Source organism: Lithobates pipiens, unplaced genomic scaffold (assembly GCF_037356315.1).
Source record: "Lithobates pipiens isolate NorthernLeopardFrog02 unplaced genomic scaffold, aLitPip1_a1.2 Scaffold_1, whole genome shotgun sequence".
Lineage (NCBI taxonomy): Eukaryota > Metazoa > Chordata > Amphibia > Anura > Ranidae > Lithobates > Lithobates pipiens.
This window is the reverse complement of record NW_027507685.1, coordinates 166,186,182-166,310,740: the sequence shown is the minus strand read 5'-3', so window position 1 is coordinate 166,310,740 and position 124,559 is coordinate 166,186,182. Positions and strand designations below refer to the sequence as shown.

General features: G+C 41.8%; 1 protein-coding gene across 1 annotated transcript; it reads left to right on the top strand.

Annotated features, from left to right (window-relative positions):
• The first annotated feature begins 2,897 nt into the window (after positions 1 to 2,897).
• On the top strand, positions 2,898 to 80,342 carry NR6A1 (nuclear receptor subfamily 6 group A member 1). The gene is made up of 9 exons (XM_077486222.1): positions 2,898 to 2,931; positions 3,629 to 3,901; positions 40,452 to 40,507; positions 45,793 to 45,950; positions 46,058 to 46,285; positions 51,476 to 51,730; positions 70,621 to 70,742; positions 76,415 to 76,567; positions 79,947 to 80,342. The coding sequence occupies exons 1-9, from the start codon at positions 2,898 to 2,900 to the stop codon at positions 80,033 to 80,035; spliced, it is 1,368 nt and encodes a 455-aa protein (XP_077342348.1). The 3' UTR covers positions 80,036 to 80,342.
• The last annotated feature ends 44,217 nt before the right edge of the window (positions 80,343 to 124,559 follow it).

Sequence of the window (124,559 nt, the reverse complement as noted above, 5' to 3'; positions counted from 1 at the left end):
ATGATGAGTGGAACATTCTAGTTCGTTAACCTAGATGTATCCTCATTATCTTGGATCTGCGTTTAATCTCAAATCATGCTTCATATTGCAAGTCACTTAAAATAACTGCACCTAAAGTATCTCTGTGCAGTATTGCACAGCGGGATTTATCTAGATAAATTCTTTTTTTGTTGGGAATACACTGGGAGATAGAAGACAGATATTTAAAACGTATTCAAATAGAATGCGATTCAAAGTTAAATTATCAATGACAGAAATGTTTGGTAATTCTAATAATTTGGACCAATTGTGCATTTTGTTCTTTTGTTGTGATCAGTGATGTAAATATATCTATTGGTAAAGGACCAAAAAGTACATTTGTTCTAGGCTGACCTAGAGACTCCGGATGCTGACCCACCAATGGCCTGATCCTATCCCCTATGCGGATAAGCCAGAGTAATGGAAGTAAAATGGAGCATCTGAAACAATCAGTTTGACAACAGACCTCCTAACTTGTTGGGAGATTTGTGAGCAACCCATCCAATCCTAAAAAAGTGAAGTCTGTGTGCTCCCTTAAGCAACAGAGCAAATTGCATGGTGGGTCCTGGTGTGAGGCGATTGTAAATTCTTCTGGGCTCTTTGGGTTGACTGTCTAAAGCCAGACTAAGGACCTGTATATACTGGGGTGGTCCCCTTGCTCTTTTATACATTTACTATGTTGGTCTTAGTAATGCGCTCAAGGGAGAAATTGGAGTATTGACTCCAGCATCGATGCCAAACGATTTATCAGCCCACTTGCATTTGAGCTCAGCATAAAGCTAAGCTCATTATGTGCCAATCAGGACATTCTTGTTGCATTAGGTGCCATTACATGTTCAGTGGGCATTAGAAACACACATTAGGCACTTCATTTTGTCCCAAATCGGATATGTTCCCCTGATGCTCTAGAGCAGCCTTTCTCAACCAGGGTTCCATCAGAGGTGGCTAAGGGTCCCTTAAACAATAGTGTCTAAAAATGTGTGACCATTAACTGGTGTGCTCAAAATTATACTATCATAGATATGTTGTGACCATAAATTGCATTATTGGTGTCCATAAACAATATTCTAAGTCCATACAGTGAAAAAGTAGTAAACACGTGAGTATATAAGACATGCAATAGCATCAGCAGGGCTCCACTGACACATTTCATCTAAGACCACAACCCCAGATGTTTTAGACAAAACGCGCCAGGACGAGCCCTGCTGATTCCATTGCGTTGTCTACATTGATGTTTTTACATGCACTTGATTTATTCTGTGAGTGTTCCCATTTTTATTAAATTTCCGTTTATACCTACGGATTCACACTATGTGGAGTATTTTGTTTCCTTCTCGGTTACACTGCATGATATATGGCAAAGACACAGCCCACATGGACTTGTGGATATCGGTTGCTTTCAAGCCATGCCTGTTTTGAGCCATCTGCAGGACATAGGGATGATCTCTCCTCTTAGCTAGAAGTATATATGTGGATGCTCCATCTATTAGTGTTTACACCACAAGCCTTGGAGACTCATTGGGTATACGCTCATTTGAGTCCATTGGTTTTGGTAAGTCTTTTTACAATCGGTGGTGGCTGTCTTCCATATCTACTCATCTTAGCATTTGCATTATCAAGGACTATATCTTCTCATTCGATACAGTCTTTTCATATATACTCCCTTTTTTCTCATTTTTTCACTTTTTGGACTTATAATATTGTTTATGGACACCAATATTGCACTTTATGGTCACAACCATTGCATAATATCAATGTATCCACGATTATATAATTTTGAGCACACCAGTTATTGGTCACACATTTTTAGACACGTTTAGGTAATGGCTGCCTTTCACATATAAAATCACTGCCATCAGAGATCTTTTTAGCCATCTGGAAGAGAAGCATTCTTTCCACAGACCACCAATGTGAGAAGCATTCTGACAACCACACTAATGTACTGTGAGCTGTAGATAAAGGTATATTTGGCAGGGGTTCCCTGAGACCAGAAAGTTATTTCAAATGTTCCTCCATGCTAAAAAAAAAGGCTGCTTTAGAGCAAGCCCAGAGACCCTTTTTTAGTGCATGAGACAATCTGACATCAGCTATAGAAATTGTCTAGAAGCGGGGAAAATTAACATTTGTTACATTTCCGTATATCAATGGGTCTGCTTCAGGTTTTCCAGAGAAAAGTACAGATAAAATAAAAAATTGTATGGCATCCAGGGCCGTCTTTAATATCGATTGGACCCTGAGCAAAAATTTTCTTAGGGCCCCCCTCCCCCCATGCAATTTCGCTCTCCACCTTCTCTGAGACATACAATAAATAGCAGCTAGACTTAAAATCAGTTTACTGTATCCGATCAGGCAGCGATTGGGATTGGCTGCCAGAGGTTGCAGCATATCATTACTGTGTACTGACTGGTTGCTAGAGGTTACAGCACTCCTTAAGGCTCAATGATTAGTTGCTGGAGGTTACAGCACATTTCTGCTTGTTGATTGGCTGCTAGAGATTGCTGTACAGTAATACTGCTCACTGGTTGTTATAGGTTACAGCACATCTTCTCCTCGCTGCAGGGGGGCATGATATACCTATGAATGCTGCCTTTATTTACATATCAATGCAGTTGGCCTCATCTTTTTACATATGCATGTCACTGCTATTTACATATGAATGCCAGTATTTACATGTAAATACAGGTCTGCGGGTGAGTCATCTGTACACAACAATAGGGCAGAGCTGGGCAGCATTAGTAGCAGCACAGGACTAAAACTTCAAGGGACAAGAGAATGTAAACTGGGATAGTTGGCAAGTATGAGGCAGCTGCTTTGGGCCCCACAACAATGACAGGGCCCAGGGCAGCTGCCCCTTTTGCCCTGCCATAAAGACGGCCCTGATGGCATCTGTGGCTGAAAAATTTTACTACACAGGTAGGTGGCTTATCATAATCTGATTGCAAGACCAGCCTTATTGTGCAAAACAATTCTGAAAATATCAATTTTAGGATGGATGTAGTACATCCTTTAATATATTATTGTATCCCTAACTTACCCAGCACTTTAGTGTATATATTGTAATATATTGACTATCCAGCAGCTAGAGGTAAAAACTGCTTGATGTACAGTTAAACTAATCAGTAGTGAGTTTTGAGTTGAATTAGGCTGACTATAGAGGTTTCGATGTTTCACCATATCAGTCGATCCTTGAATAACTTGTAGTTGTAAGACTGTCAATGATTTTCTTCCAGAAGGGGTAAATTCTTTAATAATTTTTACATCAAAGAGAGAGAGAGATTAGCTAGCGAAGCAAAGATTTATTTTTAATTTTTTTGCAGTGTGATGGAAATTTCTTTGTGCAATAAGGTTTATTTCCAAACCTTGGAATGATGTGGTAGTGCATCTGCTTGGCCCAGCTATTGCATGCAATGTTCCCACTAGGTGGTGGTAACTTTTATTGAGCATTGTAAGGTCACACTAAAATTTGATGGATTGATCTAAATATGCACATCTTTCTGCCTGCAAATTTTGATGTACTAAAGCTGAACAACTAACACTTTGGAAGTAATCTGTAAGTGATTCCCAGAGTCTGTCTTGTAATTTTGTAAAATTATATGATTTTCTTTGACAGTAAGTTACACAATAATACCCAGCTGTTGTTTCTCCTCCATAGATGACCGCGTTGACCAGAGGGCGTGCCTTATCTGTGGGGATCGTGCCACAGGACTGCATTATGGCATCATCTCTTGTGAGGGCTGCAAAGGATTCTTTAAGCGCAGCATCTGCAATAAGAGAGTATACCGATGCAGTCGCGATAAGAATTGTGTCATGTCGAGAAAGCAGAGGAACCGTTGCCAGTACTGCCGCCTCCTTAAGTGCCTCCAGATGGGAATGAATAGAAAAGGTAATCTCTTAAAACACCACTAAACATGTATGGGCTTTTTAAATGATGTGTTGCAAAGAGCATGGATGGAACACATAACGGTTATAATTTAGCTATAAATGTAATAGTATCAGCATACTATAGGAATTGGTAGCTTTGCGGTAGAGGGTATGTCAAGACCTACTAACCTAAAATAAGCACATGTACATCTCCCATGTTTGATCCCTTAAAAGACCCTTCACTTCCCGAAAAATATCTGTTGATCTTCCAGATACGCAGTAATTAATTCCCTGTTTTTGACTGAGAACATACACTATATTGTCAAAAGTGTTGGCACACCCCGCCTTTACATGAACTTTTATGGCATCCAAGTCTTAATCCGTAGGGTTCAGTATTGCATTGGCCCACCCTTTGCAGCTATAACCGCTTCAACTCTTCTGGAAAGGCTGTCCACAAGGTTTAGGAGTGTGTCTATGGGAATTTTTGACCATTTTTCAAGAAGTGCATTTGTGAGGTCAGGCATTAGTGTTGGACGAAAAGGCTTGGCTTGCAGTCTCCACTCTAATTTATCCCAAAGGTGCTCTTTTGGGTTCAGGTCAGGGCTGGGCTTGGCCCCTTAGTTCCAGTGAAGGAAACTTTTGGACAATGTCATGCTCCCAAATTTGTGGAAACAGTTTGGGGATGGCCCCTTCCTGTTCCAACATGACTGCGCACCAGTGCACAAAGCAACGTCCATAAAAACATGGATGAGCGAGTTTGGGGTGGAGAAACTTGACTGGCCTGCACAGAGTCCTGACCTCAACCAGATAGAATGTCTTTGGGATGAATTAGAGTGGAAACTGCGAGCCAGGGCTTTTTGTCCAACATCAGTGCCTGACCTCACAAATGCCCTTCTGGAAGAATGGTCAAACATTCCCACTCTTAAACTTAATATCGAACCCTGCCTAAGACTGGGATGCCATTAAAGTTCATGTGCGTGTAAAGGCAGGTGTCCTAATACTTTTGGCAATATAGTATATATCTTTTCTGGCATAAAATCTCAGTAGTCTATTGGTAAACTATTAACTCTCTCTCCTGCTGCACATCGCCACAACATAGGAGAATTTTTCTATAGTTCATGATGCGGACTGGGAAGACTGCTTGAGGTAACATAGTAAGGATTGCTCTGAATTTCGAAATGGATCGACAGGATTTCTTTTTGCTTTTATCGAACAGATAGAACAAAATTATTTCAAAAGTATAGTTAACAGACAACAAAGGAGAAGGTTAGGTTTTGCATATACTTTTGGAAAGATTATGTAGTAAAGGAAAATTGGCTTGTGAATGACTATAGGAGACCATTGGTTCATGGGTTAACGTAAATAAAATATTGGTCTGTTCCCTTATCTGGACATCATAATACCCACCTGTAATCTTATTAAAATGATTTTCAGTTTAGAAGAGTAGGGATGGGCCTGAGCATGAGTTCAGGCTGAACATTTACCTGTTCGGCCGTTCGCTGAACAGACAAAATCGCAGGGTGTTCGCTCCAACGAACACCCTGCAATGCACTGAGCGCTGCACAGTGCATTCTGTGCCCTCATTGGACTTAGTTTTTATTCTGTACTCCAACTCCTGGACCTCTCTGCTGCCTTTGATAAGGTTGACCTCCTCAAAAAAAACTTCCACGCCTTTGGTCTCCATGACTGTACTTTCTTCGCTGGTTCTCTTCCTACTTATCCAACTGCACCTTTAGCATTTCTTACAACTCTACTTCCTCCTCTCCTCTGCCTTTCTCTATTGGGCTCCCCCAAGGTTCTATTCTTGGACCTCTCCTATTTTCAATCTACACCTCCCTGGGTTAGCTGATAGCCTCTCATGGCTTCCAATACCACCTCTGCCCTGAAGACACCCAAATCTATTTCTCTACCCCTCAGCTCACTCCCACTGTCTCCTCACATATCACTTATTTACTATCAGATATATCAGTCTGGATGTTACACCACTTCCTCAAACTCAATCTATCCAAAACCCAATTTATAATTTTTACTCCCCTATATGCCCATTTCCATTCCCCTGATCTCTCTGTCAAAATCGATGGCACAACTATAAGCCCATCCCCACATGTCCAGGTTCTAGTTGTAGTCCTGGACTCTGAACTCTCCTTTAAGCACCACATCCAATCACTGTCCAAATCTTGCCATCTCAACTTCCGCAACATCTCCAAAATACGCCCCCTTCTAACCAATGACACAAAAAAAGCCCTTAATTCACTCGCTGGTCATCTCTCGCCTCGACTACTGCAAATCCCTTCTCTTTGGCTTATCTCTACATAGTCTATCACCTATTCAATCTTCTCCAATCATGAATGCTGCTGCCAGACTCATCCACCTTACCAGTCGCTCTGTCTCCGCTACCCCTCTCTGTCAATCCCTCTACTGGCTTCCACTCCCAAAAAAATTTAATTCAAAATACTAACTACTTACAAAGCTATACACAATTTAGCCCCCAGCTACATCACTAGCCTAGTCTCTAAATACCAACCTACTGGTTCTATTTGTTCCTCTCAAGACCTCCTGCTCTCTAGCTCCCTGGTCACCTCCTCCCATGCTCGCCTCCAGGACTTTTCCAATTCCTTTCCAATCCTATGGAATGTCTTACCCCAATCTGTCCGCTTATCTCCTACTTTATTAGCTATTGAGAGACGCCTATCCTACCCACACCTAACAACTGTATTTTCATTTTCTCCATCAGCTCACCCCCCACAGTTATTACCTTTTGTTCAAATTGACCCTCCCTTCTAGATTGTAAACTCTAACTACCAAAGCCCTCTGATCCCTCCTGTATGAATTTGTGTTGTGTACTGTCTGCCCTCATTTAGTAAATCACAGCGCAAACTGTTGGCGCTATATAAATCCTGTATTATAATATAATTGAGTAAATTTGCCTGACAAATTAGTTTATCTTTATAACCTTTAAGATTTGGCTGCTCAATAACCAGGCAATTTTTTGCGATACGGCACTGCGTCGCTTTACCTGACAATTGCGCAGTCGTGCGATGCTGTACCCAAACAAAATTGACGTCCTTTTTTACCCACAAATAGCTTTCTTTTGGTGGTATTTGATTATCTCTGCGTTTTTTTTTTTTTTTGCGCTATAAACAAAAAAAGCAACAATTTTGAAAAAAAAAAACACTATTTTGTACTTTTTGCTGTAATAACACTTTTTTCAAAAAGCAAATTTTTTTCCTCAGTTTAGGTTCTAAATATTTTTGGTAATACAAATCACAAAAAGTCTATATTGACTGGTTTGCGCAAAAGTTATAATGTCTACAAAATAGGTGCTAGATTTATGGCATTTTTATTATTTCTTTTTTTTGTTCACTAGCAATGGCGGTGATCTACGATTTTTATTGTGACATGGCGGACACATTGGACACTTTTTTGAAAATTTTTGTTTATTAACATTTTAACAACACATACAATAGAGTACAAGTACCAAAATCCCCCCCCCCCCCCCAACTCTTGTGCAGCCTTTCAACTGTTACTAAATCTCATTCCACGCTCATAACTGTACAAAAAGGACAAGAAAACATTTTGTTGCTAGAGGTCATCACACAGTCAGGTATTCATCTAGTCAGGGTTACATCAACACTTTACCCAATACATAGAGTGGTTGTTACAGCACCTCCCCTTCATAACAAATCAATTCAAAGTGTCTGTTATCTAGCCAACATTGCCATACTTTCTCAAATTTTTTAGGACAACCCCTACTTAAGTATGTTGCTTTATAAAAAGGTAATCCTTTATTGATTATGCCTTTCCAGTAGGCCACTGTAGGCGGTTCAGGTTTTTTCCAACACAAGAAGATAGCTTTACGTGCATAGAACAGGGAGAGAGAGATCAGTAGTATATTATAATAGTTCTTTGTGCCCTACGGGGTGCCAACACCTCACCAGGCTGAGCAAACAGACTGTAATCGTAACAGGTATCAGCACTGAAAGTACTGTTTGTATAGTGCGTGTTACCCCTTTCCAGAACTTTTTTATCGGCTGGCACTGCCACAATATGTGGTCAAAATCAGCATGACTATCAGTGCAGCACCGGCAAACTGCTGTACCTGTGCCATATATTCCAGCTATCCTTGCCGGGGTTTAGTATACCCAGTGTAGTATTTTAAATTGAATGAGCTTATCTCTAGCCCACACCAGAGTCTGAAATGGGCGATCCCACATATCATCCCAATATCCCCCCCCCCCCCCCAAAAAAAAAAATCTGTTACCAATGCACTCCATGTGTCTCTACATTTATTGAGCATAACTGTGCCTTGTCCCACACACGTATAGTGACACGCATCGAGGCAGTCAAAGATGGGGAAGCCTGGGGACCCCTGTATACCAAGTAAGATAGGCCCTCATACGATCCCATAAGAGCTGCCTCTAGTACTGTTGCTGAATCCCCGTCATCCCTTGTCAACCAGCGTCTAACAATCACCATTTGTCCCGCTATAAAGTATTTGAAGAGGTCCGGTAGCGCTAATCCACCTTGACCCCAGGGCTCCTGTAAAGTACGGAGACCAATTCTGGTGTGTGCAGTGGCCCATGAAAAGGAGCTAAATAAGCTATTCACCCTCCTAAAAAATTAGCAGGGGATCCAAATTGGTGTGTTCCGTAGGAGGTACAAGAAAACTGGGAGACCCTTCATTTTAAGTAAGTTGACCCGTCCAATCAGGGACAACAGCAGATGTCTCCACGCATCAAGCTGCAATTTGACCTTGGCTAATAAAGGCAGCAGATTTAGGGAAATAAAATCACCAACCCTGGACAATACGCGTATGCCCAGGTGCTTAAACTCTGGCACCCATGCAATGGGGACTCGTTTGGTTGCCAAGGCCTGGGCATCCGAGTCAATGGCCATCACATTGGATTTCTCCCAGTTAACTTTCAGTCCAGAAAACATGGCAAATTTATCTAGTATTTCAAACACGGTCTCTAGTGACGACCCTGCATCCTGCAGAAAGAGGAGCATGTCATCTGTGTAGAGTGCAGTGCATTCCCGAATACCTCCCACCTCTAATGCTCTCACATCAAGGGACCCAAAGGCTCAATCGCTAGAGCAAATAGGGACGAGGACAACGGGCATCCCTAACATGTGCCCCTACCTACCGGAAATTGGGAGGGGACCGAGGTGCCCAGCTTTATGGCTGCTTAGGGTTTACTGTATAGTAGTGAGATCCAAGTCATAAAAACTTCCTCAAACCTCATGTGGCACAGTACCACCAACATATAATTCCAGTCCACAGAATCAAAGGCTTTGGCCATGTTGAGGGACACTACCACCCTAGTCCCCGCTCTGTCATGGTCGATCTGTAAATGAGCAAATAATCTGTGCAGGTTAGTGTCTGTAGATTTTTGAGGTATAAAACTTGTCTGATCTATGTCAACTAGGGTAGTAATAACTTGGGAAAGTCTTGTAGCTAGTATCTTTGTTAATTTTTAGATCTTGATTTAACAGTGATATGGGTCTAATTGAAGAGCAAGTTAAAGAATCCTTGCCTGGTTTCAGCAATAGAATCACCTGTGCCTCTAATAATGAGCCTGAAAGACGGTTATGTTTAAGATGATAGTGAAACGGGGCTCTCAGTCTGGGGACCAAGTCCTCCATATGGAGTCTATCACATGGGACACTTTTGACACATTTTTGGGTCGATTGACAATTATACAGCGATCAGTGCTATAATGCACTGATTACTGTATAAATGTCACTGGCAGGGAAGAGGTTAAACTAGGGGGCATCAAGGGTTTAACTATGTTCAGTAGATGTGTCTTCTAACTGGGGGGGATGGGACTGTGACTATAGGAGATGAGAGATCGTGGTTCCCAGCTCCTAGGAACTCTCCTTCTCTCTCTCCTCACAGAACTGGAATGTGTGTGTTTACACATACGTCCCTGTTCTGCCTCTCATGCCCACGATTGCTCGTGGCCGGTGACCATCTCGACCGCCGGTCACGAGCGTCGGCACCCCCTGCTGTACAGTGGGTGCGCGCCTGCTGTCCCGCTCAGAGGGACCGGCGTATAGCCACGACGGTTCGTGGGGTCGTGTCTACTTGCTGCAGTATAATGACAGTGGCTGGTTGGCAATGATTTCTAATAATGTTCTCCACGTCACAGCATAGTGTTTACCTATAGTCTGGTCAGTAAATTGTTTTATCCTTTCTTTGCCTCAGTAAAATAGTGAGACCGACATCCAACGTTTGGAAACATTTCTACAGTGCAATTTCTGCTGCGAGCAATGATGCAATGTACAAATATTGTGGGAAGAAATGTATTCGTTTCCAAATGTTCTCATTCCAGAAACACTTTCTGCCACTTCTGAATCATCACAAAGTGTTTCTTCACCAGCAGCATCTTTAAGGAAGGAAGTGTTGCAAACTACAGCCTCCCAAAAACTCACAATCCCTTGATTTATAGATAAAATAATACCCAAGATGCATATTGACAGGAAGCTTTTAAATAATATGAGGGAAAGGGTGTGATCATCACTGTAATAAGCAACCAGAGTATAAAAAATAAAATCCTGATCGCCCCTCCAGAGCAGTATAGTGTCACTATGTTGATACTGTACGCTCTGTTGACGGTAAAAAAAAAAAAAAAAAAAAAGTTTGTGTAAAACTTTTTTTTTTACACAAATTGTCATCAGTTCATGTCTCTGTTCACCATCACACTAGTCATAAAGTGACGCTGAGCTGCTCTGGTGTCAGTTTGCAAAGACAAAAAGTGTGAAAAAAAACATGTATATTATTTATTTTCCTTAACATTGTGACAAAAAAAGACAACTTCAAAAAACAGACCATACATTTTACTTAAATACCTTTGGGTGTCTACTTTTCAAAGGGGGGTAATTTGATGGATACTGGCCAGCCTCGTGGTTTTTATGCAGGATTTTCTGCCAGGAATCTGATGTTCATATATCAGTACCACGTGCAAGTACCCTTAGACTTTAGCCCACAAGGTTACACTTAAAAAATCATGCGCTCATACTGTATTTATTGGCGTAAACATGCACTTTTTCACCCTGCAAATTGGGTATAAATAGTGTGTGTGCAAATACAAGGTGAGGCTGCAGATGGGCTTTGATCAGGCTGCATTCATGGCAATGGTGAGGCTGCATTGATGGGCACTGACCCTTATTTTGCTTCAAATTTCTTTATTTAAAATTTAATTTTTTTCCTGAAACTTCCCTCCTAAAATGAAGGTGCGTTTTATATGCCAATAAATAAGGGTTAAACCCTGTGCTTTTCAGGCTCTCAACACCAGGAAAATGCTTATAAAAATAGGTTGTATGAGAGTTAAGTGTACTTTCTAATCTGTTGTCCACGACAAGAAATGCCGTATTGATCATGCTAATTTAACCGGTTTCCGACCAGCGCACACCGATGTACGTCGGCAGAATGGCACGGCAGGCAAATGGGCATACCTGTACGTCCCTTTAAATTTGCCGCCCTGCCATCGTGAGTGCGCTGCCGCCGGCGCCCTCGCATGCTGGTCGGGTCCCCCTTGAGTCCGGTCGCGGGTCCCGCGGACTCGATCGCCGCGGGCATACCCGCAATCGTCTCACGGGGTGGCTGAATGAGGAAAATTCCGTTTTAAACAGCATCTCCCTGTTCTGCCTAGCAACTAGTGATGCTGATCTCTACTCCATGTGATTGGCGCAGAGATCAGTGTTCACTAAATTAAAGCCCTGCCCCCAACAGTTAGTAACACACCCCTAGGAACACTTAACCCCTACACTGCCACCCACTGGTTAACCCCTTCACTGCCAGTATCATTTACACAGGAATCACTGCATTTATATAGCAGTGATTGTGTCATAACTGACAATGGTCCCAAAAATGTCCAATGTGTCCGCCATAATGTCGCAGTCACAATAAAAATCGCTGATCGCCACCATTACTAGTAAAAAAAAAAATGTTAATAAAAATGCCATAAAACTATCCCCTATTTTGTAAACGCTATAACTTTTGCGCAAACCAATCAATAATCATTTATTGCGATTTTTTTTTTAGCCAAAAATATGTAGAAGAATATGTATCGGCCTAAACTTAGCGAAAATTATTTTTTTTTATATATTTTTGGGGGATATTATAACAAAAAGTAAAAAATGTGTTTTTTTCAAAATTGTCACTCTTTTTGTTTATAGCGCAAAAAATAAAAACCGCAGGGTTGATCAAGTACCACCAAAAGAAAGCTCTATTTGTGGGAAAAAAAAGGACGTCAATTTTGTTTGAGAGCCACGTCACATGACCGTGCAATTGTCAGTTAAAGCAACGCAGTGCCGAATCGCAAAAAGTGGTCTGGTCTTTGACCAGCAAAATAGTCCGGGACTGAAGTGGTTAAGAAGGTTCTGAATGCTGGGAAATTTCTATATAATGTATTTGGGGGGAAAAAAGAGTAAACTCGCATAATTCTTTTTCGACTAACATATACCACGGGTCATGAAAGTCATCTGTATGAAATAGGATGCCATGAAAAATACGAAAGGCTTAATTATATTGTAGCGTTTTGCCTCTTTAATAGAGATGGAGATTGTTTTTTTTTTTTAAGGCTATTTAAATTAAAATACCAAATGTACAAACACACATGTTTGTCAGTGGACACAACACAGGAATTCTATAGCAAACTGCTTCTGAACCAGCTAATGATCAAGGTTGCCCGTTTTCAAAGCTATGCATCTTAAATCACCAACAAACTATATATTTTCATAGTATGAGAACTCCACCTAGTGGTGAATCAAAGTTTGACTCTGAACAAAATATCTAATATTGTACAACCACAATTTGGAATGCTGTGTAAAATCTAAACAAAAACAGAATGCAATGATTTTCAAATCTCATAAACCCATATTTTATTCATAATAGAAAACATATACATAGTTGGTCAGGTTGAAAAAAGACACAAGTCCATCCAGTTCAACCACAAAAAAAAATCATACAATCCCATATACCCAATTCTGTACTCGCAGTTGATCCAGAGGAAGGCAAAAAACCCCAGCAGATCATGCTCCAATTTGCTAAAGCGGAAAAAAAATTCCTTCCTGATCCCCCGAGAGGCAATCGGATTTTCCCCGGATTAACTTTACCTATAAATAGTGCCCAGTTATATTATGTACACGTAGGAAATAATCCAGGTCTTTCTTAAAGCAATCTACTAAACTTGCTAGAACCACCTCTGCAGGGAGTCTATTCCACATTTTCACAGCTCTTACTGTGAAGAAACCTTTCCGTAAATCTCTTTTCCTCTAGACGTAAAGAATGCCCCCTTGTCCTCTTTGTTGACTGGAAAGTGGAAAAAAAATAATGTTTAAACTGGGAAAATGTATAATTTTAAAGGATAAATTCACCTTTTCTTTTTTCTAAATTCCAGCTCCCCTATGTACCTCTATGCTCTTAATGTAACTCTGTTGCAGAAAAATTTAGATTTTTAGAACAAGGCCTTATGTTTGCTTTATTCTTTAGAAAGCTTTAGAGACTTCCTGGTATATAGATTTGTGACAGAGAAACCAGTAAGACACAGAAAGGAGTTTACCAGCTGATCTCATTAGAACGCATCTTTCACCCATCGACTATGTTTGCACAGCATCCCTGACATTTTTCCATGCGTAAATTTGCCTGGTTTGTCAAGGTAGGCTGCAACAGCTGCTATGCCTGCATGCCGAACACTCTGGGGTCGTGGGTTTGACACCTCTGATGTGTCCAGCGTGATTGGGTAGATGGTGTCTGATGTGTCCAGCGTGATTGGGTAGATGGTGTCTGATGTGTCCAGCGTGATTGGGTAGATGGTGTCTCTCTCCTATTCCATAATTTTGGTAAATCTAAAGGAGATTGTACAGTATCTGCCCATCTTTATACGCCTAAAATTAACTAGCTGTGCTGTCAGAGCTATTAATTTGGTAATGGCACACCAAGCACAAATACATTCTGCCACATGAAAAAATGAGTGACAAACGCAGCAAAATGCACAGTAAAAAAAACATGCAACTAGCACCACGCTAGATTGTCCCATGAGCTACTTTGCCACATGTAGGACAGCTCATTGCAATCAACATACTGCCCTATACGTGTCACGGGAAAAACATGTCAAAAACAGGAGCTTCCACTACGTTAGGTGTGAATGCGGCCTGAAAGTGAAATTGATGCGTTTAAGAACAATAGCGCTCCTGCTCCCCCTTCCGCACCTGCTGCAAGAGGAGACATATCCTGCCAACTGCTGGGGAGGTGCAATGGCAGCAAACACTTAGTTTACTCACTTTTCAGTCCAAAGTTCAGAAATTCCCAACAAACCGTAGAGGGAAGGTGCCCGACCGGAGACACTTACAGAATGCAACAGCAATGTGTGGCAGAGCAGGTGTAAGGTGCGCAGTCTCTGTCTTTAACAGAATTCGGCCTGGCTGGTCTGTGCCCAATTGGGGAGGTTCCAGGAAGGATGGTGTGTCCTTCTCCTTGCTCGTCTGGAACCTATCACCCTACTGCTAATCACTGCCCCTCTCAGACTAGTGAACTGTCCCTAAACTACCCACACGCAAAATGCATGCCCAGCCTGGGAGCCAGGGCCTTAAATAGACTCTGTCTGACCCAACATGGCTGCCAGAGTGACTTGTTTGCCATAAATTCTCCTCCAACTGCACTGCCGCTGTGGTTGAACTCTACCTATAGTTGAGAAAATAGACTATACCAGCCTACAAACACGTCCCAAAAAAGTTGGAACAGAGCAATGTTTACCACATGTCGCATCACCTCTTCTTTTCACAACACTCTGTAAACATCTGGGAACTGAGGAGAACAGTTGCTGGAGTTTTGGGAGAGGAATGTTGTCTCATTCTTACCTAATATAGGATTGTAACTGCCCAACAGTCCTGTGTCATCTACGTTGTATTTTTTTTGTTTCAAGATTCGCCAAATATTTTCAATTGGTGAAAGGTCTGGACTGCAGGCAGGCCAGTTAAGCACCTGGACTCTTGTACTACGAAGCCATGGTGTTGTCATAGATGCAGTATGCAGTATGCAGTATGCAGTTTAGCATTATCCTGCTGAAATATGCATGGTCTTCCCTTCTCTGGATGGGAGCATATGCTGCTTTAAAACCTGAATATATCTTTTAGCATTGATGATGCCCTTCCAGATGTACAAGCTGTCCATTCCATACGCACTAACTAATACACTCCATACTATGAGAGATATGCAGGCTTTTGAACTTGAGCACAAGCCAGAAGGCCCCTTTCTTCTTTAGTACGGATGATGCAGTGCCAATTGTTGCCAAAAAGAATGTCACATTTTGATTAGTCTGACCACAGAACAGTTTTCCACTTTTACAACAAACAATTTAAAATGAGTTTTGGCCCAGAGAAGACGTAACATTTCTGGATCGTGTTCAGATATGGCTTCTTATTTGTATGCTAAATCTTTGCCTTGCATTTTTAGATGGCAGACATGGATGTCTGCATGGACACCCCAGCAAGGTGTCTGCACATGCAGCCCTCAAAATTTGCACTCGTCTGCTTTAACGAGTGGAAATTGGCGGAGGGCGATTGTGGCGCAGGGGGCGGACTGGGCTGACAGTTTCCCGGCTGATTGCTTCTGGCAGAAGTCAGATGTCCTCTACAAAAGGGCGCACCGCTTCTGCCAGAAGGGATCAGCCAGGAAACTTTTAGAAGGATCGGGCAGCCAGATGAGAGATCTCCCATTGAGACGTGGCTTGTATATGAATAGCCAGCCGCTGTCCAACAAAGTCCCGCCTCCTGGACCGGCATTGGACCAGTGTGCTGTCTAATAAAGAAGGAGGTGGGACTTAGTTGGACAGCTGCAGCTATTAATATACAAGCTGCGTCTCAGCGGGAGATCGCAGCTTTGTGTCATCCGGCCAGCAGATCCTCCTGATTCCTCTCTGATGCATTGCTGGGCACTGATGAGGCTGCACATATGGGCAATGATACATTGTACTGATGAGCAATGATACATTGTACTGATGGGCAATGGTAGGCTGCACTAATGGGCACTGATATGCTTTATGTTAATGTTATTGTTGTAAAGTTGTTGTTAATATTTATTTTTGGAACTTAATTCTGCATAAAACATTCAACAGCAAAATTCTTGAGGGGACACAAGCAAACTGAAAAATACTGAAAAAACCCTTCAATAGCAGCCTCACTTTGCCATCAATTGCAACCACTGTGCCCATCATATGCAGCCCCTGTGACCCCCCCTCCAGCACACACTTACCCCATCCTGGTGGCGGGTGATGGTGGAGAACTGTGGGACATGCACGGGTATTAGATCTGCGCCTCTTGATTGGCTGAGAGGCAGAGGCGGTTCAGTGTTAAAAGCTCTGCCTATCTGCCCCCCCCCGGTGCCACATATCGGGGAGCGGGTACCTGTTTATCTGGCATGTACCTGTCCCCATTTCTGTGAGATCATTTCGAAGTTCAAGCCCCCCCCCCCCCGATCCATTCAGAAAGTGCAGTGTGCTTCGCGCTTGTATAGTAGGGAACCAGCTATGAAGCCGCAAGGCTTTACTGACGGTTTCCCTTACAGGCAATGGCGCTGGCAGCACCCAAGAGCCAATGGAAACATTGGCTGGGGTGCCGACATTGCTGGATTCCAGGACCGGTAAGTGTCCTAATATTAAAAGTCAGTAGCTACAGTTTAACTTCGCTTCAAAGTTTTTTGTTTTTTTTGCATGCTTACAGTTCCGCAAATGGTAATATAATTTTATATAGCACAGTAACAATATTCCTATTCATTGTGATCTTCAGACTAGGATGCTATGTGTAAACATATTACAACTTGATTTCATACCATGAGCCCTGTGTAAAATGCAGCAAGATTTCAGTGATACTTTTCTGATTTGTATTCTTGTCTCAGGACAGTGGTCTAGAAAATAATAAAGCCAGTTTACGACTGTTATTATGGTTACTCCTACTTGCACTTATGTTTTGTATTTCTGATGGCTAAGATTAGATTTCTTTCTTGGAATGTTAGGGGACTGGGCAGTCCGGTGAAGAGGCTGGCGGTGCTTAGGCACCTTAAAGATATGAAGGCTGACATTGTGTGTCTGCAGGAGACACATTTTGCTCCTGCTGGTACTCCTAGCCTGGGTTCTAGACAGTATATCCACCAATACCATTCCACATACTCTGCCTATGCAAGAGGAGTGAGTATCCTAATTAAACAGCATGCACGTTTCTCCTGCTCCCAACAGGTTATTGATCCGGGGGGGAGGTACATTTTTTTGCTGTGTAAGCTTGCTACTATACAATGCATTATTGCCAATGTTTATATCCCGCCGCCGTATTCGGCAGAGATTCTTAGGCGCCTAGCTGGGTTTATGGCACAGTTCCCTGGCATACCCCTGTTGGCGATGGGTGATTTTAACAACTATGTCAACGGTCTGTGGGATAAGATTCCAACTCCTCCGGTAGTCCCCTCACGCCCTAATGGCGATACTCCTTTTGCAGCTCTGTTAGCTGAACTCGGGCTGGTGGATGTCTGGCGGAAAGCCCACCCCCACTCCCGTTTATATTCCTGTTGCTCTCCAGCGTTTGGGAGCTTGTCCAGAATAGACCTGGGACTGGGAAACTCCGCCCTCCTCCCCCTAATTAGAGATTCTGGTTATGGGGTTAGACATATATCCGACCACTCTTCTTTGTGGATTGAGATGTCCCTATCTACTGACCACGCACCTAGGAGTTGGAAGCTTAACCCCTTTTGGCTTGCATTATTCCCGCAGCCTGACCCCATTACAAGTGCTCTTAAACTTTTCCTGCAGGACAATTTAGGCTCGGCAGCTATAGATGTAGTCTGGGATGCAACTAAGGCCTTCCTTAGGGGACAATTTATCACTACTATAACTGATATAAAACGGAACACTAAAGCTTGGGAAATGGAGGTCAGTAGAGCACTTAGAGAGTCGGAGCAGGCCTATGTTGACAACCCCTCGGAGGACACTAAGAGGGCTTGGTTGGGAGCGCAATCTATGTCTAGACAAGTAACTTTACAACTGGCAGAAAATAAAAGGTTTTTCCTCCAACAAACACACTTTGAGGAGGGGGAATCGACGGGCCATATGCTGGCTCTGCTGGCGAGGACCCAGGGTTCCGCGCCTATGACTCACTCACTGTGCGATTCGCAGGGAGTGACCCATTCGGACACCCCTGGGATCTTGCGGGTATTTCGATCCTTCTATGCAGACCTGTACTCCTCTAAGGTGCAGCCCGGTGATGGGGAGATTGGGGACTTTTTAAATGGGTGTGATATTCCATGCCTGTCTGCGTCGGACGGAGAGCTGTTGAACGCCCCCTTAACGGAGGAGGAATTGGCTTCTGCACTGGAACACTCTCATAATAACAAAGCTCCGGGGGCGGATGGTCTCCCATCCGAGGTATACAAGCGTTATGCTGGGGTTCTTTTGCCAACCCTTTTAAAAGTGTTTAACAACGCCTTAGAGACGGGGGTCCTACCTGCCTCTATGAATGAAGCAATCATAATTGTACTTCTGAAAACGGGTAAGGTAGCAACATCACCGGACGCATATAGGCCAATCTCCTTGCTCACGACAGACGTTAAACTTTTAGCTCGGGTCTTGGCAACGAGATTATCTCTGGTAATACACAAACTGATCCATAGGGATCAATCAGGATTCATTCCATCACGTTCCACTGCCCTAAATATTCGCCGTTTATTCTTGAACCTACAGGTTCCTGTGGATAACCCCGGTAATCAGGCCATCCTCTCGCTGGACGCGGCTAAGGCCTTTGATAGTGTTGAGTGGCCTTATCTGTGGAAAGTGATGGAGCGGATGGGGCTGGGCAGCACATTTATTAGTTGGGTCCGACTGTTATATGCCAAGCCTACGGCTAGAATCAGAACTAATGCGGAGCTCTCCGACCCATTCGTGCTGCACAGAGGCACGAGACAGGGGTGCCCTCTGTCGCCCCTGCTCTTTGCCATGGCGCTTGAACCACTTGCAGCCAGAATGAGATCGGCTCAGGATATTGTGGGTTTCTGCAGGCCCACTGGAATGGATGTGGTATCGCTCTACGCTGATGACACGCTTATATACCTGGGGGACACCCAGGGCTCCCTTACGGCCACCATGAACCTGATTACCCTATTTGGTACATTGTCAGGTTTTAAGATTAACTGGGACAAATCTGTACTGATGCCCTTGTCCCCTCTAACGGCTCCCTTACCCCCTTGTGCAAACATGATCCAGACGGTTACATCCTTTAAGTATCTGGGGGTGCAGATATCCCCCGAGGTGACGGAATATGCCAAACTGAATCTTATGCCATTGTTACTTAAGTTCAGAGATAAATGTAAGATCTGGTGTAAACTACCGTTATCGGTGGTGGGCAGGGTAAACCTCATTAAAATGGTGTGTGCCCCGCAGCTGCTCTATATTTGTCATAACTCCCCGACTTGGATCCCGAAACGTTGGTTCGATAAAATTGACTCTCAGTTTAGGGAATTAATATGGTGTAGAAAGACGGCCAGACTTAGTTTACTTACCTTGCAATATAATAAGGACGAAGGGGGGTTGGCACTTCCACACGCTAGGATGTATTTTTTTGCTTCGCAGCTCCAGCACATGGGTGGGTGGGGGTTGGATGACCCATTGGACCCGATCCGAAGGATACTGGCTGACACGGTCGCCTCGGACACAGCATTGTCTAGATTGGAGGCAGGCTTCCCTCATATGGACAGGGGTTCCCCGACTGTTATACTGCTGAATACACTGTGGTCTCATGTTAAAAAACTGCTACGAATACGTGGCTTCCTTGCCCTCACCCCTATTTGGCGGAACGCTAATTATGGTGAACTTTTTAAGCTCAAGGGATTTGGTAACTGGAGTGGGAGTGGTCTTCAGTATCTCTCGCAACTGTATAGTGGACGGGTACTGAAGTCCTTTATGGAAATACAAGCGGAGTTTGACATCCCTCGTAGGGATTTCTTTAAATATTTACAGTTACGTCATGCGTTGCAGACACAGGCACGGAGTGTGCAGCTCTCCCTAACAGACCATCCTGTGGTGAAGGAGATATTTATGCAGATTGACCGTAAAGGCATGATCTCTAGGGGGTATGCTATGCTTCTTGACGCGGTGCAGGACCCGGCACGTCTTCCATGTCGGCAGAGGTGGGAGGCGGACCTGGGGCCCATGGACGCGGAGACCTGGAACCTCTGCTTGTCCTCCGCTCCGTTGGTGTCGGTATCGGCCTCCCATAGGCTCTCCCACCTATATTTACTACATAGGACCTATAGAACTCCAGTTAAACTGCACAGTTGGGGTGTTAGAGGGTCTCCCCTTTGCCCTAAATGTATGCGGGACCATGGGGATCTTATGCACATGTTCTGGAGGTGCCCGAAACTAAAACGATATTGGGCGGGAATTTTTGACACTATATCCTCAGTGTTCTCTGTTGGTATCCCGCGGTGTCCGGTGGTCTGCCTGCTGGGGGCCCTGGATGAGGAATCATTGACACCCTCGGCCCATACAGCCATTATCAGGTTACTATATGTAGCTAGAAAATTGATAGCGAGACTATGGATGACCCACAGGGTTCCCACCAGGCAGCAATGGATAGAACAGGTGAACCAGATGCTGATCAGAGAAAAGATAACATACCAACACAGAAACGCACCGCACAAATTTAATGCCATGTGGGGGGGGTGGCTTGAGGTCCCGGGACTAGCTCCCCACCAACTTATACAGGACAGACTTTTACAGGGTTAACTGAAGGTCCTAGGACCGGTATATGGAGGTACATAAATGGTCATGTTTCCAGGATGGGTCTAACTCTATGTCTCTCCCTTATCCGGTAATTGTACGGGGTGCAGGGAGACACCAATGGGACTGTGTGCTGGGCTGTGGGCCGTAGTATATATGTAAGGTACCTATGCCGCTGTTTCTTGATGCGGAGTGGTCTATGAGAGAACGATACTTTTGTTATTACTTTTGGTTCCTTTTTTCTTTTTCCTTATCTCCTTTCTTCTTTAATTTTTTGGTTTTATTGATATTTTCCATGTCTCAACAGTTTTCAAACCGAACCTATTTGTATCTCTATATTCTCTGTATACTTTTGGATGTAAAAACCAATGCTACTGTAAGACTGTACTTTACTCCTATGTTTGGTTTGTACCGTAAGTGCTTTACAATAAAAACTTATTTGATTTAAAAAAAAAAATAATAAAGCCAAAGGGTCACCATAACAGGTAGCATTTTTGGAAGGATGTCAAAAATAGCAGCTCTAATATTTTGGTAATGACAGATTAACCTTAAAGCGGAGTTATAGGTATTTCAGCACCCACATTCAGTATATGAATTGTTATTGTCATGTTAAATTAAAAGAAACGTGTACTGAGAGAAATATGGAGTCTGCGATTAACGAAAGTATTCGGCCCCCTTGAACTTTTCAACCTTTTGCCACATTTCAGGCTTCAAACATAAAGATATAAAATTTTTATTTTTTGTAAAGAATCACCAACAAGTGGGACACATTTGTGAAGTGGAACGAAATCTATTGGATTTTTGAAACTTTTTTAACTAATAAAAAAATTTAAAGTGGGGCGTGCAAAATTATTTGGCCCCCTTGCGTTAATACTTTGTAGAGCCACCTTTTGCTGCGATTACAGCTGCAAGTCGCTTGGGGTATGTCTCTATCAGTTTTGCACATCGAGAGACTGAAATTCTTGCCCATTCTTCCTTGCAAAACAGCTCGAGCTCAGTGAGGTTGGATGGAGAGCGTTTGTAAACAGCAGTTTTCAGCTCTTTCCACAGATTCTCGATTGGATTCAGGTCTGGGCTTTGACTTGGCCATTCTAACACCTGGATACGTTTATTTGTGAACCATTCCTTTGTAGATTTTGCTGTATGTTTGGGATCATTGTCTTGTTGGAAGATAAATCTCCATCCCAGTTTCAGGTCTTTTGCAGACTCCAACAGGTTTTCATCCAGAATGGTCCTGTATTTGGCTGCATCCATCTTCCCCTCAATTTTAACCATCTTCCCTGTCCCTGCTGAAGAAAAGCAGGCCCAAACCATGATGCTGCCACCACCATGTTTGACAGTGGGGATGGTGTGTTGAGGGTGATGAGCTGTGTTGCTTTTACGCCAAACATATCGTTTTGCATTGTGGGCAAAAAGCACCTTCTTCCACATGTTTGGTGTGTCTCCCAGGTGGCTTGTGGCAAACTTTAGACAAGACTTTTTATGGATATGAGAAATGGCTTTCTTATTGCCACTCTTCCATAAAGGCCAGATTTGTGCAGTGTACGACTGATTGTTGTCCTATGGACAGACTCTCCCACCTCAGCTGTAGTTCTCTGCAGTTCATCCAGAGTGATCATGGGCCTCTTGGCTGCATCTCTGATCAGTCTCCTCCTTGTCTGAGCTGAAAGTTTAGAGGGACGGCCAGGTCTTGGTAGATTTGCAGTGGTCTGATACTCCTTCCATTTCAAAATGATCGCTTGCACAGTGCTCCTTGGGATGTTTAAAGCTTGGGAAATCTTTTTGTATCCAAATCCAGCTTTAAACTTCTTCACAACAGTATTGTGGACCTGCCTGGTGTGTTCCTTGGTCTTCATGATGCTCTCTACGCTTTCAACAGAACCCTGAGACTATCACATGGCAGGTGCATTTATACAGAGACTTGATTACACACAGGTGGATTCTATTTATCACCATCAGTCATTTAGGACAACATTGGATCATTCGGAGATCCTCGCTGAACTTCTGGAGTGAGTTTGCTGCACTGAAAGTAAAGGGGCCGAATAATTTTGCACGCACCACTTTTCAGTTTTTTATTTGATAAAAAAGTTTAAATTATCCAATAGATTTCGTTCCACTTCACAATTGTGTCCCATTTGTTGGTGATTCTTCACAAAAAATTTAAATTTTATATCTTTACGTTTGAAGCCTGAAATGTGGCAAAAGGTTGAAAAGTTCAAGGGGGCCGAATACTTTCGCAAGGCACTGTAGCTCCCAACTGTCCCTGATTTCGAGGGACTGTCCCTGATTTGGAGCAATGCCCCTCTGTCCCTCATTCCTTCTCATTTGTCCCTCATTATGGTCTGATCCATATAGATGTATATAAAATGCACTTTTTATCTATCAAAAAGTATTTTCCAGTGCAAAACCTTTCATCTGATTCTAAATTGCTCCATTTGTAAATTGCAAAGTGTTAAAAAAAAAAAAAACACTTTTGAGTTTAATCAATTTTGTATTTTTTTACAATTCTCCCTTAAGGGGGCGTGGCAAGGGGTGTGTCCCATGCCTGCATACTTTTGCTGATAGGTGTCCCTCATTCCCATCTCATAAAGTTGGGAGGCATGCATTAATACTGTTTAAAATGCTTGTCTGGCTGACTCTGGCTTCAGTACTTTCTGACTTATTGATTTAGAACACCAATGCAGATCAGGAAAGTAAAAGTGAAATCAGAGCTGCTAGGACTGCATGCTTTTTATAGGCAAGAATCTTAAAATATTGACGGCTTTGGGTCAGTATTCAGTAACAGCCAGGCACCCGGATTTTTTTTTGAAAGGTCAACAATGGTCGCGTTCATACTAACTCAGAGCAGGTTTCCTTTAAAGCATGTTGTATACACTGATCAGCCAAAACATTATGACCACCCACCATAACCCATCGAGTCATGAACTCCACTAGACCTCTGAAGGTCTGCTGTGGTGTCTGGCACAAAGCTGTCAGTAGCAAATTCTTTAAGTCCTACAGGTTGCAAGGTGGGGCCTCCATGGATCAGACTTGTTTTTCCAGCACATCCCAAAGATACTTGGTTGGATGGAGATCTGGAGAATATGGAGGACTTGAAGTCCACTCCTCAATCTCATTAATCTTTTTCTCAAACCATTTTTGAATTCATCAGACCAAGCCATCATCTTCCATTGCTCTGTGGTCCAGTTCTGATGCTCACGTGCCCATTGTTGGCGCTTTTGGCTGTGGCCACGGGTCACCATGGGCACCTTGATGTGTCCGTGGCTATATGCAACAATCAGATGCACAAGGTGTTCTGAATTCTATTGGAACAAGCATGAACATTTACATCAATTTGAGCTACAATAGCTCTTCTATTGCATCTGTCTTCACAGACCAGCCTTCACTCCCCATGTGCATCAATTAAACTTGGCTGCCCATGACTCTGTCACCAATTTTCATTTATTGGATCACTTTTGGTAGGTCCTGACCACTGCAGAACAGGAACATCCCACAAAAGCTGCAGTTTTGGAGTTGCTTTGACCCAAGCGTCCATCCATTACAATTTTCCCCTTGTCAAAGTCGCTCAAATTCTCACCCTTTTTTCTTCTAACACATTAAATTCAGAGGCAAAATGTTCACATTCTGAGTAAAATTATTAGCCCTGAATATGAAATAAAACCCCCAAAACATATATTTTCTGAACGCAGACTCCATAGAAAATAAAATGGTGGTAGTTCCAATTTATTATGTTACACATTAGCGCAAAGATCTCTGAAACTCATAATTTCAATACCTAATACAGCAAACTGTCAAATTCAGGACAAACACATTAAATTATCCAATTTGTTGGTAAAATATAAAAAAGGAGGTTACGCAGAGTAAATATATACACAACCTGTCAAACTATAAAACTGCTCCTGCCCGTGAAATGGCAACAAATTTCAGTACCCTATATTTTCCATAGGTAACACTTTTAAAGCCCCTACAGGCCATCCATTTAGAGCAGTTTAGTTCTGGTCAGTAGAAGCTCTGGAGCTAAAAATGTTCAACTTACTCTGGCTTGCGTGGCGATATATATAACGTGTTTCGCAATCAACGTTTTGTGCATAGGCACCTTTTACTCAGGGCCGCTAATAGAGGGGGACCACCAGCCCTCCTGTAAGGGGCCCGGGTAAACAGAGGGCCTGGACAACAGGAGATTCTGGAAAGAATAGCATGAAGGGTGACGGCATCTTGCCCACCCACATTTCAGTTCTTACCCCCCCCCCCCGGCCTGCCGCACTCACAGCCGGGACAAGGAGACAACAGCTTGGAGGCTGGAGCGGTGAGAGAATAAGAGCTAGTCGGAGGTCTGCTGTGTTTTGTTCTCCCCTCCTGTCAGAAGAGCGCTGATCCATATACAGTTCAGGAGACCGGATCGCTCTTACTGTAGATTGCATGGCACTGTACACACACTCCGCCCCCCATCTCCTCCAAAGGCTGCTCACCTCCCGGCATGTGTGAAGAGGAAGAATGGGGGTATGTGCCTGAGGAGGAAGAATCGTGGGATATGTGTGAGGAGGAAGAATGGGGGCTGATATGTGCTGGGAGGAGGGATTTGGGGGAGGGGTAATTTAGAGGAGGTTGTGCTAGGGGGTGGGATTTGTGGAAATTTGTCTTAAGAGGGGGATTGAAGAAAGAAGATTTGTGCTGAGAGTGAAGATGAGGGGCCATTTTGTGCCAGAAAGCAGTAGGGGGTTTTCGGCTATTAAAATGGATTGGAGAAGATTTGTGCTAGGATAGAAAGTTTGAGAAGAAAGAGGATATACAGTTGCAAAAAAATTATGTGAACCCTTTTGGAATGATATGGATTTCTGCACAAACTGGTCATAAAATGTGATCTGATCACAACAATAGACAATCACAGTGTGCTTAAACTAACACACAAATAATTAAATGTTACCATGTAAATGTTCACAGTGCAGGTGGAAAAAGTATGTGAACCCTTGGATTTAATAACTGGTTGAACCTCCTTTGGCAGCAATAACTTCAACCAAACATTTACTGTAGTTGCAGATCAGACGTGCACAATGGTCAGGAGTAATTCTTGACCCTTCCTCTTTACAGAACTGTTTCAGTTCAGCAATATTCTTGGGATGTCTGGTGTGAATCGCTTTCACCTCCCGGCATGTGTGAGGAGTGCCACAGCATCTCAATTGGGTTGAGGTCAGGACTCTGACTAGGCCACTCCAGAAGGCGTATTTTCTTCTCTTTAAGCCATTATGTTGTTGATTTACTTCCATGCTTTGGGTCGTTGTCCTGTTGCAACACCCATCTTCTGTTGAGCTTCAGCTGATAGACAGATGGCCTTAAGTTCTCCTGCAAAATGTCTTGATAAACTTGGAAATTCATTTTTCCTTCGATGATGGCAATCTGTCCAGGCCCTGATGCAGCAAAGCAGCCCCAAACCATGATGCCCCCACCACGATACTTCACAGTTGGAATGAGGTTTTGATGTTGGTGTGCTGTGCCTCTTTTTCTCCACACATAGTGTTGTGTGTTTCTTCCAAACAACTCAACTTTGATTTCATCTGTCCACAGAATATTTTGCCAGTACTGCTGTGGAACATCCATGCGCTTTTGTGCAAACTGTAAACTTGCAGCAGTGTTTTTTTTGGACAGCAGTGGCTTCCTCTGTGGTATCCTCCCATTAAATCCATTCTTGTTTAGTGTTTTACATATCATAGATTTGCTAACAGGGATGTTAGCATATGCCAGAGACTTTTGTAAGTCTTTAGCTGACACTCTAGGATTCTTCTTCACCTCATTGAGCAGTCTGCGCTGTGCTCTTGCAGTCATCTTTACAGGACGCCCACTCCTAGGGAGAGTAGCAGCAGTGCTGTACTTACTATATTTATAGACAATTTGTCTTACCGTGGACTGATGTACAGCAAGGCATTTGGAGATACTTTTATAACCCTTTCCAGCTTTATGCAAGTCAACAATTCTTAGTTGTGGGTCTTCTGAGAGCTCTTTTGTGCGAGGCATCATTCACATCAGGCAATGCTTCTTGTGAAAAGCAAACCCAGAACTGGTGTGTGTGTTTTTTTTTTTATAGGGCAGGGCAGCTGTAACCAACACCTCCAATCTCATCTCATTGATTGGACTCCAGTTGGCTGATGTCTCACTGTAATTAGCTCTTGGATAGTCTAGGGCAGTGATGGCGAACCTTGGCACCCCAGATGTTTTGGAACTACATTTCCCATGATGCTCTGGCACTCTGCACTGTAGTGGAGCATCATGGGAAATGTAGTTCCAAAACATCTGGGGTGCCAAGGTTCGCCATCACTGGTCTAGGGGTTCACATAGTTTTTCCACCCACACTGTGAATGTTTACATGGTGTGTTCAATAAAAACATGGTAACATTTAATTCTTTCTGTGTTAGTAGTTTAAGCAGACTGTGATTATTGTGACTTAGATGAAGATCAGATCTCATTTTATGACCAATTTGTGCAGAAATCCATATTATTCCAAAAGGGTTCACATACTTTTTTTTGCAACTGTATGCTAAGCAGGTGATATTTTGGGGTGGGGGGTTTTGTTTGGAAATTTCTGCACATTGGGGATAGCCCCATCAGGTAGGCTGTACGGGGCCCCGTGATTTCTAACAGCAGCCCTGTCTGTACTTGCAGTGTCATAGAATACTGGTAAATTGTATGCCATTGAGTAAGTGCCCATTGGCATGAAAAGTGTTAGCAGTTTTTACTCTCTCATTTTATGTATTTTTACCTTTTATATTGATGGAATAAAGAAGTTTGCATTTATTAGAGTGCAGTCTTCTGTTAAAGTGGTTGTATACTCTTTTTTTTAAACTTTTACCTACAGGAAAGCCTATAATAAGGCTTACCTGTAGGTAAAAAAAATATATTCCCCTCGGTATGCGCCGCTGACTGCAGCGGCGCATGCACACGAGGGGATTCTCGGCCTGAAATTCCGGCAGTGTCCGGCCGGCCGGAATGAAATCTCCCGCGCGCATGCGCCGGAGTGACGATATCGCGGCTCCGGCCACTCACAGCGCCGGAGCCGCGATACCCGGAAGAAACGCCGAGGGAGCATGTCAGCTCCCTCGGCGTGGATCGTGCCAGATGTCGGGGCCTCGTTCTAAGGTAAGTATTTCATAATGAGCTAGTATGCGGTGCATACTAGCTCATTATGCCTTTTGCTTTGCAGGTGTTTTAAAAAAAAATAGCGGGTTTACTACCGCTTTAAGATTGTCTCACATTATTGCGGCGCCAAGCTGAGCTAGCATCTGGCTTACCTTGCGGCAAGCTGTCCATGCACTAACCTGGAGTGGTGTTTTACACAAATATCAATAATCAAAGGAACCAGGAGGAAAATTGTTGGCTGAAAAGTGGCTACATCCAGTCAGATGGAGCTGCTGTTCGCTTGTCAGAATACAATAGCCCAGCAGGTGGATTCGTCCATCCTCACTGTGTAGCATGGATGGAGAATTTTTTTCAGACCAAGTTTCTGCACGTACTGTCCATCCAAAAAAAGGGGGACTTATAAGTTTCCCGCCTGTCTCTGATGAGATCAGGGAATTCATAAAAGATGAAATATTTTTCTAAATGTATCATATTTTATTACAGATATATCCAAATTCAATTCATTATATAAAACCACTGTATAGATCATGTTTATTTCTAAACATTCAATTGTTCTCATCTGCCTAAGACCTGCAAGATATACATGTATGATGTGTACGTATCTATATCTTGATATATCTGTAAAAAATGTCAAACTTAAAGCAGAGTTCCCCCTAAAAAATAAAAAGTCAGCAGCTATAAATACTGCAACTGCTGACTTTTAAAATAAGGACACTTACCTGTCCAGGGCGCCCGCGATGTCCTCACCCTCCCAGTGGAGATGCTGGCATTGCTAGCAAGGGAATCGGGAAGTGAAGCCTTGGGGCTTCACAGCCTGGTTCCCTACTGCGCATGCGTGAGTAGTGCTGCGCTTTCTGAGTGGTCCCTGCTGTGTGATACCAGAAGGGGGGGGGGGGGGTCCGGACAGTTTAAGTTTTTTTTATACAAAACTCTTTCTGGTAGAGTGGGTGGGGGAGACATTTTGAACTGAATGTTTCACAGATCAACTCTACTTCTTTAAGCAGTGTGTCAATGACCGAAGGTGTGAACAAAAAAAATATGCCCCTGTGGCTCTGCAGGGGCAACTTGTAAGTATATTAGTAGGCCTGCCTAGTTATTTCCTCTCAAAATCCAAAGTTACATAGTCTGGTTGAGAAAAGACACAAGTCCATCTAGCTCAACCAATAAAATCCATGTGAAGCATTAATGAGTTATCAATATTTACCACTAGATCTTTTGATGGAATTTAGAAATACATTTATTTCCAAGAAAGTTAAGAGATTAATATAGTGTAGTAAACACATCACTTCCTAAGAATGGCATCTCTAGCATTAGCCTGTGTCTTTCATTTGAGTTTTAGCTGCCATTTTATGCCTATCCCAAGACAGTCAAAGCAAACCAAAATGATATATCTCAAGAACCGGGAAAGGCAATCATTTAAGAAAAGAAGATAAAAGTGTAATGTATTCCTTAAAAAAAAAAAAAAATGAAGGCTCAATTTTTTTTTTTATTGAAATAATAAACGTGGTATACTTATCTTCTCTGTGCAATATTATTGCACAGAGCAACTTGGAACCTCCTCTTCTGGGGTCCCACGCCAACACTTTTGGCTCCTGCTTGATCTTTCTCTGCTTTTACCTGCACATTTTTACGTTGGTGCCAGGTTTCTTTAATGGGCAACATGATCATTTAAATACATAAATTTAAGTAAAGCCTATTACACACTGTTTTTTTTTTTCCCGTCCCCCCCCCCAAAACACACTGGTCAGCGCTCTCAGCAGTCATTTTTCGGTGTTGCCCCTTCGACAGAAGCCGGACTGACTGCAGTACACATGGGCCGCAACCGGCTAATACCACCAGATATTCGGTCCGTGTGTACAGGGTTTTAGTTGTTGGTAGTATGATAACAAGTGGTGATTAGGAGTTAGCATCACCTTGAGAATGTTTTCACCTACTGACTCAAACAATAGGCATTCACAGCAAAATCAAATAAGAAACTGTAAAGCCCGGTACACATGAGATTATCGGTCTAATGATTGGCAATTTTTTATTTATTTTTTTGCATGCTAGTTTCCATTAAAAAAAAATTAAAGGATACTAAAGTATTGTATTTTGAGTCCAAAACTAAATTAAATAAAAAACGTACAATTTGGTATGATATGAGAAAAATGTTTGTGTTTTGTTCCTTCAGATAATTTCGGACAAAAGCTGTGTATAAACGATCAGATAATCGTACTATCGCTTCGAAAACTCTATTTTTCGTCTGATTTCCTGTTTGTACAGGCCTTATGATACAATCTTGAACCTCTGACACATGGGTGTGTTCAGACTTCTACCAATTTATTTAGGAGGGTGTTTGGACATGCATATACCTGCTTTATAATAAACATGCATGCTTCACTCAACTGAGTGCACTTTTTATGGCAATGTATTGCAGTGCACATCACAAAAAAGCGAACTTTATGTGGAGGAGGAATGGTGATTTGAAGTGTACAATGACTCTCTGTTTTCAGTACAATTACTATTTTGTATCAACATTCCTCAAGCCTTCAGGGCAAGTCAAGAGATAAACAGCTCTGAGATTAAATTGGATACCAAACAAAGACTGGGCACTAGAAGGACCTGTTTGAGTGGACTCTGCTCCTAGTAAATGCAGGTCTTCAGTGTGTCAATGGTTAATCAGGATCAATGTGTTATCTCCGTTTTATCTGAACTATTCCAACAATGAACTGATCATGATAGAAGTTGAAAAGGGTTATCAATAAGTAGCTGGGCTAACATTTATTTTAAAAGCACCATCATTTTGTAAAGTACCTCTGTCTGGATAAAGAGATAACACCCATGTTGTTGGATGCTTTAGGCAAAGTAAGGTTTTTTTCTTTTCTTTCTTGAAAAAAAAAAACTTCTGTTTGATGTGTGTGCTGTCTTATCTGCAGGGGGCTAAAAATAAAGGTTGAGACTTGATTAAAGTGTATCCTGAATTCAGTGGACTGTGCAAACTGATTACAGTAACTTTGGGGAGGGGGGGGGGGGACTGCATCCCAGATACTGCATGAAACATCTGTTGCGTTCCATGCCAAATGCACTGGGACCAGTTTTTACAGTTTATTGTGTATGGGGTAAATATCAGCGATGTCCAAAATTCTGTTAGTGGGTGTGATTTTGCAAGCTTAACCTTCACTTCCTCTCCTCTTTGCTTTTACGTGATCTTTTTATAATCTCATAATGTCCCCAGAGTTTACATAGCACCCTCTAAAAACAAAAATGTATATTTGGAAAATTCAAAAATGCATATAAGAGAGATGGCAACAAAGCTGGGAGCTTCACATCCAGCAGCAAAAGACAATGTCAACATCTGGTTTCTCCCAGGAAGGCTTCTGTGCTTAAAATATCAAGAGTGCAGTGTTAGGGTGACTATCCTTGGATCGAAAATTGGCCTGTTCAGCAGGGACCATCCAAATTTTGATCCATGTATTGGCAGGCTGGTTGTAGAGAAATCTACTGATCGACTTATGTACATCCAGGCTATCAGGTTTTTTCCAAATGATCAGTGCAACTGTATATTCTCGCTGTCAGAACCAATACCTTGCCACCTCCCCAATCTTTGTAACCAGATGCCGATGATGATCCCTCAACCTGGTATTTTTTTTAAGACCTTCTCCTTTGCTTTTATATGCATTTTTTTTTTTTGGTTTCACAATGCATTTTTACATTGGAGTAAAGCCATCCAGGACTTTTGTTCACTCTTTTAAATTTATTATCCAATGGGATGCATTGGCTAATGCCCTTATTTAATATGCTCTTAAAGCAGACCCATCTCTCCTCCGTGTTCTTTGTTCCTAAGATTTTATCCCAATTTATGCCTTCTAGCAAGGCTCCTAGTTTAGGGAAGTTGGCTCTTTTGAAATTCAATGTCTTTGTATTCCCCTTATGTTTCCTATTTGTGTGATTTATACTGAAGCCATGTGATCGCTGTTACATAAATTGCCCTATATTTCCACATCCGTGATCAGGTCTCTATTGTTGGTAATCAATAGATCCAGTAACGCTTTATCTCTAGAAGGTGCGTCTACTATCTGACCCATAAAATTGCCGTACAAGACATTTAGGAACTGGCAAGCCTTAGATGAATGTGCGGTTCCCTCTACCCAGTCTATGTCCGGATAGTTAAAATCGCCCATTATGATAACACTTCCCATCCTTGCTGGTAATCCAAATTGTGATAGGAGATCTGTCTCCCTTTCCTCCCTCAGGTTAGGGAGCCTATAGCATACTCCCAGTATTATTTTAACCTTTGGAGCTCTACCCATAAGGATTCCACCTCCTCCCTAGCTCCCTTAGTGATGCCAACCCTCACATTACTTCTACATTATTCTTGATACATAGGCATACCCCTCCCCTTTTTTACCCTCTCTATCCTTGCGATAAAGGGTATTCCCTTGATTGTTTGCCAGCCAATCATGAGAGCTGCTTAACCCTCTTTCTCTGAAATTCCCACAGAATCCAAATCCTCCTCGTACAACAGTATCTCTAGTTCACCCATCTTTTCCGCCAGGCTCCTGACATTGAACATGCCACGTAGTTTAGAACAATCACATATTATCCTCTTATTGGATGTTCCAAGATTCAGAACTATTTGTAGCTGTTGACTTACAATTTTTTGGGGGAGCCTGGAGCTCCTCTTTAGGTACAACCACTCTGTATTTTGAAGAGGGCTCTAGAAAGGGCCGGAAAGGTATGCCTATCTAGTAGAGCGCAATCAAAAGATCCCAAAATACAACCCCTTTTCCAAAATAATTGGGACGCTATGTAAAATCTACATACAACCCCACTTTCAAAAAAATTAGAACGCTGTCTAAAATCTACATAAGAACAGAATGCATTGATTTGTAAATCTCACAAACCAATATTGTATTCACAATAGAAAATGGAAAACATACCAAATGTTTAAACTGAGAAAGCGTACCATTTTAAGAAAAAAATTAAGGTAATTTTGAAATCAATGGCAGCAACATATCTCAAAGATGGGACAGGGTAATAAAAAGCTGGCAAAGTAAGTGGTACTAGCAATGAGAAGCTGAAAGGAACATTTTGCAACTAATTGGGTTAACTGGCAACAGGTCGATAACATGGTCTTGGAGAGCTAGAGGGGTTTATTTATTAAAGGCAAATCCACTTGGAAGTGCAGTCGCTGTAGATATGGGGGGGGGGGGGGGGGGGCGACATGCAAGGATAATAAAAAACACATTTTTGCTTGTACATGATTGGATTATAAAATCAGCAGATTTTCCCCTCAGATCTAAAGCGACTGCACTTCCAAGTACACTTGTAGTGCAAAGTGGATTTGCTTTTAGTAAATCAAAGTGTCTTAGGAGTAAAGATGGACAGAGGTACACACATCCTTGAAAATCTACATCTAAAAATTGTTACGCAATGTCAGAATAATGTTCATGGTCAAGACCAAAACACAATATTGGATGCTTGTGATCATTATAAGATTACGGTCAGTGAACACAGCTTTCTGTATCATCCAAAAAATGGATTCTAAGGTGATTTCTGGAAGAATGGTAAACTCTGGATGAAAAACGGGGTGGTATACACAATGCAGCATTTCTTCCCTTCAGTGCTTTTGCCAAAGTGCAGTAAAGCGATTGTTCTCATATGGAAAATAAACTTTCTCTAATCTTTTTAAGCTGGCAATGCATGGATCTAAGTTCAGGCAGTTCTGCAAAATTCGTCTGGTCCCTGCTGAAGTCAATCGTTGGAAACCAGCTGGACAACTTTTGACGAGTGTACTGGGTCCCACTTTTTTTTTTTCTTACTTTTATTTTTTTTTGCCTTTTTTGTTGGATTCGCTTACTTGGCTGCATGAAAAAAAAAAGTCTGAACCAGAGAAGTTCATTAAGTGTAATTACTAATTTATCTCTATGCTGCCCAGATATTGCCCTAGGCATGGTGGAATACATATGTAGACGAGATTTGTGGTTTCATTGTCTAGCCTTTTTATACTCCTGTGTACAACTTAACTTGTTTAACCAGTTGGATTTAATATTCTCTTTGTTTTTTGGGACCTCAGCTCCAAACTCTAGCCCAGGGCTCAAAATGTCAAGTCCTGAGCTACTAACTAGGCCTTAAGGGTTTCTTACCACCAGTTGCCCCACCCAATCTCTACCCTGCCTCGTCTCTAATTCCATCCCTAAACACGGCCTCATAAATGACCTCACGGAATTATACTTAAATGTTTTATGCAGAATTAAGTTACAAAAATAAATATTAACAACAACTTTATCAGTGCAGCTTCACCAGTGCCCATCAATACAACCTCACCTGTGCCCATCTTTGCAGCGTTACCAGTGCCCACCAATGCAGCCTAACCTGTGCCCTTCATTGCAGCGTTACCAGTGCCCACCAATGCAGTTTAACCTGTGCCCTTCATTGCAGCGTGACCGGTGCTCACCTGTGCAAATCATTACAGCCTGACCAGTGCCCACCAATTCAGCGTGACCAGTGCCCACCAATGCTGCCTCACCTGTGCCCATCATTGCAGCGTGGCCAGTGCCCACCAATGCAGCCTCACCTGTGCCCATCATTGCAGCGTGACCTGTGCAGAGAAAGAGAGAGGGCAGCTGGATCATAATGGCTTTCATTTGAATTGCCATCTGATTGCGTTCACACACAGTCTGGGCATTGGACTGGTGTTCTGTCTGTCATTGGTGCCGGGTCAGGAGGCGTGTGTCCACGAGCGGACGGCAATTCAAATGAAAGCTGTTACAGCAGTCAATCTCCTCTCTGTGATGATCCGACCTCTTTCTCTTCCTCCACTCTCTCTTCCTCCACTCTCTCTTCCTCCACTCTCTCTTCCTCCACTCTCTCTTGCCCAGGCGATCGCTGGGAAAACGGCTCCCATTCAATCCCGCTTGCCGGTGGGGCTCGCTCCCCTCCTCCTCTCCGAGGCAGCTTACGCTTGCAAAATGCGAATAGACGAGGGGAAATTTGAGGGCTGCTTTAGCCTACCCTGATTTTGTAGTCATTGATATGGAAAACCATTTCACCTAATGTGTACACAAACACACACACACGTTTTAGTCAGGTGTGAAGAAATTCTGTAACGTAAGAATGCTTTCAAATATATATATATATATTTTTTAATGATTTATTTTTATTAAATGCAAAGTGAGCAAACAGAAGAACAATCTTAATCAAATCAATATTTGGTGTGACTACCCTTTGGCTTCAAACCAGCATAAATTTTTACATATTTACATTTCTTCAAATGAAGCTGGAGATTTGGTCAGGATCAATGGTGTCCTCAATGCTAAGAAATGCGAACAGATACTTATCCGTCCTGCCAAATCATCAGAGACATGTGTGATTGGCCCCAAATTTATTCTGCATCAGGTCAATGACCCCAAAAACGCAGTCCGTGTCATTCTGTAAGTTTTGTAACATTTTAAAGTGATTGTAAGGGTTCGTTTTTTTTTTTTTTTTTTTAAATGACAAACATATACTTACCTCCACTGTGCAGCAGGTCGTTTTGCTCAGAGTGGCCCTGAACCCGCTCTTCTGGGTTCCCCCGGCGGCTCCTCCCCACATCAGATAACCCCCTAGAAGAAGGGGGTTACCTTGCAGATGTGCTCCCAAGTCCAGCATTCGGTGTCCATAGCCGCTGAATGTATGACTCGGCCCATCACCATTGGATTTGATTGACAGCAGTGGGAGCCAATGGCTGCGCTGCTATCAATCTATCCAATCAAGAACCGAAACCCCAGGCAGAGAGAGAGCGCGTCCGGTCAAGTTCCAGGGCTCAGGTAAGTAAAACATGCCAGGTGTTTTTTCACCTTAATGCATAGGAAGCGTTAAGGTGAAAAAACGCAAAGCTTTACAACCTCTTTAATGTTACACCCATATTCATGGTGTAACATGTTACAAATCCACCGGCCCCCGAACCTCCCCCTGCCAAGCCACGTCACTCATTCACAGAGTTATGTGAATAGAAAACTACAAGGTCGTGCAGCCTTTGCAGCTATTGGCTTGTAGTTCTCAATGAACTACCACAGCACTATTGTAGTTCATTGATGCTTCCTGTAGTTTGTAACTGTTTTGCCATACGATGTACAGCCAAACAGCTTGCACACGGAGTCTGAAGGAGCCCTGCATTGCACCCATGATCTGCTGATCGTGTGTGCAATGATTTCCAGGCTCCCAACAAGAAAAATACTAAATGCACAGTTTTTTTTTACCTGCATAAAAGATATTCATTTATTTTAATTTTTTTTAAAGTGACCTTATCCTTTAACCCTTTAAAGTCCACATTTTTCAATGAGTTAGCGTGACTCAAAATGTGCACTACCAAATGGTGGAGCAGAACGTTAAGGGGTTAACAACTATCTTCAAGGAGAACAAGGAGTCCTGGAAGTGATGATTTGGCCCCCACAGAGCCCTGATCTTAACTACTTGTACATTGTTTGCTTCTTCCAGGTCTGGGGCGCACGCCAAACAGCAGGTCCAGTGGACACGATGTCTGCAGGGAACCCGACGATCATTCATAAAGAGGCAGAACGGTGTTGTAAACCAGGGAGATCGCCGTTCTGTCAGTGGGAAAGAGGGAGATTGTGCGTTCCTTCTAAGCAGGAACACAGATCTCTCTCTTCCTCTAGTCAAACAATCCCCCACACAGGTAGCAAGCACCCCAGGAACACATTTAACCCTTTGATCGCCCCCTGATGACCACTTTCCTGGCAGTGTCATTTATAAAGTCATGGTACATATTTTTTAGAATTAATCACTCTGTTGATGTTACTGCTCCCCAAAAAGTGTCAATTAGTGTCTGATTTGTCTGTCGCAATCCCGCCAAATATTGCTGATCGCTGCCATTACTAGTAAAAAAAATAAAAATAAAAAGCCCATAAATCTATCCCATAATTTGTAGATGTGGTAACTTTTGTGCAAAACAATCAATATACACTTATTGAGATGTTTTAATCATCCAAAAACATGTAGCAGAAAACATATTGGCTAAATTGATGAAGAAATTTGATTTTTAAAAATTTTTGATTGAATCTGTTTTATAGCAGAAAGTAAAAAATTGTTGTTTTTTCAAAATCAGAGAGGTGATTCAAAAAGGTGATCAAATAACACCAAAAGAAAGCTCTATTTGTGGGGAATAAAAAGGACATCAATTTTGTTTGGGTACAGCGTTGCACATCCGCGCAATTGTCATTTAAAACAACGCAGTGCCGTAACACAAAAAATGCTCTGGTCTGGAAGGGAGTTGAACTAGATGGACTTATGGGGCTGAAGTGGTTAAGAGGTTGTAACCCTAAAAAAAAAAAAAAGAGAGAGATCCTGTTCCCTTATAGCAGGATAAACAGCACACACACACTGTGTGTGCTGTCTAATCTGTCCATCTCTATGCTGAAAAAAACTTGAAAACTTGGTTGAGCCTGCCTGTTCCTGTGTCCCCCTTAGAGCCCTTTTACACTGAGCCGTTGCCGCGTTAGCGGTAAAGACTAGCGGCCAAAGAAAGGGTTAATAGCGCTCGTGTAGCACCGTTGCCTAAGCACTTTGAAGTGCTGCCCATTCATTTCACTTTTTTTAACCTCCTGCCAGCGCAGCGCCCCAGTGTGAAAGCACACTGGCTTTCACACTGGGGAGCATTGGGAGACGTTTTATAGGTGCTATTTTTAGTGCTAAAATGCCTGAAAAACACCTCCAGTGTGAAAGGGGTCTTAGTGTGCTGACCACAGTAATCATGGCTGCTGATCCATGATTACCATGGTCAGGTTACATGCCTCCGTCGTACTACTGCTCTCCTCTCTCCTCCTCCTCCCCCCCTCCCTCCCTGTCAGCTCATGTGTGTGTAAGCCGCCCCTCCCCTTTTTGCCGCTATTAGTAGCTGCCAGTAAAGTTAGATTACTGCCAGCCCCTCTGTTCTATCAAGCCATCCTACACATGAGTGCAAGTGTACATGTTTGCATAAAACACTGCCTCCAAATTCCACTCTCCTCCGATCTAAGGGCTACAGCAGGAAGGGCTGAGCAGACAGCACAGCGGTCACCTGACCTCCCAGCTGACTTCAGAGGGGATCTTGGCCCCTTCCTCTGTAGCCTTTAGATCAGAGGAGGAGAGCGGCCAGAGGTCATGTGACCGGCCACAAAAGAACTGAGATATGGTATTTAGAGGCATCGTTTTATACAAACGTACACTGTGTAGGGTGGCTTGATAGAACAGAAGGGCTGGCAGAAATGTTTATTTGAGTTTACAACCACCTTAACTTTGAGTCTTTCTGGGATTACATGAAGAGACAGAGGGATTTGAGGCAGCCTACATCTACAGAAGAGCTGTGGTTAGTTCTCCAAGAGGTTTGGAACAACCTACCTGCCGAGTTCCTTGAAAAAAGTATGCCAGGGTACCTAGAAGAATTGATGCTGTTTTTAAAGCAGAGGTCCACCCTAAACAAAAAAAAAAAAAATACATAAAAAGGCTCCTAAAAATGTGAAAGGAAAAAAACAAAAAAAAAAAAACAATTTTTACTTACCAGAAATGGCTGTTGCTAGGCAGATCGTGCAAATCTGCCACTTCCTATTCTGCGGTAGTCTTCATTCTTCTCCTCCTCGCATTGTCTTCTGGGGAATGGGGCGTGCTGTCTTCTGGGACCCGTGTGTGTCCCAGAACACAGCCAGCTATTCACAAAGCGACATGCGCATGCGCAGTAGGAAACGGGCAGTGAAGCTGCAAGGTTCTACTGCCTGTTTCCCTTAGTTCGGATGGCAGTGCTGGGACCCGATCCGATGGACGTATCGGCCTCGGGTGGCCGTCATTGCGGGCACCCTGGACAGGTGAGTGTGCTTATTAAGGCCTCATGCACATGAGACGCAGTTAAACGCGTGTTCAGATGCAGTTGGACACTTTTTTTCAACTGCCCCTGAACTCATTCAATGTTATCCTATGTGTCCATGCACACAGTCTCGTTTTTTGCCCTTTTTATGCAGTTGCGTTTAACTTCGTTTTTACAGAAGCAAAAAAATGGGTTCAGGCGCAAAAATTTCCACATTTCAGACGCAAAACATGGCTAAACGTGTCTAAACGCGGCACCCGCATTTAGCCGTGTTTGCGTTTATATGCGTTTTTAAAGGAACCCAATTTTTTGGACCTGAAAACTCAGAAATATGATCTGAGAATGACATTTTGTGACCCAACTTTGCGGGCCCATATCTTGGGGCCAATTATTGCCAGGAACCCCAAATTCGGTATGCAGACACTGAGTATCTAGCACTACAAAATATCCAAATTTGGGGTTCCAAATGACCCCGAAATAGGGGGCCCCAAAGTTGGGTCACAAAATGTCATGCATTTTTCTGCATCAGAGATACATGGCCTCAAAGTCAACTGTGACCATCTGCGGCAATGTAATTTGGTCAGTAGGGTTGGGTGTTATGGTAAGTGGTTATCCGTTAGGGTTATTGTTTAGGATTAAGGGTTGGGTTAGGGTTAGTGTAAGGGATAGGCTTAGCTGTTGGGGGTAGGGTTAGTGTTAGGGGTTAGTGGTTAGGGTTAGGATACTGGATATTTTAATAAGGCATTAAAAAATATTATACTACCATATACAGCAGCAAAGAATTAAAATAAATTAATCAGTACATATTTCACAATAAATATATATTACATTGGCCAAATAAATTTAAAACAATTATAAAAAATCTAATTAACATAGATTTGCTTTTAAATAAAACAATTTGAAACTAGAAAAAATGAATAAAAAAATATATATTAAGATTAAAAAATAAATAATTAACTATTTTAATATTGTTTTATATTAGAAATAATGAAAACATGTTAAAATTGCCACAAGAAAATTTTAGATATTTTAAAAAATTGGATAATTTGCTATAAATAGACATGAATTTTTTTCTCTGTCCTTTATTTAAAAAAAAAAATCTGTACATCTTTAGATAAATATATTTTATAAATATATACACATACCTGATCGTTGCCAACAGACGTTCCTCTGGTGACACACTGTTTCTCACATTGGTGTCCACAAATGTCAGACCAGGTCATACTTTTTCTAAGAGCAGATCAAATGTGACAATGGACATCCGGCTAAAATGTAAAAACTTGTCGGGGTAGGTACGCAACTGCACATACATGTTTGTGAAATATCCAACTGACATTCGCTGTCCCATCAACGGATGGGTCCAATATCGATGAGCTCTGACTCTGGACCTCTCACGTTTCAGCTTTTTTTGAGCAGAGTTTTCACCTGCGTCTCGTGTGCATGAGGCCTAATAGAAAAAAAAAAAAATTCAGCTGGAATGGGGTAAAGGGCGGTCACCCCAAATATTGATTTGGATTTCTCTTCTGTTCATTTATTTTCTGTTTTGTTAATTTCTAAAAAGAAGAAATCTATTAAAACACTTTTATTTCTGAAAGCATTCTTTAGTTACAGGGTTTTTTCACACTTGCCTAGAACTTTTGCATGGTAGTATGCCTGTGTGTGTATATATACATATCTATCTCGCTCTATATATATATTTTTTGGTTTTTTTTCTATACATATTTTCTTGTACACACGTTTAAAGTATGAAAATAACAACATTTTTGCTATAGGATAAAATAATTTTAGTCTTTCCTTTCTCATCTGGCATTTGTAAAACTAGAAACCTTTTATAAGCTAGTATTAAACACTGTTTTCTTCCTTTGCAGCTATTAGAGAAGATGGAATGCCTGGTGGAAGAAACAAAAGCATTGGTCCTGTACAGGTAAGACATTGGGCAATGCTGGGAACCTATCAAATCGTACCTTAGAACGAACTGTGGGTTTGTTCAGCCTGAGCTCATTCAATTTTATTTATTGTGCTTATTGTAATGTTTGGCCTTCAGCCTCACTATATGTGCATTTTTGCAATTTAGCATTACACCGACATTTTTTCCTCCCACTGATGCCGGTGCATTTCTTTCTTCCCCACTGTTAGCAGTATTTTGTACGTATAATGTTTGCAGCATATGTGTGTAGTGTACTGTATACAGCAAATAGGCATAGGTTTTGTTTTTTCCTCCACATTTAAGCCAATCCCACTGTTAAGTATTTTTTTTTCCCTGATCATTTTTATTGTAATAAAATGTACCGTAATAAAAAAAGTCACACAATTGAATACAACCTCCTCTGCCTCCAGACATTGCGCTCAAAAAGTATTACGATACTAGTATATAGATAGCGGCGGTGAGGCAAGAATTAAACAGTTGTTTAGTAAATATTTGCTTTGTTACTATAACGCAGTATTCAGTCATAATATAGAAAGTATGTTTAATCCCAAATGTATCACCATCATGGCAGAAAATCTATCAATCGCCCAAAACTCGTGTTGTACCAAAAAAGCTTACGTACAGGGGATGTGAGTACTTCCCATGAAATATAGGTTAGTATGCAATTATGACGCCATGGTCCCACTAAATGATGAAAGTAGTGTATCAAAATTGCCTGTTATACAACTAGGGGCAGTAGAGAGCAGAATACTTATTACCCCTATGTTAGAAAAGTATCCATATTAGGAATCTCAACCACAGCACTACCTGGAGTTTGTATGTTCTCCCTCTGCCTACGTGGGTTTCCTCCCACACTCCAAAGACATAGTCTGGTTGAAAAAAGACAGACACAAGTCCATCTAGTTCAATCAATAAAGAATTGGGCGGAGAAAAATCATACAATCCTATATACACAATCCTACAGTATACCCACAGTTGATCTAGAGCAGTGATGGCGAACCTTGGCACTCCAGATGTTTTAGAACTACATTTCCCATGAGGCTCAACTACACTGCAGAGTGCAGGAGCATCATGGGAAATGTAGTTCCAAAACATCAGGGGTGCCAAGGTTCGCCATCACTGATCTAGAGGAAGGGAAATAACCCCAGCAAAGTGCGAACCAATTTGCTCCAGCAGGGGGAACATTTCCTTCCTGGTTCCCAGAGGGGCAATCGGATTTTTCCCGGATCAACTTTACCTGTAAATATTAGTATCCAGTTATATTTACATTTAGGAAAGAATCCAGGCCTTTTTTAAAGCAATCTACTGAGATGGGTAGAACTAGCTCTTGAGGCAGTCTATTCCACATTTTCACAGCTCTTACTGTGAAGAGATGTAACCTCTTTTCCTCTAAACGAGTGCTGGCTGGTGCTCAATATTTTGTGGAGGGCAGCAAACCCCCCCCCCCCCCCCCATACCCCCCCTTAGGAGGCAAGTGATGAGTCTTGGCCGAGATGACATTCTGATCGCCCCTTATCCTCCCACCACTGCCCACTGAGCCGGGAGTGCTAGATGTGCCTGTGGGTGAGCCATCCCTGCTGCACACATTGTTCCTAATATGGCTTTTCCCTTGCTATGGGGCCTTCTCCTCCAGGCCCAACAGGAAGTGGAGCCTAAGACTCCCTGGCCAATCGGGTCTCGGGGCTCACTTCCTCATTGGCTGGGAGGAGAATCAGGAAGACAATAGTGAATATTAATTTGCTATTGTCACACAACTGGGTGCACTCAGGGCACAGTGCTCTCCCCCCGAGCCCACGCTTTTTTTAAAGCCAAGCCTCTGGCTCTAATAATGTGCTTTAAAAAAAAACATTGGAATCCATGTGTCTGCGGGGCCACTGCTTCAAATGTACAAAGTGCCCCCTTGTAATTTGTGGGGACCTTAGAGGACCTTAGATTGTAAGCTCTGTGAAGGCAGGGACTGATCTGAATATACAATATATAATGTAAAGCACTGCATAAATTGTCAGTTCTATATAAGTAGAGTGTGAACTGTGGACTCGCACAGCAATCGGATCTCATAGGTGGGAATACCCATGCGATCCAATTCCAGTGCGGGGAAAAACAAGTTCCTGCACTATTTTCTGTGTGATCCAATGCAACTTCAGCCATACAACTGTATGGCTGAACTCGCATTGCTCAGAGATCGCATATGATCAGCACCTGCAGATCGCGCTAGTGTGAAACCAGGCTTAATCATTGGCTGCAGTGCTGATTAGTGTACTCAAATGTAAGTTTTTTTGACTAAACAAAAAAAAACTAAGCATGTGCCCAGCTTAAAGCGGGAGTCCGCCGGGAGTTCCGCCGTTTTTTTTTTTTTTAAAGCCAGCAGCTACAAATACAGCAGCTGCTGACTTTTAAAATATGGACACTTACCCGCCCAGCGCGCCCGAAGCCGATCTCTCGACTGTACAGGTACCTGCAGCCCCCTCCCCCCTGAAAGGTGCCAATTGTGGCGCCGGAGGGGGGGGAGGATTCCAATGAGCGGAAGGTCCACTTTAGGGTGGACCTCCGCTTTAACTGTAAAATCAGGCATATTACACCAATGGGTATTACTAACGATTGCATATTGTTTATACTGTTTAAATATTGATTAAAATAAAGGGGCAATTTTGTGGGTGTGCTTAAAAGTGGTCACCTTATCCCAAACATTTAGTCATGTACAGGGGCTTATTACTTTTCGTTGTCGCCCACTGATATAGTAGCGCAGTACTCTTTTCTCATCCTATACATGATTCAGAGAATATAGATGATTCAAGCATTGGAATTACAATTGAAGGAAACCAGAGACAACTTTAGTTTCTGGTAATTTACCTCACAACTCTTTTGTGCGAAGAGTAAATGTAGGTTATGTGATTACTTTGGTGGGCCGAATAAATCATTTGCTTGTTCAGCACATGGTGTGCCGTTATCTTTGCAGGAATGTCATTTCCTAGCACATATATTAACACTTTGTAACCCATAACCAGCAGTGATATGTTTCAGAGTTTGAAGAATCCATTCTAAATAAGGGCAGGTCTCTGGGATCTGTATTTGGGGCAGATTTGTTTTTCGCCTATCTATTTTAGCTGTTTTCAAGCACAGTGTTTGTTTGAAGTCTAAATGTTTTTTAATGCATTCTGTGTATTAAGGTTAAAAAAATGTCCTCTACCTGTCCTAAATACACCTACCTGGCTCCATGTCACCGCTCGAGTGCGCTCTCCAGCACCGCTCCCCTTCCTGGTTTCACAGAAGAAAATGAGGGCAGCTGAGCAATAGGCATCAAACTCCTATGGGGAGAGAGTGGGGGCACACACAGCCCAGCACAGCAGCATGCACACATTGATGCCTCCTGGGGCACCCAAAAGAGGGAGGAGCGGACAGTGCTGGCAGGGACTGCCACAAGATGAGGTTTCTTTCCAATATAGTTGCACAGAGCAGGTTAAGCCCCATTTACATGGGCATACTAAGCATACACCTGTATGGTGGTCATATTTGCCCGCACTAGTGCTCCGTACAGGCCGTCCCATTTCCCACCTCCACCCTCTGGCTATCAAAATGCCCAAACAGTGCCAGCATCTGATTGGATACAGGGGCTGTTTAGCCAACAATTTTCAACAGGCTCCTTTGGCAAAAGTTAATTGAACAGTCAACATTTATCAAATGAAGCAGTGTCAACACTGCCCGAATTTTAACCTAGCCATTAGCAACCAGACAAAATTCAAGCAATATATGATAAGCTGTACTCCTGACATTTATCATACCATCTCCCAGGAACTGCAGGCAGCACTGTGTAATACCGTAGTCTGGTTTGATTTCTATTGAACCGGTTGATGCTGCCCGACATTCTGCCCATGTGTACAAGGCTTAACCTGTGTAAGAAAGATATTTTTTCCCCTTTTGAGGCCGCTCACATAATTTCCCCTGTGTCAGCCAGCTGCAGTGGATACTGGCTGGTTATGCTTGGGAGCAGTGACATTCCCCTTACTATGTTCTATCCATCTTTAGTGCTCTCCTCTCCCCTGCAGCAGTCGCAGGCTGACACAGAAGAGCTGGATCATGTGACCGGACCAGGGAAGCCACCCCCGCAGTGATCGGCTGTGCCACACTGACAGTGTATGGCGAGGAGAGCCTATCAGTGGCATCTCCTTGCAGGGGAGTCCAGGACAGGTAACCAGGGCATTGATAATCAGTGCCCTGATTACAGAAAAGTGCCAGCATGTGGCATATTAGTGCCCTTCAGTGACCGCCTCATCAGTGCAGCCTATCAATGCCACCTCGTCGGCGCACATCAGTGAAGAAGAAAAATTACTTATTTACAAAATTTATTGGCAGAAACTAAGAAAAAAAGATTTTTTTTTCAACATTTTCGGTCTTTTTCTTAATTTTTTTGTGAAAAAAATAAAATACCCAGCAGTGATTAAATATCACCAAAAGAAAGCTCTATTTTTGTGAAAAAAAATGATTTGATTATTTAATTTGGGTATAGTGTTGCATGACCCCGCAATTGTCATTAAAAGTGTGAAAGCGCTGAAAATTGGCCTGGGCAGGAAGGGGGTGAAAGTGCTCGGTAGGCAAGTGGTTAAGCCCAGTGTGCAGGGAGCCAAACGGTTTGAATCTCAGCCGGTTCCTGCTGAACCGCCTGGGATCCGAACAGTGTCGGTCTTATATGCACAGATTTAGATTGAACAAACAAATTAAAGCCAACCTCCTCCTAATGCTTTTTAAGCAGTTACAAAAAAAGCAGGCCTTAGATGGTCAGAATTTCAAAGGAAATCTCTTAGGAAAAGAAGGTTCTGAGAAAGTTTGCTCCTTTTTTCTAATCATTATTGGGTCAAATTGACATTTGTTTTCAACTGCAGTGTCGAGAAAAATTTGAAGAAGCAAGATATAGGTTTTACAAAAAATAAATAAAAGCTGACCATTATAAGCACACCTGTCAGTGCTAAATGGTTTGTTGCAACCCTCCAAATAACACTTTTGCTGAATAGATTGGTCTGTTAAAGTAAGTGTAAAAATAACAGACTTACTGGCTGGATCAACAGATGAAAATGAAGAGAAAAACACTAAAAAAAGAAAATAATGCAGCCATCACATCTAAGAAATTCTGAGCTGCAATAAAATTTTTTTTTTTTTTTGGCTTCATACCCCTTCACTGTGTAAACTTTGTATTCAAATATGAGCTGAACATGTTGCTACTTTTATCTTGATCACATTTTAAAAGATCATTTTTAAAGCTTGTTAAGTAACCTAATTGTTCTTACCAGATTTCTGATGAGGAGATTGAAAGGATTATGTCTGGTCAAGAGTTTGAGGAAGAAGCCAACACATCATGGAGTAACAACGGAGATAGTGACCACAGTTCTCCAGGCAATGTAGTGTCTGAAAGTAACCAGCCTTCTCCGGTGTCCACACCTTCCTCCAGGTAGATGCACTAAACTTTCATACCCTCTGAAAAACAAACAAACATCACTGCATTCTATTTTAGCATTTGAAACTGGCAGTGCTGACATTCAGTATCTCCTCTTTCAGTAGATCAGTGGAACTAAATGGATTTGGTTCTCTTCGGGACCAGTATTTGGGCACTCCTGCACCAACGCACTATCAATACCTACCTCACCTATTTAGCTGCTCTACTCATTCTGCTATAATACCATCCCAAACGCGAAGTCTGGACCCTCAGTCGCACACCCTCATCAATCAGCTACTGGCTGCAGAAGACATGGAACCACTTAATACCCCTATGCTGATCGAAGACGGGTAAGTGAACTATGTACCCTAAAGTGGAATGTATACAGGGAATTACTTTTTTATCAAAGAAAAATATATACGTTTATATATATTAAAGCGGTTGTAAACCACTGGACTTTTTTTTTTTTTTTTTGTAGCCTGCAAGGTAATGTCATAATGTGCTAGTACGCATTGCATACTAGCAAAAACTTGCCTTAAAACAAAGCCCTTCCAGTACCGAGATGTCAGAGCTGCAGGCACTCCCATCTTCACCCGTCTTGCTTTTGGGTTTGTGAACTCCAGCTCTGTGACTGGCCAAAGCCGCAATTATGTGACTCCCACGCATGCGCACGGGAGCCGCCGTTTACAGCACAGGGCTTTGAAGTAATGGACCGGTTGGCCGTTCCTTCAGAGCGCATGCACCAGTGATGTCACTAGCTTTATGTACAGTAAATATCTCCTAAACTGTGCATGTTTATGCGATATTTAAACTACCTATAGGTAAGTCTTATAGGCTTCCCTATAGGTCAAATTCAGAGATGAAAGTTTACTTCCACTTTAATAATATCATATGGATCTCTCTTTTTTTTATTTTTTTATCTAGTTTTAGAGATTCATGTGCTAAATTTATTAGAGTGAATAAACAGCATATTTCACCTAATAAAGACATAAGCAGCTTGAGTCTAAACCAAGGCATATGTAAACTCTCAACCTACAAAATTGTTGGTTGGAAAGGCAATACAGAGAAAGCAAAAGCCTTCATTGCTGCGAATGATCACTCATGATTTACCAGCATTTTTGTTTTCTGGTCCTTCTAACAAATTTTATTAAGCAAAAAGAATATAATGGAAAGTCTATTCCCATGCAGGTATTTCCACCATAAAGCCAAATTGAAGATGCAGTTGTCCCACCAGCTTTGGACTATGTAGTGAACAAGTGTGGACCCATTTTCCCAGGTCAAGAGACCTCCCTTTGCACACATGGACGTTTATGCACTGTTGTCTGAACTCCCTAAAATTGTGTTCAAGAGCATTCCTGAAAATGCCAGACACCGGTAAAAGCTATTAAACTACATATTCTTGGTAAAATTTTTTTGGGAAAAAGCATATATTGTTTTGTGCAAAAGTTAGTGGCATTTTTTTGGGGGGTTTTTACTAAAAAGGGCAGCGATCTGCGATTTTTATTGGGATTGTGGCGGACAGATCGGACACTTTTGACACATTTTTTGGGACCATTATTTATATAGCGATCAGTGCTATAAAAATGCACTGATTACTGTGTAAATGTCACTGGTCGGGAAGGGGTTAACACTAGGGGGCGATCAAGGGGTGTTAAATATGTGTTCTCTCAGTGTGTTCTAACTGTATTCTAACTGTATGGGGATAGGACTAAGAAAGGAGACATATCGTTGTTCCTATTTACTAGGAACAAGCGACATATCTCCTCTCCCCTGATAGCACAGGGATTTGTGTGTTTACACATGAAAATCCCTGTGTTGGCGCTCTTAAAGGGCTGACGTAGCCATGTGGGATTTTGCACACCCATGCCACTTTGCCGACGTATATCGGCGTGAGCCAGTCGGCAAGTGGTTAATGGTATATTAGTAAATGGAGGAGCTGGATTCTAGAGGAAAAAAAAGTGAACTTTATTGATGATGAAAATAAAATAAAGCGCATTGTAATGTTTTTGAGCTAAGTTAGTTTAGTTCCAGAATAACAATCGCAATGAACATTTTAAGATGCGTGTATAAGCAGAGTGGCATTGTAGCTTAACTTGTAAGAATGACTAGTTGCATCTCATTCGTTAGGCTTCATGTACACTGCTGCTGGTAAACAGACGTTTAGGAGCAGTTGGGTGTTGTTTTTAGCTGCCCCTGAACTCTACCCTGTTATCTTATCAGTACATGTACATTGGGGCGTTTATAGTAGTTTCTAGGCAGTTGAGTTTAGGAGCAATTTTTGGAAAACAAAAAAAATGCGTTCAGAACGGATGTTCAGAGGCATTTGAAATGCCAAAAGCCTATAACAGCTTGTAAACGCGCTAACTCGTGCTTAGCCATGTTTCGTTTACAGGCGTTTTTAATTTTTGACTATTAAAAAAGAAAAAAACTTGTAAACGTGGAAAAAGCACGTTTTTAAACATCGGTTACTATCTGTCAAGTTAAATAGTTCAGGAGAGGTTGTAAAACGTCCCATGTACATCAAGCCTTATAGTAATGGGCTCGTGCCTTCATGTAACCTATGATGATGACAATGTCATTCTATGTCAGGTCTATGTGGACATCTTTACCCTGGATGCTTGCATACTTAGATGTGCCTGTTTTAATCATCAACCATGTGAGTTGCTAAATGTTGTACCTTCATTAACCATATTGGTTACATAGTTAATGTAGAGGCACTTCTCTTCTCTTTTATACTCAGTTGTGATGTGATGCTACTTGTATATTAGGACATTGCTTGTATATCAAGTCAAAATGTATAAATAAATAAAAAATGTTGGTCTTGCAAAACACTCTTAAACCAAGTTACTCTAAATCCAAGGTTTTACTGTATTATTATATATTATATCTTGTAAAAGAATAAAAAAAAATACATTTTATACCAACAATTTGGACAGAATATAATTGCTCCACATGGTGGCGCTGATGGAAGCATATACATATTATTGTGTCAGTTTCTCATTCATTTCACTATTGCTTTCCTTTTAGGGAGAGGAGTTTTTTTTTTTTTCTAATGCTCTAGGGCCCAGTGCTTTTGTGCTTGAAAATATGAAAAATTTTAAACACACATTTGTACATGTATTGTATCAAGTTTACACCATGTTGTTGTGCATATATAACACGTTTTTCTGCCATCATTCCTATGAGATCTTTTAGATTACACATGTCATCACAGACATTTGTTCCAAATGAATCAGAATTGTGCCTGAACGGTTTCAACCAACAATATAGCATCATCCAGTGCTGTTACTAAAAAGTGCACGATGGCGTGCCACAGTGACAACCAACTAAACTGCTCAGCAGGCACAAATTCAGCTTTATTGAACCAACAGGCTGAATGAAAAAAAAAAAAAAGTCAATGGGTTTATATGGTTTTCTTAAAGTATTACTAAAGTCAGTTTTTTATTAATTGTGTATTAAAATAACAAACATGTTATACTTGCCTGCCCTGTGCAGTGGTATTGCACAGAGTGGCCCCGATCCTCCTCTTCTGAGATCCCCATCTGTGACCTTGGCTGCTCCTCTTCTTTTCATACCCACCATAGCCAGCTGCTTGCTATAGGAAGAGAATAGTCTGCAGGCTCCCGACCTGTGTGTCTATGGAGCCACGCTTCATAGACTTACACAGCGGGACTTAGGCCCCCCCCCCCCGCTTCCTCTTTACTGCTTTTGATTGACAGCAGCAAGCGCTAATGGCTCCTGCTGCTTCTCAAATGCTGTGTGAAGAGGAAGAAAGGGGAGAAAAGATGCAGCCATGCACAGTGCTGATCTCTTCTCTCCTTTTACTGTTCACACAGGGGAGGGAAGGCACAGGGAAATTGATAGTGTTTTTTTACCTTAATGCAAACAATGCATTAAGGTAAAAAAACGTTTTTACGTTTAGTAACACTTTAAGGCACAAGGATGCTTGATGGATTACTTTCAGACTTATATTGTACAATCTATTGCTTATATCCAAAATTGATTGAGTGTTAAGAATTTACTGTGGCAGAAAAGGTTCTTAAAGCGGAGGTCCACCCAAAAAAAAAAAAAAATACATAAAAATGTTCCTAAAAATCTGAAAAAAAAAGTAAAATAAGTAAATAAATAAGAGTAAAATTATTCTTCTCCTCACGTTGTCTTCTGGGGAAGGTGGCGCGCTGTGTTCTGGGAACTGTGTGTGTCCCAGAACACAGCTGGCCATTCACAAAGCGACTTGCGCATGCGCAGTAGGAAATGGCCAGTGAAGCTGCAAGGTTCCAGTGCCTGTTTTCCTTAGTTCAAATGGCAGCGCTGGGACCCGATCTGATGGACAGATGGGCCTCGGACAGCTGACATTGTCGGCTCCCTGGACAGGTAAGTGTGCTTATTAAAAGTCAGCAGCTACAGTGTTTGTAGCTGCTGACTTAGAAAAAAAAAAACATTTTCAGCTGGACCTCCATTTTTAATTGAATACATAATAATAATGTAATGAACACATATGCCTGCTTGAAGGCTAATTCCACCATTTGCAAAAAAACAAACAAATAACAATGAATGCACCCATATTTGCAGCAAAAAAAAGCATTTATAATAATTCTGCAAATGAACCTGCAAAGCATTACAACTGTGATCAATGGATCGTTGGTGCAGTGCGTAGGCTCCTACAGACTCTGCTCCATAAAATTTACATATTTTCATTTACAGAGCTGGATGAAGGTTCTTTACACTACGAGTGGGCTGATCACTGCACTTGTGTTTCATTGACAACTACAATTCCATCTGCCATCATGGGACTTGTAGCTCATTTATTCACAGATCTGTGATTGAATGAGGTGGCTGTGTGGACAGATCTCTGCACAGACACACAACGTTCAAAAGGGATGGCTGCCACAAGGGAAAAAGAACCCCGCCTGCTGTCAGAGAAGGGGGGGGGGGGCAGTTTGGAGATCAGCTTGTAACCATGTTACACCCTAAATATGGGTGTAATGGTCTAAAAGATAGTTAGCCTTTAAATTACCCATCCATGTAAATGCATCAGACAAGAATATATTTAATGAGATTTTTTTCTTGCATGTGTGCATATTACCCCTCTGCTTGTTTTAATGTAGTAAGAAATGAATATGTGGTGCCTCCTGCTGGTGAAACCTGGTATTGTATTATACGTATGATTATATAAATAGAATGCAGCTTCTTATACCATTGTTTGAATGGTCATACCTCAGTCTGCTGATCACATTAAGGGTGGGGCTGGGGCAAACGGAAGTAGGACCTCTCATATATTACTTACGAGTATTGTAAGAGTATATTGCAGATTACCTTTAAACTATGAATTTCTTTATACTTACCTTAAAATAAAAGGCACTTACAAGGGACAAGAACTTGCACAGTCATTGAGCAAGACGTCAAGGCCAAAAATCAATTCTCATCAATGCAATGAAAAAATGTTGCAAATAATAAACAATATTTCAAGCGATTAAGGCTTTATATGCCTTTGTGTTTATAGCCCTCCATCTTGACATCTTTGTCTTTCTCTTATACAGGTACAAGGTTACACAATCTGAGCTGTTTGCTCTTTTGTGTCGGCTTGCAGATGAACTCTTGTTCCGTCAGATTACATGGGTGAAGAAGCTGCCATTTTTTTGTGACCTTTCCATTAAAGATTACACATGCCTATTGAGTACGACTTGGCAAGAGTTGATACTTCTGTCCTCGCTGATCACTTACAACAAGCAAATCTTTGGGGATCTAGCTGACGTCACCTCCAAATACTCACCTTCAGAAGCAGAGCTTCATAGGTTAGTTTCCAAATGATATTACTGTTAAATTGTGGTCATATATCAAGGCATAACAAATCATTTAAGTATATGTCTTCAATACAGGTATATGATTTCCTTTAAACATGCTTCAAGTACAAAAAAAAAAAACAATTGTGCCAGAAATATAGTGTGCTCATGAATGTTCTCTTTGACATGACAACACAGTGGATAAGGCCTAAGCACGAGGTGTCAGCCCTGCCTACCCTATATGTAATAGATTGCAAAGAAACACAGACCTCTCCTCATCTCCCCTTCTTCCCCCTCCTCCTCTCCATAACCTTTCTTTGTGCACAGGCAGAGAGCAAAGGGATATTATCGGCTCCCAAGATTTCTGGCAAAAGCAACAGATATTTTTTGCATTTTTTGAGCAAATATAACAAAACACTTCTAACTGTATTTATCAAAGCAAATAAGAGAAGTTCATTGTTTTTGTTCACATACACTTCCACCCCTTTCCTGCCCAGACCAATTTTCAGCTTTTAGCGCTCTCACACTTTGAATGACAATTGCAAGGTCATGCAACACTATACCCAAATTAAATTTTTAGCATGTTTTTTTTCACACAAATAGAGCTTTCTTTTGGTGGAATTTAATCACTGCTGTGTTTTTTTTTTTAATAAAAAAAAAGACCAAACATTTTGAAAAAAATGAAAAATGTTTATCTTAGTTTCTGTCAGTACATTTTGTAAATAAGTAACTTTTCTCCTGATGCACGCTGATGAGGTAGCACTGATAGGCTGCACTGATAAGGCAGCATTGAAAGATTCTGATTAAGTGGCACTGATGAGGAGGCACGAATATGCTGCTCTGATGAGCACTGATAGGTGGCAGACGTGGCACTGATGGGCATGGATAAGTGGCACTGCTGGGCATGGATAGTTGGCACTGATGGGCAGCACTCATGGGCATTGATGGGCAGCATTGAAGCGCATGCACTGATGGGCACTGAAAGGCAACACTGACTGGCATCACTAATGGGCACTGATTGGTGTCACTGATGGGCACTGATTGGTGTCACCAATGGGCACTGCTGGGGATTTACTGTAATCAGGACACTGATGATCAGTGTCCTGATTACCTGTACTGGTCTCCCCTGTGAGGAAAGGCTGCTGATTGGCTCTCCTCGCCACACACTGTCAGTGTGATGAGAGGAAAGCCGATAAACGGCACTTCCTCGTTTACATATGGCCGCATGGGTAAAGAGACACGTCATCTCCTTACCAAGATCAGGGTTGCGCCATGTCCTAAAAACATGGCCCAGCAGCAGTTGCCCCCCACAGGGCGCATAAAAGTGACCGTTCTGGGGCACTGTCATTTGAGGTCATCCCAGAATCCTAGCCGCACTGCTTTGTTGTCATTTGACAGCGGTAAGTAGTTAACAAACTTGGTAAATCACCCCCTTGCGTTGGGGGGCCCTGATATGTAACTATTGGCGTATTCTCTGACTTTGGCACACCATCACTTAATCTGCGCTTTCAGTTAAGACCACCCTTCACAGTAATGTACCAGTGATGAGGCATAGGAGGTGTCTCCCCCAATAGTCTTCAAGAAATCAGGAATGATGTACAGGCACGCGGAGTTACTTTTTGTAGAATGAAAGTGCCAGTTTAATGCATTCATTAAGCCCACAGTTTTGCTTTAATGTATAAATGGCTACATAAAGTCTGATGCTGGGCTGCTATTAAAGGACACCTTTCCTCAGAAACAAGGAAGGAGAATAGTTAATTGTCTAGCAGTGCTCTGACTGGAGGAGGGAGTGGCGCGATAAGTAGCTAATTCATTGTGTGCAATACAAGAAATTGACAGAGAGATGAGCCAATTAGTGTGCTGCTTCTCCTTTCACTGTCCAGTCACAAGTGGGAGAGGGGAGGAAGTGCTGTAAGTGTTACTGAATTACAGGAGAAAAAAAAGAACAGGACAGTCTGTGTGGCAGAGCAATGTCAATCTCTATACTGGATAGACAGAATTACAGATTCTTTGGCAGCTTAAAGTGGAAGTTAAAAACCACTAACTGTTAGGATTTTTGTGAAAGAAGAGACCCTAGTGGTCTCTTCTGTCATAAAATGCTTCTCCCTGCCTGTCAACAGTAATGTAAACTGAGCCATGCTAGTGTAGCTTGTGCTGTGCTGTGATGAAGGCATTGCCGTACATGTGGGGGGGTGATGTAATCGTGGCCTGATGTCATTACGGCTTGGCTGTTAAAGCGGCCACACATAGTGAACCCAGAAGAAAGACTGAGAGAAAATTGACAATCCCAGGAACTGCTGGAGGGCTGACAGCGCATTGCTGGAAAGCTTTGTTTTGACAGGTAAGTTTACCCTAATATGCGGTGCATACTAGTACATTATGGCATAAACCTCCTGGGGGGCCTAATAAAAAATATAAATAGCAGAGTTTAATGCCAACACAATGGCACTTAAACCCCCTTCCTGCCCAGGCCAATTTTCAGCTATCAGCTCTGTCACACTTTGAATGACAGTTGTGCGGTCATGAAACACTGTACCCATATGATTTTTATTTATTTTTTCATTTTTTTTCACGCAAAGCTTTGTTTGTTGATATTTAATCACCATTTGTTTTTTTTATTTTTGGCTAAGCAAACAAAAACCAAAAACATTTTGCAAACAGGTAATTTTTCTCCTTCACTAATGAGGAGGCACTGATGGGCACTGATAGGCTGCACTGGTGGGCACTGATCAGGAGGCACTGATAGGTGGCACTAATGGGCACTGGTAGACAGCACTGACAAGTGATACCAATGATAAGACACTGATTGGCAGCATTGACGGGACCTGATTGGCAGCACTGATGGGCCTTGATTGGCAGCACTGAAATGCTGCACTGGTGGGCACTGATCAGGAGGCACTGATAGGTGGCACTAATGGGCACTGGTAGACAGCACTGACAAGTGATACCAATGATAAGACACTGATTGGCAGCATTGACGGGACCTGATTGGCAGCACTGATGGGCCTTGATTGGCAGCACTGAAATGCTGCACTAATGGACACTGATCAGGATGCACTAATAGGCACTGGTAGACAGCACCAATGGTAAGTAGCACTGATAGGTGACACTGATGATGAGGTACTGATTTGCAGCACTGATGCGCACTGATAGGTGGCACTGGAGGGCACTTATTAGCAGCACTGATGGGCACTAAGGGGACTGATGTCCCTCTAACAGAAGCCAGTTAACTTTTTTCTTTTCTTCATGCTGACAGTGTGAGGAAAGTGTCTGCTGAACAGTTTTGATATCCTGTAACTGAAGTGACCATCAGCTTATAGCAGAAATGCAGATCAAACCTGGCAGTGAAAGGATTAAATCCTGTAAGTTGCCAGGTGGAGCCTCCATAGATTGGACTTGTTTTTACAGCTCACCCCACATATGATTAATTGGATTGAGATCTGGAGAATTTGGAGGCCAAGTCAACACTTCAAGCTCATTGTTGTGATCCTCAAACCATTCTTGAACCATCCCTGCAGTGTGGCAGGGCACATTATCCTGCTGAAAGAGGTCACTGCCATCAGGGAATACCATTTTCATGAAGTGGTGTACTTGGCCACCAACAATGTTGACGTAGTTGGTACTCATTAGTAACATCCACATAAATGGCAGGACCCAAGATTCTCCAGCAGAGCATTGCCCAAAGCATGACACTGCCTCTGCCAGCTTGCCTTCTTTCCCATACTGCATCCTGGTGCTATATCTTCCCCAGGCATGCGACACACACCAACCATCATCGTGATGTAAAAGAAAAACCTTACTCCTCAGACCAGGCCTCCTTCTTCCATTGCGCCGTGGTCCAGTTCTGATGCTCACATGCCCATATTAGGTGCTTATGGCTGTAAACACGGGTCAGCGTGGGCACCCTGACCTGTTTGTGGATACGCAGCCTCATACGCGACAAACTGCAGTGACCATTTTGTTCAGATTTCAACACATCGTCAGGGACAACATGTTTTCTTACTGCCTAAAATATTCCACCGACTTTCAGAGCCGTTGCAACGAGATAATCGGTTATTTACTTAGTGGAACTACACTGCATCTAAACACCACAAAGCAAAAACCCTATTCATATTCATTTTTAATATTCAAAGCAAACCCATCCATCCATCCTTGTCTCCATGCTTTATTTTGCTGAGAAATCACTTTGAAAAAAAAAAAATTGTATTTCTGGCTGTCAACATGTTGAGTAAGGGCAGATGATTCGTGTATTCTTTATGGAATCCATCTGCCCTTAGCTCAGGCCTGCAAGCAGGAGGGTGTGCTCCCCTGAAGACACCTGGGATGTATGCCATCATTTGCCTAGGCCAGGAAGTAACTGAAGAAATACAACAAAAAAAAGTTTTAAAACACGTAAATATTATCTACTTTCCTATCTATTTACTAATGCTAACAGCATAAGGATTAAAAATAGAGTAAACTTCTGCTTTAACCTGTCAGTGGTCATAAAGTTACATGGTTACATACTTGGTGAGGTTGAAAAAAGACACAAGTCCATCAAGTCCAACCCATGTGTGCTTTTATGTTAATAGTACATTGTATATCCCTGTATGTTGTGGTCATTGTGTCTCAAGAATAGCATGAATTTGGTCTGTGGGAGCTTCGTTTTAGGCAGTTGAAGCAGCATAGAGGCTGCATTGGATGCCTATGTACTTAGGCAAATTCTGCACAACTAGTATGGACCCAGGTGCAGTTGAAAAGGTGCAGCATAGTATACATGTTTCATAATACTTGCATAGACACGTGCTTGCTTGAATAAACACATGCTTGCAGAGGACCCCAGCCTGCCCTCACCATAGCCCCCGCATCCAACAGATGGCGCCCATCCGCCTGTCATGCAGCCTCCTAAGGCTGGGTGGGGCAGCATGTGTTTCCCTGGACGCATGTTGTGTAGATGCAGGTTTTCATAGGCACATGTTTGCATAGATGTGTGTACATGTTTATGCATGTTGCATATATATGCATGTTGGCATAGATGCATGTTTTTCATAAATGCATGTATACATTGACACATGTTTGCGTAACCACATTTCCATAGATACATGTTGCGTAAACGCATGTTGCATAGACACATGTTTGGACAGATACGTGTCATGTAATATGTTGCATAAACATGCTTCATAAATGCATGCTTGCTTATTGTGTAATTACATGTTTCCATGGGCAAGTGTTGCATAAGCACGTGTTTAACTGGCTCCCACCAGTTAATTATTCAAGCCTATGGCTTGAATGAGCATCCCTTTTTTTGGTGAAAGAGCGTGCTACCAGGTGTGTCTCTGGTTTTTAAAGCTACTACATGGTCTTTCGTACATACATTCACAGGATTTTACCAGATGGATATCAAAGCTACGGAGGATACTGCTTTGGCCTCAGTATATTACGGGCGGCAGAATTTTTTGGGATATTCATTGCTACAAAACTGAGGTACTTCCTGTGTAGGAGGGGTTATATAGGGGAGGACTTCCTGTTTGATTGATCTGCCCGTGTCCATTCACCTATAGGTGGCGTATAACCCACATAGTAATTATTATGGCTAATCTGTGTCCGGTGATGTACTCCAAGAAAAGTTACTGGTAAGCTATATGACAAATCAATTTTTTTGGGCACCCAAATGCCTTATTTTAGATTTTTCTAAATTGAAGCTCATTTGCCATGTAGTTGACCATCCCATTCATTTGTTTAGATCTTCTTGCAAGTTTTCCACATTCTGCGTAGAAGTTATTGCCCTTCTTAGCTTAGTATTGTCCGCAAATATTGACATTGAGCTGTTCATCCCATTCTCCAGATCATTTATGAATACATTTAATATGATTGCTCCCAGGACAGAACCCTGGGGAACCCCGCTTTCCACACCAGACCATCCCGAGAACTCCTCATTTATCACCACCCTCTGGACTCGCCCCGAATCCAGTTTTTAATCCATGTACTCACGCTTGGGTCCATGCTGACACACCTTAGTTTGTACAGTAAACGTTTATGGGGAACTGTATCGGTGTGTGTGTATATACTGTATATTACTCAGCAATGTTTTTGCACTTATTTTTAGCTCATTGTAAATGACTTACCTGAGATCGAAGCCCCCGCATCGGTCCTCAGGCACCTCCTCCATCGCCGCCATGATACCTGGAGTGACTTCCGGATATCGCGGCTCCGGCGCTGTGTCTGGCCAGAGCCGTGATGACGTCACTCTGGTGCATGCGTTCGGGAGCGGCCATTGGCGGCATATTCGGCTTCACTTGTGGCGCGCTCGGTGCTTGGTTTTTGGAAAATATCTCCTTAACCGTGTAGGTTTAGGAGCTATTTCTTGGACCTACAGGTAAGCATTAATCTAGGCTTACCTGTAGGTCAAAGTGGTATGTAAGGGTTTACAACCACTTTGACTGCAGCTTACAGCACAAATTAATCTCTTTACATACTTACAATATGATTGTAACCCTCTGTTTGGCTTTGGCACATGGCTGTATTTTTGGATGGAAGTCTGAATAAACTACAGCCTTATGTTGTAAAGATTTTGTTATGCCTGAAGCTTAAATATATAACAGAATGCATAGGGTGGCAGATGCTTAAAACTCAGTCACGCCATATTACCCTTGATGTTACCTCAACCATTCCCCTAAAGTTCAGCTATCACATTTATGTAATATGACTTTACTACAGTGATCTTTGACCATTGTGGCATAAATTAACAGAAATGAGCAAGGGGTTTTTGTATTAGGGGTACCAGCCTGTCACTAAATCTGCTCTTATCTGTTTTTCTGAGTATGTAATATGGAAACTGATTTATGATGTGTGTTTTTCATAATCAGCCTCTTATCAGGCGCCAGATTAGGCTGTGATTTAAGGTTGGTTTTGTGTTCACGCACAGCTGCACCAGCCTCTAGCCAGCTCCACAAAGCCACTAACAAGCTTGCATGCCAAGTAGTTATCTGAAGCTCATTATTTCAGGCTCCTCTTCTACTCCTCCAACTCATAATTCCTGGGGAACACCTTCATTGGTTAGTGGCACCATTTAAGAGGCAAGAAAATTCTTACTTTTAGGAAAGGTTTGCTCTGCTGTGAACGTTTTTTTTTTTTTTTTTTCCGAAAGCTGTTATCTAATGCTATGATTTGTTAATTCCGGTCATCTCTGTGCTTAGCGAGAATGAAAAAAGAAAATGTTATTTACAGGAAATGCAGAAAAGAAGCACTGGGCTAAAGTGAAAGTTCACCTTTTCACCCCTGAAAATTGAGAAAGCGTTCCAAGTACATTTGCATTCTATCGTGCGGTTTCTTTATTTTTAAGGTTCTTCTTTTATTTATTTTTTTCTACGTTTTGGCAAATGTTAGTGAAGAGAAGAAATACAAAATACTTTTGTTGTTGGAGTCCTGTTGAGGAGATACCCTTCACTTTCTGTCCTGGAGATGTCATAGCATACTAGCTCATTATGCCTTTGCTTTGCAGGTTGCATTTTTTTTTTTTAAACTGCCTTTACTTCCTCTTTAAATTGCATTCATACATATTCAACATAAACATAAAGTTAAGATTTCTTTTAAAGCGGAACTTCACTCTCTCAAACCACTTTGACTATTTTTAATCCTTATGCTGCTAGCGATAGGAAAGTATATATTTGTTTTAACTTTTTTTTTTTTACATTTATTCAGTTACTTCCTGGTTTCCAGGCCTAGGTAAATGATGTCATGAATCTCAGAAGTCTTCAGAAGGGGAAGAGGGGCTTTCTCAGTTAGGCACACCCTTCTGCCTGCATGCCTGAACTAAGGTCAGATGGATTCCAGGAAGTGCATGCTACTTGAATCATTTGCCCTTAGTCAAGATGGCCACGGCCTGAAATGCCTGGGTGTGTTTTTCAAAGTAATTTCTCAGCAAAATAGAGTATGGAAACATGGTTGAATGGGGAAGTTTAATTTCAATATTAAGAATGAATTAAACAGTGTTTTTGCTTTGTGGTGCCCAGATGCAGTGTAGTTCCACTTTAAAGAGGAACTTCACTCCTGGGACATTCTTGGTCATGCGGCACCTGATCTGCCGCACAATCTTATGTCTTGTGGACCTAGCAGAGGCCAGTAGCACAACCTAACGCCTGGGACGTTCTTGGCCATGTGTTTCCTCTTCTGTGCCTCCATCTTTACCTATGTCTTGCGGACCTAGCAGACACCAGCACATTTGTGCACACGTGGGGAATTCTGATGCTTGCACACATGCCACTGGGTTCTGGCATTTTGGATCTTATAGATTTTTGTGTCGTGTGCGGCACTAAAAAGGGAAATATTTCTATATATACAAAAAATAAATAGAAAGGGGGTAATCGGTGAAAATGAAATGTATATAACAATGTACATATATAGCAAAATTCACAGTAGTGCATCAATAACACCTAATTCAGTGTTCAGTACAAAAATGTAATGATTGAAAATATATATATATAGATAGATAGATAATATTCATGTGCAAAGAAATTATAAAAGATAATAAAATTAATGTTTCTAAAAAAGAAAAACATAATATATAACATAACATAAAAATAAGTCCAATAGCAGTTTTCTTTAAACAACAAAAAAATTTGATAATTACCGGTGATGTCCTAATTAAGAAAAAACACCATAAGGTATCCACCACTATGTGTGTCGCTTTCGACCTGTTGCCATCAGGTGGAAACTCACCAAATTTATTTGCCTACCGCTCTCATGGTTAGGCTAGTAAGCCATAAGAATCAGTTTTACAAAGATTCCCTTTTAAGCCACCCCACTTCTCCACAGTTCCTTGTAGAAAAGGTGCATATCCATGGGCACATGAAAAAGAAAGGCTCCACTAATGTAATATTGTTAAGCTCAATCTTTAATCTAAAAACATTGTATAGCTCATGACATAATTAAGCGATACAATTCAGGCTCATCACTTCCTCGCTGGCTGAGAACTATCTAGGGAAATGGCAATCACCCACACTATTAATGCAATGATTCCGGTTGCCGTCCATTCACGTATGTTTCGTCCCGTCCGACTTTGTCATGGGGTGACTGCATTCATACAGGGAGCTTTATCATGGGCCCCGTGCAGGTCAATGTTTTCCCTCCACAGGGAAGCACACGTGTTGCATCCCTGTGCTGGCGTCCCATTAATTTCCATAAGGTCATGTGGCTGCATGGACGTGGGTGTGAGTCTCTGAATACATACAGGGTGCCTACTGGGATCCTCACTTGCCTGTCATATTGGGACACACTGGCTGTGTCTGTGGAGGCGTGTGCCCTAATAGAAATTAATAGGATGGCGGCACGGCAACCTACAAGGTAAAGTGCTCTGTGTGAGTGGAACGTCAGGCAGTCCATACATTATGCAGTTTTCTTTCCTTTGACCATGGGTTGAAAGAAAGAAGATTGCTCGATTTAGTCAGTTTTGATAGGGGAATCTCTCCCCTCTGCTCTATTGTAGTCTGACAGTGGAAGGTTTAACAGCTGTCAGAGTATAAAAATCACTGCTGGGAGAGATAGCCGCCGACAATGACTGAATGAAAAAAAAAAATTACAGACTGGTTGTACAAAAGTAAATCGATAGATTGACTTCAAGATGACTAGCCTGTTTGCCAGTTCCTACTGAACCAGCCAATTTTTGGCCAATGGCTCCTGCTGCTATCAATCTATCCAATGATGACCCAGGACAGCAGCTGGAGCTGCTGTGCTCATCCCTCTCGCTGGAACGATTGGGCTTTTAAGAAAGATATTTCATGTTCAGAAGATCCCTCTGTCTTCCAATGACATGGTTAGCCTCAAAATGAAAAATAAAAACCTAATCCACATTGCTTGCTGCTAGACCAAGGTTTGTTTGTATAAACAGTTGCACAATGCAGACAGGTATTAAGATAAGGACCCTTGACATGTTTAGGCACAAAAAGTGCTTAGACCTGAAGGCTCTTTTCTCGCTCTATCTTGTCACCAGTCTGCATTGTGTCTTCGGCTGTAAAAATAAACTTCTGTCAGGGAGCAGCATGGACCTGGTTTTTGGATTCATTGCATGTATTCAGACGTAGCAAGGTTTTGGATCTGCAGGGGCATGTAAGACTGGCTCCCTTGCAGCAGTAGGCATTTTGTGCTTTATAAACATAGATGGCTTTACCATCTAGTGTTTACCCACACTTTAAGACTAGGAGTTAAACTACAAGAAAGACTTCTGTATTGCATATTTAATATTTGTAATACTTTTTTTCATTTATTTTTTTGTTTACATGTAGCTAAAATTTTACGAAAATTTTAATTTAAACTGGTTGTTAAGCCAATGATATAAAATCATCCCATCCCCTCTGTAATATAACAAGAAGTGTCCCTGTGTTTATATACAAATATGCCGATCTGTACTTATATCACAGTGACTCTCGGCGATCACGTGACTCCTCGACTCTCTCCCCTGCCTGGCTGACAGCTCCAGTGGGTGGGGCCAAGCACTCCCGCTGACGTCAGCTGGGGGGGGCAAGAGAGAGGAGAGAGCCAAGGAGTCACGTGATTGCCGGTAGCCACTGCGATATACAGTATCTCACTAAAGTGAGTACACCCCTCACATTTTTGTAAATATTTTATTATATCTTTTCATGTGACAACGCTGAAGAAATGACACTTTGCTACAATGTAAAGTAGTGAGCGTACAGCTTGTATAACAGTGTGAATTTGCTGTCCCCTCAAAATAACTCAACACACAGCCATTAATGTCTAAACCACTGGCAACAATAGTGAGTACACCTCTAAGTGAAAATGTCCAAATTGGGCCTAAAGTGTCAATATTTTGTGTTTTTGCAGCACTGCCTTAACCATCTTGGGCACGGAGGTCACCAGAGCTTCACAAGTTGCCACTGGAGTCCTCTTCCACTCCTCCATGATGACATCACAAAGCTGGTGGATGTTGGAGACCTTGTGCTCCTCCACCTTCCATTTGAGGATGCCCCACAGATGCTCAATAGGGTTTAGGTCTGGAGACATGCTTGGCCAGTTCATCACCTTTACCCTCAGCTTCTTTCACAAGGCATTGGTGGTCTTCTTAGTCTCCGAAGGGAGGGGATCATGCTCTGCTTCAGTTTTTCACAGCACATGTTGGCATTCATGGTTCTTAGTGAACTGTAGCTCAGTGCCGGCAGCACTCATGCACCTCAGACCATGACACCATGCTTGACTGTAGTCAAGACACCCTTGTCTTTGTACTCCTCACCTGGTTGCTGCCACACACGCTGGAAATCATCTGAACCAAATAAGTTTATCTTGGTCTCATTAGACCACAGGACATGATTCCAGTAATCCATGTGACCAGTATGAAAGAGTGAGAGCGATGACACCAAATTTAACACACCTGCTCCCCATTCACAGCTGAGACCTTGTAACACTGAGTCACATGACACCGGGGAGGGAAATGGCTAATTGGGCCCAATTTGGACATTTTCACTTAGGGGTGTACTCACCTTTAACAGTGGTTTAGACATTACTAGCTGTGTGAGTTATTTTGAGGGAACAGCAAATTTACACTGTTGTACACTAACTATTTTACATTGTAGAAAAGTTTAATTTCTTCAGTGTTGTCACATGAAAAGATATAATATTTACAAAAATCTGAGGGGTGTACTCACTTTTGTGAGATACTGTAGGTAAAGATCAGCATATTATTTATATACCACAGACACAGGGACACTTATTGTTATATTCCAGATTGAATGGGATGAGTTTATATTTGATATAATAGGAGCAGGAGCAGAGTTGGCGGGCACCAACATGAGCAGGCAGGGAGCAGAGGGGGGAGAGGACGGAGGAGAAGACCAAGCAGGGCTGCGGATAATTGACGTAAGTAAACTGACCACAGTGGCAGGGCTTGGCAGACATGATATACTGTGGTCAGTTTACCTGGGGGTGGACATAGACAGGCAGGGTCAGCCATATTTTTTAGGTGATACAGGGGGCCAAATGACACAGCACTGTGCTGTATAACATGTTTTAAAGGAAAATTATCTTTTTATTTTAATTTTGCTAACACGCTTTAATCTCATGGCCATGATATGCAGTTAAATGTTACGTTACTAGAAAATAAAAGTGATGCTGGAGCTTTAAATACTTTAAAGTGCTGCTTATAACTGCTAGCCATGCATGGCTCAGATTTAGGAATTTCGGCATCCCAGCGGCCCTTTAAATGGGTGTTAAAGGGGGTGTTCCAGCCAATCATTTTTTTTTTAAAAAGTCAACAGCTACAAACACTGTAGCTGCTGACTTTTAATAAAGACACTTACCTGGTCAATGATCCCGCGATGTCGGCCACCCTGTCCATCGGATCGGCTGCCAGCGCCTCCATCTTAACGAAGGGAAACAGGCAGCCTTGCGGCTTCACTGCCTGTTTCCTTCTGCACATCTGCGAGTCACACGGCGCTTTGCGAATGGCCCCATTGTTTTCTGGGACACACACATCCCAGAATGCAACGTGGCCACTCACCAAAAAGGAGGAAGCGCTGCGGAATAGGAAGAGGCAGATTAGAAGACTGCCTAGTAACAGCATTTCAGGTAAGGGAAAAATGTTTTTTTTTTTTTTTTTTTTTTTTTGTTAATGCATTTTTTTTTTTGGGGTGGCCCTCCACTTTAATGCCAGGAGGCATCCCAATCACTTGATTGATGTGATTGACACTCACATCGGTCACGTGATTAGGAGCCCATACCACTAGCTTCCAATCACAGTCTCGGTTGATGACAGTTCATGACAGTTGGATGTGCTCACTGAGTGCACAGAACCTTTGGACCCATATGGATGTATACTGTATGTGCAGGGACTGTGTGAAGGCCCACACAGCCTCTGCATAGATCCATCATGATGACAAGAGGAGGGTAATGATATTTTTCATAAGCATAATCTGTTTTTGAGTTCATACATAGAATCATCTTAAAGTGATATTAAACCAAAAAAAATCAACATATTGCATCATTTCAATTCTCAGATATGGTGGTTGAATTCATTTTCTTAAGGCTTTTTTCCCCCTCTGTTGCCACCTGGTAAACCTAGCCAGTAACACACTCTCTGTATTAGGAAGTGAAGCCAAACTCCATCTCAGACTTTCTAAGCCGTTACAGCAACATGTTTTTTTTTTTTTTTTTTCATTTTGGGATAAACTTTTTAAAATAACGATATTTGGGCATCAGCCTAAATTTATTTAAAAATTGTAATTCAATAAAATTGTACACATTTTAATGATTAATGTGTGATCTTTGGGCACCTTAAAAGTCCATCTGTATAGTGGTATTCAATTTTGATCTACCTACCAATAATTACTTTTCATATTATAGTTTGAGAATCAAATCTGGCACAATGGCGTGAGACATTTTTTTTTTTTTTTTTTTTTTTAACCAAAGCCTACCTTATAAAGTTTAGTTATATTTATTGTTCAAGGAACACACATATATTGCAACCAGTTAGTATTATTTTCCTATTGAAAAATACAAAAGGAAAGCCAAACCCTGCCTGACTTGGTTATATTCAGCCCTATTTTTGCTATCCTTTTTAGAATTCAGGTTCTGATCATAACTGAAACTAAATGCTTTTCACATACTGACTGAATTGCTCCTCTGAGACTTAATAACTTCTAGGTTTTGATTTATGCACGTGCCTCCCAGTCAACCAGCTAGGCAAAGAGCAAAAGTGCTATAACCCTTCGTGGTTCGTTATAAATTCCCTGTCAGTGGTCTGGCTTTATAATCTGGGTTAATGCATATTATTGCTTTTTGCACTTTTTTAAGAATTGTCCCAAAAACTGCACATCGTGCCATAATAAAATTTAGTATTTTTATTTTTATAAAACCTGATTTAATAACAGGTTTATTTTAGTTGATGAGGCAAAACATTTATTCTGCTTCTCTTCCAGAGTTGTGTTTGCAGATCCTTGTATTGTAATATATTCTGTCTGGGTGACTAGTTCAAGGATACTGTTGCAATTTCTCTAATTTGAAGGATTATATATAAAGCTTTGACTTTGCTACTTGATTAGCAATTAATTCTATATATATATATATATCCTTTGCACTCTGCCATCCAGCGTTTTCACTCTGACGTGGGTTGATGCTGGGCTGCATCCAGCAGTTGAGTTACCCTAAACTCAAACCATTTACAGTGAAATTATTATTGCTTGTGACAAAATATATAACTACTTGCCGTTTGTGGCATATCGTATGATTAGCTGCCAGTTAGATGTGAAGCAGTGCATATTAAACATTGTATTCTCACTGTGAGCCAGCAGGTGGCTCTTTAGTCCCCTTTTCATGTGTTTTTCTCTTCCTTTGTAAAAATCTTGTAGCTCAAGATGACATTTGCACATTCAAGGGAGTAAGGCAGAACAGCTACTCATCCTCCTTACTCCTTCTCCCACTTGAATCTCTTTCAGTAATAGAGATTATGCTTGATGAAAGACTACTTCTGTGCTATTGCATTAGAAATCCCACTGTGCTCTAGAAATCCTTTGTCATGTATTATTTATATGTTTACAGTATCTCACATTTTTGTAAATATTTTATTATCTTTTCATGTGACACCACTGAAGAAATTATATTTTGCTACAATGTAAAGTAGTGAGTGTACAGCTTGTAAAACAGTGTAAATTTACTGTCCCCTAAAAATAAGCCAACACAACCATTAATGCCTAAACCACTGGCAACAAAAGTGAATACACCCCTAAGTGAAAATGTTAAAATTGGGCCCAATTATCCATTTCCCTTGTATCAGTTGTGTGACTGGTTAGTGTTACAAGGGAGCAAGTGTGTTAATTTTGGTGTTATCGCTCACACTCTCTTACTGGTCACTGGAAGTTCAGTGTGGCACATGGCAAAGAACTCTCTGAGGATCTGACATTTTTTTTATGCTCTACATAAAGATGACCTAGGCTATAAGCAGATTGCCAAGACCCTGAAACTGAACTTCAGCATGGTAGCCAAGACCATACAGCGGTTTAGCAGGGCAGTTACCACTCAGAACAGGCCTTGCCATGGTTGACCAAAGAGTTTGAGTGCACATGCTCAGCGTCATATCCAGACATTATCTTTGGGAAATAGACATATGAGTGCTGCCTGAATTGCTGCAGAGGTTGAAGGGGTGGGGGGGTCATGAATGTCAATCCCCTCCCTTTGGAGACTGGGCTGCAGGGCAGTATTCCAACATAATCCCAAACTTGCCTCCAAGATGACCACTGCCTTGCTAAGGAAGTTGAGGGTAAAGGTCAAGCATGTCTCCAGACCTAAACCCTATTGAGCATCTGTGGGGTATCCTCAAACGAAAGGTGGAGGAGTACAAGGTCTCTAACATCCACCAGCTCTGTGATGTCGTCATGGATGAGTGGAAGAGGACTCCAGTGGCAACCTGTGAAGCTCTAGTGAACTCCATGCCCAAGAGGGTTAAGGCAGCGCTGGAAAAAATAATGGTGGCCCCACAAAATATTCAAAAACAAAAACTCCTAATGGTGGACTTTTTAGGCAGGTACAAAGTAAAAAAGTATAGTAGAGTACAAGAAACAATAATTTATTAATTATAAAGTATCATAAAAACATATAGCTTAGAAAATACATTTACATAGAAGTCACCGCTGAACATAAAGTCAACTATGGTACTCTTGCATCCTGTACGTACCTAAAAACTTTACTTTGTATGTGCCTAAAAAGTCCACCATTAGGGGTTTTTGTTTTTGAATTCTATTACAGGATGTGGCCCTAAAAAATGCACAAAATTGTCATTCTATATAAATTTTATTGAAGGTTTAATGCAAAATTATACAAAATGGTTCCAAGTACATTACATCATGTAGAGGGATTCAGACAATTACAATGCCAACAAATATTTTTATTGTATGTATATTGACTTATAGATAGTTTCTCCTGAAGAAGCGGTTTCAATCCGTGAAACTGGTAGAGAACCAGATTGTCTATATCCCACATCAACAGTCTCCTTTCGGGTGATCCCGTTGGTTGAATTGAATTTTATAAATTAATTTTTTGTATATGTATTTTTATATGTCTAAAATTATATCTCTTATATAAAAAAAATTGTTTCTGTATCAGTACCAAGATAGTCCAGTACAACCCGCTTGATTGGAATACATCCATGGTCAGCTGCAGCAACTGTCCTGTAGACCCTTTTGGCCCTATTTCTACAATGTAAACAACGTCAAAATATAACAGTTTCATCTAATGAATATTATGATCACTGCTGTCTTTTTAACACTGGAATCTTGCTTAACCACTTGACCTCTTCATGACCAGGCCATTTTTTGAGATACAGCACTGCATTACTTTAACAACTTTGACAATTGCACGGTTGTGCAACACTGTACCCAAGTAACATTTTTGTCCTTTTTTTCCCACATAGTTTTCTTTTGGTGGTATTTGATCACCTCTGCGGTTTTTATTTTTTGCACTATAAACAAATCATTTTGAAAAAAATATATATATTTTTTACTTTCTGCTATTATTATTATTATTATTCAGGATTTATATAGCGCTAAACAGTTTGCGCAGCGCTTTAGCTATGAAACCTACCCAATAAAAAAAATCGCATTTCTTCATCAATTTAAGCCAATATATTTTCTGCTACATATTTTTGGTAACAAAAAATCCCAATAAGTGTATATTGATTGGTTTGTGCAAATGCTATAGGGTCTACAAACTATGGTGTGTGTGTGTGTGTGTGTGTGTGTGTGTGTGTGTGTGTGTATATATATATATATATAAAAAAAAATATATATATATATATATATATATATATATATATATATATATATACATTTTACTAGCAAGGTTGAATCACGGCGACTTATAGCAGGACTGCCATATTGCGGGCGACAAATTAGATACCTAACACACTTTTTGGGGACCAGTGACACTAATCAGTACTAATGACACTGGCTGGGAAGGGGTTTAATATCAGGAGCGATCAAAGGTTTAACTGTGTGTCTAGGTTGTGCTTACTCACTGTGGGTTGGTTCTTTGACTAGGGGAAGGCAAACATCCGTGTTCCTGCTTGGCAGAAATACAGGCTCAATGCCTTCCCTTCTGACAGAATGACAATCTGGCCAGTATACAAAGGCAGATTGTCATTCTGCCTGTGTCCTGTGTAATCGGCGGGTGCCAGCAGACATCAAGTCAGTGGTACCTGCTGCTCAGTTGTACCTTGGTCGCATCCCTGAAGACGTTTATACAAAACGTACGTAGGAGCGTCACCTTGGTCATGTGATCACATCGGACTTTCGGCATCTCTGGTTGCCGCTATCGCCAGGTGGAATGAACCCCAGACGAGCAAGCAGCCCCAGTGCCGGATTGGCACCAACAATTTAAGGGGCCATTTGGCTTTTTCTTTGTTTTTATATTGTTTTAATAATCTTTAATGCTCTATGGAAGCATCCATTGTACATATATGCTACATCGAACTATACGGGGAGGAAGTCTTTTTACCAACCTGATCCAGCCATTCCATGTGAACAGGCACAATCCTGTACAAGCCTTTAGGACTTTTCTTATTAAAGAAGTCATATACTTCTGGTAAGGAGATCCTTAAAGAGGAAGTAAACCCCGATGGGTTTACTTCCTCTTTCATTCCCTGCAAAGGTAAAGCATAATGGACTACTATGCATCGCATAGTAGTCCGTTATGTGTCACTTACCTGACACAGAAGCCAGCGAAGTCACCGCTGTCCCCTGTAGTCCGGAGCATCCATCTTCTCGGTGGTTCTCGCTGCTCCGCCGCTGTCATTCGATGAAGCCGCGATGATGTCACTCCCGCGCATGCACACGGGAGCCGCCACTCGTGGCATATTGCCGTTGACAGCGGTGCCTGTCTTTCGGCAAATATCTCCTAAACTATGTTGGTTTAGGAGATATTTCTTGGACCTACAGGTAAGCCTTAATCTAGGCTTACCTGTAGGTCAAATTGGTTTGTAAGGGTTTACAACCACTTTAACTCGCCACAGCCGGGTGGTGTTACCTCTCTTTGGGGAAGGAATTTTCTCAAATAGAAGAATTTTATACTTTAAGTGGAAGACTTGAAGGCATTTACCACTGTTGTGGTCACTCAATTGGGACTTTTCTATATATAGTTTTTTTTTTCTTTCTGTCTTTCTGTGTGCACTCTATTTCTATCTCTGTTATTTGGCACAATTGTTATTTCACGTCATTCGTGGTTTAATTTTGGTTTTGATTTATCAAATGTATCATTGTGCACAAAAGTTGTGATAGTATTTTTATTTTTAGATTTTTTAGATTTTTTCTTTTGTATGTAGCGCCCTCTATATATATATATATATATATATATATATATATATATATATATATATATATATATATATATATATATATATATATATATTGCAATTTTATTGATCACTGTGTTCAATCAGGGGGGCAGCTGTATTCATTTAAGTATTGTTTGATTTTGGTTACACTAGTGTTTTTTCACTTATTTTCACTAATATTTACTACAGTTTAATGTTTGGTGCGGAGTTTATTACATACCATATTAATTCAGTACATCAGAAGTTACAGGGACACTTGGAATCTAGAAAAATTAACAGTGTATTTGTGAAATTACAAAACACATACTTGGCTTTTAAAAAGAAAACTAATGCAAACACCATATCTAAAGACTGGTATGCTGCAATATATTACATTTTGTTCTGAGTTTTGACATCCTTTAACCAGCCATAATTACCTTTTTGTCTCCCTTTTTACTATTGTTTTTTTAAATATAATTATCGTTTATTATGTTTGTTTTATTGGTAGTTTCAATAAAAAATATGAAACATTTAAAAAAAACACTTTCATTGTGAATAGCTGACATGCCAATACCACACAAGGAAAAATCACTTACAAACCTGTTGATCTTTTTAGATTTAGTGAGGAGGGCATGGAAGTGATGGAAAGGCTTATTTACTTGTATCGAAAATTCAGCCAGCTGAAGGTTAGCAATGAAGAATATGTCTGCATGAAAGCCATCAACTTCCTGAATCAAGGTAAGTACCGGAGAAGTCTTTTGTTTTTAAAAGCAGGATTCAATACACACTTTAACTAAGAAGGGGTTAAAAGGAGGTGTTAGCTGGATTCTTGTGATGGGAGCAAGTGACTTTCCATGTATTAATCACATTATAATAGCTGTTTAATGCAGACACCAAGGCCAGAACACGCGTCATTTAACACATGTAGTTTCAGGCAGCCACAATGACAGATTATTCCTATCCAGATAAGGATTGTGTGACAGATCACCAGCTGTTCTGGCTTTGTCTGGGGATGTTGGCACAATAAGATCAATGTAGCGATCATTGGTAATACTGTTCTAGAACTGAGCAACTGGGGACTGAGCAAATTAGCAACAAAATTAGACAACAAAATTTGATTGTGAGCTCTAAAGCAAGCCAGATTATGCAATTTTCTTTCCTTCATCCACTTTTGAAGGTAAGAAAATTTCTTAATTCCCCTATCAGTGCTGACTCCCTCCTGCTGTACTATTGTATTCTGACAGCTGGTGGTTTCGAAATACAATGATCACTGTTGGCGGCTTTAGCCGCCAGTGATCATACAAGAAAAACCAGACAGGCTGGTTAAAATAAAGTTGATCAATATAAATATAAAGAGGTAGGTGGCACTGCCAAGAGACTTTTATAAATATAATACCCCTTTTTAATCGGATTCACACTTAGTGTCCCTCCTTTCCATCCATCCACATGCTGATATCCCATGATTTAACACATCATGGTCTTCCTGCATTGGATACCTGGAACAAAGGCTGATCTGACTACATGCATTTTACCCCTGTATGGGTGCAGCTATCTGGTGAGTGTGGAACCAAGAGGGGAGCATGAGTGTTGATCACTTTCTGCACAGAAGTTGACCAATCTGTCGTATATAGTCACTTTGGAGAGTCACGTTTATGGACATTGATTGCACAAGTCACTTTGGATTATTATAGGACATTACATATATATTTTGTGTTGCTTTTAAACACTTATATGCTTTTATTTAGCACTTTATAATTCTGTTTATGGATGACGATTTTGTTACACAGCAATATTTGCATATAATTCTCATAGTTTTACAAGGTAGTACCTGGACGTGATATAGTTTGCGGACATGTCTGGAAGCTCCCCACTTTGACCATTGGGGGCATGGACGTTTATTTAGTCCAATTGTCCTCCCGTGGGTCATGTTATTCTAACTAAGCAATCGGCTAGATGAAATAATGCTGTGAGAACTCTTACTGCTCGCCCAATGGTATTGATGTGTGTGTGTGTGTGTGTATATATATATATATATATATATATATATATATATATATATACATACATTTTTTTTTTTTACTTCTGTTTATTGATGGAGATTTTGGCACATAGCACTATTTGCAATTTTGACAACCATTTTTTATTGATGACGTTTTTGGCACAATAGGATCATTTGCAGTTCTGGTAAGAATTTGCACATGCACTTTTTCAAGGTTGCTTTGCTCAATATATTGCGAAGTCTCTTGGCAGTGCCACCTACCTCTTTATAGTTATATTGCACTCTACTTCACTTAGTGAAGTTTCCAGGGAAGGCAGCAGCCACATTTACACCTAAGCACAGAATCATATATATGTAAAAAATGGGGAAAGCTCCCCCAAAAATTGGATTTTTAGGCAGCAAAATTGTAGGCCAAGTCAACAATATATAAGTAATCCAAAATTATTTTATTGATAAAAAGATTTAACATGGTAGTTAAAAAGAGTTATATATATGTATAGAAAAGTTGATCAATAGAGTGACTTCAATACAACCCGTTGGCTCACAAATGGATAGAAATTTGCTTGATTCATGCTGCCCGAATTTCAATCAGTCTGTACCTGACCTAACAGAGCCCTCTGATTTCTCATGTACTATATTATTATTATTCAGGATTTATATAGCGCCAACAGTTTGCACAGCGCTTTACAATATGAGGGCAGACAGTACACTTACAATACATATCAATACAGGATGGATCAGAGGGCCCTGCTCGTTAGAGCTTACAATCTAGAAATATTAAACAATAACTGTTCAGGCTCCCTCTATTTTGTAAAGCACTGCTTAAAGTGATTGTGATTGCACAGAGTGGCCCCCAACACTGACTTCTGGGGTCTCTCGGCAGCTCTCGCAGCCCCTCCTCTTATCAGATAATCCCCTAAGAGAAGCGATCTCCTGGGGGGTTACCTTGCAGGTGCGCTCCCGAGTCCAGCATTTGCGTCCATAGACATGAGCCCAGTGCCTTCGTCATTGGATTTGATTGACAGCAGCGGGAGCCAATGGCTGTGCTGCTATCAATTATCCAATCAAGAGCCAAGAACCCCAGGCAAAGGAAGAGCATGTTTCCAGGGCTCAGGTACGTTAAACGGGGGGGCGTGACTGTCAGGTGTTTTTTTTAAGGTGAAAAAACACAAGGGTTTACAATCCCTTTTAAACTGTTGCTGCTATATAAATCCTGTAGAATAATAGACACACCTATTGCAAATCATGCTGCCTTAAATTTAGCTAAGCATCTGCAACAGTTTGTATATTTGTGACCCCTGTGCTTGTAATCTTGGGCAGCCAATTAAGACAGTTTTGCAAAAGGCTTGTGATAGAATCTAACAGACGTGTTTTCACCTTCACACAGCCACAGTAAAGGCGAGTTTTTGTCTGTGTCCACACTGGGGATATTCACCTCTCTGTTTGTAATGGTTGGTTGTCACTGATACTTTTGGTAATATAGTGCATCACACTTTACCTTATTACAGCATTTACAGTTTGAACATTGATAGTGCAATGTGGTTGTGGATTATAATGCAGTCAGATATCACGCTTCACCTACAGCAGCAGGTACAGTTCAGAATACAGTTGGCACAGTCCTTTTAATGTATAAAAACACTACATTCATTGCTTTAAAGTGGGAGTCGAGAACCACAATCTACCTGCCAGTCATGGCCAGGAGACATTATGTAAAGTTTCCCCTAAAACTAATTGTACTCGCAAAGCATTAATTAACATTCAGAGAATAAAAACAATTAAAATGAAATTGAGGGTCCATGCACACCATGCATAAAAAAAAAAAAAAAACTCACTTATACAGGCGTTTTTTTTTCCCCTTCAGTCTGTAGAAGCAGCTCTGTTAGCTCATGTGTCCATGCACATTAGGGAGTTTACAGGTCTGTTTTCAAAAGTGCATTTAGAGACAGAGAAGCATTCAGGCAAAAAAAGGCTTAATACTCATAAACGTGTTTTTAAGTGTACATTGAAAAAAGAGCAGTGGTGAATGTTTTGGGGAAAAAAAACACTTGTAAAAGCAAATGCCCAAATACCCTTGGCTACAGGATGAGGATGAATGAGGCCGATTTAGGAATATTCACAAAATAAATTGTGTGATCATTTACCATTTATCTAACCATGTATATAATTGTAATTGAATATTTACAAAATGTATATTCGCAGCTCCTTAAATGGGAAGTGCAGGCTTTAAAAAAAAAAAAGTATTCATACTCGCCTAGGTGGATGTAGCATTGGTCTGTTGCTGCATTTGTCTCCCACTGCCTCTATGACCAAGAACTGAGTGATCAGAGACTTCTGATGGCTCAGTTCTCAGTCTTCACGAAGCAGAGAGCTGGTGACTTTTAGCCTCTGGCTCTCTGCTCTGTCTCTCCAGTGCTCACTGGGGAGCCAGACTGTAAAGTAGACATGAGTGTCTATCACAGGCTCCCGGGAGCTCGCTGAGAGGCTGAGCCAGCTTTCCAGCCCAGGCATCTGGGTGGATCCAGACATTAAAGTCACCCGCCCACTTTGTACTGTGAAAGAGCTACTCCTACAGGCACAGAGATGTAGCTGAACTTTTTCCAGGTACAATAGGTGTACTGGTGCCCCCCCGCCTGCCAACTCCTGCTGTGATTAGACACTCCAGGGTTTTGCCAGCAGGTCTCAACCAATGATTCATGACCAGGATCTGCTGATCGGCTGTCTCCAATCCCAGCCCAGAGCCCAGTGTTGGCAATCAACACATGGCTCTGTACAGGGCGGAACAATATCCTTTTCTTCTCCCTGTTAAGCAGTGTGGAAGAACAAAGACATTTTTTAGTAAAAAGCAGCACATAATACACACATTACACTTGTTATGCGTACTCTTAACCCCTTGATTACTCCAAAATGTTAACCCTTTCCCAGCCAGTGTCATTAGTACAGTGACAGTGTATAGTATTATCACTAATCACTGTATTAGTGTCACTTCCCACCCAGCCAGTGTCATTAGTACAGTGACAGTGTATAGTATTATCACTAATCACTGTATTAGTGTCAGTTCCCACCCAGTGTCAGTTTGACATGCCTACTGTACTATCTCAGTCCCACTATAATTTGATGATCATCGCCATCACTAGTATAAATAAATACAAATTCCAGTATATATACTGTACCATAGTTTGTAGACGGGGGGGGCGGTCAGTGTCAGAAGTTTTTTCGCCTTAATGCATATTACGTAGTTCAGTCCAGATATCTCAACATTTCATGTGTGAGTTAATCCTCTGAATTTCTATAAAGTTCAATTTTGTAGAATTGCAATCATGTTCCATTGTCTTGTAACAGATTAGAACGTTTTGTCCTGCCAACATATTCTAGAACACACTCACATTCCAGTAAGCATATTACATTTTTACCTTTATAGGGAAGCATATCTTTAATATTATAGCTGTTTCCTGAGGACTTGGAAGTATATTTCATTATGTTTTTCTGGTGTCAGCCATGTTTCTACAATACAACTTCTCATAAAACCTTTCTATTTATTGAAGATTTTTTTTTTCTATTGTGATTGTTTCCAAATAGTATGAATTTCTTAAAGCCTAACACTGTTTTTGTAGTGTTTTTATGTATGGCATGATATTGATCGAGTGTGTTCATTTCTGTGGCTTCCCACTATGAGATTTAAAGTTCACTTGTTAAGGACAGAAATGCGAGAGCTGTTCTTGCTGTTTTTGTTCTAGAGCTTTCATGCTTTTTCTTCATTCCCCATTTATTGTTTCAGTGACCTGAATATTAGGTTTCTGGCACATATGTGCCTTTTCCAGTGCATGCTTGTGACCATAGATTGGGATGCTTCTTTTCACAAGGATTTACAAGCATATTATTAATATACAGTCATCAAAAACGTCATTGTGCTTTTGCAGTAGTTGGATTAAATGGTATAATAGCTTATCTCTAACACTTATAATCTAATATTAGGCAGACTGTTAAGCCAGCAATAAACTGATCGAAATTTGGCCACTTCGCAAGGAACTGGCTGAATTTCGGTCCCTTTATGATCAGGTTAGTTTCATTGAAGTTGACCCATTGATTGACTTCCATACAACCAACCCATTAGGATTTTCTTGCCTTACCACTGCTGGCAGCTATAGCTGGCAATAGTGGTCATTATATTCTGCAGGTAGGGAAGGCTCTCTGCAGGGAGAGCACAATGAGTCAAGCTATTTTCTTTCCTTTAACCTCTGGTTGAAGGAAAGAATATTACATAATGTAGGGCATGGCTTACTGAGGCTTGCAACTATACCTTTTTTTTAGAGGCGAAATTCTAAGTAACAAGAAATGCTGTGTGGGGACCCTTACAGTTATGATCCCAACCTTAACAAACTTTTTTTTTTTTTTTTTTTTTTTGGTTTAACAGATATCCAAGGTCTTAGCAGTGTTTCCCAGCTGGAGCAGCTGAATAAGAGGTACTGGTATGTGTGCCAGGACTTCACAGAGTATAGGTATTCACACCAACCCAACAGATTCCCAGACCTTATGATGTGTTTGCCTGAGGTCCGCTACATTGCTGGTAAGAATGTCATCTACATATCTAATACCATCAAACCTAGTTAAAATAAAAATAAAAAATGTAGATAACATAAGCACAACTTCAGCTATATCTGGGCATCTTGTTTTGCTTTCCAAATTGTTACATTTCTACCATACTGTATTAGGCTTCATGTACACCGGACGTTTCTCAACCTCTCCTGAACGCTGGAACATCACAGCTAGTAATCCACGTTTAAAAACGCATGTTTAGCAGAGCATAAAAAATTCTCAAAAGCTCATTAAAGTCCGTTCACACATTCTAAATGCTATAATTCTGGCCAATAGAATGTATTAACACCAGACACATGAATATGCATTACCACGCATGTAAAACGCAGCTTTTTACAGCGTTTTTGCTGCTGCTAAACTCCTGTAGGAAAACAAAAAAATTTCAATAGCATACAGTGTCCATGAGGCCTAAAGCGAAGGGTTCTGGTCATATTCATCCCAGAGTTCTAAAAGAATAAAGTATAGTTGATGGGTCAGTAGATGATTTAAATAAATCTTCTATAACAGAAGTAGTTCCCCATGACTGGCGGACAGATAATATTGTATCTATCCACAGAAAGGGTAGCAAGAAAAAAGATGGCAACCACAGACCAGTGAGTAGTAAAATGAAGAAATCGCTGCAAAAATGGGGTTCAGTGTTCATTTAAAAAACACATAACTTGATGGATCCAAGCAACATTGTTTTGCTGGGGGCAGATCATGTCAGACTAATCTTCTTTTTAACTATACCACAAATGGATGGTGGTGCTATGGACAAAGCCTTGATTGCAGCAAATTATTTTATTTAGCTGCACCTTATGATCCTGTAAGAAAAAAGCTGGGATTTAAACCTTGGTTGATTTAGCATATACACAATTGGCAAAAGGATAGATATCAGTGTGTGGTTGTATGACATAATTTTCCTAGGCAAGAAACCAAGAAGTAACTGAAGAAATGTAAAAAATAAATAAAATAAACAAGGTTAAAACAAGTCTATACAATATACTTTCCTATCTATGTACTAATGCTAACCGCATAAGAATTAAAAATAGAATTACAGAATGAGCAAACAGTGTTTCCTTCCAATGGGACAAGTGAATAGAACACTGGGGTGTATCACTAGATGAATCACCAGCAGGAGGAAGGGAAAAAAACTTTTTTTTAGACAAAAATTGTATGATTATTTTTTTTTATTCTGTACATTAAGGAGAACTAATTGCAATTGAACATGTAATAAAATTGTAATAGTTCGTATTTAAGTATAATTATGCAAGGTCCTTTTTATGAGGGATTTATAGTTGCCCCTGTCTGATGGTGACACTGGAATGTTGCTAAAAATGCTTATTGCATCCCAGCCCCTGAGTGTACACGAGATCATCAAATACAGAAAATAACTAAGGGAAAAAATTAAATGGCTATCTGTTATTTAAAGCAGACCTTCTTCCTCCCACATCACTCTCTTCCTCTCCATCCTACCCCTGCTTTGTTTTTGTTTTCTTGCTAAATACCTCGGCATGCCCCATCTTCCTTCATTAGCCTATGCAAATTATACTGGTGCCTCCTGGGATACATGGCGGGCAGTCCCATTCAAGGAGGAGGGGGAGGGCTTAGCACCTGGAAGAACTGGCTATCAAGAGGCAACATGGCTGCACCTGAGCCATGCAGCGCCTGCAGAAAGGAGGATGCCAGCAGGCCAACGCTGGATCTGCTGACTAGGTTAGTATCCTTGCTGTGCAGAACACAGTATCAGGTAAGCAGGAGAAAACAAATATTAGGGGGGAGGGGAAAGGCTGAAGTTCCTCTTTATTTTTTTATATTCATCTTTATTTAAACATTTTCATGTATTACAATTAATATCTACATTCCATGTTTTATTAAAAAACATAGGAATAGGCAACAAGAAGGCAGAACTAGATATTTATAAAAAAACGGTAATCATATCCTATATAACCTGCCGACAGGAGGAGGGGATTTGCCCTGCCCGACACCCCTCAAATCTTGTTGGAGCCCCCCCCCTCTCCTCTCCCCATCCCTCCCCCCCCCCGCCAAAAGGGAAGAGGAGGAGACGAGAGAAGGAAAAAAAAAATCCCCTTTTCCTCCCTTCTCACTCTCTCCCCTCTTTAAGATTTTAAGTACACTGAAAATAAAGTGCATCATTACCAGACGAGAAACAAGAAGTTGGCTGTATAAGGTATTTAGTGGCAGAAACAAAATGTTTTGCTATCCAAAGTTAAAACAACAAGGGCAGATGATTTAATAGATGACAGTTGAAAAAATTACTGAAGTTCCACTTTAAGCTGGCCATTGATGGATCAAAGTTTGGCTGGTTCAGCAGGCACCAACCACATTTTGATCTATTTTTGGCAAAGCCTGTTTCAGAGAATTCGACTTTTCTCAAACTGGCTTGTTAATAAACTTTCTTTCAATCAGCACTATAGCACTGATCCATGTATTCTGACAGTGGAGGAGTCCCTGCTGTCAGAATAGAATAAAACAGTGGGGAGGATTCCTCCACCTTCCTCGCTAGCGTGGATAGGGGAATCTAGCCTAATGCCACGTACACATGACCGGACTTTTTGACAGCAAAGGTCCGATGGACAATTCGATGTTGTGTGGGCTCCATCGGACCTTTGCTTGCCAAAAATCCGGCGGACTTTAGAAATAGAACATGTTTTAAATTTTTCCACCCGAACTCCGCCGGACCGAGAAATACGTTCGTGTGTATACTAGTCCGACGGACAAAAACCGACGCTAGGGCAGCTATTGGCTACTGGCTATGAACTTCCTTATTCTAGTCCAGTCGTACGTCATCACGTTAGAATCCGTCGGACTTTGGTGGGATTGTGTGTGGCCAAGTCCGTTCATTCGGGAAGTCCGTCAGAACTCTGCCGAAAGTCAGTTGGAAAGACCGTCGGACCTAGTCCCTCGAAAAGTCCGGTCATGTGTATACGGCATTATTCTTTGACAATAGGTACATTTTCATTTCTTACATGCCAGTTATGACCAACTAAAGCCACGCTTTCTTTCAGTCAGCTGTTTTGCACACAGCCGATGATTAATTCTGTGCTTGGAACCACTTTTTCTGGCAGTAAGCAGAGTAGTTTAGTTAGGTTGGCCATACATTATACAACTTTCTTGTACAATTTTCCTTTAGATATACCAAAACAATAAAATATGAGGTCAGGCCTAAACACTTTGAATGTGTATGAAATCAGACAGGCCCTTGCGCTACATAGTTGAAGGTAAATCTAAAGTAAATTGAATAAGAAAATTGTAGTGTATGGCCAGCCTTAATATTTTTTTTTATTAATTATTGAGTAGTAGTTATAATCCTCATGATCAAAATGATGATATATTTTTTAACATTGCAGGGAAACTGGTGAATGTACCCCTGGAGCAACTACCTCTGCTTTTTAAAGCATTTCTTCACTCATGCAAAACAAATGTCAGCAAGGAGTAAGCATCCAGATGAAATGGCTAAATAACAGCTGCCAAGAGTGGCTGCTTTGGATTTGTTAAAAAGGGAAAAAAGACAATTACTCCCTATATGGGAGCCAAATGTTTGCTTTTTTTTTTTTTTTTGTTTTCTTCACTCTTTTCTTATCTATTTATTTCCTGACAGAGTTGAATGTATTATCTTCAACATGGATGCACAAAGAAAAATGCAGTTTCTGCATTTCATTGCTGTTTACAGAACTAGGTTTTAAATGCCTTTTTTTATGGGAGGGTTTCGCTTCCTGTATGGATGAGAATATAAGTGTTATGGTGTTGCTATTTTGTGTTTTTAATTTTGTACTTTTTTTTTTTTTTTTTTTTTTTTTAGATTTAGTTATTCTTTTGTTGGGAGTGGGGATGGCATTTTTGAATAGTGTTTTGAATGAAAAAAAAAACTACCTCAATTTTTTATTTCTTTTTGCTTTATTTTTAAATATTTTTGGATTGTAGACAATACAATATTTTAGATAAACTTGCTGAGACGAGCCACTCAATTGTGCTGTTCTTTGATTTTTTTTCAGTGTTGTGCAGTGTCTGGCTTTGATCAAATTTAAAAGCTTACTTTACCAAAGTTAAATTTACATCCTTGGATGGCATGTTATGGTTAGTTAAGACTTGGCTGTAACATTTGATAAAAATATGACTTGTTGGAAGCTGGATTAATACATCACATCTAAATATACAATACTGTGCATACGTTATAGGCAGGTGTGAAAAAATGCTGTAAATTAAGATTTCTTTGAGAAATAGAAGTGTTTTAAAGTTTATTTTCATCAAAATGGAAAGTAAATGAACAGAAAATAATTACAAATTAAATCAATATTTGGTGTGACCACCCTTTTCCTTCAAGCAAGCATTGATTTTTCAAGGTACACATGCATGCAGTTTTTGAAAGAACTCATCAGGTAGGTTGTTCCAAATATCTTGGAGAACAGATCTTCTGTGGATGTAGGCTGCACTCCGTTTCTTCATGTAGTTCTGGACAGACTCTATGAAGATGATGAGATTAGGGTTCTGTGCGGGCCAACCAAACCACCACTTTCCGGACTCCTTGTTCTTTACGCTGAAGATTTTTGGTGACATTGGCTGTAAGTCTGGGGTGGTTGTCCTGCTGCAGAATAAATGTGGGGCCAATCACACACCTCCCTGATGGACGACATGATGATGGATAAGTATCTGCCTATACTTCTCGGCATTGAGGATGCCATTGATCCTGACCAAATTTCCATTTGCAGAAATGCAGCCAAAAATTTGCAAGGAATTCAGTCACTTTGCTTTGTTTCCATGTCGGAGGTATGGCTTTTTGGTCACAATTCTTCCATGAAGATCACTTCTGGCCAGAGAGTGGATGGGCGTACCAGGGTCCCCGCTGGTTTCCGTCAGTACTTTGCTGATGGCACTGCTGGATGACTTTTGATGTTGAAGGGAAGTAGCCATAAGGTGTCTTTCATCTGCTGCATTAAGTTTCGTTGGTTGACCACTGCATCTATAGTCCTCAACGTTGCCTGTTTTCTGTGTGCTACTTCAAATAAACTTGAACAACACATCTTGAAACCCCAGTCTGCTTTGAAATTTTTGCTTGGGAGAGTACTTGTGCTGATGCAGTATAGCTACCTTGTGTCTTGTTGATGTGCTCTGTCTTGCCATGGTGTATGACGTGTGACATAACAGTCTTCCATAACCTCACCTTAATTGCAGAGTTTGGCTGTTGTTCATCCAGTTTTAAGCCTCCTACATAGCTGTTTCTGTTTTAATCTACATATGAAAGTAATGATCATTGGCACCTGGTTTGTATAATTGGTTAATCATACACCTGATTATAATCCTACAAAATCCCTGACTTTGTGCTAGTGTATGAATTGATGCTGATTTGAAGCCAAAGGGTAGTCACACCAATTATTGATAGATTTTTGCACTTTTTTCTCACTTTGTATTTTGTAAGTTGATAAAAATAATTAAAATATATTTCTGAAAGCATTCTTACTTTACAGCATTTCTTCACATTTGCCTAAAATGTTTGTACAATATTATACATAGGCAAATTTAGTATAAACTTTCAAGATTGATAACAATAAGTAAATAAAACTAATATCCAATTGTGCAATGATTGCAACACAATTGTAACCTTAAATTGAATATCTTTTGCAAAACCATTCAAATTGGCTAAAAATAAGTACTGATATCTGGGGAGTAGATAATTACATGAGGAAAAAAATAGTAATACTGTTAGAAACTGTTGTGTTTACTAAAATAACAATCATGAAAATTTAAAATAAATTATGAATTAGGATTAGATATAATATATAGTACAATATAATTTCAATTGGAAACAGACTACATAACAAAAAAAGCTATACTTTTTTTCAAACCTACACATAAGAAACTGTTCTGTTACAACATTGTCCCAATATACCGTATATACTCGAGTATAAGCCGAGATTTTCAGCCTCTTTTTTGAGGCTGAAAGTGCCCCCCTCGGCTTATACTCGAGTCATCGCTGTCTGCCCGCTCGATCAGCGTGTCGAGCAGACAGACAGCGGCCATTCTGATTCAAAAGCCGCGCCTCCGGCTCCGCCTTCGCCTGTGATAGGCGGAACACTGAATTTCCCAGCAGCCTGTGTTCCGCCTATCACGGGCATCCGCTCATCCTCGTACTACGGACGAGGATGATACGACGTCCGTGATAGGCGGAACACAGGCTGCTGGGAAATTCAGTGTTCCGCCTATCACAGGCGAAGGAGGAGGCGCGGCTTTTGAATTTTACAATGGCCGCCGACGAAGAGGGCACGGGACGGAGGCAAGGCAAGGCACGGGACGGGACGGGACGAAGGCAAGGCAAGGCACGACACGGGACGGAGGCTCGGACAAAGGCTCGGGACACAGGTAGGCTGGACACACACACACACACACACACACACACACACACACACACACACACACACACACACACACACACACACACACACACACACACGGATGGAGACACACACACACGGATGGATGGATGGATGGAGACACACACACACACAGGGATGGATGGATGGATGGATGGAGACACACACACACACAGGGATGGATGGATGGATGGATGGAGACACACACACACAGGGATGGATGGATGGATGGATGGAGACACACACACACAGGGATGGATGGATGGATGGACACACACACACACAGGGATGGACGGACACACAGGGATGGACGGACACACAGGGATGGACGGACACACAGGGATGGACGGACACACACACAGGGATGGACAGGCATGTCTCACCCTCGGCTTATACACGAGTCAATAAGTTTGCCAGTTTTTTTGGGGGTAAATTGGGGGCCTCGGCTTATATTCGGGTCGGCCTATACTCGAGTATATACGGTATACTTAATGTTCTTCACATTTTTCTAATGTCCACATATGGGAAAAATATTTATACAAAGCTTTTAACCCTCTCTTAAATGCTTACACAGATTTAAAAAAAAAATGATTTGGCATATATTTCTAATGTCCTTAGGCTCTCAAATCCCAGTCTGATAAAAGAACATTTTGATTCAGAGCTATGTGTTCTTATAGCTCATAATTAATATCTGGTTAACTTAAAGTGATTGTAAAGTCTAATTTTTAAATAATAAATACAAAACAAACATGTTATACTTTTCTGCTCTGTGTAGTGGATTTGCACGGGCAGCCTGGATCCTCCTCTTCCTCCATAGAATGCATCAAGATGAAAAAAAACCTTCTGCCTTTACAACCCCTTTAAAGAATACATGTACATGGCACATGAACCTTTGATGGATTACCGGAAACAGACGTTTCTGTGCCCAGCACTAGATTTCATACAATACTATTAAAGAAATATATTTTTTTTATTTAAATTTATATATTTTATACAGCCTGATTATTAAAGCAAGACACTGTATGACATCAAAACTAAATGGTTTCCTAAAGAACTTGGTCCCAGAGCTTGACTCTTGACTTTTTTTCTGGTGTCTTCTCAGCAGTTTTAATCTTCTTCCTCTCATTATACCTTCAGACCAGGGGTGAAAATTTGTTCCATGTTGTAGCCTTTCTTTGATACTAAAAGTCTCTTGCTGTACTACAAGAATAATTGTACCATCTTTTTCTGCACTGCATTCAGTAGACAACTGTGACTCTCGGACATAACTGGAAAAAAACATTGACTGAAAATTCATTGTTTTGCTGACATGCTGTATATTCTAAAAAGTCAATTTTATTGGAAAAGTATGTTTAATGTTTGGATACAATGACTCATTGTTTCAGCGAGGTTGATTTACTAAAACTGGAGAGTGCAAAACCTGTTGCAGCTGTGCATGATAGCCAACCAGTTTCTAACTTTAGCTTGTTCAATTAAGCTTTGACAAAAAAAAAAATTCTAAGTTGATTGGCTTCTATGCAGAGCTGCACCAGCTTTTGCACTCTCCAGTTTTAGTAAATCAACCCCAGAGTGTCTTTAGGTGATTCATAAACCTGGGTAGTTCAAACTAAACAAATCATGAACACAAAAATGAATATGCAAAATATGCATGTTAGTACAAAGTAGATCCATACATATAGGCATCTGATGTCAAAATCATTTCCTGAAAACGTTGAGCTTATTGGGCCTATAATAATTTGTGGCCTCATTAACAAAGGTTCTTGAAGAGAGAAGGTGTGTGACTAAGCTTGACTTTGACCATAAAAGTAAAAATTTCCTTATAGCTTAAGCTGCCTGCATGTCTGGATCTTGTGGTTATTCTGACAAATATTCACTGAAGCTAACCTGTACATTTACATTATTTTATCATTTGCTTGGTTTGATTAGCCCAGTTTTGTGTTAAATGTATTTTTAATAAACCTTTGTTTCATTTCTGTTTAGTTATCATAGACCTCTTCAACGTATAAACATTGCATTACATTATGTTAAGCAAAATACTGTATATCCCTTACAGAGTTTCTGTTCAGACATCACCATTTTTGTACTGGGTCCCTTAGATTTTTAACTTAAAACAGGGTAAGTGGAGTGTTTCTATTGTAAAAACTCAGGTATTCTGTAAAAAAAAAAAGGAGTTGCAGGTTTACAAATAGTTGTGACAGTGGGGTTGATTTACTGAAACAGTAAAGACTTTGCAGTATGCTTAGTGAATTATGCAAAGATGTGTTGCTTTAATCGTCCAGTCACGTTCTGTAAAAAAATCTTGTTTTTCTGTACGTGTTGTTTTAAACATTTTAAAATGTTATTACAATACAGAAACTACATGTCTGACAAATACAGAAGTAAAGTGCAGCATTCATGTTACATTGAATCATTACCATTATCTTAACCACGGGACACAGGACTAGGAAAAAAAGACTACCATTCCCTGCCTGGTACTGGTGACATGGAAGTTTTGTTTTTGTAATTTCACTTGCACATAATTGGATTTTTAAAGTGAACACAACTTAAATTCATTTACTAAGCTAAGAGAAGTTTAAAATGTATGTAAACCCTAGAAAATAACTTGTCTAATTATCTGTTTTGGTCTGCTTAATATACTACTGGAAACATTTTGTTATATCTATTTTACAAATGCAAAATCCTGTTGATCTTGACCGAAATTCAGAGCTGTTCCTCTCCACATTTCCTGGGTTATCGAAAAGAGCCTCCTATTTCTCATCTTGTACTACATAATGATTACCATTTGTTGTGGAATTCTTTGAGCAAGAGTGGTTCAGTCATTTAGAAAAAGACACCGTTAAACATTTTCCAACATTTGCATTCCACAGAACTCCAAATTCTGTTGTTCAGGAACAGCCATAGATGGATTGAAATTTGACTGGTCCCTGCTGAACTGGCTCCATTTTGATTCATCCATGGCCAGCTTAAGTGACCAAGTTGTGAATAAATCGTAATCACAGTTTCAGATGATAATCATTACAAGAGTAGATTTCTCTAGAACCATAGTCGTTTTCCATTTCTCTAGAATCGTCAATAGTTGGTGTTCATTGTATGTGAGGATGCTGCAGACTTCTATGGTGTTGTGTTTAAACAACATCTATGGTACTCAATGCACTGATCATACTGGGCTCCATTCACAAAGTGGTATTTTCCTCTTTAAAATTTGCAGTAAAATAGCTCATAGGGTTTTTCAAAAATGTCTTTGCAATTCACAAAAAAATGGTATTTCATCAAAATATGTGGTATTTAGCCTATGAAACCATGGAATATTTTATCTCATGCAATATCCAGTGGGATGCATATAGTGGAGAATAATTAGAACCCCTGTCAGTTTTTATTTCTAATAAAGCGGTAAATGGTTTAAACTGTAGAAATATGCCAACTCACTAAGTCAGTGAGAAAAAGGTGACTGGAATACCAAAGTGAAGCTGCTTTCACATGTGATGTATCAAAAGCAACTAAGTTCAATTAAGTAAATAAAAAATATATTTACAAATGTCAAATATTAAATGGGTTCATGCACAGATGACTATTGAAATTGCCCCCGAAGTCACCAGAAGTAGTGCAGAAACTACTTTTGAAAATCGGTGAGGCACCACAAAGTCGGCATAGCACCGATTGGGACGCTCCTATTACCAACTGCAATTTGACCTGTCAAATCGCATGTCAAATTGTGCCAGTGTGAAAGGAGGCTAAATGATAATGGTGAATAGGACAAACAATAAAAACCTGACAGGTGTTCAAATCCACCTCCACTCTATCCAAAACTAAACAAAAAGTTTTTCCTTTAGTTATATTTTAAGTAAATCCACCAAATGATTTCTATATTTCCATATTTAGGTTTTATACATTACTGTTGAGAGAACTGATTCAAAAAGGCAGAGACTACTCAAAATTTGCGGTTATATTTTTACATTCCTTTTATTATCGCTTGGATGCAATATTTAGGAAAAATGTGTGCGGACACTGACATACCGCATGTGAACTGGCTCTGTGAATGGAGCCCACTGTCTGCTTCTGATCTATGGATATGAGTCCATATGTGCTCTAACAACTATGTATGCTGCCTAAATGGTTAGGGTGTTCAGGTTGTTCCTCAGTCACCATAGCAATTGCTTGGGCTGTTGTGGCAGTAGTTCCACCATTGTATAGAAGTGTTCCCTAAAAGAGAAGTGTGGGGGTTCTAAAAAAAAAAAAATTATATACATTCATACTTACCTATGTAGATGCAGCATTGATCCAATGCTGCAGCTGTCCCCTGCTGCCTCTACTCAGGAACTGAGGGATCAAAGACTGCATAGTGATCAGTTCTCGGGTCCACATTTCCCCTCCTGTGCTCACTGTGGAGGGGGCTGGAGCTGCTGGCTCAGGCTCTCAGCGCACCACTAAGAGGCTGAGCCAGCTACTTGTAAGGCATCTGTGCAGATCCTGACATCAGCTGGCTTTAGCCTGCTGACAGCTTGAGCTGGGTAACAGGAGTGCAGAACTTAGTGCATTCCTGTGACCCAAATTTAAAGTAACAGCTTTATAGAACAAATGCAGGAATATTGTTCAAATCAATAGCAGTTTATTATTCCCTATGCAATAAATGCAAGAGCAGTCTGCCAAACAATAACAGTGTATTGTTAATTCTTTTGTACAAGTCTCAAGTCCAAATTTTTTCAATTTTTCAACTTGTTTGTTTTCTTTTTATGATTTTATATGGTTGTGTAAAGGTTGTTCTGCTTTTCAGTTTCGTTTTTTCCCTGTATTGGGGTTATTACTTTGGTTTTGTTACAATTCCCTCTGTCATAGGTTGGAATAATGTGAGGGTCAATATTTATGCTTGAACTGGATATCCTTTTATATAATGGGGGGGTGACTACTCCTCTTGTGCTCTTGGTTTTTCCAGGAAAGATCTGATTCCTGTCATACAAATCTTGCATTATTCTATAGCTTGAGCTAAAGTTAAATTGTAGACAGTGGTTCAAAGCAAACATGCCTATGTGAACATTGCCACTTGTAAACTGCTCTCTTATGTATGTAGTTCAATGACAGAAATGTTGCATGTGACTATTTAGAGTCGGTCTGGAGTTTGGAAAGCTTGCTGAGACCATTAGAGAACCTCAGCAGGGCATAGTGTGTGCCAATAAATTGGCACTTTTCACCCTAATCATATAAATGAATGTGTATATTCACACTTAAAGTAAATATAGCGGGAATTCTAGAACTCTTACACATGATCACTGTATCATGTACAGTATATGCTGTGTTTATTTAGACATTTGAATTTGCTGTTGGGTGTAGGTTATAGGGCTGCTTAAAAAGGGCAGTGTAGCATAATTATTACCTTAAGCACTAGCCTGTATCATCTCTTCATTACTCGGCCATTTTCAGCTTTCTGTGTTGTGATAGCTTGACTGACAATTACTTAGTCATACATCATTGTACCCAAATTAAGATTTTATCATCTTTTGAGATAGCACTTTCTTGTGGTGATGTTTAATAAGCAGGGCGTTTTTGTATATATTTTTTTTTATTTAATAAAGAGACACAAATATTTGAAAAGAGTTTTCCCTTTTTCGTTTTAAAACATAATAAATGAAAATGCCAGAACAGTACAAATACCCCTAAAATGACCCTTTTTTGAAAACATGGATACATTGCACTATTGTTGTACAGGTCATACGTGGAGGCAGTGTTTGCATCTGTAATCGCTGTGTGTACTTTGGCATGCTGATTTTGGTATTCTAGATGCAGATTCCATAATCTTATAGTCCACAGATACAAACTGCATACACTTAGTAAATTATAGTAATTTGAGATGTTTGACCCTTAAAGCCAAGGTGCAGACAGAGGCTGTAAAGGAGTATTTTGTTAGGTGCTTATGTTTGTAACTTTCTACAGTTGCCACCTGCCTTCAGAACCTGTACACAATATACAACTGTCCATTAAACACTCCATAGTATTTATTAAAACTGGAGCATAAGTTAAGGTTTTGTCTAGAACAGGGATCCATTGTTTGGAGACCCCTTGTGTAGAGCAATGTTTCTCAACTCCAGTCCTCAAATACCCCAAACAAGTCATGTTTTCCATCTCTGCATTATTTTGCACAGGTGATTGGATCAGTTTCATACCTTGGCAATAACCACAGCTGTTTCAGCTGAAGGAAATCCTGAAAACATGACCTTATAGGGGTTCTTAAGGACTGGAGTTGAGAAACATTGGTTTAGAGCAGTGATGGTGAACCTTGGCATCCCAGATGTTTTGGAACTACATTTCCCATGATGCTCAACAGCACTGCAGAGTGCATGAGCAACATGGGAAATGTAGTTCCAAAACATCTGGGGTGCCGAGGTTCACCGTCACTGATCTAGAGCAATCCAGTCAGGTTTTTTTTGTTTTATTTGAAGGTTAGAATCCTGTGAGTTACTTCTTCCTAAACCTGAGCCCCTGGGGCTCCTCCTTCCATATATTCCAGGACACATCTCTTTGATGCTAAGTCTGGTAATTGTGGCTGTGATATCAAGTAGAGTGCAGTACCTGTAGGCTGCCAATGAGCCACCCACATTCCAGAGCATTGGAGAGTGCTGGCTGCCTAAGAAGAGAGGGAAATTATAAATAAAGGTAATTTTGCCTGATACCTTAGGCAAAAATTATCTCTTAAATTTTGCAGTGTAGGGGGAACCCCACTGCAAGGGTATTTTCTTTTCTTTTTCCCATAGTTTAGCTTTGATTTCAGTTTTCATAAATCAGCACCTTTCTGACATATACAAAATAAAATATCTAATCTGAGCCCTTTAATAAGAACAAAGAAAACTTTAAAGAGTAAAGTTTACTCAGTCATATAAAGTTTCTTCACCTAATATCCTTCATATAATATAAGATTTCTTCACCACCTTAGTTGGCTGGATCTTTTTCAGTTTTAGGAGAGACATGGCCCATTATAAAATGGCATGTTTCAATGGTGCTTATATGCCATATTGTCCATAGATTTCTAACCTTTGGCTTTCACATATAGCCCAGGTATGAGCAATCTGGGTGTTTGAAGTCTAACATCTACCACATTTACTTCCCAGTATAGATAAGCTGTACAGTGACTGCTTAAAATAATATTGTCATTGTATGATATATTTTTTTGTCAGTGCTGTTAGATATTCATTGCCAACCAGATCCTCGGCATCAATTGCTGGATGTTAAAAAAGGACTGACCTTTCATGCTAGCCTTCATTGTCTATAGAAACCTTTATATGAGATCTTGGCTACTATATAAATATAAGGCTTCCTTGTAGCTGAATATTTTACAATTTTGAGTAAGGGGCATATACATGTTTTGAGGTTGACCACATTGCATAATTATATTTCATTCCTGTACTAGATAATCTCATACTTGAACAGTATTTTGCTTTGAGGGCCCATTAGCTGGCTTCCAGCTGCTGCACAATTTTGTCCTCAGAGATCTTGATGTGCACATCTATAGAAGCATTCTTACCCTTCCATATTAGTGACTACACTAGCCAACTAGCCTTTTTTTTCTTTTTTTTTTTTTTTTTTTATGGTAATACGGGTATGCTTATTGGCTGTGTTTGTCACTAAACTTCTTTAAAAAAAAAAAACATTTACTACAAATCTCATGCCAGGAAGTTTTTGTCCAACATTGTAATTGTGCCTAATATGTTGTGCTGCAAATAAGATATTTTATAGAGCTAAATTTGCAACCTATGAAAGTTACTTGTGGGTTTCTGTAACCCTATATAATGTCAGTTGGTACTTGGGCTCTTTATAAATGACTGTGTTAAATTTGTTTTCGCTACATGAATGGTGATAGGAATATAAGACTCTGTGATGTGCAGAATAGTCCAGTTCTGTATAATGTAATGGAAACTGGGTACATGGAAAAACAAAAAGAGTGCAACTTATTCATTGGCTTCTGAATTATGTAATGGAGATACTAAAGGAGAATGCTTCCGCACTCACTTTGTTCTTAAATTAATTGTTATATTTTTTCATGTACTTTAATGAAGCTTTTACTCTCTTAACATGACTGACAACCTTAGAAATTATTTGTTAACTGAAAACAAACTGAAAGATGTTTCTTGCTTGCCATTTACAGGTATGGGATCTGTTTTCTGAAATGTGTTGAAACGTTTTTTTTTTTGGATATTTCTCACTAAAGGATAACTCCATTACAAGAGGGACAAATATTAGATTTGCATTACTGATGATGGGCCTGGAAAAGGGATTCTGATAACTTTTTGTAGAATATGAAACTACCATGATAGAAAAGGCAAAGGCTTAAGGGACAAATTTGTGTGCAGTTTAAAATGATCACTTTTATAGTCCCTAAATTATAAAACTGCAAAGCAGGTATACACATAGGTTTTTCTTCTTGTTTTCCTTCAACCAGCAGGTTGAACGAAAAAAAAAAAACACAGCTCCCCAAATCCCACTGCACTATTGTATTCTGACAGTGGGGACTCGCCCAATCAACAGAACACACTGAATGGCTGCATATGCTGATCGAATGCTAGTTTTCCAGTAGCACCATTCGACAGACTGATCGAACAACAGGCTTCTGTTGACACAGACTAAAATTGACAGATTCACTGACTACAATTTTAATACAAATATACCCAGTTTAAGACTAAATGTACTAACAATCACTAACTAGGTGATTGGGCTACCAAAGTAGATGGAACATTGATATGCAAATATATAAGCAGCCTAACACTTCTGTTTTGATATTCTGCTCTTTAATATCTCACTTTGAACACTTCTGGGACCTGTTCATCTGTTTCCCTCTGGCTTTATTAGGCATCAGACTAATACTATATGCAGGAAATATGACATACAGCCAGAAGGTGCAGGTTACTTATTATGACAGGACACGGTCGCGCTCATGAATGTTATTCTTGCATCACACTGAACTGCTCCCATTCAACCAGTGCTGGCATAGAGGTGTTTTTCTATATGATAATCAAGAACAAATGTATTTATATTTATCTTGTATTCTCATTCTCACTGCTTTGCAATGCTTTCTACAGTGCAAGGAATATGTTTGGTCATTGTGTCAATATACATGGCAGTGTTACTGAAGACTGCTTGTAAGTTGTAATAAAAATATTCAGTTTTTTAATCAACAGACCTCTTCAGTTAATATTTCCCATACCTGTTATTTGGTGGCATTCTGTTTATAAAAGTGTTGCAGCCCACTGCAACCAGTACTCATTGGTTATTGGAGATTACAGCCTGTCCATACATGGATCAGTTTTTTCGAACAGCATGATCGGAGAAAATGGAATGGATTCCCCCATCCACACAAGTGAAGTGGGCGGAGGAATCCTCCCTGCCTTGTTGTTTTCTAACGGTGAGGACTCCTTCGCTGACGCTGATTGAAGACATTTTTTTCAACAAGCCAGTTCGAAAGAAGTCGATCATTGGATTGAATTCTCTGAAATGGAAATGACCATAGATGGGTCGAAATTTTGTCTGGTCCCTACTAAACCAGCTCAGTCTATGGCTAGTTCAGGTACAAATTTGTGTCTAGGGCTGGTATCACTTCTTAAACTCTTACTCCAATCAGATTAAAAAATAAATGGTTATGTAATTCTTAAGACTTTATTTTCAATGATGTCAGTTCATCAATGATGGGACACTATTCCTTCTAAAGGCAAAATGAAAAGCATGCTCAGGAGTTTGCTGGTGACTAACAACGTTATGGTGAGAGATGTGTTCTTTGCTCATTTGTGCATAATTTCATAATACTTTTTATACAGCTTGCTCATATCCTATGCGAGTTGCACTTGTTTTGACCTGGATGTTAAATATCACAAGCTGTATTGTTCAAAGATGCTTAAGTGTCTGATGACAGTTTTCTCATTTGAGCACAGTTATACAGCTCCACTATGGCAGTGCTTGGGTGCCATAATGAAATAAGACCCCTGTGCTCAAATTAAGACATCCAAGGTTTCATCAATGTGCTTAAGCCCTGTTGATATGAAGCCTTGCCTCTGCCAGTAAGCATAATTTCCTATTTTCTTGCTTTTTCATTAGTGTACAAATATCTAAACCTCGATTTCACACAAAAAGAAGAAACTATTGTTCCCACATAAACAAGACTGCTTGTAAACTTAGGCAACTTTAGGAAAATGCATAAATGAGAGCATCTGCTCCAACGAGTAACTTTTTCCTTTGCCCACTCTAGTCGCATCCTTGCATTGCACTGACAAACTCTGTATGTATATGTGTATGTGTGTGTGTATGTGTATATATATATATATATATATATATATATATATAAGCATTTTTCAGAGTTGATGTGTTGCATTTTTCTTTTTTTTTTTCATCTCCAGTTTCAGAATACATGTATTCAAGTTCAAATGATTAATGTGTTTCCTGGACTAAGCCAAAGTTGAGAATGTTGAACATATTGTAAACTACCTCATGCAAAAGGGTCTAACAAGATTTTCTTACAGGATGTGTTTAATGAAAGGCCACACTTAACCAGGAAAGTACCTCTTTTCACATTGGATACAGCGGTTTTATACTTTTGCTGGGCAGAAGGGGGGATTATTTTGGGAAGTCCCTTGAAACTTCACCAGTGTTAACTCATCCTAATATATCTTATCTACTCTGTGCATTTAGTACTTGAGACACAATGACATGGATTCACTATGAGCCTTAAAAAGCCATTTCTTTCTGCATAACAGGAAAGCAGAATGTTTGTCACAAAAAGTGTGGCTTCCTTTTCTTTTTGTCAGCTACATTTTCTAGTAGGGTAGTAATGATTTGTCGTACATCTGTGTATTTGTGTAAATAGTGTAAAGCAGGAGTGTAATATCTCTGGAATGTACCTACTGAAATTGGACCCTGTTGCAATCCTTCCTTTTTCCACTTTAAAAAAGTCTTGTTATTAATTTAGTACAGCACAAATCGTACTGCTTCGTTAATGTATCTCTGTAACTTCACTACCTTTTTTTTTCGAAAATGTGACCAATGTATTTTAAAACGCATGTCTAGCAAGTGTTATAGATTTTTAAATCAATAAATGTGAATTATTGTTCTAACCTGGCTACATGTTTCCTTAATATTATTGCATGGTGAAGAGTTCAACATCTGTCCACAGTGGCCAAGTCGGTCACCCCTAGGACAACCTGAGGTTTCCTTGTTTGTCTAAAGGTACTCATTGACATGAGATAAGGCCCCTAATTTGACTGATTTTGAGCAGATCAAAATGGTGCGGGCAACTACAGACATATCTTATTGTTTTACCTGCAGGCAAACCTGGGCTCTCAAGGGGGAAAATGAGCAAACCAGGTACAAACTCTTGTCCATTCACTGTTCTCTTCCCCAAGGGAAGCCACGGATGGGTTTTCCAGCAGTGTGTTTGTACCAACTTTCCCTGGCCCTCACCAAAAGCATAGACACAAATTTAAGCTCAGTATTTACACTAAGAAAGTTAAAATTATGCCTGTCAGGCTGCGCACTGAAATGTAGGGGCACCGCTTAAAACCCAGCTCTACTTCATAGGTACATTATCCTTTATAATACACCTTTTCACAACCAGAAAACGTTTTTTTTTTAGAAGATGTTGTCTAAGATTGAAATGTGTTTTGCATTAACCACCTAAGGACCACCCCACATACATTTACTGTGGCAGGGCCTTAAGGAAAACGGCTCTAGGGTGTGCGCCACCAGAGCCACGATACAGTGAGAGCTAATCAGCGGGTCTGGCGGCCACCAGCGATCACTCGCTGGATAGAGAGGATGGTCTGCCTATGTAAACAAGGCAGATGGTCCTTCTGTCAGACAGGAACAGAGACACTCTCTTCCTCAAGTGCGTCTGCCCCCACACAGTAAGAAAACACGCATAGGGAACACAGTTAACCCTTTGCCCCTGATTTTAACCCCTTCCCTGCCAGTGTAATTTATACAACGTCAGTGCATTTTTTTTTTTTTAAGCATTGATCACTGTATTGGTTCCCAAAAAGTGTCACGAAGTATCAGATTTGTCCACCACAATGTCGCAGTCCAGCTATAAATCGCTGATCGCCAACATTAAAAGTAAAAAGTTTATAAAAAAAATCCCTAAATCTATCCCATTTGTAGACGCTATAACTTTTGTGCAAACCAATAAATATACGCTTTTTGGGATTTTTTTTTACCAAAAATATGTAGCAGAATACAAATTGGCCTTCATTTATGAAGAAATTATTTTTTTTATTTTATTGAGAGAATGTTTTATAGCAGAAAAAGATATATTTTTTTCAAAATAGTAATATAGCAAAAAATATAAACCGCAGAGGTGATCTAATACCACCAAAACAAAGCTCTATTTGTGGGGGAAAAGTGCAGTATCGCAGAAAATGGCCTGGTCAGAAAGTGGGTAAAACCTTCTGGAGCTGAAGTAGTTAACTGGCAACTTTGCCACAATCAGTTATTCAGCTGATGCATGATAAGCCATTTTCCGCATATGAATAACAAGACCTCTCTATAGCAGAATAACAAAGTTGTGGGGAAAGATTAGAGAATAAGTTTGCTTTTGGAGCATGCTACATCCATATTTAGGGCATAAAATGCTCTAAACCCCACCCTCAAACCCAGAGCACCAAACCCCCCCGCCACCCCTTGTGACAGCAGACAGGGTTTACTCTCCCTGCATTGACTGTCACAATTCAAAATCTGCACTGCTGTGTGGGACTCTGTCTGCACATCTGCGCCATTCATTCACAGCAATCTATTAAAAAAAGTCAACTTCCCTTCTGCCATCGTGTAGTTCATTTACAAGCCCTACAGCTTTAAGGCCTCATGCATACTGGATGTTTTTACAGCTGCTGTATTTGGCTTCAGGCGGTTTTTTGTTTTGCAACCAGTAAACTCACAGGTCCATGCTCACACAGGCTATTATCAGCGTTTTCTGGTTGGAAAAAAGCTCTAGAACTAGTGGTTTTGAAGAGAGGTTTTTCAGGTGTAAAAATGCTCTAACTCTAAAGAATGCTAAAAACGCTACTATGCTGCGTTTGTCAGCGTTTTTGAGCCATAAGCTTTTATGGGAGTATAGTTTTGCTGAATAACGCAAATTCCCAAAAAATGCTACTGCAGAAACACTGCAAAAATCATTCTATAGCTACAGCTAATGCTACTGGTGTTTTTATACAACGTCCAGTGTGCATGAGGAATTAAACGGACAGTCTGTATGGCGGTATGGGCAGAAAGCTGTAGGACTTGTCTGAAGGAGCCTGGCATTGCACCTAATCCACTTATCATGGGTGCAATGCTTTAAAGCTCCTTGGGGAAAAAATAATAAATGCTTATTTCTTTATCGTACATCATGGGACACAGAGCCACAGTAATAACTGTATGGGTTATATAGGCCACCTTTAGGTGATGGACACTGTCATGCCCTAGACAGCTTCAATGTTTGACCACAATCCTGACAATTCTTAAATTCAAATCTCAGCGAGTGCCTCCATTCTGTTGTGATTAAAATGGTATTTCTATATACCTGACAAAGACCAGCTAGAGGTATAACTAACGCAATTACAATACTCATGAAACCCTTTACTTAACACTGCAGTATTAAGGAGACATCAAGAGTAATGTTCAGGGTTGTCTGGTTTATTCTGGGAGGGGCTGCGTTTTATATGCACCCTTATCAGCCAATCATTGCATAGAACATGGGTGTGGTTAATACAGAGGCGTACATTACATATCATTAAATATCATTAATTATGTCATCTGCTTTCATGAGTCACAGTCATGAGATATGTGGCCCAGACATATTGTGAAACAATTTCTTTATTTAGACAGTACAGAATAAAACTGCTTATGCAAGCTATATTTTCTTATATGCATGTTTTATAGAAAACTGCTACAGTCTGCAAATACAGAGTTTAAACCAACTAGTAGGTTAACCCAAGTTAATCTTATATGAACGTATAAAGATGGAGTCACTCTGGTTCAGCCATATCACAACAATCCCCTCTTTAAGTCATGAAATCAAACCATGAACATGACTGACTTCTTCTCATTGTGACATACTCATCCCGGTGACCATAGTAAAAGTTAAGATATATTCTAATAGCTGCAGCTGGGTCGGAAGGTCAAGTACCTTGGAAATCATGCACATAATAAACCTGAAACGGGCATATAAGAGTAATACCATAAGCAAAATCAGTACAACAAACATCGCAATATCCCTAATCCAGGATTAATCTAGGATTCAGCATTGAGACCAAACCCCCCAGGGGGCTTCCAAGCAATTATTTTGCTTTTTCATCATGTCAATACCTCCTCAGGCTCCTGAGAGGAACCATGCCCAGGTCATGTTCTTTTTTCAGAAACAATGACCCAGCATAACGGTGTCCGAGGGGGCATCCAGGACGAACACTAGCCTTGAGCAAGTGACATTCCTCACTGTCTCTGAGAATCACCACTATCGGAACCAATGAGGCCAAGTAACACCATCCCTTGGAATCATTCAGAATCCATGGATGGCATGGTCTTCCACAACAAATGTACGTGCTGTTGTCCAAGGCCAGTGGCTGTCTGCTTAAGGACCTGTTGGGCACCCTCAGAGAATCCTGCAAAAGCAAGCTGTGAAAGTAGCTTGGCCATCTCAGTATGGGGGCCAGAGGTATGCATGAAGTGTGATGTAGGGCACAATCTAGGGTGTCACACTTTGAAGTTCCTGTAGACTCTGAAAGCACATCCCCTCTATGTCAAATGAGTGTGTTACTAGTGATTTTATTGGGTGGGCCACATATAACCTTAAGGCTCCCCCTAGAACACAGAGGCTGGTAGATGACATGTGAACCTATACATATATAATACAGTGCCTATGCCAGCATCCCTTCAAACAGTATACAAACTGAAATGGTCGAGCATGTCCTGAGCACACTACAACAATCCCAATATGCCCCCGACCCTCACCTGGACTACCTTCTAAGCATGCAAAAATAGAAAAACAAACATGCAATCTCAGCTGTATAGCAATTGTCCATGGAATGCAAAAGGGAGGAAGGGGCGTGACAGTCCAAAGAAACAAGTGGGAGGGGCATGACAGCCTTTAGGCCAAATAAAAATAGTCCCAAAGAAAAACTCAAAAAGAAAAGTCTCTTGGATGGCTTCTGAATGTCCATAAAATTCGCAGAAAAGGAAGGAAAAGGAAATGTCCACATTATAACATTCTGCTCAACTTTTCCCAAAACCTTTTGGTTCAATTCTGTGATCAGTCATATGTACAGACATGAATTCTCTACCCCAAAACACTGCCTCTTTGTAAGGACAGAACTTGATATCCACAGCCAGACTGGAACTGATGCGTTGGGCGAGACCGGGGACTTTCGGCTGGCACATCTGGATCTTTTTCATGTGGTTCTCACGGGAATTTTGTACCCCAGGTTTGCGTCATGTGGCTCCCCCTTGAGGTATCATTCGCAGGAACATTTTCCAGCAGGAGTCTGCCTTTAGTCATCTGAGCATCTCCTATGGTATTTGAACAACAAAGATGAACAACGAAGATTTCCATGTTAAAGCTGTAGTCCTCACTTCATCCGGATAGGGCATAGGACAGGGTATGAATGGGCTGTAGGGTATGACTGGGGTGGGCATTTTTTCATGTGAATAGGGCTGTGGGTGAATGCAGGCTGGCTGGGGCAGATACTCCTCATCTGACATGAGTAATCACAGAATCTACCTGATCAATTCAGGCCTTAACCATTGGAGATATTAAGAATAATATTCTTAATTAACTCAAACATAAGTAAAACATGCAGGAATGAAAATGTTTCTCAGCAAGGGTTTTCATTATATAGATTCAATATATTTAACTAAACATTTTTCCAAATCCAGTATTATAGCAGAACTTCTACAAAACTTAAACCTCTTTAGTTTCTTCTATTCCCGGGGACCCAAGGGACTTAGGACAGAACATTTTACCCAAACACATATTCTGACTCAGAAGTCTCACAACTTTGCAAATATGTCTGATCATCCACAACAAACAAAACATTGATGGATAAACAACATTTCATCATCAACACTTCATGACTGACACCCTGGTAATTCAGAAGGTAAATATCCAGAATAGTCATTCTGATTGCTTATTTCAAATAAATCCTTCCCATCACATTTTAGTACCCCATGGACTCAATATATGCAGCAATGTATCTTGATTACAGTCATTTAATTTCAGTAACTTCTTCAAACATTTTTTAAAATTTTCACCCTTCCTTTACCAAAATCCCTTTATCAATTATTTTCATTTAATTTAACCCCAAACTTTTAGGGAAAATATAACATGGGCCTAAACACAATATGAGACAACCTGTTGTACACATTCCAGACACACACTTAAAATATTTTACTAATCGAAATGATACCCTGTATGTTTGTTAAACACAATACAACCACTCTCTCATTCCACATTCATTTGGCATGCCATTCATCCTTCATTTGTCCATAACACCTTCAAACCTTAATATTTTTCTCTCTAGTGTCCGGAATTACACAACACAGTTACTTCTCTTTTTCTTTACTAACCACAATTCCTCTGGCGTAGCACCTGGAATATCCAACTTCCCTTTGTTTACTTTCGAATTCTGGACTCTTAATTAAAATATTCTCAACCCTGTCAAAATCAGTATTTTAAAATCCCCAATCATTGTTAATACAGCTTTAAACACTATTAAAACAATTTTCACAATTATAGCACATTTGCTGTTATCAGAAAGAAACACATTTTAACTTCAATAATGTAAGGATAGGCAACCACACCCAAAACAATCTTAAAGTCAGACTCTAAGCCCTTGTACACACGGTCGGAGATTCCGTCGGAATGTGTCCGATCGGAGCGTTTTGTCGGATATTCCGACTGTATGTGGTCTGCATCGGACTGTTTTTGTCGGAATATCCGTCGGACCAACTGTTCCAACTTGCCGGAAATATTTTCCGACAAAATGCTCTGATCGGAAATACTCCGATCATGTGTAGAGAATTCCGATCAAAGTGCCACGCATGCTCAGATCAAATTCTTACACCAAAGCTATTGGCTACTAGCGTGAACATAGTCCCGTCGTAACAAAATAACGTGATCATGTCGGATTTTCCGACAACTTTGTCACAGTTTCGGACAAAATCCGACAGATAAAATCCGACGGATTTGGTTGTCGGAATCTCCGACCGTGTGTACAAAGGCTTAAAATTTGTATCTGATCAGATTCCTTTAAAAAAACATATGGTACCAGCGCACACACATAATTTTATCAGTGACATGTCACATTCCCCTTTTAATGTTCCCAATTTACTAAGGAGTGGGCATGGGCTTTATATGTGCCCAACACATTTCATGAATAGACTGACACTAGTTGCAACATTTTAACAATAAACATGTACCTTTTATAGATAACTTTTCTGAATCAAATCCTTCTTTAACATTCATTTTCCACCTCAGCAAGTCTCTCTGACCCACTGACTATGGAATGCAAATATAGAAGTATGCTCCCCACAAAAGTGGCGGTGAAGGTATGGTTCATGGTTTGTTCCCCTCTTCCACCCAAAACAAAATCGAAGCTCTCTGTGAGCGGTACCTCCCTGCATTGTGCTAAACAGTACTTTGGACAGGAGGGATCATTCAAATAGTAATCTGTCTCTGTCCAAATCCACGATTCAATCCTCTTAAAGTACCACACACAGATGAGTACCCTACTCTGTCCCTTTCACCTGCCCACTTTAGCAACGCTCTCTGTCTTGGCAGGATCGTAGGACATATATCAACTACCCAACAATTTATCTGAATTCAGAAAACAAAAACAATCTTATACTCTAAATTGGAATTTCAAGACAAGACAAAAATTCGCATTCACATAAAATTAAGCATTTCTCTCTATTAACCAGTTTCCTCTACCTAGGTGTCTGTCTTATGAAATTGCAAACAGGGCGACCCCAAGGACTGCCACTGACCACAGTCCACAAACAGTCCATGAAACAGAGACAGTCGTGGGAGAAGTGTTTAAACATGTTCTCCCTCCGATGATCGCTGCACTCTGAGAATCCTCACTGATCAACACAGAAACAGTCAGTCCATGAAGCTGCGACCCTAGCACCTCACCGGAGTTCCATGTCAGAATTCACACCCCCAAACCCACCAGCTCAGATATGGAGAATCGGGGAGTAATGAGGGAATCGGGTGGAATCCGAGGGGGAAGGAAGAAAATTCATAATCTCCCTCTACCTCATTCAGACACCCCAAAACAGTAACCATGTCCCCCTGTCAGTGCATCAAGCAGCAATTTAATCACTGCCCAATAAACCAACATCTTGATGTCTCTATGAATCTCCGGTACCGTAATCCCGCAAAAGTTTCACGAGACCCCAGCACCAGGGCTGCTCATTGCACGAGGTGGAGTGCTTTCAACAAAGGTTCTAGCCTCCCCACCAGCTCTCTTTTTTTTTTTTTTACCCTTGGTTGAACCTTTTCCCGTGCCCGTTGCCAATCAGGGATCTGCACATTCTACCAACTCACCTGTACCGACTCATTATAACTTCAGCAAACAACAATAAACAAATAATCAACAAACAGGGTAACAGGGTAAGTCTACACTAAAAATCCTTATTCTAACAACACCCTTTATCTGATAATCCAAATGAAACTAGCTGTGACACTTTAAAAATCCTTATTCTAAACAAAACTCTCTCTGTGTTAATTTCCTTACCTGCCCAAAACCTCCCATCTCGGCTGTCCTTTAAAATCATTTCCTCAACGCCAGTAAAATGTCCCCTTTAAATCTCAAAACAAACTCTGCTCTCTAACTTTAAAAGTATTTTCATTCACTTTTTTTTTCTTTCTCTATGTGTCAATTTTAAAACGGCTTTGAAATCGGCTTGTCTAAAAAGAACAATGCATTGAAAAACCTTGCAAAATGCACACCTTCCTTTAATAAATAACTCAAATCTCTCTTTTACCTTCTTACTTCACTTACTTTACCCTCAACAATGTAAGATGTTCTTAATTAACACCCTTACTCACTTAAATCTCATCACACCTGGGCATTCCAAAACACCCACCTCTCTTCAACCCCCTTCCATCTAACACATCACTTTTACAACCTACAAAAAATACCATTCTGATACCCTTCCAAGAGTTACCAAAACACATGTTAAACATGCACAAACAAATTATGCACTTTTCAAGCAGAATCAAGCACCTATCATTCCAGAGCTCTATAACGAACATACTAGCAAAGGGGAGAAGTCACATTATTCATATACTATACCATTGTCTCTTCAAAGAATACCTTAGCAAACTTATATGAACATGCATATAACAGTAATCACCCTTTCAACGATACCTAAACATAACAAGGGAAATTTACTTCACTCTAATCTAATTTTCCCCTTTTGGGACATCATATAAAGTGAAAACAGGGGCTGCCTTACCCCACACAACACAACAGATATCTTATTACTTTAATGCAAATGCGATAGACAAGAAAAGCCAGATAGAGCAAAAGTTTTGTGGGTTCCGGTAGCAATTGGTAATTGCCTCATTACCCTTTTCTTATTCTCTTTCCCAAAAAGAGCATAATATTACGTTTTAAACTTCTCAATAGTCCCAAAGGACACAGGCTTCCCAAGAGCCTCTTCTTAACAGCCTGGCCCGTCTCACAATTCTCTTCTTAATTAAAATCTATCCGACCAGGGTTGTGTCTGTCAAAGCTTCAATGTTTTACCACAATCCTGACAATTCCTAAATTCAAATCTCAGCGAGTGCCTCCATTCTGTTGTGATTAAAATGGTATTTCTATATACCTGACAAAGACCAACTAGAGGTATAACTAACGCAATTACAGTACTGACGAAACCCTTTACTTAACACTGCAGTATTAAGGAGACAACATCAAGCGTAATGTTCACGGTTGTCTGGTTTATTCTGGGAGGTGCTGCATTTTATATGCACCCTTATCAGCCAATCATTGCATAGAACATGAGTGTGGTTAATATAGAGGCGTACATTACATATCATTAATTATGTCATCTGCTTTCATGAGTCACAGTCATGAGATATGTGGCCCAGACATATTGTGACACAATTTCTTTATTTAGACAGTACAGAATAAAACTGCTTATGCAAGCTATATTTTCTTATATGCATGTTTTATAGAAAAACTGCTACAGTCTGCAAATACAGAGTTTAAACCAACTAGTAGGTTAACCCAAGTTAATCTTATATGAACTTATAAAGATGGAGTCACTCTGGTTCAGCCATATCCCAACACTTACCAGGAGTACCTCAGTTTTTTGCCAGTGCAGTGGATCCATTGAAAGTGTCTGGTGTCTTGAATGGTACCTGGGCCTCATGTCGGAAGAAACAAGGTTTAGCCTTTAATGCTTCTTTTTAGAGAGCTGACCCCCGGGATCCAGTGCTTTGGGTTTTGCAGCCATATAGTTTTCTGGTGGGGTGCTATACGGGTTCAAGGGTGTGGAGCCCCCGATAAAAAGGGGCCCTGGTCCTTGAAGGTTTTCTAACAGAGCCTGCCGTGAGGGGTGAAGAGAGGGTCTGTTTTGTTTACCACAGAACCCTGCAGCAGGATAAGGTAAGGGGAGATTCCTAAGGAATTTTTAAATTCTTATGGGTTTTCTCCTTTAAGTAAATGTTGTCATGCCTAAAGTTGTCACCAGGGGCTGTTAAGAACATGTGCCTGTTCCATGCTAGTCTGTCACGCTCTGTGTCAATAAAAGCTGCAGGCTTCCTCTAATCCCAAGCCTCGGGTAAGATGTTGGAAGGAGGGTTTTCTTTTTAAACATCCCCCATTTGAACAGAAGTTTTTCTTCTCTCTCCAGGAGGCAGAGGGGGCGGCGATTAGCGCAGCGTTGACGTTTTCTCCTCAGTCATGATAGGATTGGAAGAAAGGGGATGGGAGAAAACACATTAGGTCCCCTTCTACCACCCAGGACCCTCAAACAGAGGAACAGTGGGAGGGGAAAGATGAATCCCCCTCAGGAGACCATGAAGAGGCTAATGACTCCTCTTCTGAGGGATCAAGTGGGGAAGGACCTCCTTCAGCTTCTGAGAAATTGCTGGTGCAATCTCCTACTGAAATGGTCCGCTCCACATTTAAGCTACCTTTAACCGAGTTTGCTGAAAAGCCGACTTCTTGTTTGGGTTCACTAAAGCCTCCTCAAGCTTTGTGTGCCTTTCCTATCCATTCATTGCTGGAAAGCTTATGTATTCTGAGTGGGATCACCCAAATAAGCATTTTTTTCTCTCCTAAAAAGTTCTCAACACTTTATCCTATGCAAGAACAATTTACAAAGATGTGTGGTATACCAGTAATTGATGCTGCTATATCCTCTGTGAATAAAAGTTTGAGTTGTCCGGTTTACAGTGCACAAATGCTTAGGGATCCAACCGATAAAAAATTGGAATTTTTCAAATTTTTGTTGGAAAACAACATTTCCTCTTTGGCAGGTTCAGTAGCCCAACCTGCAGTGGCGGCAATTGGGGTATGTCAATCCTTCAGCGACCACTTGATAAAAATAAAAAAATGGAGGTATCCTAGGTACTTCACTTTTTATAGCCAACATCCCAAAATGTAGAGGTTCTACCAAAAAACAAATCCACTCAAAATGGCAGGACTTTTCAGGCATAAACGGTGAAACTTGCAACAAACATGTAAAAATCATACAATTGCTTTATTATAACAATTCATCAAAAAACATACAAATAAAAAACGTACATAATTTTGTATATTCTAATGTGCAGCCTAGTTACATACAACCAAACTTATTGCAAAGAAGATTCTTTTCTATGTATATACATATATATATGTGGCATATATGTTACATCATCACATATGCACAAACAGCTGAATCAATAATATGCATACGATATGTCCTACGTCTTACAGAGTTTTCTCCTTCTCCAGGGATCCTTCGTTTATGCAGGTCTATATTATTCAAAAATCTGATCTAAAGTAGTGAATAAAAAACACACATGTACATGTATATAAACATTATTGGTGTAAAAAAAAAAGGGGGGGGGTGGAAAAAAGGGATTGTATAGATAGTCATACTCACATGCACATAAGTATGCCCCAATTAAGGTGATGAAGTGACCAGTTGATGTTAATCTTCAAATCGGTATAGTTGTAAATATAACGGAAATAAAAATGTAAACCACACCCCCCTTTTTTTTTTTTTTTTTTTTTTACACATATCGTATGCATATTATTGATTCAGCTGTTTGTGCATATGTGATGATGTAACATGTATGCCACACATATATATATATATAGAAAAGAATCTTCTTTGCAATAAGTTTGGTTGTATGTAACTAGGCTGCACATTAGAATATACCAAATTATGTACGTTTTTATTTATATGTTTTTTGATGATTTGTTATAATAAAGCGATTGTATGATTTTAAATGCATGTTGTAAGTTTCACAGTTTATGCCTGAAAAGTCCTGCCATTTTGAGTGACCACTTGGAAAAGGTGCTCAAGGTTTTCCCTGAGCAGAGCTGCCTGAGGCTTTGTGTTTTTCAATTGATGCGATCAGAGATTCTATTCTGCAGACCTCTCACCTTACACTTGGGTTGGTACATATGCGTAGAATCTTATGGTTAAAAGGTTGGTCAGCCGAAGCACCATGCAAAAAGCTCCTGGCTGGTTTTCCTTTCCACTGAGAAAGGCTGTTTGGGTATGATTTGGACAAATATATCCAAAAAATATCAAGTGGAAAAATAACTTTTTTGCAAGTTAAGAAAAGGAGTAAAAGTCCCTAATTTAAACAAGCCCCTTTCTCCAGGGCCAGGAGCATCAGCCTCCAGGCAGTCGAGACGGCCTCCACCGTCAAGTTCAAGAGGTAAACCTCAGGGCCAACCCCAGGGACAAAAGAATTCCTGGGGGAGAGGCATAGAAGACTAAAGCCTCCTTATGAAGGGGTGCCGCTGCTCGCTTGAGACGGGGGAAGACTTCTGAAGTTCTCAAGGGTCTGTCAGGAAGAGTTTTGAGACAAATGAGTGGTCTCCACAGTAGCTCTAGGTTACAAACTAGCGTTACGAGAATTCCCATCTCCTCGTTTCCTCAGGTCAAGCGTCCCCAAAGATCCAGAGAAAAAGTCACTTTTTCAAGCATTAGACCAACTTTTTTTTCAAACAGTGATCATGGCAGTCCCAATGAAAGAGCAGGGGTTGGGGTTTTGTTCATACATTTTCACAATGCCAAAACCAAATGGAGATGTCAGACCCATTCTAGATCTCAAGGATCTAAACCAGAGATATGCAATTAGCGGACCTTCAGCTGTTGCAAAACTACAAGTCCCATCATGCCTCTGCCTCTGGGTGTCATGATAGTGGCTGTCAGTCTTGCTATGCCTCATTGTAGTTCTGCAACAGCTGGAGGTCCGCTAATTGCATACCTCTGATCTAAACTGATTCCTGAATATCTGCTCTTTTCGCATTTAATCAATCCACTCTGTTGTTTCCATCCTATAAGGAGGAGAACTTCTGACGTCAATCGACATCAAGAATGCATAACTGCATGTGTCTATTTTCCCCGCTCACTAGAAATATCTGCGTTTTGAAGTAGAAAAACTAAATTTTCAGTTTGTAGCCTTGTCTTTCAGTCTAGCTACTGCACCTCAGGTGTTTACACAACTTCTGGCCCTTCCTCTGAACAGAATAAGGACTTGAGGTATAAGAATTATAGCATACTTAGACAACCTGCTCTTGGTAGACTGGTCAGTAGCCCGCTTAGACAAAAGTATGGTCACTACAGTCAACTACCTGGAATACTTAGGTTGGGTTCTCAACCTAGAGAAATCTTCTTTAAATCCATTAAGAAGACTAGAGTACTTGTTTTTACCCCAGGCAAAGATCAGCACCATAAAGGAGCTTGTTCAGGTAGTCAGGGCAAGGCAGGGTCCTTCTATTCGCCTATGCATGAGGTTGTTGGAAAAGATGGTGGCTTCATTCGAAGCAGTTCCCTATGCTCGGTTTCATTCGAGACTGCCACAAAACAGTATCCTATCTGCTTTGAACAAGAAGGTCTGCCACGTACTTGATGGTTTGAGCCCAAATTGCAGAAGAAGGCCTCCCTTACGGCTCCCACTCTTGCTCCCCTGGTAACGTAACAGAAGACACAGGAGTAGTGAGGAGTGGCATGGGTGCCTGGCAGGATCAACAGACTGGGTCAGTTCAGCAGGCTGGGTCAGCTCAGCAGACTGTCAAACAGGCCGGCAGGCAGAAGAATAGTCACAAACAGGCCGAGTTCAGATGCAGGCAGATAACAGGATGGTTACAGGTAAGCCGGGTCTATCACAGGTAAACAGTCTCAGATCAGGTTTAAGGCACACAACGCTGTAGAGCAGACAGCGGGGACTGTCTGCAACAGGTAGGTTTAAATAACCCATCTGGTGCCAACAGGGGTACGCGCACGCATGTGCAACAGCACCCGCGATCCCGAACCATTGGAACTGGAGTGCCTGATACTGGCAGGATCTTCATGACATTGCCTCCCCCAAGGGGCAGCCTCTGGATGCCCATCCGGGCAAATTTCTCTGGATGGGCCCTCCTGAAGGATTGAACCAGACTTAGCGTGGATGTTGTTCTCAGGCTCCCAAAAATTTTCTTTGGGTCCATACCCCTTCCATTTAATCAGGAACTGGTTCTGGTTTCTTCTTCTGTAGTTCAGCATAGCTTCCACTTCAAATTCCTCCTCACCATCTACTATGACAGGGTCGGGAGGAGTGGTACTTTGATGAGGAAACAGATTGGGAATAGAAGGTTTCATCAGCGACACATGGAATACTGGATGGATTTTTAATGAGTCTGGGAGTTCCAATTTGTTGATTTTCCTTCTAACCGGGAATGGTGCTAAGAACTTGGGGCCCAGCTTTTTGGAAGGACATGCCATCTTCAAGTTCACTGTGAATAACCACACAGGGTCACCAGCTACCAGTACCAATTCCCCTCGTCTTTCTGTGGAAGGTTGTTTTGTTGTGCTCCTGGGTTCTAGTCCTGGTTTCCTGCAAAAGTTGTTTATTGGCTGAGAAGTAATTTTTTTCCTGAACTGCTGGCACCTTACATTCGGGAAGGGAATTTGGCAGAAATGAAGGGTGGAAGCCATAGTTGGCGAAAAATGGGGTCTGCTTGATGGCCGAGTGAACTAAATTATTATAGGCAAATTCTGACAATGGGAGCAGGGAAATCCAATCATCCTGTGATAAAGAGGAAAAACAGCGTAGATACTGATCAAGAGTTTGGTTAGTCCTCTGTTTGCCCATTGGACTGGGGGTGGTAGGTGGAAGAAAAAGACAATTCAATATACAGAGCCTTGCAGAGAGACTTCCAGAATCAGGAGTTGAACTGCACCCCCCGATCTGAGACTATGTTGGCTGGTACCCCGTGAAGTCTGATGATTACTTTAATAAATACCTGTGCTGTTTTAGGAGCTGAAGGAGTGCCCTTCATGGGAACAATGTGTGCCATTTTTGACAGACTATCAATTACCACAAAGATAGTGGTATGATCTTCTGCCAGGGGTAGTTCAACAATGAAGTCTAGGGATAGCATCCTCCGTGGCCTGTCTGGAACAGGCAAAGGTTTAAGTAGGCCCCAAGCCTTGGTTCTATGACTGATACATGTAGTGCAGGTATCTACAAATCTTTCACAGTCCTCCCGTAACTGAGGCCACCAAAAAGTACGTTTTACCAAGTCGGTGGTCTTGGTTATGCTGAAGTGCCCAGCTAGTGCATGGTCATGAATCAGTTCTAAAACAGGTACCCGTAGGTCCTCGGGGATGTAGATCCTGTCTTGTCGTGGCTTCAGTCTTTTTGCGGATCTCAAATATTCCAGGTTTTTGTGGTTGGTGAATATCACAATTGGATGGGAAGCTCCTTCCAGTAGATAGTGCCATTCTTCCAGGGCAGATTTTATCGCTAATTTCCCCCACATCGTAGTTCTTCTCTGCTGTTGATTCTCTGCTGTTGATAGTTTACATGAGAAGAAGGCTACAGGGTGAAGCAGGGCCTTGGCTCCTTGTCTTTGGGATAATATTGCTCCTACAGCAATTTCGGATGCGTCCACTTCCAGAACAAATGGCAGGGAGGAATCTGGATGTCTCAAAATGGGGGCAGAGGTAAAGAGACCTTTGAGGGTCTCAAAGGCTTCTTGGGCCTCAGGGGACCAACGGAAATGGGTTCTCTGGTTAACTGAGTGATTGATGCAACGATAGCCAAGAACCCTTTGATGAATTTGCGATAAAAGTTGGCAAATCCAATGAAACATTGGATTCCCTTTTTGTCTGCTGGGACTGGCCAGTCCATAATTGTGGCAATCTACTGGGGGTCCATCTTGATGTTTTTACTGGAGATAATTAGACTCAAGAATGGTATACATTCCTGCTCGAATTTATCAGCTTTTGCATACAAACCATGTTGTCGAAGCTGGGCCAGCACACTCTTGACATGCCTGCGATGGAATTCCAGGGAAGAAGAAAGAATTCAAATGTCATCTAAATAGACGATAACAAATAAGTAAAAAAAAAAAAACTTACTAAAGGAAGAGGATAAAGATTTTTTACTGTCATTTTATTCAATTCACAGTAGTCCACGCAGAATCAGAGGGTGTGGTCTTCTCAGCGAAGAAAATGCCCGTGCCCGCTGGAGACGTGGACAGGCGGATAAATCCCTTCTTCAGGTTATCATCAATATATTCCTTTAGCTTCCCTTGCTCTACCTCTGTTAAGGGAAACATCCTTCTGAATGGATTTTCAGCTCCGGGTAACAGTTCAATGGGGCAGTCATAGGCTTGGTGGGGTGGTGGAGCCTCTACCCCTTGTTTACTGAATACATAGAGAAAGTCATGGTAAACTTCAGGAATGACCTGCTGTAATTCGGCTTCCGAGTTCAGGCATAACAAGGTAGATGGCCTCGGAGGAACGGGAGATCCACAGAACTGCTGGCAATAAGGTGAGGAGAACGTAAACTCCCCTGTGGCCCAGTTGATGGCCGGATTATGGGCCTGTAGCCAAGGCATGCAGAGGATTACGGGAAATAGTGGGGAGGAGATTATGTCCATTCGTAGAAGTTCTCGGTGTGACCTGGAGATGATACCAGGTAAGGGAACAGTCTCTTGGACTACAGGGCCAGATTTGATGGCAGTCCCATCGGCCAGATGAACAGAAAGTCCACGAGTTTTAGGAAGGAGAGGAATCTGGTGTTTGGCAGTGAAAGATGAATCCATAAAACAGCTCTGGAATCAATAATGGCAGGTGTTTGCAAAGTCTCCCCTGGAAACTGAAATGAGACAGAGCAAGGTGAGATGAAATCTTGGCTAGAGGGTCCGTGTAGTCAGAAGACAGAGAAATGCTTATGGCGTTTTATAGGGCTGTTTCTGATGTAATGTCCAGATTCTCCGCAATAAATACACAGGTTGTTTATTCGACGTTGTTGACTTTCTTCTGGGGTAAGAGAAGGGCGAAGGACCCAAAGCTGCATGGGCTCAGGTGCGTCAGCGGTGGAGACTGGTTGAGCAGCAGGTGCTGGATGCCGATGACTCGGGACCCTTGGAAGCATCCAGGTTGGGCAAGAAAAACCCATAGCTCTCTCGGCACTTCGTTCTCTCAGGCGTTGATCGATCTGTATGGCCAGATCGATCACTGCATTCAAATTTTGTGGTAAACCAACTCTAGCAAGTTTGTCTTTCAGGGAATCGGAGAGTTCCATCCGGAACTGATGACGGAGGGCAACGTCATTCCAGTTCGTATCCACGCCCCACTGCCTAAATTCAGCCACGTAATCCTCTACTGCCCTTCGTCCCTACTGGAGGGCACACAAAGTGGCTTCTGCAGTTGCTGAAAGCTGAGGATCTTCATACAGCTGGGCCATTGCGTCAAAGAAGGTAGTGAGGTTGGTTAAAACTGCATCCTTCTGTTCTAAGAGACGGTGGCCCCAGGTCTGGAGGTCTCCGGTAAGTAAGGACACCACAAAGCCCACCATGGTGGTCTCCAGACAGAAGGTCCGTGGTTGAAGGGCGAAGTACCTTTCGCAGGAATTGTGGAATGCCCTGAAGCTGCTATTATCCCCGGAGAATCTCTCAGGTGTGGGGACTCTAGGTTCTGGAGGGAGCATTACGCCCGTGGGTGCTGGTCCTGTCCCGGCTGAAGAGGTTGATGGGTGAAGAGTTCCTGGGGTACCGGTGGGATTAGATAGAACTAACACCCGTTCTTCCAGCCGGGTGTAGCCTTGCTACTGTCAGGTACCTGATGGTTTGAGCCCAAATTGCAGAGGAAGGCCTCCCTTACTGCTCCCACTCTCAGTCCCCTGGTAAGGTAGTGAGGCTTGGCACTAGTACCTGGCAGCATCAACAGACTGGATCAGCTCAGCAGACTGGATCAGCGCAGCAGACTGGATCAGCTCAGGGATAGTCAAACAGGCCGGGTCAGATATCAGGCTGGCAGCAAAGGTACAGGGAGGCAGGCAGAAGAATAGTCACAAACAGGCCAAGGTCGGATGCAGGCAGATAATGGATGGTCACAGGTAAACAGTCTCAGATCAGGTTTTAGGCACACAACGCTGTAGAGCAGACAGCGGGTACTGTCTGCAACAGGCAGGTTTAAATAACCCGTCTGGCGTAATGGCACCCTCGATTGCAAACCACAGGAACTGGTATGCCTGATACTGGCAGGATCTTCATGACAAGGTCCAAGCACTAGATTTTCCAATGTGTCCTTTCGCCAAAGGTGTGCCAGAGCCTCATTGGGTGGGGGATATCCAAGTTACCTGGAAGGTAGTAACAACAGATGCCAGCCTGTCAGGTTGGGAAGCAGTCCTGGAAGAAGCGACTGTCCAAGGAAAATGGTCCAGGACCAAAAGGACCTTGCCCATCAGCATTCTAGAGATTCAGGCAGCATGCCTAGCCCTAAGGGCCTGGACATTCAGCTTGCAGAATTGTCCTGTCAGAATTCAGTCCAACAATGCCACAGTAGTGGCTTATATCTATCACCAAGGGGGTGCCAGAAGTCATGCAGCCCAGGGAGAGGTAAACCATATGCTAGCCTGGGCAGAAAAGCATGTGCCGTGCATATCGGCAATCTTAATTCCAGGGATAGAGAATTGGCAGGCAGACTACTTGAGCCGCCAGCAGTTGTTCCCAGGGGAATGGTCCCTTCACCCTGACATCTTCCTGGCCAAAGATGGGGGATTCTGGATGTAGATCTGTTTACGTCCAGGTTCAACAGCAAAGTCGACAATTTTGTGTCAAGAACAAGGGTTCCACTCGCATGTGGATCAGATGCGTTGGTGACCCCGTGGGATCAGTTGTCACTGATTTTATGCATTCCCTCCTATTCTGCTGCTCCCATGGCTTTGCAGGATCAAGCAGGAAAGGAAGTCGTGGTGCTTGTGGCCCCAGCATGGCCCAGGAGATATTGGTATGCAGAGATCGTAAAGATGTCGGTAGGGGACCCATGGACCCGACCACCACGTCCAGACCTCGTTTCACATGGATCAGTATTCTATCCTACCTTACAAACACTAAATTTAATGGTTTGGCTATTGAAACCCACATTTTGAAGAATCATGGGCTTTCAGGCTCAGTGATATCTACCTAATGCAGGGAAGCCAGCTTCCAGAGTCATTTATTATAGAGTCTGGAAGGCATTTGTTTCCTGGTGTGAATCCAGGGGTTGGCATCCCAGAAAATATGTCCTAGGTAGAATCCTTGCCGTTCTGTAAATGGGGTTAGAAATGAAGCTGGCCTTGAGTACTATCAAAGGCCAGGTCTCCGCCTTATGCTGCATACACTCGACCGGACTTTCCATCAGAAAAGGCTCAACGGTCTTCCCAATGGACTTTCAAATGAACAGACTTGCCCACACACAAACGGACCAAAGTCTGTTAGTTTTGAACATGATGGCGTACGATGAGACTAGAAAAGGAAGTTTAATAGCCAGTAGCCAATAGCAGCTCTTGCGTCGTATTTGGTCCGTCAGACCAGCATACAAACGAATGGTTTTCTCAATAGGAATTGAGTCTGTCGGACAGATTTGTGTAACAATATGTGTAGCGCTTAAAATTATTACCATATGCATGAACACACAATGGTTAAAAAGTGAAAAATGTACGTAATAATGTAAGAAGCAAATAAATATCCCAAAAAATTGTGTACAAAATCCAAAGTCCCCCAAAAGGGACCCCATGGGTGCAGCAACAAAGTGTAACAGTACATAGGCCAATAGAGGAGTCCTTGGTAATCTGCCTTCCTAGAAGCCTTAATGAGGATATGGGTAGATCAATCAGATCCCAAAGGCAATACACACACGGTGGGGTACGCTTACCCGATGTGGTGGACACACATACCAATTAGGGATGAGCTTCGTGTTCGAGTCGAACGTACGTTCGACTCGAACATTGGCTGTTCGTCCGTTCGGCGAAATCCGAACATTTTGGTCCGTTCGTGTCAAATTCTTGTGGCGCTCACGGCCCACAATGCACTACGATGGCGCAGTGCATTGCTGGCTCATGATTGGCCAAGCATGCACTGTGACCCCGCATGCTTGGCCAATCGCAGCGCCAGCAGCGAGGAGAGCCATGATTGGCCACAGGCAGGATGCCTGTGGCCAATCATAGCTCAGGCTGTGTAGTGCACGCCCCACACTATATAAGGCCACCAGCGCGGCGGCCTCGTGTAGTGTGTTGGCGTCTGAAGCAGTGGGTGTTCTGTGTACCTTCAACACAGTACACACCGATCGTTTTCGGCCGATTTTCGATCTTGCTGTTGTGTAGTGGTTATTGTCTGCGTGCCCTGACCGCAGTATACACCGCTATATTCACCTCACCTATATAGCTAGTGATCTATCTTTTATAATAGAGCTTGCAGTCAGTAGTGTTAGGAGATAGTGCGTGCTGAGTTAGAGTAGGATTTTGCAATATCAATCAATTGGATCGCTCTGCAAATGCTGTCTCATGTACCCCTTAAATGGACAAAGCCTACTTGATCTTTATGCGCAGCCACTGCGCCCATCAAGCGCAGCCACTGTGCCTATCAAGCGCAGCCACTGTGCCCATCAAACGCAAGTACTGTGCTCATTAAACGCAGCTACTGGTGCCACTAGCGGCTGGTGCTCAAAATTTTTGGGGAGGCGCAAACAAACTGAAAAAAGAAAATCAATTGCGGCTATTGTGCCATCAAACTAAGCCACTGTGCCCATCAAGCCCAACCACTGTGTCTATCAAACGCAGCCACTGTGCCCATCAAGCGTAGCCACTGTGCCCATCAAATGCAACCACTGTGCCCATCAACCACAGCCACTGTGCCCATCAATTGCCACCACCGTGCCCATCAAATGCAACCACTGTGTCTATCAAACGCAGCCACTGTGCTCATCAAGCGCAGCCACTGTGCTCATCAAGCGCAGCCACTGTGCCCATCAAACGCCGCCACTGTGCCCATCAAATGCAGCCACTGTGCCATCAAAAGCAAGCCACTGTGCCCATCAAATGCTGCCATTATGCCCATGAAACGCAGCCACTGTGCCCATCAAAGGCAGCTCTTGTGCCCATCAAGAGCAGCCATTGTGCCAACCACCATACCTATCAATTGCTGCCAGTATGCCCATCAATTTCTGCCAGTGTACCCATCAATTGCCGCTCCTGTGCCCCATCAAATGCTGGCAGTGTGCCCATCATTTGCCGCTGCAACTGTGCCCCATCAAATGCTGGCAGTGTGTATCACCCCGGCACTTGCCTGTCTCGCAGCGGGTCAGTGGCGGTGTCCTGCGTGCTCCTTGATGTCTTCTTCCGTCCTCTCTATCAGGCGTCCAATCACAGCGTCTGATGTTTCAGCCAATCAGGTGACAGATAACAGACCTGAGCACCTGATTGGCTGAGAGGTGGTTCAGTGTTAGCAAAGTGAATTCCTTCGCTTTGCTAACAAACAATTGAGTGAGCAGCAAACGCACAGCATTGCACCCGCTGTTCACCTTTTTGGGTGCCTATTAGAGTCTACGGCTCTAATCAGGTGCTTCCAAAAAAAAAACCCCATCACTATAATTCAGGTGCCCAGCGCCAGAAAAGGGGCCAGACACCTGAATAGGGGGTGTCAGCGGGGACTATAAATAGATTCATGCAAGGCATGAATCTATCTATGGTGATAGAGCGGTGACAGAAGAGAGGGGGCAGCGCTCCTGCGCCCTTTACGGACGCACTGCCACTGTATGTTATACTTTTAATTTAAAGCCCCTCTCAGAGATAAAATCCACACCCCTGCCTGTTGTAGCCACTTCCTATTGGATGGGCTATGGTAAAAAAAAAGGTGGACGTCAGCAGAGAGGATTGGAGGAGACTGGTGGTCCCCTGGGTCGGTGGTACTCCTAACAGTGGGGATGTGGGATCTAGTTTGGGGATTTACGTGGGTATATCTGGCTTCACACAGTAAGGGGGAAAAGGCCTAATAGAAAAAGATAGTGGGTATTTAAGTCAAATAATGAAGAGGTAGAGAAAACATTTTGGGAGCCCAATGGATCCAGCAAATTATGCATTCTAATTATTTTCCTATTGCATTCTTCTTTCTTTTCTCCAGTACCACTACATTAAACTCCCACTTAAATTAATATTTTATTGCTTCATAGGCAGAACAAATGTCATTTGTAATTATATGGCAGAGGTTGCAGTGTGGTGGCACCAGCAGCAGTGCCTAAGGCCACATTTTTCTGCCCCTGTTTAACAGGGACATGTAATTACAATTCTTGATATAATATTTCACAGGAGGGCCCCTTCCTGTGCCCACCCAGAGTAACGGTGAGGACTTATAGTGTTGTGGCACCAGCACCACAACCACCAAAGGTCAATTTTTCTACCACTGTTCAACAATGGCATGAAATTACAATTCTTGATATAATCGTTCACAGCAGGGTGCTCCAGTGCCCACCAAGAGTCACTTTGAGGGCTTACAATGTTGTGGCAAAACCAACACCTTGTTCCGCCATTTCTGCAGAGCATATAGGGCAGGACCCTACTTTCAAACATCCAATTTACAAACATCTCCTACTTGCAAATGGAAGGAGACAACAGCAAGTGAGATGAAAAAAGATGGACGACAAAACAAATTATACAGGGGTGATAACCCTTCCCTATGTTTTCCAAAAAGCTTAAAAATAGTTTTTTTGACTGGAGCTACACTTTAAAAATGTACCAGTTGAAAATTACAAACAGATTCAACTAAACACAACAAACCTACACAGTCCCTGTCTTGTTTGCACCGCCTGTATACTGCTGTTCTGAGTATATAGGGCCTGGGGGCCACACGCATTTCCTTTTTTTAATATGGGTACGGGGTTCCCCTTAATATGCGTACAAGACCTAAAGGGGCTGGTAATGGGTAGGGAGGGCTACCCATGCCATTTTTCTCAATGATTTTCAACCATATTGCAGGAACCAGATATAACATTAAAACCGCAAGCAGTTTTAAATGGTGTTATTTCCGTTTAATGTCATTTTGTGCAGGGACTGTTCTAAACACGGGAAACACGTGGCACTTCACAGGCATACTACAGACACCCCCCAGGCACCATATTTAAAGGAATATTTCACTTATTTTTTTCACTTTAATCGTCATTAAAATCAGTGCTCCCGCCAAAACGGCCATTTTTAAAAACATTTTAGGCACTGACCCATGTCCCCTGGGGCAGGAGCCAGGTCCCCAAACCCTTTTTAGGACAGTATCTTGCATATTAGCCGTTAAAATTAGCACTTTTCATTTCGAACGTTCGAGTCCCATAGACTTCAATGGGGTTCTAAAGTTCGTTCAAATTTGGGGTCCGTTCGAAAGTTCTGGTGCGAACCGAACTGGGGGGTGTTCGGCTCATCCCTACACACGAGTATGCTATGTAAATAGGAACACATAACACACACATAGTGGGGGTTTACAGCAAAATTGGAAATACACTTGAAAAGCTAGGTTCACCTTTGAAGGAGAAAATAATAGATGCACACATTTTTGAAGAAAAAAAAAAATAGGATTTTTATAACAGCTTACCAGTAAAATCCTTTTCTTGAAGTACATCACGGGACACAGGGCCACAGTAATAAACGTATGGGTTATATAGGCCACCTTGGAGTGCGCTTTGATTTGAAAAGGTGGAACACTTTAACCACTTGGGATCCGCGCTATTGCCAAATGACGGCATTAGCGCGGACCTACATTTCCGGGACTACGTCTATTGACGTCGTCCATGAGACTCGCCTGATCACCGATCCGTGCAAGGGGTCGATCCCGACCCCTTATCACGTGATCAGCTGTCAGCCAATGACAGCTGATCATGTGATAGAACGGAGCCGGTAATCGGCTATTATTCCTCCTCGCGCTGACAGCGCGAGGAGAAAAAAAAAAGCCGATCACCGGCGGCCGCGATCGGGACATTAGTCCCGATCACGGCCATCAATACAAGGGACCACCTGCCACCTGCCAGTGCCCACCTGCCTCCCGCAGTGCCATCCTGAAGTAAAAGTAAAAGCAAAAGTAAGTGCCCCCCGTCAGTGCCCATAGTGCAACAGTGCCACCCACAGTGCCCACAATCTGCCTCAAAGGTGCTGCACCCCAGTGCCGCCCATCAGTGCCCAGCAGTGCCGCCCATCAGTGCCCAGCAGTGCCGCCCATCAGTGCCCAGCAGTGCCACCTATCAGAGCCACCTATCAGTGCCACCTATCAGTGCCCATCAGTCCCATCTATCTGTGGTACCTATCAGTGCCCATCCGTGCCACCCATCCGTGCCACTTATCCGTGCCACCCATCCGTGCCATCTTATCTGTGCCCATCTTTGCCCATCAGTGCCGCCTTATCTGTGCCCATCGGGCACCCAACTTTTAAAACATGATTTTTTTTTTTTGCATCTTTTTTTGTTTGTTTAGCAAAAAATAAAACTCAGAGCTGTAACTAAATACCACCAAAAGAAAGCTCTATTTGTGGGAAAAAAATGATAAAAATTTCATTTGGGTACAGTGTTGTATGCCCGCGCAATTGTCATTCAAAGTGCATCAGCGCTGAAAGCTGAAAATTGGTCTGGGACTGAGGGGGGTTTAAGTGCCCAGTAAGCAAGTGGTTAAACCATAAGCTTGAATAATTACTTGCCGAACCCCCTTAGAAATAGTAGATTTCAACAATGCCTGTCCTTTTCTAGGACCTTCAGGCAACAAACAAAACATCCGTTTTCTGAATCTAAGCAGTCGTCTCCAAATAGATTTTGACTGCTCTTACTACATCCAAAGAATGTAGTGACTATTCTTTCATAGAACAGGGTTCTGTAAAAAATGAAGGTAGAACAATAGCCTGGTTTAGATGAAAACCTGAAATCACCTTCGGGAGAAAACTAGGATGAGGACGCAATACTACTCTATCCTTGTGAATAATTAAATATGGCTCTTTATAAGAAAGAGCAACCAATTCTGATACCCCTCTTGCAGAAGATATGGCTACCATAAAAACTAACTTCCTTGTCAAAAGGACCTAGGGAATATGTCTCAAAAGGCTGTTTCTGTAATGCCAGCATAACTAAATTCAAGTCCCCAGGGTTCAGGGGTGACCTAAACAGTTGGTTAAGCTGCGTTACCCCCTGTATAAAGCTATGGACCAAAGAAAGTGGTGCAAAGCAAGTGGTTGTTGAAACAATAACGATAATGCCGCGTACACACGACCGGACTTTCCGACAGAATAGGTCAGACGGAATCATTCCGTTGGATAGTCCGATCGATTTTATTAAAAAAATTCCAACAGACCTAGAAATAGAACCTGTTTCAAATCTGTCCGACACTGCTGATTTACAGCAGGCTCTGTCCTCTAGGCTAATGTCAGCCTCCAGCTGATCAATCTGCTACTCTGCTCTGGAGTTATACAAGACGCTATGCTTCACCAAAACTCAGAAATATCAACATGACCTTCATTCTCATTTTCCGGGCTGGCACCCTGGTGAGGAAGAAAGTTTTGATCTCTCCTCGACTCTTCAAAGATCCAAGTCTGTCCATGTTCCTGTGGATGTTTTGGAGACGTACCTGGCTGGCGTTCCTGCGGTCCTTCGTGTACTTCCACTGGACGGGATTGTGAGCTTCGACTCCAGGCGACACCTATAGAAGAATTGCAGGTCCAATTGACTCACTGCCATTGGTATTAGGGATGAGCCGAACACCCCCCGGTTCTGTTCGCAACCAGAACTTTCGAACGGACCACAAATTCGAACGAACGTTAGAACCCCATTGAAGTCTATGGGACTCGAACGTTCGAAATTAAAAGTGCTAATTTTAACGGCTAATATGCAAGATACTATCCTAAAAAGGGTTTGGGGACCTGGCTCCTGCCCCAGGGGACATGGGTCAATGCCTAAAATGTTTTTAAAAATGGCCGTTTTGGCGGGAGCACTGATTTTAATGACGATTAAAGTGAAAAAAATAAGTGAAATATTCCTTTAAATATGGTGCCTGGGGGGTGTCTGTAGTATGCCTGTGAAGTGCCACGTGTTTCCCGTGTTTAGAACAGTCCCTGCACAAAATGACATTAAACGGAAATAACACCATTTAAAACTGCTTGCGGTTTTAATGTTATATCTGGTTCCTGCAATATGGTTGAAAATCATTGAGAAAAATGGCATGGGTAGCCCTCCCTACCCATTACCAGCCCCTTTAGGTCTTGTACGCATATTAAGGGGAACCCCGTACCCATATTAAAAAAAGGAAATGCGTGTGGCCCCCAGGCCCTATATACTCAGAACAGCAGTATACAGGCGGTGCAAACAAGACAGGGACTGTGTAGGTTTGTTGTGTTAAGTTGAATCTGTTTGTAATTTTCAACTGGTACATTTTTAAAGTGTAGCTCCAGTCAAAAAAACTATTTTAAAGCTTTTTGGAAAATATAGGGAAGGGTTATCACCCCTGTATAATTTGTTTTGTCGTCCATCTTTTTTCATTTCACTTGCTGTTGTCTCCTTCCGTTTGCAAGTAGGAGATGTTTGTAAATTGGATGTTTGAAAGTAGGGGCCTGCCCTATATGCTCTGCAGAAATGGCGGAACAAGGTGTTGGTTTTGCCACAACATTGTAAGCCCTCAAAGTGACTCTTGGTGGGCGCTGGGGCACCCTGCTGTGAACGATTATATCAAGAATTGTAATTACATGCCATTGTTGAACAGTGGTAGAAAAATTGACCTTTGGTGGTTGTGGTGCTGGTGCCACAACACTATAAGTCCTCACCGTTACTCTGGGTGGGCACAGAAAGGGGCCCTCCTGTGAAATATTATATCAAGAATTGTAATTACATGTCCCTGTTAAACAGGGGCAGAAAAATGTGGCCTTAGGCACTGCTGCTGGTGCCACCACACTGCAACCTCTTCCATATACTCTAGTTTTATTGCAGGAATTAACCCTGCTGCAAAGCATTGCATCAAAAATTGTAATTAAACGCCCCTGTTAAACGGGGGCAGAAAAATTGGGCCTTAGGCACTGGTGCTGGTGCCACCACACTGCAACCTCTGCCATATACTCTAGTTTTATTGCAGGAATTAGCCCTGCTGCAAAGCATTGCATCAAAAATTTTAATTAAACGCCCCTGTTAAACAGGGGCAGAAAAATTGGGCCTTAGGCACTGGTGCTGGTGCCACCACACTGCAACCTCTCCCATATACTATTGTTTGATTGCAGGAATTAGCCCTGCTGCAAAGCATTGCATCAAAAATTGTACTTAAACGCCCCTGTTAAACAGGGGCAGAAAAATTGGGCTGATGGCATCAACCAGAACCAGAAATGTTCTTCCAACATATCAGCGGAGGAGGAAGAGGATAGACAATCAACATAACAGGACAGTCACTCAGCATCAGCATAGGCAGTCTTGAAGGGATGTGATATTTAAAAAAAAAAATATTCTGTTACATCAGCTTCAGGTGCTTGGTAGCTGTGGGTGATCCAAGACTGATTCATCTTGATGAAGGTCAGTCGATCAACTGATTCGGTGGACAGGCGCACCCTGTGATCGGTAACAAAGCCACCAGCAGCACTGAAGGTGCGTTCCGAAAGAACGCTGGATGCAGGACAGGCCAGTAGCTCAATTGCATACTGTGCAAGCTCTGGCCAGTGATCCATCCTCAAGACCCAGTAAGCCAGAGGATTTTCGGTGGGAAAGGTGTCCAAGTCTGACCTTGCCCCTAGGTATTCCTGCACCATGTAAATCAGACGCTGGCGATAGGTGCTGGAACCGATCATACCTTGGGGCTGCGGACTAAAAAATTGTCTGAAAGCATCAGTCAGACGGCCACCTTCTCCACCGCTCCTTCTGACCGATGCCTCAGCAACACGTTGTCCAGGACCAGGAGTTTGTAACCTCCCAGTCTCTGGGAACGCGTTGCACAGACCTTTCTGCAAGGCCTCCCGGAGATGTCTCATCCTCTGCTCCCTCTGTGATGGCAAGATAAGGTCGGCAACCTTACCCTTGTACCGTGGATCAAGGAGAGTGGCCAGCCAGTAATGGTCCCTCTCCTTGATCCGAAGAATACGAGGATCCTTCCGCAGGCTTTGCAGGATTAGGGAGGCCATGCAGCGTAGGTTAGCTGAGGCATTTGGTCCGGAGTCCTCTGGGTCACTAAGGACAACATGATCCGCAGCTACCTCCTCCCAGCCACGTACAAGTCCACGTGTTTCTTGGGACTGTAAATCATCCCTACAAGACTGCTGCTGCTGATGCTGATGCTGAGTGCCAGCCTCCACCTCCATGCTGACACAATCATCCTCCTCCTCCTCTTCCTCCTCCTCATCCTCTTCCTGTGTGATGGGTGGCACAGCAGGAACACTGTCTGGATAAAGGGGGCCTTGAGAGGCAAGGAAGTCCTCCTCTTCCTGCCTCTGTTCTGCCTCAAGTGCCCTGTCCATGATTCCACGCAGCGTATGCTCCAAGAGGTGGACAAGAGGTACAGTGTCACTGATGCATGCACTGTCACTGCTCACCATCCTTGTGGCCTCCTCAAACGGTGACAGGACAGTGCATGCATCCCTGATCATGCCCCACTGGCGTGGTGAGAAAAAACCGAGCTCCCCTGACCCTGTCCTGGTGCCGTAGTCGCACAGGTACTCATTGATAGCCCTCTGCTGCGTGTGCAGCCGCTGCAGCATGGCCAATGTTGAGTTCCATCTGGTGGGCATGTCACATATAAGGCGGTTCTTGGGCAGGTTCAACTCCTTTTGGAGCTCAGCCAGCCAAGCACAGGCATTAAATGATCGGCGGAAATGCACACAGACTTTCCTGGCATGCTTCAGGACATCCTGTAAGCCGGGGTATCTGCCCAAGAACCGCTGCACCACCAGGTTAAGGACGTGAGCTACACAGGGCACATGGGTCAGTTGTCCCTGTCGGAGGGCGGAGAGGAGGTTGGTGCCATTGTCGCAAACCACCATTCCTGGCTTAAGCTGACGTGGCATCAACCACCTCTCGGCCTGCCCCTGCAGAGCTGACAAAACATCCGCCCCAGTGTGGCTCCTGTCCCCCAAACAAACCAGCGCAAGCACGGCATGGCATCGTTTTGCCCCCTGGAACGCCTACGGAGCACCGCTGGTTCTGAGAACAGAACACTGGAAGAGGCCATGGAGGAAGAAGAAGAGGAGGGGGTGGAGGAGAGAGGTGTGTCACAACCAATAGTAGCATTTTGGAGGCGTGGTGGCGGAACAACCTCCAACACTACTGCACCTTGTCCTGCATCCTTCCCAGCTGCCAGAAGAGTGACCCAATGGGCCGTGAAAGACAGGTAACGTCCCTGTCCGTGCCTGCTGGACCATGAGTCAGCGGTAATATGCACCTTACCGCTGACCGCCCTGTCCAGCGAGGCAAGGACATTGCCTTCCCCATGCCGGTAGAGAGCCGGAATCGCCTTCCGTGAGAAAAAGTGGCGTTTGGGGACCTGCCACTGAGGAACCACACATTGTACAAACTCATGGAAGGGGGCCAAGTCTACCAACTGAAAAAGCAGCAGTTGAAGTGCTAGCAATTTAGCCAAGCTAGCATTCAACCGCTGGGCATGTGGATGGCTGGGAGTGAACTTCTTTTGCCGGTCCAGCAGCTGGAGCAGGGACATTTGCCTGCTATAATCAGACGTGGGTGTACCGCTAGCAGAGTTCCCGGAAGCACTTGGCTGTGACACACCTAATTCTACACCTTCATTCCTCTCAGAGCAGGTTTCAGAGAGGACTGAAGGTCTAGTGGGGTTGGAGATGCCAGCTGATGAGGAGCAAGGAGAGGTCCGCTTTGTTCTTTGGTGTGGGTCTTTGAGGTACGCTTGCCAACGAGCTGCATGGCAGGTCAACATATGTCTGGTCAAGCATGTGGTGCCCAAGCGGCTGATGTTTTGGCCACGTTAGATACGCTTGAGACATATGTTGCAAATAGCAGCGGTGCGATCTGATGCACTCGTCTCAAAAAAGGCCCGCACCAAAGAACTTTTAGAATAACGCGCAGAGGCAGCGCTCTGCACAGGCGGAGCTCTGCGGTGTGATTCAGTCGGTGTGCTGCCCCTAAGCTGGCCCCCGGAGGGCATCCTGCCTCGTTGGACATGTGCCTCCTCCTCCTCCTCCTCTCTCCTTCCAGGCACCCACGTGGAGTCAGTGCCCTCATCATCCCCTCCCTCTTCATCACTGTAGCAAACCTGGCAGTATGCTGCAGCTTGTGGAACATGACTGCCAGATTGCTGTCCTTCTTGAGCATCCCCTCTCTCTGCGCTCACGCTACTGCCTTCCTCTAGCTGAGTGTCATCATCAGAGCCCACAAAACACTGGGCATCCTCCTGGAGCATGTACCCAACACTGTGCTCAAAGAGTTCAGGAGACTCCTCAGGAGGACGTGGTGGGTCTAGGGAAGGAGTCACTGATGATGACATTGAGAGGAGGGAAGACGATGCGTTGGCAGCTGCTTTGCTAGTAGCCTGAGACTGGGTGAGAGAGGATGAGGAGGATGAAGAGGGCTTGGTCATCCACTCTACCAAGTCGTTGGCATGTTGCGGTTCAACATGTCCAGCTGCCGAAAAGAAGGACAAGCGTGTCCCATGGCCACGTGCTGATGACAATGCACCGCGTCCACGACCAGCACTGTTGTCTCTAGACACAGAGCCTGCTTGCCCTCTTTTATCGGCTCGCGCCTGTCTGCCTCTCCTTGCTGGCCTTCCAGACATGGTAATGGCCTGAAGGGAGTTGGGTAAAAAAGCAGTTCGGTAGTGTATATTGTGCTAGAGGTACACAACACCCACTAACTCCTGCAGATGCCTTTATTATAGAACACCAGAGATAAAGGGGTATATACAGATGTATAATGTGCTGTGCTGGAGGCACACACAACTTCCAATAACTCCTGCAGATGGCAAGTGGTCTCAAATAGAGAAGAGCTATGTAGGTGGATATAGCGGTATGTACTGGGTACAGAGCACGCAGACAGCACGCACTAGCTCCTAACACTACTGACTGCAAGCTCTATTATAAAAGATAGATCACTAGCTATATAGGTGAGGTGAATATAGCGGTGTATACTGTGGTCAGGGGACGCAGACAACAACCACTACACAAC

Bases quoted from the DNA above. Each gene is read 5' to 3' on its own strand.
- NR6A1 (XM_077486222.1), top strand. From the start codon at position 2,898: ATGGCATCTGTGGCTGAAAAATTTTACTACACAG. The intron at 46,286-51,475 runs GTAAGTGAACTA...TCTCTTATACAG, and splicing joins CCTATGCTGATCGAAGACGG to GTACAAGGTTACACAATCTG. The intron at 51,731-70,620 runs GTTAGTTTCCAA...TGATCTTTTTAG, and splicing joins TCAGAAGCAGAGCTTCATAG to ATTTAGTGAGGAGGGCATGG.